This window comes from Onthophagus taurus, chromosome 3 (assembly GCF_036711975.1).
Source record: "Onthophagus taurus isolate NC chromosome 3, IU_Otau_3.0, whole genome shotgun sequence".
NCBI lineage: Eukaryota > Metazoa > Arthropoda > Insecta > Coleoptera > Scarabaeidae > Onthophagus > Onthophagus taurus.
The window spans coordinates 18,368,804-18,512,982 of NC_091968.1; the positions used below are offsets into that span (position 1 = coordinate 18,368,804).

The window sequence follows — 144,179 nt, forward strand, 5'->3', positions numbered from 1 at the left end:
TGACTACATTCATTTTATTTACATGTTTCAAAGAATTACTATGTTTTTTTACCGCAGCAACTCCTCCGATGTAATCTTTTGCGCACACCGCACATTGAAAATGCTTGATTCCTTTACCGGTGGATCGAATCCAGGCTTTATATTCGGGCATTTGCTCCCATTTAATCCGGTATTTGTGGGCATAGAATTTTTTTACTACTAGAATATTTTTAGATGTAGATGGCTTGGCATTGTTTTCATCATCGCTGCTGCTTGAATTACCAGACATTCTAATAAATAAATGAATCAATTAATAAAAAGAATAACCTTTTTATATTGAAGTTGGTATTTATTTGTCGAGAAAAATATCAAAAATATATTGTTCTCTGCTTAAAATTGTTGCAAAAACGAATTTTAAGTTATATAATAAATTTTTAGATCACTTATCTGTAACATTTAAATACACCAAAAAAGACTTATTAATATTTAAGACGTTGCGTGGACTTGTAGACTATGAAAACTACAACAACAGAATGATGTTAAACTTTCCGCGCACCCTTTTATAAGCTCTAGGATTGATATTTTTCAAGGGATTTACCAATCTCTGTTAAAGTAAATCGAATATCGATTCCGTTTAAAAACATCCCCGGATTAGAAGTCCGGGGATTTTTTAATAGACATAAAAGCGGGCCAAAATAAATATAATTAAAAAAATAACTATAACTTTTTAATTTGTAATTATAATTAAAATCATTTATTATTATATATTTTTTTAATTGTAAGTAATAAATTGTACTCGCGTTAATATAAAATTTAAACAAAATAAAATGCTATCTAGTGGCCAAAAGCTGTAGCTGTATATAGAATATATGTTACCGGCAATCTGTATAATCCGGTATTCTATACAATACCTAGGCAACTTATAGAATACCTAAAACGTTTAGGTAATACATGAAATATTATTAAGTTTATACTTTGCCTAGGTATTCTATAAAATACCGAATGCGAAGCCGGCAATGTGTGTAAAAGGCGAGAAAATGGAATATCTTTGGTATATCTTTACCTCTCGATCATACTCATAACCTGGAGAGTGAAGAGGATCTAGAAAATGTGATTAAGTCATCACCAAGTATTCCCATTCCTTCAGAATCTTTAATATAGAGGTCAATCTCGAAGCTCTACATCAACAAAGTTCTGACACATGATCCGAAGTGCCGAGATTCTTAATGAACCTGCGAATGTTGAAGGTCTTCCTTCTGGGGTACATAGACAATCCTTAGATGTTCTAAATTAAGAACGTGAGTAATCATTGGATTCCCCACTCTTGTGCTGTGTTTGTACTGAGGAGACAACGGGTGCTCATTCGTGTAGAACATGCAATAAACCCATTCATGCTATTTATCCTGCTCCGGAGAAAGATATGGCAGAAGGCTATGGTTCTAAAGTTGTTTGCCCATTATGCTTAAAAACGCTTTAGCTGTAGAGAACTGCATCAGTTCAGAAAGCTCAGAAAATGTTTAACATTTCTGAAAAAAAAATTCCCCTTGTGCCATTGGGTACCACTGTAAGAATCCCTGTTCCGAAAGTCGACAGAGGTCATGGTGATGCTCGCAATATACTAATTGTAGTCTTACAAAAAACGGATGACGAATTTTATAAAATAGGAACAACGCAAGGTGTTGTAAAGAATTTATATTCAAGGCAGCACTTTACAGTTTGTCGTCAAGAACTACTTAAAACAGAAGATGTCCCTAATTTAGAAACGACGCTCCATACAGTTACGAATCTGCAATTTACGGGGACAGGTCAGGGATTTATTAAATGTACTTGCAAAAAACACTGTGATACTAAAAAGTGTCCATGTGTTAAAAGTAAGATTTTATGCACTTCAAAATGTCACAATAGTTCCTCATGTAAGAATAAATAAATATATTTTTTTACTTACTCAATTCTGAGAGGCCAGTAGATCTACTATTACTTGATTACTTATAAGCAAAAGACATTATGTTAGTTAACCCAGAAAAATGTTAAGTTTAATGTAATTTAATTGTGATTTTACTATGGTTACAGAAAAGTACTAGGTGCTTTTTTTGTACAATAACTTATAGATTGTAAAAAAGTTTATTATGACTAAAAATTGATAAATACAGACTAAAATCTATTTATTTTACACATTGGCGATTGACCAACAGGTACTCTATGTAAACCCTAAGAATTGTATACATTACCTAGGTAAAGTATCTAAGGGACAATAATCTTCATAATATTTCATACATTGCCTAGACACCCCCGGTATTTTATACATTACCTAGGCATTGTATAGAGTACCTGAATTATACAAATTGACGGTAACATATACACGGTTATTGGGAGTTCGACTGGGTATTCCCATTCGTGTCGTTAAGCCGTTCTCTACAGGTTTACCAAAATTTTTCCAATCAATACATGTAATTCTAAAAATCACCAGATTTCTTGTAAAAATGAAAAGTTTTCACCAGATCACCAATACCCTCTCAAAATCACCAAATCTGGTGAAATTTCACCAAATCTGGCAACTCTGCATGTAACCGTTACAAGTGCTTACAACTTGCAAGCACTAACATGTTAGGAACGAAGCGGTTTACCCCCACTTAAATCAGATAGAGCCAATCCGTACGTAAATATGTACGAAATTCACTTGTGTAAAATATACGATATTCATAATTTTAGAATTATATTTAAATTGAAGATATGAGTTTAATTTATTTGAAGTCTTGAAATTCATTCGAAGAAGTATTCTTATTTCCTTAACGTAAGGAAACGGGTATTCAATTCAAATATATTGTACTTGAATTTAGTATAATGTTTGAGAATATTACTTTCTTATTTAAAATACATTCATATTCTTAATTCAATTAAATATATTTGTTTCAAATATATGGTGTCTTGAATTAAATATATCATTTTGAGAAAACTTAAATATTTGAAGTTAGATTATATTTGTATGTGTGTACAAAAACCTGAAACGCACTGTATAAGTCATAGATTTAAGATAAGTCGTAGACCTTTTTTAAAGTTTTTTTACTTTTTATAAATGATCGAAAAATGTATCTTATAAATACCTAATCAAATTAGTTTCATTATATATTAATAGATGTTTTTACTGTTAATATTATTTTTATTATTAATGGTAGTAGATAGCTTTATTACTTAAATATAGACGTCGTACCTAAATTTTTCACTGTAATATCGACGATTTGTAGTCAAAATATCTCATTGTTGGTAGGTGTTATTGCAACATTGTTTTGATGTATTATATAATAATATATTTATATTAACTACTGCAAATAGTTGAATTTAATATTGACGATACGTATATCAACATATTGTAAATCTTTTGATCACTTTTTGTGTTTATAATGTCTATTAATGTTTATTATTCATATTCGTTTCACTAGATACTTTATCAAGATATATCTATAAAGAAAACAAGTATACATATTATATAACAATTATATTTTCAAATATATTGTGGTAATTACACTAAATATCAACAATTGTTTTTCTTAAACTATAAAGAATACATATCAATAACACAAACTATAAAAGAACTATGTATCATTTTTTATTTAATAAAATGAAGAAAAAAAGACTTATTCGATTGGTGGTTTTAATTTTACGAATGAGCAATCATCATTTAAAGTAATAATATTTATCGGTGGATAAGTACAACATGATATACATATTTAAAATGTTAGTGACGAAACTTTGAAGTTGCTGAACCAAATAAGATAAAGAATGATCGTCGTATTTTCTAATGTTTACAATACTATAGTAACAAAATAGTGCATGTTGGCAACACAAATTATAGCATACATAGTGAAATTGTAAATCATGGACAGAGTTGCTATCTTTTATTACGATTACCTAATTTTTTCTATACTTATTGTTACTATTATTTATTCTTATATGAGTACACGATAACACATTATTTAAAAGGGAACGTGAAGAAGGAAGCGCCGTTGTGTTTAGTTCTTTACTTACATCACTTAAATTTAGATATTCATATTTATGAGGAACTTCACTGCAATTTCTGAACGAATGTAAGTAATTGGCTATTGTAAGTAACGTGTAATTCCCACTGCTGTAACAAAGTAGTTGCAGTATCTTGAACCTGCTCATCCATTTTTATTTCTTACCAAATCGTAAAAACTCTCCGAATACCACACGAATAACACGTTAATGACGACTTGTGACGACTGAGAGTATCACAAAATATATTAATATCAGTGGACTTCCCTCTAACAAAACAAGAGTACAGTCTTACAGATTTGTAACTGTAATAATGAAGAAAGTTTATAACTGCAAGTTGGTAGCAAATCTTCAAAAACAGATGTTTTATCGATCGTTTTCGATGACGAAAAAACAATTTTTGTATTAAGAAATATTTTCTATAAACGATCGACGTAACGATGAAAACAGGTAGACAAAACGACTAAAATACATTTAAATAAAGTATTTAATAATAGTATATTTGTCCATTTAGGTAATATATTACATTGTTAAATGTACAGGCTGGTTCAAATTCGATGTCCGAATAGGCTAACTCGAAAACTATAAGAGTTAGAAGAAAAGTAGCTGACATGTCATGATCTCGTTTTTCGAGAAACTGCTAATGCCGAAAACCTCATAGCGCTATCGTCCTTTGTTTTTCCGCTAGAGGCCAAAATTGAAAATATCGTAAAACACGCAAATGTAATTATCTTGGTTATTATTATAGGTGGAGTATTATATCTAAGACATTATATGGACACTTGTTTACAGAGAATTTGATGACGTAGTCAAAAAAAATTTGTCGGTTTTAGATTTTGAGAAATTATCGCAATTTTCGTTTTTTTAAATGGAAACAACCACTGATTATTCGCTTAATAAATTAATTAAATAAATAAATAAATAATCGTTTATTGTGCAAAGCTACAAATAAGCAAAAAAAAATCATAGCAGTTTAACAACAATGCATACATTAAATACAAGTTATTAGAACGAAAATAAGGAAAGCTACTAACTATTCGCTTCGCACAACCGCCGGGCGACAATTCAGGAACAACGACCTGATCTTCCATTGTCACCCTGATACAAAAGAGAAAAAAAAATAAAGTATACATAAATAAAAAGATTTAATAATACTAATAAAACTAACATTAATTCACATTCCGATTACTTAAATCAATCTACATCAGACGCAATTAAGAGAAGAGAAAAAAGAAAAATGCGCATATATAAATTTTACAGACTTAATATAAAGATATCAAAAATTAAACGAAAACAAAAAAAATGAAAATAGAAAAAGCAAAATCAAATATGCCAGACCGTCAAATAACCAACCAGTGCTACCAACTGAAAGCGTCGCCCAATACATTCAAATATCGTCCCTGACTGATAATCAAAATCTGACTCTCGAGTAGCCCCGCATAAAGTGCCATTCGAAACCGCGCCACATCCTGCAATCCTAAGCTCAATAGGCAACTCATTATATGATTTGTATATATGGTAGGAAAATGAAATATATGATACGGGGGATAAATGTCGTATCTTCCTCTTGTATCACGAGTCCGAACCAAACAGTTAAAACGAATTTTATTAAATAAATACTCAGAAGTTTCAGAGTTAATTAATTTATTATAAAATAGCAGCGTGTGAAGTTGTCTTCTATTACCCATTGACAACCACCCTGCTTCAGTTAGTTTATGAGTTATGGAATCGTATTTACAGATATTATAAATAAATCTTAAACAATTATTTTGAACTACTTGAATGCGTTTAGCATCAAGAGTACCAATCGCAGGGTGATACACTGGAACCAAGTAATTAAATTGTGACAACACAAGTGCTTCACATAGTCTCCTTCTTAAGCGAGTAGGAAGACACGAGCGGTGAGGATATTATATCATCCGCAGGCCCATATATGCATTTTTTATGTACCGGCTAATTTGAGTGCCATATCTAAAATCATTTGACAAAGAAAGACCCAAACTCTTAGCCTCCTCGACAATGGGGAGGGTACATCCATCTATGTTAATGTTTATTAGATTTTTCAACTCCGCACAGACACGCCGATTGCCGAACAGCACAACCGCAGATTTAGCTGGATTTAATTTCAACTGATGCATATTTGATGTTACCCACAGGGTTGGGAGGTCCAGATTGATTTTCTCTTGAGCAGCAATATATTCCTCAGGTTTGAAAGAATAATACAGCTGAGTATCATCGGCATAAATATGAAACTTATTAAATTTAATGCCTTCGTTAATTCGTTATTTTTTTCTGATTACAAAAATATGGGGTTTGATAGGTCTGTTTCTTATTGTTTTAGAATAAACCTAAAAATAAACTTTTCTTTTAGTGACGTCGAAGAAATTAAATTTACAGTTTCCTGTAAATTACGGTTCTATAACTAAAAATTAAAATAACATATTTCTGATATTTGAAACAAATATATTTGTTGAACTGTTTAATTTATATATGTTTTACACAACAGTTGGAATAGATTGCATTATTTCACATTTTTTATTACGATTTAATCCTTTATGCTTAATGCTTAACATCATTTATGAATGAATTGAATAAAATTGGAAATCCAACTTGTAGTAGAAGTTGCATACTCAGAATAAAAGATTTAAGTGAACTTATGTAATTGAACAGGAAATTGTTTAACATATAAAATAATTAATGTTAATGTTAATGTTAATGTTAATGTTAATTACATTAAACATTACATCTAAATATTTAAAAAAATATCTGTCCTTTTTTTATAACAGGGAACCAAAAATTGCCTTGCTAATTAAATGGTGAGTTTTGATTTTTGTTCGTCCTATTGCAGACTTAATTCTAGACGTGGTAGCGCCGAGCGTTCCTTTGAGCCGAGTATGTAGTATAAACAAAGTTTTTTTGCAACTACTCGAGTTTGGATAAACGATTTCACGTAAACAAATTCGTTCTTTATTATTTCGTCGTTGAGAATTCTTTGGTTAAAATACAAATACGAAAATTAAGAAATATTAATTAGAATCAATTAAATAAATAAAAACGAAGTATGTATTTCTGATTTTATTAACGATTTTTCAGCGAAAATTACGGGGTGTTTTTCATATAACTTTTTGTTCAAAACCCCTTCTCCTTCAAGTTGTAGCCCTCTAAAATTAAGGGAAAATCTGCAACTTTCTTATCTCTTGACATTCTATAACTAACAAATTATTAATTTGACATAACTTCATTTCTTTGACTAATAATAATCAATTTCTGAATTAATTCACTTGAGCCTGTATATTATTTTATTTTTTGGTGATCAAACTAACAATTTTAGGAGAAAATGTCAAGAGACAAAAAAGTTGCGTATTGAATTCCACTATTTAAATCAAGTTTTTAAATACATCTTGTAATAACATTTTCGGGTTATAAAAATCGTCAAGGAGTGTCATTTTATTAACAGTTATCTGTCAAATTTCAATCTTCTAAATTCTTCCATAGTGGATTTATTAAATAAAAACAATTTTTTCCCCTAATGTTAGAGTACTGTAACTCGGTGGGGAAGAGGTTTTGAACAAAAACTTATATGAAAGACTGTCCTTAATTTTTGCTGAAAAATCACTCCTTGAAATCTGTCGCATTAATTTAGAAACACAACTTTTTTAAGGTGACTTTATTGTGTTGACTGAAAATCATGAATACATAATAAAAAACATGGCAAATCCTGCTAACTACTTATAATTGCAAATTATAAATTACTTATGTTGTAAAATAGTAACTTTATTGCTTATTTTAATTATGCATGGAAAGGGACACGATTGCTGAAAAAACTAAAATGACTTTTGTTTATAGAGCAGTCAAAGATATTAATGTTGCCCAAAATTTTACATCCTATCTTGTGTAAGATCTTCAATAGAGAAGAAGGCGCTACAAGAAATTCAATGTTTAAGCTGTTGTTCGTAATAATCCACATATTTCTTCTCGCGTAATTTTTTATGACTTTGCTGCATCCCAACACCAGTACGTTGTTTGCATCAAGAGCTTCAGGAATGATATCCAAAAGTCAATTTTATTTTGTCATTGGATGCAAGTCTGCTTTATTGGTTACTAGAAAATTGTTATTGGTTACGTGAAATGAATTACTAACGACGTTGGGCAGTTAATATAATGTGTGGGATTAGAGGAAACTTTTCAATTGGCCCTTTCTTCGAAAAACATGCTTCTCAAAAAACATGTACCCTTTAGCGGCTCTTACACGATCAATAGTATTGACAATGTCAGTATTGACAATAGAACAATCTCAATACTTCACTACTTTACACGATTAATATTATTGTCAATAGTTTTGTCAATCACCTTGCTCAATAAGTTACCTTTTTACCACAAACAGGGTGAATCTACGTAGTTTTACTCGGTTTTTCCTTTCGAAATAAATATAATCGTACAAAAGCTTGCGTAGCTATTATTTTGACGCTTGGAACTACTCTTAGAGTGAAACGCAAACACTGGATGAAAGAATGGTTGAAGAAGAGAGATGAATATTCTAATCTAGTACTGTTGATAGAAATCAACCTCTGCGATGTTGATGATTTCAAGAACTACTTTTGAATGGATGAAAGTTCCTTTAGCAAACTGTTACAGATGGTTGAACCATTTTCGAAAAGACAGGATCGCAATATGAGAGAAAGTACAAGTGTTAGGGAAAGATTAGCCTTAACCCTGAGGTACTTGGCCACAGAAAGAAATTTTGAAGACTTGAAGTTTTCTGTTATAATGTCCCCAGCAACTATCAGCAAAGCTGTAATAGAAACCTGTCAAACCTTTATATATGTTCTACAAGACCAACTGAATGAACTAGATGAACCAACAGTATCTTGATCGTCTTGAACGTCAACAATGTCAGTTAATGGGGCGGTCATTTTCACCACTTATTCACAGGCGAGCGACTTGAACTGAACTGAGTGTAATATAGAAAATAAGAATTAAACCTGTTTTCAAATCATCTGGGTTAACCCTTTAACGGTTAGTGGCTTCTATAGAGATCACTTATCAATAAGGTCAAATAGCTGCATTAGCACAACTAAATCGTTTCTAAAAACGAAAAAATAATTTGCCCTTTAAAGGGTAAAATAACATATGTTTTTCAGTGTGTTGATGTGTTGAGACATGTTTTGTTATTGTTACAATTAAATAAAAGTAGGTATTTAATTTTGAGTATTGATAGAAATATTGGCGCTAACCCTACACGGTCAATAGTATTGTCAATATCCCCTCCAATTATCAATATTAACGCCCGAAAATCAAAAAATCCGAATTTTTATCAATTCTCCATCAATATTTACCGTCACTAAAATTTTTTACCTTACACTATCAATATTATTATCAATATGCTAAGGTGTTGTCAATATTGATCGTGTAAGGGCTTTAGAAAAACATACTTAACAAATGAAGAATATTGATGGCGCTTCAAAAATGCAATAAAAATCGTTCAAAATACTTTCCCCCTTTATACGACGAAAGTTTTATGAAACTTTTTTGATAAAATGGATGTTTTATGAGTTATTATTAGGTAGTCTCAATTTCAATGAATTACTCAGCATATTAAATATAGTCTTTTAAACAAACTTCTTAAAAAGATTCAACGCAGCTGGTGTCCTCTTATAAAACCAGTTCATACACCTACTTAAGAAATTTGGCGTCTACAAATCGGTACCTACTGACGAATAGTCTCAACAATTCGGTATTATTCTTGAAGGACACATTATCGATTTTTCTCTATGCAAGAAATACTAAAATATATGCAACTTATTTTACGTTTTTCGTAGTAATACGTTAGGGCGCGAATAGTAAAATTTAAATTTTTATGAATGGCGACACATAAGTCACCCTGCCATCTAGGCATCACGACCACGAACTAAATTCTTTGGATAACTATGTATATCTATAAACAAGGATTTAATATTATTTTTAAATAATAAATTATCGATAGATGGCGCTCATATGTTTTTTTTTTGTAATTCAAATTAACATAGCAACATTTGACTGTATTCAAAAATTTTCTGAAGTGTCACTTTAAAAATCCTGTTTTTATGATCAATTACGAAAATTTTGAAAAGTTTGACATGTTACATATTAAAAAATTATTTGTTTTTAAATACCAGAAGTTATCTTCGTATTTAATTGTTAACTTTTTAGATTTTACCTACCGTCTCGTAACTTACAGGAAACTGTAAATTTAATTTCCTCGACGACACTAGATGGAATTTTTATAAAAAAAGTTTATTTTTAGCTTTATTCTAAAACAATAAGAAATAGACCAGTCGAACCCTATATTTTTGTAATCAGAAAAAAATAACGAATTTAATAAGCGAATAATCAGTGGTTGTTTCTATTTAAAAAAACGAAAATTCTCATGATATCTCAAAATCTAAAACCGAAAAATTTTTTTTGACTATGTCATGAAATTTTCTGTAAAAAAGTGTCCATATAATATCGTAGTTATAATACTCCACCTATAATAATAACCAAGATAATTGCACTTATTAGTTTTACGATATTTTCAATTTTGGTCTCTAGGGGAAAAACAAAAGACGATAGCGCTATGAGGTTTTCGGCATTAGCAATTTCTCGAAAAACTAGATCATGACATGTAAGCTACATTTTTGAACCACTTTTTTGAATTTGAACCAGCCTGTATATAGAAATTCAGACTAGAACAAAATAGACAAAAATACCAAATACCTTAGGTAACTAAACTACTCAACAAGTAGACTTATCAAGTATAGTTTCTTTTTCTAAAAATTAGTTATATTACCTCAGTAAATAGATACATTAACTATCATAAATTTGACTAATTAGCATTGTATACGTCAGCTAAATTAGGTTAGGTAAATGAATTAATTTTCTAGTATAAATAACTATTTGTCTAACAACTAAATTGATTTAGCTCAATTTTCCATATCATTTTTCTCAGTGTACCAGTTTTAAACATAATTGTTTGGTCAACACGATTCTGCCGCGCAGTATAGACAACCAATCTATCGATTAGCATTTAAGAAATAACTAAATAGATATTTTAGCAATTTTGTATAATAATATACATAATGAATAAGTGGTGTTCTAATAATTGTTTATCAAATAAATTGCGAAATAAAAATTATATTATTCAAAAATAAATTTATCACATTTAGTATAGGCAACCAAACGATCATGTTAGATCTATATTAATTTTAATAATGTTGTGATTTAATTTTGTTTATTAATGCAAATAATGTTATTTAAATTAAAATAAAATGTTTAATTATAAAAAGATATAAATTAGAATGTAACTTTGTTAAATAATTTATTTATTTAATTCGTTTGGTAACGCCCTCGCGGAAGAATTCGTAACTACATACACCTGCTCGATCGGTAATGTCAGCAACTGGCTCAGGTAATGTTTTAGTTGCCGTTAAAACGAAACGTATAGGAGTGGTGTGCGAGAACTCTCGGTCTGTGATGTTTTTCGCGAAAACACCGTAAAAACCGTCCGCAATCGGTGGTTTTAATCGCAAAACGAATCGCCGAATTGTTTTCTTTCTAAATGTGTAAAAGTGTCCGATCGCGTTTAACGGTGTAAACATAAATTAACGGTTTCCTAAAATCGGTAGCGGTTTCTAAACTATTAGGGAAAAAAAGATAATTAAAAACGGAACAACATCATGTTCCGGTGTATACCTATTTTTAAAGGTTGCAATAGGCAAATTGAAATTGTCGACAAACGGCATTGTAGTCTCCCGAATGTACCGGAGGATATTTTACGGTATTCGAGGAGTTTGGAAGAGCTTTTACTCGATGCCAATCATATTAGAGATTTACCCAAGGTGAGAGAGGAAAATAAAATTATTTATTTCTTTATTAATATTTATTTCAGAATTTTTTTCGATTAAATCGATTGAGGAAACTTGGTCTCAGCGATAATGAAATACACAGGTTACCACCGGATATTCAGAACTTTGAGAATCTAGTCGAATTGGATGTTTCACGAAATGGTAAGTAAATCTCTTTTTAATTATTTTTTGTTTTGGAATTTCTTGTTAATAACAATTAATCACAGAGTGACGTCAGGTTTATTTAAATAATAAACAACTCAATACATTGGAATGTGTTTTATTTAGTACATACAATGTGGTTTATCAATTTTATCTCTATTAAATCAAAAAGATTTTCGTAAATTATTAGATTGTCAAAAATTGTGAATAACATAACCTCATAAAAAGTTTATGTCAAAGGTAACCTCAAATTTTTTTCTTCTGTCAATTTGACGTTTATCTGTCAATTTAAAGATATTTTTGTGATTAATATCGAAATCCCTCTTTTTTTGAAACATTTAAGACTTTTAATAAATTAATTTTTATTCAGATTAAAGTATCCGTAAACATTTTGGATTTAGGTGCAAAATTTGGGAACCAAGGGGTGAGTTCCCATTGACAAATACAAATTTGTATTGATATTTAATCTTTAAAAGCTGAACTAATTATACCAATGATGGATTTTGAGTAGCTTTGGAATTAGTTGTATGGGACAAAAAAGGCACACAAGAAGACAACACAATTTAATACATTAACACGTTGTCTGCCACCATACAACCAATTAAGTAATTCCCTAGGGGTCACTTTAAAAAATGGTACACTAGAGTTTCTTTTTTGAAAAACGACATATTTTTTCCATGTAAATAAGGTAAAAGCACCAGTAGTTGACACTTTAAGGATTTATTAGTCTGTTTCTTGGACTGAATTCACTTTAGGGAAAACTTCTAATTAGTGATAGCTACACAAACTATTCGTCTGTTATAATGTGACAAGAATTAGATTAATAATATTACTATGAATTTTTTATATATACAGGGTGATTCAAAAAACTGCTGACAGACTTCTAGGGCATTATATTACATATACATTGATACATTATTGTATCAAAAATTAAGATGAAAAGTCTTAATATACATGGGGTCGCAAATGCCTCCTTAACGAGATATAGCGGGTCAAAGTTTCTTTAAAATTAAACATTATCTGCAATAAAAAGCCCTTTTTTAAAAATGTATTCAACGCCACTGCTAATTTTGTCAAATGGGCAGTATTTTCGTGTAAAGTGATCAATTATCTATTACTTGGTCTCTTACAAAACTTTGATTAAAGCAACAGTTTTTGATTGGATTAACAAATTTTCTACAAACGTGTTTTTCTTAATAACTACGCTTCTAGTTTCAGTACTAGAAAGAAAAACTTTTAATCAATTCTAAGAAACAAAAGGTAACAATAAACTCAACAAATACCAACATAATAAGTAGGAAATATTTACAAAATGACCACCGTTTTTCAAAATACATAAATTTACTCGTCGTAAAAAGTGAAATTGCACTCTGTCCATTGTTTTGCGATTATTTAATGCATTAAATGCTAACAAAATTTTTCTTCGTAATTCCTCTACACTATCAGTTGTAGAGGCATAGACTTTTCACTTCAATGCCCCGCAGAGAAAACAATCACACGGTGTTAGGTCTGGTGATCTTGCTGGCCATTTTATTGGGGCATCAGCTTCCCTTCCAATCCATCGATTTGGTATTATTACCGGTCCAATGATGTTATCGCCAATAATTCCAGCCCAAACATTGACTATGAATCGATGCTGATGATGGACTGCTGTGGTCATATACGAATTTTCATCAGCATAAACATAATCGTTACGCATATTAGTGATACCAGATCTAGTAAACGTTACCTCATCTGTCAATAAAATCCTTCTACTAAAATGTAGGTCGTGGATTCTTTCGTTTTGGATGAGTTGGCAGAAAGTCAAACGGATTTTGTGATCCACAGGTAAAAGCTCTTACACTTTTTGAAGGTGGTATGGGTGAAATAATTGTTTTTTTTATTACCCTATGGACAACATCTTTAGAGACTTCTAATTGATTTCCTAAGAGCCTCGTACTAATTTTAGGGTCTTCGGCCACTCTTTCAAGAACCCTTTGTTCTAACTCTACAGTTTGCCTTGTACGTTGACATCCATGGTCTATGTACTTCGGTTTGGAGTTTCCTAATCGTCGAGTGCCAACCGACTCGAGAAACTTTTCCCGACTCAAGACTTGAACGCTTTTGCGACCATTAAATTGACATTGGCCATACTTAAACTAAAATCATATCTACTTGCTCATCACATGTGTAAGTATCCATTATAAAAATAACGTTAAACCGATTTATTGATGTTAACTGACAGTTAAATGCAAAGCATACTAGAGTTATGTTTTATCATTGCAATAACACATGCATTATCCTTTTGTCTCTCAGAATTAATTAAAGAATTGATTAAAAGTTTCCCTTTGTCGTACTGAATCAACTAAATACAACTACGTTTTTTCCTAACACTGTATGCTTTGAGGATCATTAAATTCCCACGCTTTTGATCAATTAATGATATTGTATTCACGTTAAACATAAATTGCATTTTAATATTCGGTGAACACATGACTTTTCCATCATTCCTGCGTTTCTAAAATTTTATCAAAACCCATAAAAAGACGTTAATTGAACCCAGGAACTCACTTCTGAAAAATGGTTTCAATTGATTTACGCGTTTTCGAGTTATAAAAAATAAAAGAATTTTTTTTTGATAACTTTGAACTCCTCTAGCGGCGAAACGAAGCAACTTTGGATAAGGAATCTGTGGTCTTCCGTTGTACTCACATTTCGGAGACACCTGTATAAAAGACACTGGGCCACTCTTTATTTTCAGTAGTTGACATATGTCAACTATTGGACACGATGGTTTTAAAATGTTTTAGAAGTTATAATAGAAGGTTTCGCTCTATAAACAGCTAAATAACACCCAAATAAAGCAGTATTATAAAATTATATTACTACCCACAAGTTGAGACCTCCATGTCAACTACTCAATATTATGTCATATAAAGTTTTAATAGTTCACACGATGCCTAATAAAGCCATTTTTATTTTAGGGCATTTTCAAAAAATGAATACGTATTTTAGAGTTCAACCAACAACTATTTTTAATCAAAATTATAAAATAATGCTAACATTTGCATTGCTTATCTTTCAGCTTATTCTTAGCAAACTTCACAAGCATGTTATAATAATCGAATGAAAACCATGCACTCGTTGTAATCAGACGATCACTGTGTCACTGGCGCTGTACTTAATGGCACGATAGTCTGTATTTACGTCGCTAGAGAACTATGCTACATAGACGAACATATTTCGATCGTTTGCCGCCTGTGTTTCTCTTGTTAATTTATCTTTTCTTCATAAGTGTCAACTACTAGTGCAGTGTCAACTACTGGTGCTTTTACCTTAGTATATATGATGGTAGAAAGCAAAAAAAATATCATCATGGCACTGCAGTAACAACTGTTTTACTTTAGTGCCATGAGGATCACCAGGATTACTCAAGTGCAATGAGATCTTGACTTACACAAATTATATTTATTATCTTTGCATTTTCAATTAAGTTTTGTAAAATATGGAAGACATATATACTTGTCACAAACATGACATCTTGTAGAAACTAATTTTCCTTGTTTTTGTGCTACTGAACGTCCTTCTTTTGCAGCTTCTGCGTAACAATTTGTACATCTTCTTTTTCGCCGATTGTTGTTATCCTTTTCTTCACTTTGCACTAAGCTGTGCTTCAGGGAATCTGAACGTTTTGGTGTAACGTCATTCTTTTCAATACGTGAAAATGATTATAAATGACAAGCTCATTGACTATAGCAGTATTCAATAGACCCTCAAAAGCTACTTTGTGATACCATCTAATGGTTTTTCTCAAGGGTGTAAAATAACTTGACATTTGGTCTGAAAGGTCTATTGCATGCTTCCCCTTGTTGTATTCTAAAACAGCAACTGGCTTACAAACTTCCTATCACAACCTGTTTTTTTCGTCCAGTTGTCATCTTTTCCAAAGAATGTTTTGTGCTTAGGAAGTAAACATCGCGTTTGTCCTTCCACTTTCCAACAACAATTCCTTTCGAATTTTGTTTACCAACCACTTCTCCTTTTTTTAGTTTTTTTGTCATGATATCCTTTGTACTTCCTGTTCTTCTTTAGGGTAAGTCCTCTGTAAAAGTAAAATTCCCAATGGCACTGATGTATAAAAGTTATCCACTATTATAAGCCTTCCTTCAGATAAATATGGCTCTGCAAGTTCCACAATTACTCTTTTAGCAAGTCCAGCAGACTGCAGTCCAGTAACTGTTTGTCCAGAATACAGTGACATGCTCAATGTATAACCAATTGGATTGCACAACTTGAACATTTTCACTCCATAGTTATGGCTTTTGTTGGGAATGTACTGTCTGAATAATAATGGGCCACGAATAGGAAGCATTGTTTCATCAACAACTATCATTTCTCCAGGCACATATTCGACATTGAATCGTTCCTTTATCATGTCAATTCGATTTCTAATTTTGTATAACCTATCACTTTGTCAGCCGTCGAATTATCAGTAAAACGAATCTCAGCAATAGTTTAAACCTATTTCTGCTCATTACTTTTGGAATGATACAATTTTTGTATAAAATGCTGGTGGACCAATAATCAAGCTATTTTAGGATACTTTACAAATCCCATATAAAGAAGGACAGCAAAAAACTTCCACATTTCATCTTCATTGGTATCCACCCATTTATTGATGCTGGCCGAGTGACTTGGTCGACTGTTTTGAATAGTAGTTGCAGCATTTTTATTTGTTTCGCGAACAATAACACTCAAAACTTCTGCGTCAAAAAACTTCCGGTATATCTGCACGGCAGTTACACTTTCTTGATTTTATGTATCAATGTCATCAATTTTGTATGATTTTGAGCCTAAAAACTGTATATGAAGTGGTAATTTGTCCACACGTATCTCTTGCCATTCTTCTGTTTCCTCTTGAACTGACGTTTCAAGATCCACTTCATCCCCAGATTCCGATGACTCAACATCCACCTGAAATTCTGAGCAGAATGATGAGAATAAGCTTCCTTCAGAATCATCATCACTCTCAAGTGCGGCTGCAAGTTTATGTTCTTTCAATTTTTTTATAGGCCTACTTCTAGTTACACCACTGGGCCCAGGTTTGGAATCCAGGATGAAATTTGTAATATTATAAATAAATTCTAATTATCACTTCAGCACTTGGTCGTTATAAATAACAGAAAGTGAAGAAAATATTCAGGAACTAATTTTTTCTGAGGAATACCGGTGATCCTCATGGCAGCCAACGTGGTAAATAAAAGGAATCTTTCAATAAAGAATAAATAAAACTCCAAGAATTAATGACTTTCAAAATTCTATTATTCAATCTCATCAATATATTGTATTATGTTTTGCTATTGTTTCTAGTATTATCATTGTGGTAATAACTCCATCTTTTCACCTTGCGACGCTTAATTCTGCGTTGCCATAAATCCCTAATCTTTATATTTGCTTTCTACCAGATTGTCAAATTGTTGGAGAAATCAATGTGGTTGTGTATAGTGTATTTTGTGAATCATGACCCAAAAGTTTTAATCACGCCCTAAAGAGCTTTTTATAATTATTCAATTCATCACCCTTTGTGAACAGAATTAAAATCTGCCACTTTCAGCTTTATTGCAGAGATATGATTCATTGTGCATTATGAACTCATGGCCATGTATATCGTTTTGATGCAACCCAACCCAGTCAAAAAGTGTCCAAGTCTAGTTTCCATCTTGTCATTGTCACTGCCACATTCTCTGTCTATGCTCTCTTCGCGTGTCCGTATCATTTAAGTCTCTTTAGCTCGATTGTCTCTAAGGTGCTTATATCAATTTCAACTTCTTGCGTAGTATCAACATTCCTCACTTTATCCCTCCTTGCCTTTCTGTAGCATTTTCGACAGTACTCCATTCCGTTTATCTTCGACTTATTTCTCCTGTTCACTTCCCATAACTGCTCTGTATTTTATTTCTTTAGTGTAGTTTCGTACTCTACAAAACGTTCTTCTGATTCGTGATTCTTCTGATTATTTCCTCATTGCTATCTATAATTTGCACTTCCAGGTATCTATACATATAGATGTTACGTTTTTAATAGTGTTGCCCTCTCCCACTCCACACACCACCAAGTATCTAGTCTTTTCTGGGTTAATAGAGAGCTCATAGTTCTCATATTGTAATTTTAATTTGCGCAACATGTATTCCTGGTCCTCGGTGAAGTATAATGTGAAAAGTTTGGTGTTGTTTATAGGTACTTCTATACTAGAACATTGTTTCTTCCATTTTCCTAAAACTTCTAAACTTTTTATAGAGATTTTGCACAGCATTCACATATACCTTCCTAAATCCCTGGTTATTAATACCACCCTACAGCTTTTTACGGGGCACACTATCACATTCTTTTGCCAGATCTATAAACACAAGGTGAGTCTCCACCTTTTTTGCACTTATTCTTTATTTGTGAAGATACTGTCGATGAACGACCTGCCAGTCCTATAGCAGGATCATTTTCTGCAAATTTCACTCTATTCTCCTTCAACAGTGTCTGGTAGGAATGCACCCAATCTTCCATTGCCATCATTTTTATTCTAGCTGTTTCTCTGACATTGGTCTTCAGGTTTTTAATGATTTTCCATGCTTTGTAACTCACAAAACTAAAAAAAAGGTTTCGTTCTCTCCTACACTCTGACCCCCAAACTTTTTTTGCCGGTTTATATTGCTATTCATTCTTTGTGCATAGCTTCACCAGCTTAGCTGTTTTTCTCATTGAAGTCCAGTACAGATGCAACTCCCAATTTTTGCCTTACAGCTTTTTCTGTTTCTCATTCTATGTTCTCTCATAATCTCTAACTCTCTTCAGATACTGCATTTCAGTCTCGTACCCAAAAGTTAATGTTGGCCTGTACATTGTTTTGAACATACTAATTTTTCTTTTCATTTTGTTCAAGTTGGCATGATACATTTTTGGTGCTTTCTCAATTCTGTTTTTAATATCTATTTCATATCACTCCTAGATATTAAAATGCTCTAACCTGTTTCAACTTTATATCCTCTATCTTTATGCTGACTTGTTAATCTTCCTCCCCCACCACCATCACCTTGATTTTGTTCTTGTTCATTTTATTCAGCTGGTATTTTGTTTCAAATTAACAAGTGTTTCGCAAGATAACATTTGCTGTTTCTCATCAAAACAACATCCTCTGCAAACGCTCCCTCGAAAGTAGTCACTATTTATAGATTTCGAAACACGTTGAGTAATTTCCTCGTTTCCATTGTTATTCTTTTATCATCCGTTCTTTCTTTTATTTCTTCTTGTTCCATGCTCTCTCCGAGGTTGTCAGCTTCTTTCTCGGACTCAATTTTTTTAAAACTCTTTTGCTATGATGCAGTCTTCTTTATTCTTTGTAACAAGTAAGTAGTGATCGCTGTTAATTTCAGGTTATCGTCTTACTATTGTAACTAGAATCATTTTGCTTTTATCCCTTTCCACTAGTACGTAATGCATTATTTATTTCTCGCCTCTACTTGTATCTTCTCTGGCGAATTGTTAATGTCTTTGCAGAAATCAAGCATTTGTCTTCTATTGTTATTTCTTCACTGCGTACCGATGATGGTACTGTACACTTACTTCTATTATTAAAATCTCCTACTATGTGTATAATACTCCTTGCCTCCTCTGTTTTTAACGATAGTTCCTTCCAAAAGGTGTCCTTTGATTCCGCTTTGTTATCTTCATTTAGACCATCTGCCACTATAATGTTCTGTGATCATTATTTCAGTTTTTCAATTCTAAAGAAAGTATTCTTTCCGGCCTTGCCTCCCACTTATATACCAATTTCTTCTATTTCTTATGAATTATACATCATATATCGGCTGCTGCTCGTTTATTTTCCCGCATTCCACTGTATACGAATGTCTGACCCTTTTCCGTTTTTATCAGTCTTTGTCTCTTCTTTTTTGTTTCAGTTATGGCTAAAATATCTTCATATACTCAAACTCTCCCTCCAAATTATTTTTTTCCATTCAGACTTCTAATGTTCCAAGATCTCAGCTTCCAGACTTCCTTTTGTTTCATATGTTCCAATTCATGATACCTTTCCATTCATGGTCAACTTTTTCACCATGTCGTCTCCATATTTCCTCCCTTTCCATCACTTATGTTTAGTTTTTTGGATCTTCTAATTAATTGTTTCTGTTTTTTTCTAATTCCAGCTAATCCATTCATGTCAATGTTCCTCCACTTCCAAATTTGATTGCCTATCATTAACATTTGAGATACCGTATATAACACGTGTAGTGTTGCTTCGGATAACCAATATACTTGGTTCTAACTTGAGGAGTTATCTTTGCAGTTTGTAACCGGCCTACATGGTTCTGCAGTAGATACAATGTCAATCGATTGTATTTACAATAAGTACATTCGTCAACAGCTCAAACATTACTTATCTATTCCACTTCAAGTCTTGACATACAGATATCCTGTTAGACACGAGTTGGCCAAAGAATGATTTTCTTCTGTTATACTCCAAAACAGTGGTTAGTGTTTGTGTAATTGTCCCTACTTTGTTTCTAATCCCTTTTGTCTTTCCATTTCCCCATGATAACTGCTCTATTGCCCTTTTTGATAATCATTTGGCCTTTTTTTCTCAACTGTCTTAGAATTAAATGGTCTTGTTTTTGCGTATTGGCTCAACTAGATGCGTTTTATTGTCATTTGGCTTATGGGCCAGTTCGACACATGTATGTATAAAAAATATCAGTGCACAACGTACGAGACATACATTTTGATACTTTACTGTGGTACATTTACTTTTTAGACCAATACTTTCTTAGTTTAGACTTTTGATTTAAACCCATCTATGCACAATGCCAAAAAATGTTGGTTAACATTCTCTTCCTTAGTTACGTTGAACCATTTTTCTAAAACGTAACTATTTTTTCTTCCAATATACTATCAATAGAGTACTGTTCGGCATACCGATTAGTTTTAATGGAGCTGTTTTGTGTTAAGCAATATGTACACATAGGGCTCGGTGTAACACATAGTATGACTCAAATATATGCACGTAGGGCTGAGTTCATGCTAATGAAAATAGCATGGTCATGGAGTACAACTGCCCACTTTTTGCTTGGGGCTGAAAATGTTATGACATAAGTCAGCCTACGTTGCAAGTGGAACATTTCCAAATAGTTTTATGTACCGTATTTTCTCGAATTTTATCCACACATCGATTTTAAAAATGCAAAGAAATTGCAATTTACAATAGTTGAAATCACCAAAATCGTAAATTGATCATTTTTGACTTCAAAATCTGTTATAAATCCAAAAATAAAAAAGATAGAAAACAGTCTTTTAATAAAAAATATTTCTAAATTAAATCTGAAAACATTTAAAATAAGGTGTTTTAATCCATCGTTTATAGTTGCCAACTTAAAATGGTTAAAATCACCAAAATCGTAAATTGACTCTTTTTGATATGAAATTCTTTTATTAATCAAAAAATAATAGAGATAGAGAAATGTTTTTTAATAAAAAATATTTCAAAATTAAATCCGAAAACCTCTAAAACAAACCGTTTTAATTCATCGGTTATAGTTACCAACTTACAATGGTTAAAATCAACAAAATCGCAAATTGACCTTTTTCGATGTGGAAATCTTTTATAAATCAAAAATTAAAAGAGATAGAAAAAAGTTTTTCTATAAAAAATATTTCTAAATTAACTCTGGATACATCTAATATAAACCGTTTTTATCCATCGTTTATAGTTACCAACTTACAACGGTTAAAATCACCAAATTTGCAAATTGATCATTTTTGTCATCAAAATCTTTTATAAATCGAAAAATAAAAGAGATAGAAAACAGTTTTTTAATAAAAAATATTTCTAAATTAAATCTGAAAACGTTTAAAATAAAGTGTTTTAATCCATCGTTTATAGTTGCCAACTTACAATGGATAAAATTACCAAAATCGCAAATTGACTCTTCGATATAAAATTCTTTTATTAATCAAAAAATAAAAGATATAGCGAAATGTTTTTTAATACAAAAGATTTCTAAATTAAATCCGTAAACCTTTAAAACAAACCGTTTTAATTCATCGGTTATAGTTACCAACTTACAGCGGTTAAAATCACCAAGGTCGCAAAGTGAACATTTTCGCCATCAAAATGTTTTATAAATCCAAAAATAAAAGAGATAGAAAAAAGTTTTTTACTAGTAAATATTTCTAAATTATATCTGGAAACATCTAAAATAAATCGTTTTTATCCATCGTTCATGGTTACCAACTTAGCATGGTTAAAATCACCAAAATCGCAAATTGACTCTTTTCGATACGAACTTCTTTTATTAATTAAAGAATAAAAGAGATAGAGAAATGTTTTTTAATAAAAAATATTTCTAAATTAAATTGGAAAACTTCTAATACAAACCGTTTTCATCCGTCGTTTATAGTTACCAACTTATGATGGCTAAAATCAAATAATTCGCAAATTGACTTTTCTCGATGTGAAAATCTTTTATAAATCAAAAATTAAAAGAGATAGAATAAAGTTTTTCTATAAAAAATATTTCTAAATTAACTCTGGAAACATCTAATATAAACCGTTTTTATCCATCGTTTATAGTTACCAACTTACAATGGTTAAAATCACCAAATTTGCAAATTGATCATTTTTGTCATCAAAATCTTTTATAAATCCAAAAATAAAAGAGATAGAGTAATGTTTTTTAATAAAAGATGTTTCTAAATTAATTCGGAAAACAATAACAAACTGTTTTACTTAATGCATCATTTATAGTTGCTAACTTATAATAATTTAAATAACTAAGTTTGCATATTCATCATTTTCGATTTATTAAAATTTTGTGATCTTGTTTGTAAAAATTTAACCTTCAAAAAAAATTAGGTCAAATTTTACTTTTTTTATATGTGACTTCCTGAGTAATTGTTTAAGGAGTATTAAACAATTAAAGTGAGTCATTTCAACCTTCTCATTCCCCTCAAAATCGGGTTTTTTAACCTTTAGTTAAACAATTCTTTTATTATCTGCGAATTTGTGTGAAAAGTTTCTTTTCCAAGCTCAATTTTGTGAATAAATTTTTATTCGATGAATCACTTTAGTTTAAATTACTTTTCATTTACTCATCTTTGTGATTTATTTGCAAAAAAGAAACTGTTAATTAGCTAAGCCTAAAAAAAGTACTGTTTATTTACTTAGAAGGCACGTAGGATGTGTTAATTCGAACTTAAATAATAACATGGCCAGGTAAATCTTTGTATTAAATTTAAATGGAAATATTTTCTTTGGAATTTTTAAAATTTTCTTGGAATTTTTTTTATAAAAAATTGTATATTTTTTATATTTCAATGTTCTACTTTTAGATCGTAACAATTTGCATTTTAAATAACCTTGAGCTGGAAAAACTCGTTACCCAAGCGATAACTATCATGTAAACTAAATACATATCATATTTTGATTCGAACATTGTTCTTTGGAAATTTTTTTTTAATTTCAAAATCGATTCGGTGGTTCCTAAATCATCGAAAATCGCCGACCTTCGTCGTATACGCTTCTAGTACCGAGATGTTTACTAATTCGACCCCAAAAATAGCCCCCTCCGTTTACTTTATTAAATAACGCCGTCGGGCGCGACGTTAAACAGATCGAAGAACGAACACATTCGTTTTCGTATCGTTTTCATGGAGCCGTTTTCGATCGTAAAAATAAAAACCACCTGTATACTCCGGTGGAATCTCTTCTATCTCGTGCTCGGCAGGCGTGTATTTGCATGCGTGTGTGTGTTGATCGGTCTCTTTTTTGTGTGTGCGAATGATGTCAACCATCACGTTCGCTTCCTGTCGACCCGGAAATAGCCTTAATAAATCCGCCCCACCTCCCTCTCGTCGAACGACCGCGATTGTAACACGATCGCTCAACTACACTCAACCATAGTCACAAAGAGAACATTTCCGAACGCCCCACTGATTGTTCCCTGTAGAATAGGTTTCGATCCAATTAAATTTCAATCGAATAAAACCAAACTGACGACAACTTGATGAATAGGTAATTAATGTGGGATTAATCTGTATCAAACAAAAATGGTTTGGCTAAAAATAGAACTATTCTATTTATAGAATAAATTAAAATGCTTATCAACTTTCAAAGTAGTTAAAATTATAAATAGATTATGAAAAAGTCGTTTAAATCCCATTAAGTAGAGCTAAGTTGTTTAAACTCTTCTTCAATTATTGACATTGACTAAAAATAGCTTCTAATAGATTATGAAAGTTTAAAAAAAATCGAAACAGAAAGTAAAAAAATCATCTAAATTTGTTAAATAAAACATTAATCGAACGTTAATCGACAGATTAACTTTAAGCGAGTGTGAAGTTAATCGAGAGTGTCATTGAGTTTTTATTAAACACAAGTTAATCAATCTCACGTCGAGCCTAAGTGTATTTTATAAAACAGAAAGTAAGAAATGCATCTACATTTGTTATATAAAACAATAATCGAACGTTAATCGACAGATTAACTTTAAGCGAGTGTGAAGTTAATCGAGAATGTCATTGAGTTTTTATTAAACACAAGTTAATCAATCTCACGTCGAGCCTAAGTGTATTTTATAAAACAGAAAGTTAAAAATGCATCTACATTTGTTATATAAAACAATAATCGAACGTTAATCGACAGATTAACTTTAAGCGAGTGTTAAGTTAATCGACGGTGTCATTAAGCTTTTATTAAAGACAAGTTAATCAATCTCACGTCGAGCCTAAGTATATTTTATAAAACATTAATCGTTGGATGGCGTTCTCTTAACTTAGGCAATTTTTTACAAGCGTTAGTTAATGTCGTGTTAACTTTAATTGTATCTTTATTAGGTCGTAAAACCCATAATTTTCGTTATTACGTTAAAATGGGTTCAAGATTAATTAAGTTATATATTTAATTAAGTTAATCGACGGTTATCACGGTGTTAAATTAACATTAGTTGATACCGTTATTTTATTAGATGCAAGACGTAGAAAGTGATTTAAAAAAATTTTCTTTCTGTATCACGTGTAGAAAACGATTAGGAATACAATGGCATTGAAATTAAATTGATTTGAAGCTCACTTTAATTTTTAAATACATGATTGAAATTTATTACTAATTTCACGGCCGAATAATTATTATGATTTTGGAACGAAAAGAAATGGCAATATTATCAACATCGAGTTAAGAGCAAAAAATAAAGAAGCCTCTGCAATCAGACATGATGTCAGAAACTATCGCAGTTGAGACATGAAATACGAATATCCCAAGATAATCAGTCTTATGAGTTGCACAGAAGGATCAATCTCGGGTGGAAGACCTTCCAATTTGTCAGTAAAGAAAAATGTTCAATCTATGCTGACTCCATGTGCTCACATATAGAGCATTAACTCTGACTTTAAACATAAGATGAAGAGGTCAATGCTGGAATTGTGTTTAAAGGACCATGTTATAGTGCAGAACCCGCGGCTGAAATTCGAAGTGACGGATTATCTATTAAATAAACATACTGAAATGGAATTGGACCAGAATGAAAGACGAGAGGTGGGCAGAAAGATTGATCGAATAGAGTGGACATAATACTTTCCAGGATCAATATTGATCTTAATTCTTCTTATCCTGATATTAAAGATTGCAGATGTTCAATCAAAAGATTCGAAAATTCATCGAAAAACTTTATTTGCAAACTATTTAGACTCGCAGCTTCCTTTTTGGATTTATTTCTTTGTCATGAACTAAGTCAACTACTTCAACTACTCTCTGATAATTTATTTCATTTTGGTTTTCGCGCCACTCTTCATTTCATCAAACCATGTTTTTCTGGCCTCATACGTCGAAAAATATAAAACTATGGACTAAAACTCCTACTCTAAAAATCCCTATTCCGAAAGGTAGATTTGAGCCCTCCTTAGGATGTTCTTATGTTCTAACAATCGTAAATAGATTTACTCGCTTGCCAGAAGCCATCCTTTTAAGAATGTAACTGCCTCTTCTATTTCAGATGCTATAGATCGTAATTACTTCCGAAGACTTTGTGACTTTTTTCGCAATTTACTTGGATCTTATCAGATTCACACATCCTCCTATCAACCTCAAAGCAACGGGATTTTAGAGAAATTCCATAAATCTCTTAAAACATCCATTGTTGCCGGAGGAAGCAGCAACAGATGGAACAACGATCTCGCGATAATTCTATTGGGATTCAGATCTAGAATCTATTGGGATCTGGAATGTTGTTCTGCTAAACTTGTTTATGGTCACCCTCTTCGCTTACCCGGAGAATTTTTTGTTAACTCATCTCTGCAGAGTGAACCTCTACTTATCAGTTTACGCGAAACATTTTCAAAATTCCTACATCTCATCATTCGTCAAAAAACCTAGAAATTGGATTCAGGAAGCTTAAAACAGGGAAAGGTGAACGGCCATAACGGAGACCTATGTTTAGCAGTGGACGTCAACGAAACGGTAGTGATTAACGTAATTCGTATCGTAAATATGACACAATCTTTATTAATGATGGGTTGCTTCTTCCTATTGGTTACACACTTCGTTAGATTTGATGGCATTCATTGTAGCAGATAATCGATTTCCCCTTCATGTATTGTGTCATGCAACTTATAAGTCGTGCTCGCGAACATGCTCGTTGAGGGAAAGATCTAATGTACTTTTAGTACTTATAATTCTTCATGATGCCCATAACCTCATTTTCAGCTGTTTTCAAAAAAGAAACTTATCTGTACGTGGGAACTATTTCTCAAGAATACTTTGAATCGATTATGTCCTTGACGCAACTTATGTAAACGATCTAGACTAGGTTATTACAATTAGAAAATTCTTTCCAACCCCGTCTGATGATCATCTAGATAGATTGGTTTCTGTTGTGACTCATTTTTCTTATAGTGTAAATATGTTGCTTCTTCCTCACACGAGTTGCAATTATATACAATACACCTAAATCTCACATATGTCTTTTAATATTTTCATATGATTGTTATAAGTCGAGGTTTAGCAAATTTGGGTAGAGAGTAAGTTTAGGAATAATGGAGATGTGATGGGTGTAAAAAAGAGATATCTCTTTCGATTAGTCCATAGAATGTTTTGCAATATTGGGACGGGCATTATTTCTACTTATTATTCATTGCTTCAGTTACCGTATCGCCTGAAATGGTAAAAATCGCATGATCTGTTCAAATCAGATTTTGTCCAGTATTAAAGACGCAGTTTTTCGCACGTTAGGTAACCAGTATGTTCACAAAATTAGTGCTATCAAAGCTATTTCTGATTATATGTAAGAGAATCGATAACAGTAAATATTTTTGCATTCATCTTGATGAGAATACTGATATAGCAGAATTAATAGTTAGTATAAGGCATTTGAAAGAAAATGAGGGACTTTAGCTTTATCTTTGTATTGAACGGACAACAGGTGCAAATATTTTTCATGCCATTGATTCTTACTTTAGTAAGAAAGGGAATAAAGTGGTCGCAGTGCTGTGGTTTAAGTACTGACGGTGACAAGTCTATCAGGTTATTACTCTGGTCTCCTAGGATGTATCGAAGTAGTAGCTCCCTTGACACACTTTACCAAGGAAGCTAGTTTTGACGCGAATTATCATACATATTTTGCACTATTATTATACATTATTAAGGTACACTATTATTGAATAACAGGTAAAAATAAAAATGTCTGCTGTGTTATAACGTTATTACTGTATCTGTACATAGATGTTAATAATTATACGTGGTGGAGGTGGAGTACGTGAAGCAGTGATATTTAAGCAATGTTGGTATAAGTCTTGGAAATCTTGGCTTACTTTGATTTTGAACTTGATTTCGAGACCATCATACAGTCTAAAAAATTTGTTTTGGTTACATTGAATGATCAACTGCTTTGATTGGATGGCTTTGTGGCTTAGCGAGCTTACAGCTGTATCCTGTAAATCTAGATATGCTTAATAATGATATGATAAACTAGTCTCTTTGATCGCAAATTGCGAGCATCTACCCAACTGCGACTATGTTCTGGTTAGTATATTTATCTACTTTTGAGTTTAATCTACTCAACTTTCTATATAACATGACCCTTCTAGTTCATTCTGCATTCAAGGTGGAAACCGAAATACTTTGTTGATTCTGCTTAAAGGATACGGCATCCTCCAAAAGACACAGTTAGGTTGCTGTTTATTCGTCGCAACGCAAAATTGATGTGAATCAATTTCAAGTAGTTAATTTTGTTAACTGCTATTTTGTTTCCTGAAATTTTCGCACAGTTTTCGTTTGAATTAAGTTTTTACCCATAATAATAATAACTATGTCATCAGCGAACGTCCTTAATACAGCATCTTTTGAAACTGGAATATCTGCTATACAATAGATAGAGGAGTGATCATAAAATCCTACCTTATAGACTTGTGACACTCTAAACTCTTTCTTTCAGAAAGATGTGATTCAAGTAGTTCTGCGGCATCTTTTCGCCCAACTTGTAGAAGACATTCTCTGGTGCTACATCCAGTAAAATCTCTAGTATGTTAATGAATAGTTTATGACGTTTTAACAGTAATTTTTTAAACAATTTGAAAATTGATATCAGGTAACAGCAAAATAGGTCTTATCATTCAACTTTTTCCACCAGTTTATCAGGTTTTTTGAGCATAATTATTTGTGCCGTCTTAAAACATGCTTTAGTCTCAAGCAAGCGTTAAACCAGTATTTCAACATGATTACTTTTCTTGGAGGTATAAGCCAAGTGAAATTTTATCAATTCCAGCAGCTTTTTTAGGGTTTATGTTATCGATTTCCAGGGTTACAAGTTTGGTCAAAAAATGTGTACCTCTTGGTCCCAACGATTTTCATGTCACTATAGTTAACCCAGACATATTAGTTAATATTAGTTAACCACTATTTTTACAATGAGATTAATCAAAGGATAGTTTATACTAACATTAGAATAGTTGTGTTAAGTTTTATTTTATTATGGGCTTGTCGTTTTAAGGTGTTTATACATACAGTTAAAGAAACCTCTAGAAATGTCTAATTAACCAATAAATGGGTAGTCAGAGTTGGAAAACGAAGATTCCAGACTTGATATAATTGCAAATGTTATGTCTGTAATGGAATCCCCCTATCCAATTAGCATATCTTAAATTTTGTATAATTTTAGCTACTCATTTACAAAAAAATTATATGACTTGTTCCATTCTGTATAAATCGCCGCTGCCAAACCAAAACGGCATAAACGATATTTACTTGATTTTGCAGGAAACACAAAATACTTTCATCACGTCGTATTGAAATAGGCATCTGCGCCAACTTTTAACCAATGTTGGCGGTTGAAGTTTGGTTTCAAATTTGCTGTTTTGGCTTGGTAGAGTCGATATAGCTATATAGAAAGTGACCATTTGGCATAATATTTTATACAATTCAAATATTTATCATAAATTTATTTGTCTTCAATTCATATCTTATAATAATTTATAACACTTAACAGATTCGCTTCATAACTCGAAAGTTACTAGTTTAGTTTTATTTCCAAGTTAACAGACTATCTGTCTTCTACAGTTCAAAGTCTTGACTGGAATGCTGATCTCCAGTTTTCGTACCACATGTTTGGGGGACGTTTAGAAGTTCTGGTCATATGTGATTTTTGTTTGCCCTGCGCCCTATATTTTTCCTGTTTTCGCTTCTTATGTGGCCTAGTAAAAAATAGCCAGCAATTGCTCGAAGACTTTCTAGTATCTCTGTGGGTCTGAGAAGCCTTTAGGTTGATGTGTTATACATTTCGTTAGTATTTTGCTCCTCTTGTGGTTTTTGTTCTGACTTCTTCGTTCAGTTCTCTATGCTTGCAATGTTTCAAAGATGTTTCAACCGCATAATCTGGCCTAGCGTATAATTGTAAACCACTAGTTTACACCTTTTTGGGTCTTTCGGAATTATTGGGACTGCGTTTTCTGTACTGAGATTTTTGTATTACACTTCTCTGCCATTTTCTCGATTTTAAACAGCTTCTTTGTTGGCTATCTTAGTCTTGAGGTATTAAGATTGCATCGTCTGCTTAGCATCCGATTATTATATACTTCTCGCTCAATCTGTACTCCGTTCCACCAGGCAGCGTTTCTTCAATTATTTCGTCGGGCTACTCAGGCCACCTCATAGGCAGAACTGGTAGCAAACTCAAAACTACAAAATACTGACGTAAAGTTTCGAATGCTAACCAAGACTTATATTACTTATTATAGTCCAAATACTGAAGCCCAACTGGTTTAAGTCAGGATATCTTTTGGCTATGCAAAAGTATTCTGTCACCCTATCCATCTCCTTTGATACGATAGAGCATCATCTTGCATAAACCAGAGATTCTGTATCAGATTTTGAAATAAATTATCTTAAACATCAGATGATCCTAGACCTAAACCTCAGAACATTGCAATGTATGATGTATCTTTGAACTACTTATGGAGAAGATGCAAGAACATCATGAGATAGTAGAGAGATAATGCCGGTTCTGGACCGATGTCCTGACGTCACTTCCGGCGCGCATGCGCAGGATCAGGGGGAGCGAGGGAGCACTTCTGGTCCAGAATCGGCATTATCTCTCTACTATCTCATGACATTTGTGAAATAACTATGGTATTATTTCCGATACGGTGTTTCATCTGAAGATGATTTTTTATTCGAAACCGGTAAATTTGTAGTCAAATCTTAAAAATTTAATACTATTTTTTTATGATATAACTTTTAATTGTATAATTTTTTGTAAACCATTTTTGTGTACACATTTTTTTCTTTCTTTTCAGATATACCAGATATACCCGAATCAATAGGTGCTCTAAGTTCACTTCAAGTCGCCGATTTTAGTTCGAATCCAATACCAAAACTGCCGCCAGCTTTCAGCAAGTTAAAGTCATTAACCGTGTTAGGTTTGAATGATATGTCCCTGACATCTTTGCCTGCCGATTTCGGACATCTCACCTCGTTAACTTCTCTAGAATTGCGAGAGAATTTACTGAAAGAGCTACCCGCATCGCTTGCTCAACTAACAAAACTCGAACGCCTCGATTTAGGTGATAATGAAATCGAGGAATTACCGACCCATATCGGACAATTACCGGCTTTACAAGAATTGTGGTTAGATCATAATCAATTACAACGATTACCGGGTGAAATTGGTAATTTAAGAAATTTGAGTTGTTTAGATTTGTCGGAAAATAGGCTGGAATCTTTGCCCGAAGAAATCGCCGGGTTAGAGAGTTTAACAGATTTGCATTTATCACAAAATGTTTTGGAAACACTTCCGGATGGGATCGGAAAATTGGATAAATTAACGATTTTAAAAGTCGATCAAAATCGCTTAGCCATTCTCAATTCGAACATCGGTTATTGTTCGAGTCTTCAGGAATTGATTTTAACTGAAAATTTTTTAAACGAATTACCTAGAGAAGTTGGAAAACTAATTAAATTAACGAATTTAAACGTCGATAGAAATAGTTTAAGTTCGATACCGGAGGAATTGGGAAATTTAAGGGAATTGGGCGTTTTGAGTATGCGCGATAACAAACTGACTTTACTTCCGGATACGTTGGGAAATTGCGAAAGGCTACACGTTTTGGATGTATCCGGAAATCGACTGCCCTATCTCCCCGTTTCTTTACTTCAGTTGCAATTGAAAGCGGTTTGGTTGAGTGAAAATCAAGCGCAACCTATGTTAACGTTTCAAACCGATACCGATCCGGATACAGGAAATACAGTTTTGACTTGTTTTTTATTACCTCAACAGCAATATCAACCAACTATAGGTAAGTGATTTATTTATTTTTTTAATTTTAATGATTAAAAACCACGTTTTTGATTTTATTTAAATATACGATTAGAAATTATTACGGAAAATTCTTGGATAGAGGAATTGTGACGCATATAGATCGATTTACAGGATTCCCGCTTATCTAAATCAGGCATTAATCTCAGAATTCGCTTTTGCGCAGTAAACAAGCGACACCAATCCACTCCTCTGTCCCAGTTTAGAATGATATATGCCATATGTGAATACTACGTAATAAGCTTTTAATAATTTATCAATCTGTAACCAAGGCTGTAATCAATCTTTGTTCAAATTAAGTTTTTCCTTAAACTAATTACACACACCGTCTTGTTAACATTTAATTAATAGCAATCATTAAAATATGGCCCATTTTTCATCTCACTAACGCATATAAATTATCTACATCATCGCTGAAATTATAGTTGAAGTATCGTTTGCGTTTAATGAATAAATACTACAACAGATGTCATATCCTAAAAACTATGACATATTGGTCAAAAGAGCAAAAAATTTGTTGCCTATATACTTCTAAACGGAAATCAAGTACTTCCTACACATGATTAAGCATATCTGGTGAAGTAAAAGTCTAGTGGTGAAACTCACGAACATTGTTACCATAACGTCATATCATACTTCGAAAACTTGGAGAGTTTTCCTTTTATTTGGTAAAAATCTCACATTTCTATTTTACTTTGTTACTCTCCTGTGACCGGTTAAAAGTGCACCATAACTTTACAAACACATTGTATATCTCAGTTGAAACTTTTTATTAAAAAGTTTCTGTTATAAACTGGCCATTTTATTTGTTTTCGGATTTGGATGTATTATCATGGATCATCTAATTCAGGCTTCATTTTGAGATTCTCCTTGCGCTTCTGAACTTAGAGATGAAATTCAGGAAACACTGTCTAAAGTATCTAAGTTGAAATCCTCCCATTCATTGTCGCATTCCGTTATAAAGGCGTCTTGATTTTCAGAATTCGCACAGTTAGAGTTGGCGGAATGCGAGACAAATACCTCGCGCAAGTACCACTTCTTCAGAACTATGACAATTTTTTTCTTCAAATATATAGTTTGTTGGAATTTTTATTTATCTCTTGCAAAATTGTTGCTATGATGTTTTCTATCACTGCCGATTGTTACGGTCATAATTACCATTATTTTTAGAACAGACAGAAACTCTTCATGAAAGAGAGCTATATGTGTACAAGTTTTTATGGTTTCGATGTCAGTAAAATATGCTTGGGAATCAAATTGAATACACAACTGTTGAAAGATTCAGTTTTATTCTACCTATTTTTTCCCATGCATCTCTTCAAAAGATCATTGGTTGACAATTTCCCATTATTACGACCTATAAGATCTATTGTAACTTTAGCCCTTCAAAGGTTTAGGGTAAATGTAGGTCCTTGATGAACCTTAGTATTGCCCTGAGGTCTTGAACCTTTATGTCGGTAGGTGTCAAGAGGTGGTATTTTAGGGGCGCATGGCTAGTCAGGTAACCTGAGAGCGTCCTTAGATCCCTTTTGCTGAGGCATAAAACCTCTTTGGTTTCACCATAGGCTAACATCATTGCCCCTAGCGAGTTCTCTCAGGTAGCTGGTACACTCTCTGTGCTGAGTGCTGAGTCACACGTGTAGGCCTGAATTGCCTTTAAGGCGGCCCGCCTGTCTGTGAAAATGTTTATGGATGCACCTTTCTGTCCCTTCTGTAGGTTCAAAGCGGTGCAGAGTTGTAGCAGTTAATGCAGTTTATAGCAAGAACTTTTGCTTGGAAAATTATTATGTCCGGGCTGAGTGGCAGTTTAATGTGACTGTTTGGTCCACTGATGCCCATACCTACTCCGGATCTAACTGTCTTTGAAGCATCGGTGTACCAGGCTCTTTTTAGCCTCTTTTTAGTCCAATCATTCCTGCTTCTAAATATAACCTTATACGGCTGGTTGTAATTGTATTCTGTCGGTATAAGGTTCGTTTTAATTTCAATCAGGTGATTTAGACATGGGTCTTTGAGGATTTCGAGGTGTCCTCTGAGGTTGCTCTGCATCGACTTGAGTAAAGAAACTATTTTCAGTAATAAGGCACTTGAAGCTGCCCCCTCTTGTATATATAAATGGAGCGGTGTGAGACCGAGTAGGGCTTCCAAAGCAGTCGTCGGACAGGATCTCATTGCACCCGTTATGTTAAGACATGCTAACCGCTGGATTTGTGCCAGCTGTTGTTGTACTGTCTTGTTTTGTTTTTGGCCACTAAATCAATGAGGCGTAGGCGACCATGGGTCTGATTATTGCTACGTAGGCCCAATGAGCCATTCGTGATTTTGAGACCCCAGTTCCTTCCTAGGAACCAGCGGCAGATTTGGTTTGCCATGATGGCCTATTTCCTCACCTTATCTAGGTATTTAATTTCTGTTTTGAGGTTAATAGTTCTGCTGTCAATGCAAGGTGCTTTTATTTGTAGCTTCCTTTTCCGAGTGCTTCTACACCAAGTACTGGTGAGTAGTAGGTCTTTCTGCATTAGTTGAGTTATGATTGTATCATATTTACGTCGGATTGTGATTAACAGGTCATCAGCATACCCCTGAATCTTGAATCCGTTTTTTGTTAGAGTGTTCATCAAGTCATCAACTAGCAGGCACCATAATAGAGGTGATAGCACTCCCCCTTGGGGACATCCTTTTAGCGCCTTTATAGTCAGCGACTCGCCTCCCTGACTTCTCTATGGATTTATAGGAGGTGTTATCAAACGCACCCTCTTTGTCTATGATAGCACATAGGGCTATCTCTTTGGTTGCAATTGCCTCCTCTAAAGTGGCATGGAGAGCAGTAATTGTTGATTTTGCTTTTTGATAAGCATGTTGGCTACGGTGGAGTGGATTAGTGACCATAAACACAATTTCCCATAAATCGGTTTTCAAGTGTTTTCTTCGCTTTCAAATTACAATTTAAGATGATCACACCAAACAGTTGAGCACTAACTGTTTGATGGTTTTTCATCGAAAGATCTATTTGTTTTTAAGAGAATCAGAATTATTTCAAATTGCTAAACCATCATACCTTGACATTTTATCTATCACTTTATTCCATCAGTTTTTGATGTAGATTGTTTTGGTGGAATACTTTGACCTTCTACTTCTTCGGCTATTCTCTTTCTTATCATTTTGAATTTGCTTTTTATCTATCAAGGACTGAGTGAGCATTTTTACAGTTTGCGTTTTTTTTTCTCAACCGTAAATGGCAAGGATCTTTATCTACTAAATTTTACAAAGTTTTTGAATCGCCATATGCATTGCATATTTTTTTCACGTTATAGCTCGATTGAACATATCAAGGATTTCATGTACTTCGATTCCGTCGTGATTGAGACTACATTCATCCTTGTGATCCAAGTATTGCACTCAACAGTTTCTTGATTTGACCACTACATCCACCAGTTTCTTTGAGAATTCTCCTATTAAAGTGCAGAAAATCTTCGTTTTCATAATAAAGTGTTCGTTCTAAGGATTCTCATTTTCAAGATTTTTATGATAGATGTGTCTAAAAGAGTGTTGGAAAGTTGGGTTCAAAGAATAGTTCGCTGTAAATTTGCTGGTGGTAGTCGTATGAACGATATCGTAATCATGCGTAATTGTAATCATTTCAAAATAAGTATTTTGCTTCTCATATGATGCAACAAATCTGGCGAAATCTGCCAGTCATGGAATGTCATCTCGCAGTGAGATCAATCTGCAAATAATCTTCTTAGCTGGGCTATAGACGTACGTGAAGTGTCCCATCCTGCTGAAACCAAATCTTCCTAAAAGGAATTTTGTGACCATTCTCAAAAAAAAAGATCCTATCACATTTGCATTACAGACTTCACCCAGCACCTTTGCTGCGTTTGCACATGTGTGGCCCAATAATGGATATTTTATTGGTTAACGGAGCCGTTAAAGTGAGAGTAAACTTTTTCTGATGTTAACAAAATCGTTCCAGGATCTTCATTCATCATCGCTAAGATGTTTTTGTAAAAACTATTTGCCAAATCTTGCCGCTATAATTCTTGAACTACAGCAATTTTGTACTGGTGAAAATTCAAGTTCTCATGAAGAATTCGCCAAACAATGCTATCGAACATGCATAAAACCTGAGCATGACGAATAGTTGATCGTTGGGTCCATTCAAAAGTTACTCGTACAGCGTCGATGTTTGCAGGTGATCTTGCCGTCTGCAACTTCTGGGTAGGTCATATAGGTTATATGGGTTAACTTCATCTGTAACCTCATAGCTTGGATTAAGTTGGTCCTTGAGGATATTTTTATACCAAAACAAGAGTGTCAATCGTACTCTTTGCCGGTTTTTTAAAAAAAGTTTCAACCAGAAAGTTATTATCAAAAGACCAAATTTCTGTTTGCACTATTTTTTTTCATGAAAATTAGTTCGGTTAACAATATGTTTAAGCATAGAGAGAGAAGACGATATCAGAGCCCTGTTTGGAAACTATGGAATATTATGCGAATATTACTTGGTCTCATAAAACCAAGCGTATGATGTAAATGGGTTAAAGAAGGTTGCATTTGCAAAAAATATCATGCTATAGATCTTTAAGTCAAAACCTCGTTAACTCAAAAGCTCTATCACGTTTTTGGGGCTTATGTTAATCATTTTTAGTTTATTTTTAGAAAATTCTTTCCGCCGCTTCTTTTCGCAGATCGTGGTTAAGGAACATGTGGTTCAAAATTTATCTCATGTCTCAAAATCTCATGCAACATTGTTGCTATGATGTGTTATGCCACTGCCGATTGTTACGCCCATAATTACCATTATTTTTAGAACAGACAGAAACCCTTCAAGAAAAAGAGCTATGTGTGTAGATCTGACAACTGGTTATATATGAGAATATTTTCTCAATTTTTCGGACAATTCCACTATTCCGCACTCTCCTTAGTCTCCAATAGATCTTAGACTTCTGTTATATTCTGCCAATAGCCTTTGGACAACATTTTTATTCTGATCTAATTATTCCAAATATTTTATAAAATGAAGATTCTAGATGCGTAAATAAGCCATATAATATGCCTCCTTTGTTATGAAATTCTCTGTTCTCCCCATGTTTCAACATTTGTCTGTTCATTGCCATCTTCCTGGCTACTGATCCTAACTGATCTATTAATGCTGGAGTTGCTTTTTTACTTATTCTTTTCTCTCAAATCTGTTTCTCCTTGGCCTTCCTTCTCCGATAACTATACCCAAACATATCCGTAGCGTCCCTGTCCACCTCGTCCCCTAATTTTACTCTTTGCTTTTTCCTAGGTCTCGCTCCGTGCATCTTATATTAAGCAGTTGCTTCGGTATCATCCATCATTTTAACCACCCATTGCAATCTATGAAACTTGATGTACTTCGAGAGCATTGGCTCCTTATAGTAGCTATATAGTTATATCTTGTTCCCCATATATTATTCTCATATATTGGGTCTACAATACTTCTCAGAAGTCAGTCTTACGACACACTTACGACAGTCTTACGAAGACGTTTATGCTATTAGTTAGTTTCTTGGTTAGCGTCAAGGTCTCACAGCCATATGTCATTAACCCTTTGTGTCCCGACGGTACTTTAAAGTACCGGTAGTTTTAAACACTCATTTTAAACTGTAGTCATCTATTCGACGCATATAGAGCTCTCGGTACTTTCTACTATACAAGAAAGAACTTATATAAAAAATGACGCAATCCACACTGTAGGGTTTTAGGTACATTTAAACTTATTCATCCAGATGTGAGGTTAGAAGTTTAGTGAAAAGTGGTGTTGCTGAATTTTGTTGTTCAAAAGGTATATCTTTGATAAATGGTTATTAGATGTGATTTTATACGTAAAGGTACCAGCAGGATAATAACAGGTACAATATTGAGATTGATGTAAAAATGAGCCAAGCGAATAAAGATACGTTTTAGTACTTGAATAAATCTTTGACAGATGAAGAGCTTGAAAAGTTTGTGTTGAATTAGAAAATCTTCCGTTGCATAATTCTGAACACACAGGCATAGAAAATGAAGAAGATGACATTGTTCTTACTACTTTGCTAGTGAAGTACCTATGCTAGAAGATGAAGAAGTAGAACAACTAACTAATCAAAATGAGGAAAGTGACGCTGAAGTAGTAGAAATACATGGCAACGGGCCTAAGAAGAAGAACAAGGCAGAGATTGATAGAAAATGGAGAAAGCGGAAAAAACAGACTGAAATTCGAGGATACGATTATCCAGAGGGAATAATTGGTGATACTTTTGCAACTTGCAATAATCCTACAGATTATTTTCTAACACTGATGGGTAACTGTGTGAAAGATATTACCTTTTAAACGCTAAAGTTGAAAGAAGAAGAGTTACTATGTTTCCTTGGCATAAATTTCTTAATGATTTATCACAGTTTGCCAAGCTATAAACTCTTCTGGAGTAATGCTAAAGACTTAGGTGTACCACATCCCAGTAAACAAATTTGCATTTTAGAAATATTTCTGATATATATTATTGAAACATGAAATGTTTCTTCGATATATTTCTGAAACATAGTTGAAACGTGTCTGAAACTGCTAATGTCCGGCCCTTTTTATGTTTCATTGAAACGTTTCTGCAACATACAGGTGACAATCACGGTACATTTCTGAAATGTAAATACGTTTACGAATCTACGAAAATGTCGCCTAGAGATATTCAGCTTTAATTTTTTTCTTTTCATCTTATCTCACATCTCCCGAACAGAAAAGTGTATAATTTTATATGTTTGCAGGAGAAAAACAGCCAAATTTTCTAAAAATTTATAAAACAATCCAATCCCATGAAAGCCATAAAAAGAGGTTATAAGCTCTGGTGGTTAGCAGATAAGAAAGGGTACATAAAGAAATTTGATGTGTATCAGGGAAAATCTTCTGAAATTGAAGAAAAATTTGTCCTTCAACTTACTGATCTTTTGGAGAAACTAATAATTGAGAAAACCTTAGCTTGTGAAACAACAAAGTCTACAAAAAAGGTGCACAAAAAAATGTTGTAGATGATAAACGAATGAAAAGAGGAGATTATGATTACCGTATATCAAATTTAGATATAAGTTATTACAAATGGAAGGACAGTAAGTGGGTGAAATTTTGCTCTAATTTTCATGGAACAGAAGACACCACAGTAAAAAGCAAGCAAAAGAATGGAACGAAAATTGATGTGCGCTGTCCTTCAGTCGTTGATGATTACAATAAAAACATGGGTGCGGTAGATCATGCCAATCAACTTCGTCAACTTGCTAAGACTTGGCAACCGTGGATTAGTTTTGGAAAAGAAAGAGGAAGTTGTGAAAATTCTTCTGCCGAAGCTATTTAGTCCAGACCCCACTCAAAATGTATTGCGTGCAAAGTTTATTGATGTTGTAATGAAAAAAACAACTGCTTTTCTGAATATAATGATGTGATTTAGCTAAAGCAAGTGTTACTTATTTTCTAACGTAATCAAAAATTGCAACATCACCAAAATATATTTTAATGCCTGACGGTACTCTCAAGTACCATTATGGACTGGGGAGATTGTCATATTTTGCTAAAATTGATTCCAATTAATACTGTCACAAAGTTTCAAAATTTTTGACGTCTTGGGATACTAAGGGTTAAAGGCCTTAAAATTGTTTAATAAGTCCCCGGAACTTTGTGTTCCTATTTATATCCTTAGATTTGATTATATGGGCTATTGCCTAGTAAGTTTTGTTGGCTAACTTGGCTATCCTTCGCAACCTTTATTCCAAAATATACAAATTGCGAGACTATCGCTATGTCATTCAGGATTGTACCTGACCTAGTCTGCATCATTATTTTCGTTTTCTTTATATTTGTTCTCAGCCCCACCGGCTTCACCAACTCCAGTGCTAAATTAAACTACTTTGATGCCAGTACATCCCCTTATTTTAGTCCGCCAACTTCTCTATTCGTTCGATTTTTGCTTTTCTACGAAATATATCAATCTTATTCCGAATAATAGAACTTTATCACCGTTTTTTTTATTTTTCAATCCACTCTTCATCCTATTTCTCTTCCCGATGGATGTCATCTCTGTGTATGCAAAAACGATTTATAAATTCTTTGGTACACAACCTAATCGTGCTAATATCTGTGATGATTATTTTGCCAAGGAGGCCAATAAAATTATTTTCGTGAAGATTCTGAGATTGTAGTCTACCAATTCTTTAAGGAGGCTGTTCCAGAAGTTGTACACTGTAACGAAGTTGTTGACCGGGCGATGAACCTACCGATGGTTTTGTGTGGAGTATAAAGTGATGCCAAAAAAAATAATCTGGTGTCCATGATAACTCCAAGATATTACTTGCTCGAATATTAGGAAAGTTTTAAAGATGGCTGCCGCATAGCTCAGTTTTCGTTATCATGTTGTTGAAAATAATATCGCCATATTCTTTGTGGAATGGATTATGATCCTCTTTTTGCAATACCAAGAGGTTAACAGGTCCAGATATCGTTAAAGTCTTCTTTTAACCATTATTAAGTAATTAGATTTGATGCCAGCTTCATGCATCTTGAAGATGATCGTCAAACGATTCCTTGTAGAACGATTTGGATACATCTAGAAACTGTGTAATGGCTTTGGACGAATGCTTTGTAAGTTGACCTTTTCTGCTGCTCGTTCCTTGAGTGCCATTCCATGTAGATGGGAAAATGCGAACTCGCAACTGGTTCTTTCGCTCTCTCTGTTACGTCATCTCTTTTCATTACCACCCCGTTTTCTTTGAGTTATTTCGTCTCTGCACACTTTCATGCAAGTGATTAATACAGGTGATCTGAATTTTGAAGCTACGCATTATCAGTGGATAAAACTATTTGGGCGTTTCTCTCGGTCACTGCTCGACTTCTGGGAGTTATTATTTTTCTGTCATTATAAGTCACTCTGATCTTTTTATGCACGATGAACGACTTGTTACCTCGTGTAATAACCTCGTGTAATAAACCTGTGTAAGACATTTTTAAAGTTGTAGCAAATCCTCAAAGAACTAGTTGCCACCGAAGCAAAGTCTTTTAGTTTTTTTAACAAAACCCATCGTATATCAATTCGTGTTTGATCGGCGAGGTGGCAGGATCTCCACAGGAAGTCTAAGGGCCGTACACGAGTTTGACTCTTGTTGCTGAGAGGTCATCGCGCCACACTATTATCCTCAGCGGGGGATATGTTAGGCAGTATGCCATAATATTTCACTGCCAATTTTCTAAAACTAGTAACAATTTTATTTTTTTAAATATGCGTGGTTTTTAATCAAAAAAAAAATTAGATGTTGCTTTGTTATGTTTCGCGTTGCATGTCTACCACTTTTCCCCTTTGTTTTTTTTTATTTTTTTTATGTTCGTCTTTTTCTTTTCTATGTTACCCGTTTTTGTGCGCCTCTAGCCTCTTTAGATGGTCGTTTGTATCGTTGTGATGTTACCCCGATTTTGTCTAACGGGGGAATTGCTCCATCCCCAGATGACACCCGTGATGAAGATAGCGATTGGGAGGAAAAGGAGGCGAGTAGAACGCATTCGGTCAAGTTCAGCGATCCCCAAGATCAGGATAACAGAGAGGTAAGAGAAGTGTTAATATCCAATTTAAGTTCATAAAAATAATAATCTTAATGGTTTATGCTGGTTGCTTAATTATTACTTTTGCGATTTATCTCGGTGGTAATTCATCAGGTAAAAGCTATTAACCCGATTTTAAGGCACGATTTAAACTTAAATTAGTAAAAAAACCAAGTTGTCGAGATCAAGAAAAAGAACGAAAAGAAGACGGATTTATAGAGCCGGTATTAAGCTCTAGTTGTAGGACTTTCACAGGAAAATTAACCGCTTGTCCATCCTTACCTCTTAATAGTTAGTTAGCGGTAGATTCCGTTATGACCGATATACAGGGCGTTCCATAGAAAAAAGATTACACAGGAATGATTAAAAATGATACCGTTAAATCAATTAATAATTAAATTTCAAAATACTTTTTAAAATAAATGATAAATCGAGTAAAAGTCATCGTTTTATAACAGGACGTACAAATTACGATAGATTACTTTCGACATAATAATATTATTGAGGCGAACGAAACAGGACGTTATTTTAGTTCGCTTTCACGCGGTTCACACACGCATATTTTCGCGTACGTAACAGATTATGTACGCGTAGTAGTTATCTGTCGAGCGGATGGGTGAGCGAACATTGTCGCGTTCGGAATATTAAATCGACGAATGATTGTTTCAAAATCTGTGTATTCAAAGTTAATTTGAAGTAATGTTTTATTATTAATAAATTTTTTGCACGCGATAAGATTAAAGGTATTAAAAATGTAAATGACATTTTATTTATTTTTTGATTAAATATTTCGTTATTATATGATAACGTTTGGAAATGGTACCATCTTAGATGTTTGTTTTGAAATGTCATAAGCTCTATAGTAATTTTAAAATATACTGGGTGTTTCAGAATTGTACGGTAATTTTTTATTATTTATCATGGGAGACACCACAAATTTGTTCACTTTTGCAGAACAAACAGACATGTTGTTAATTTGTAGCGAGGTACATAAAAATGGAGCTGCTGCTGGCCAAAAGTACCATGAAAATTTTTCCACTAGAAATAGGTATACCAAATCGTAAAACGTTTGAAGCCATTGAAAGACGTCTTAGGGAAACTGGCACGCTAAAACTTACAGGAATAAACGTTAATCAACAAAGATTTTGACGGGCTGCTCACGTTGAAGAATTGATACTCGATGCTGTTCATTTATCTCCTAGTACTAGCACCAAAAGATTGTCACTTCGTTTCGATGTTTCGACTACAAGCGTATGGCAAACATTGCGTGAGCACAGTCACGTTGCACATGTGCAAGATTTATTACCAGCAGACTATAATAAGCGCAGAAATTTCTGCCAGTGGTTAATTCGACAATGTACACCAAAACCTAACTTCCTGAGCTGCTTGCACCCATACTTGGCACGAAGAGAACCCTCATACCACTGCTACTACTCATTACCGACATACTTTTTCTTTAAATGTCTAGTGATATTTGGTCTTCTTGGTGCAAATCTCATCGGCCCTTTCTTTTTACCACCCAGGTTTTCCGGAATATCTTACTTGATTTTTTTGCAAAATAACTTGTGTGACCTCCTAGAAGACATACTGATTGCCGATAGGCAGGGAATGTGGTTTAAGTATGACGGTGTCCCTTCTCACATTTCTCATCTTGCCACTGATTATTTAAACAGACCATATATGGTAACTGATGAATTGGTCGAAACGGACCTGTGAAATGGCAACCACGGTCTGGATGAAATCTATGCTTTACTCTACGTCTATCGGCAACTAAGAAGAGGTGAGAAATCGTATGCCATAAGACTAGTCAGAGAATCGTGGATTCATCGTGCTCAATGTTGAATTCAACAAAACGGTTCAACCATTTTAAACATTTACCCTGACCGCTTCATTGACAAATTAAAATTTTTCATTTTCAATATCTCGGTAATAAATTAATTTGAGATTTATGTTTATATGAACTTTTTTGTTTATTTTTTGCTGAAGAATACATCCCTAAAATAGTGCCGTGCAATTCTAAAACACCCTGTATATATTTTGATATGTGTACAATATTGACGATGCTAAAGATTAAATATTTCAAATTTGTTTGAAGTGATAAAAGAGATTAAATAAATATATTAAATAAATAAATTATATTACACTTTCATGCTGTGCAAACTCCACACTTTGATAGTAACCTAAATAGTTTCCTATGATACCAAAATTATCTACTTAGCTTCATTTTGGATTCTGAACTTTACCCAATCCAAAGTATTCAGTTGAATGGTGCAAAGTTTACTTTTTTGACAGGAGTCCATCGGAATCATATCTGCTAATCTTGATAGATATTCAATTAACCTTCTTTTTCTCATCATCCCTCAATTGGGATATCTTCGTCTTCTTTTTCCCGCTTAGGCTTGGAGACTGTTCTTCATCGATGATGCCTCTATTCTGTGTATATCTTTTTCTTGGTCGACCTTGACTACGTTTGCCTAGCGGCCATTTATCCCTGGCCTTTCTTACTATTCTATCTTCTTCCATTCTGTGTCCAATTGTTAATATTTCCACTTTACATTTCTCTCCCATGGCGCTACAACCTGAATTTGAGTCTTAGCCTCCTTCCAACTTGATCTCTATATAACTTGCTGCTCGTCTCCACATTCGCAACCCCAATAGGTCCTTGGCATCCTCCGTCCTCCATCCATCTCCTTAGTCTGTCCGTTCTCCTGTTTCCTTGCAGTTTTTCATTAAGGGGTGTTTTTGAGATCCTGTCATCACAACGTGCCCTGCTCATCGAAATCGTTGGAACCTTACATACTGCTATAGTAGGGACCTCTTTAACAGGTTTCTCCATTCTTGCCTATCCCTAATCTTTCATTTCAAACACCTCACACCCAGAACCCCTTTCGTGTCCTCTTCTACAGCATCCACCCATCTACTGCTTGGATTTCTTACTCCTCATAAAACTTGCCTGATATTCACCTATAATTCTCACTATGTTGATTTTTCTTTTAAAATTGCAGTCAATAAGTAATTTATAAGCTATGGGTAACAAGGATATCTATACGTCAATCTACCCCCCTTCTTATAATATAATATCTTCTTTCCCCACCTATGCTTTTAATAACTCAGCCGATGTATTATTAACACCTGGGTTTTTGTTTAGTACATGTTATCGGCTCCAGATCTTCGGGACTTCCCTCCTCCATTGCTGCTGTTGCATTCATCAATAGCTGTTTGATATATGTTTACCAGGTATCTATATTTTCCGCCGCATTACTATTGATCATTTCGTTTTTGTCTTGAATAAAATTAGTTCTGGGTTTGAATCTCTCCTTCATATACTTGACTTGGTTAGAAGTTTGCCTTTTGTTATTCGCTTTGAAGTCACCCTTCATTTGTAGAATCCGTTGATTTAGGAAGGCCCTTTTCTTTTTCCTGCTCATTTTGCTAACTCTTCTTCTTGCTTTTTTTATATATCTCTTCTTTTATCCTCCACTGTTTCACTCTCAGTGGTTTCACATCCGTCCCATTTCTCCCTGAGCAAGTTCTGAAACATTTTTGATTTATCTTCTTCCTTTAATGCCACCACGTTGAATGTACATTTCTCGTATTGTTTAGGTCTCTCAGAACTCACTCTGTATGTATTAGCTTCTCGTAGTGATGTCACATCTAAAATACCAGTAACAAGCGACTATTCACTAGGACATGTTCTAGTTGTTAAAATCCCGTCTGAGTGTTTTTTTTATGTGCCTATATCTTTGTGAGGGAAGCAGGTTGAACTAATAACCATACCCTTACTCATTGCAAAATCGATCAACCTCGTTCTGTTATAATTGGTTACCTCGTGTAGGGTATTCATCCCTATAATTCCTCTGAATTTTTTCTCCTTGCCGATTATCGCGCTTTGATCTCCCATTATCAACTTTGTATCGTTTATTGGTTATTCTTTGATCTCTTCCTTTTTCTCGTTAGTTGCAGCAGGCACGTTGATCAGTGTCATGTTAAAGAAAGCTGTTTTAATTCTTAGCGCACACAATCTTTCATCTTTTGGATTGAAATCCAAGTCCACCTTCCTAAAATCATCCTTTAAAAGGAAGACCACTCCAAACTTATTTAATTCCTTCAGTTTTTCCACTGTACCAGATAATGTGAATTTTCAAGTCTATTGTTCCCTTCTCAAGCCATCTGGTTTCTTTCAATGCGACAATTTTAAGCATATAGCTTTGTAACTGTTGCAATGGAGATTTAGTTGCTCCTGGCTTGTTAAGCGTACTGATATTCCACGTTCCAAGAGTAGTCAATATTTCGTTGCCATGTTCGTCTTCTAGATTTATCCATCCATTTCCGAGGCCTGGGATTCGGTTGTCAAATAGATTTCTTTTTACAGTGAAAGGTCGTCATCCAAAGTCCCACCTAGAACCAGGATCTCTATTTATCACCCTAGGAACTAGTTGGCCCAGTTATACCCCCAGGCACCGGGTTCCCGTTTTAGTCGTCTCTTACATCTCGCATGGGTATGTTGGGACTATACTTCAACCTCCGTCACCACATGGAAAGTCTGTATATTGCTGATATATTTGCAGGTTAAACCACGCTCTCCATTCCCCCTCAATTCTGACCTCCTCTCGTATTTTCAGAATTAGATTAGCCTGATTATCGTTTTGTATAAACGCATTTTTGTATTTCGGTGAATGTCTTTTGATGGAAACATATGGTTCATGGTGTAGATTGATTTATTTCTCATGGTGACTCTTCTCCTTATTTCGGCTCCTTACCTCCATTTTGGTAATATTTATTCCCAGATATGTAAACAGCATTTATTATTTTATGGAGGAGCCTTTGAAGATCGTCTTGGTTCTCTGCTATAAGTAGTACATGGTTTGCATTACGTTTATCTCATCGTTCAAACTTATCTCAAATTTCACGTATTGGAAAAAACATATCATTTTGCTCTTTATATGTATATGGAATAAGACTTCTTTTCCATACTGACGTTCATAATATTAGATACAGAAATTCTGATTATTAGGAGGTCGTTTTCGTAATCTGCAGTCACTGTATAAATAACCCTAAGTGCATAACTTCCGGTTTCAGATAGGTTTTAATACTTGGATCATCCATGTTTGGCACCGCACTCCTAGATTATCCAAGGATTTTTGAGATCTTGGGATATCAAATTTAGACGTCGTCCGCTCAGTTAACGGCGATAACTATCTTTGTCGCATTCCTACTGTTATGGTCCTAGTAGAGAATCGACTGTCTTGGAGTTTGGTACGAATCACTGTCATCGCTTGTCGATCTCCTTAAATATATCCAAGGATAAAGTAATACGTCACTCGTACATTTGTGTAAATTGCACCTAAACTTGACTTGTTTGACGAGGCACATAATCTGAAAGATCGGGCTTTCTCGCAATTGGAGTTAGGCATTGTCAAGTTGATTTGTAGTCTGATCAATACAATCCATTCGGCTACCTTGCCTAGTACAAAAAGTATGCACCGTGGGAGATATGAGTTAGATGGGCGGTGAACCTCACCATCTTCATGGTTTTCCAAAATATGTCTTGTGATGATTAGTCAATGTCGTCGTTTCATCTTAACCTTCTAAATTCTATCAAAGAAAGCTTAACTTCAGCTGTATTATTCAGTGTGCTCCTGCAAAAATGGTTAGTCCAGAAAGTGCTGTTTGAAAAATTATAACTAACAGAATTGTCTTCATAAACTGCTAAAGACGTAATCAATATTATCTTCAGTTACTGAGCTGAAATGCAACTAAGAATTAAATCATAAACGTATAAATGATTAGTTTCTTTTGCTTGTTTTTGTCAAAATGTAGTAATCTTTTAATTCTTGTTCTAAATCAGATGTATACACTGTACAAGTTAGTATTACAGCTTTTGTGGCTATTAATGCACCACAAGATGGATTCATTTTTCCTGATGGTGATAAGTAAACCTTTAAGTCTTTGTTTCGTTCTGGTGTACGTTTTAACACAAATTTTAACAAGGATTAGAAGGTTGCAAAACATCAGCTAGTATAAAGTGGGTCATCTGTAAAGATATGATTGTTCATAAGCCAAATTCCAGAAGCATGGAAGGCAATTTCTGCAATTCCCACAGTGGACTCTTTGCCTTTGATATATTCTATCTCCTTTATATGAACGAAGGCACGTTTCTTGCGTGTCTTGCAAACGCTGTGTAGCATAGTCTGGCAATTTAAATAATATGATTTCATATGCTGTAGCAAAATCACAAGATTGCAAATGTTTGCTGTGTGTTACGTAACCACGTTATGCATCAAGCAGTAAAAGTACTTATAAATAAATTTGAGTTTATATACCCCGTGTCTAAGTTAGTAATAATACCGAGAAATGGTACAGCAATTTTGCGCACATACCACGGTTGCAATTACTTTTTGACAACTCTTTTGTGCAGTGGTTAAAAAAATTTAGGCTCATACAGGTTAAATAAACAGTCGGCTAATAACAAATCGCAAAATTGATAGACATTCTTTCAACACGAAGAGTGTTTAACAAAAGACTTGCTCTTAAGGTACCTTCATGTTTCCGGAGAGAAAGATAGATTTTTTTTCTTTACTGAGGCTGTGTGGTGGACCATATTTTTCTGCACTATCAAAACCACAAGTACAACATATCTATCCCCTATATTTGTTGAGAATTTCTCACTTTTTATGCTGTCCGTTTTTCGATTGCTAGAGTCTTCACCTTCAGTGTAAGCTAGTGCCGGTTATAACTGGTTATTAAGCCAGTTATATTTCGTCTTCTGTTTTTGTCAATCTTTTTCATTCCCATTAATTCGGCAGCCGCTCTTATTATATTTAATTGTAATAAGTTGTATGCTGTATCCACGTCATCTTAATTTCTTATTACATTTATGGCAAAACTTTAACAAGCCAGAAGTCGTGTTGAGGATTTCACTCCCGACCATACCATTTTCTAATTGACTTCGATTACAAACGCATGAAGGTTTGCAAAATGATGATTTTTGTCAAATTTGGTTTCTGAAATTGAAGTTGTCTGTGTGGAGTTGTCTGTATGCTGTCCAGCCTTTGTTGTTTCCGTGTTTCCTAGCCTTATCTTTCTAGGCATAAAGGATTCTCAACCATTTTGTTGCAAATCCATAGTTCCAACTATAAGCTTAGTATAATAGTATAGTAACTCAGTTTAAGTACTTCTGATTAGTTTTCAACCGTTTTTAGTATTGTTCAGGGACCTTGCAGATATTGATAAACTTGGTGGTCATCTTCGAGACAAACGAAACATGGAGGTTTTTCCTTACTCTGAAATGTATGGAGGTGTTCGTAGTGTCTAGATTTACAAGCCCAGATTTAGGCAAAATGTTGAGAATGAGACTCTTAGAATTCCATATTAACTCGTTTAACATGAGTTAATAGCTACGATACACTACGACTTGTGCCAGTAGCTAATTTGCGAGTTAGTTTTTTGAAATCGGTGCCAACCAAATTTTCTAAAAAGTGGAGAAAATTTTTGACAACAATGGCAACAACACCACCATCATCCTGAAATGATCTTATTTCGATGCATCTGTGATAACGAAACTCAAAGAAGTTCTCCATCACTGTTTAGACATGATATTCATGTTGTGTTTCTTTAACCGTTAATGCATCCATACAAAAAGCAAAATTCATACCAGATAGTTATTTTATTTATATATTATTTATGGTATGCATTAGCTATTATTTTCAACATCCTGTTCGTACAATGCGAGAGAAGTGATCCCTTTCACCGTGTTACCAACTCCATCAATACCAAAGCTGTTTGCAATGAGTCATTGCACAAAATTGCCAATCCGCTTCAACCTCAAAAACTGTTATATTAGGCACATTATTCCAAGTTGCTTCTTGTATAATTTTAATTTATTCTAAAGTCGTTTAAAAGCTACTAAAAGTATACAGTTAAAAACCTTTAAAAGCTTTGTACTTAACTTAATATGTTGAAGATTACTTTATTCCATAACTATGTATATTCACAGTTATTTCAATTTAAATCTAATAAAGCGAATGAAATCCATTAAGAGTTATACATTACTTAGTTACCATTAAAATAAAATTTAATTATAGTTTACAGCTTTCAAATTAAGTCCTCCTCATTTTTATTAAAAAAAATCTTTTTATTAATCTATTATACCGACTGTTAAACGTCTTTTATTGCGATAATTACTCTCAATTGGTTAACAAAGTAAGCGAATTAACCTCTTGCCACTCTCTTGGTTCGCTCTCCTCCTTATTGGCGTGGAGACGATGGAGTTCTTTGCGGCAAAATTCCCTTCCGCGCGGATTTTATCTAGTTCGTTCAAGTCGTTCGTCTCACCGAGACTGCTCTCCTAACGGATTTACCACCGAGACCCGTTATCTTTACGTAGGCGGACCAGAAAAGCATAACAAACCACGACGGAGGTTTAAAGTTCAAAAAAATCGTTAAAGAAAAAAAAATTGTAACAATTTCCAGACTCCTTTCGTTCGACAAAACACACCGCATCCACGCGAACTTAAAGCGAAAGCACAACGTTTACTTGCTAAAGGACAGAGTTCGTTGGAAGACGCCGATCTTCATTCGACGGAAGAATCTTCCGGGCCGCCAATCGTTGAAGCCATCAATCAACAAGTTGAAGACAATCGAAGGAAGTTTGATGATGATGATGGACTTCAAGAGAATCGAGTAGAAAATCAGTTAGTGAATCGAATTGAAAATCAAATTGAAAACCGGTTGGAAATTAGACAAGAAATTATAGGAAACGGAAATAACGAAGGTGCATCTAGTAGTGCAGAAGAAGACGATTCCGAAGAGGTAAGTGTTTAAATAATTATTCTTCTTTAATTAATTATATTAAATTGTAACAATTTGAAAAAAAATTAATTGTAAAAATGAAAAAAAAAAAATGTTTTGGAAAATTGGCGAAAGACTTGAATAATAATGTTCAGGAGCTTGTGACGAAAAGGGTGGGGTTCAGGGGGGCGGCGGCGGTGGCAGAACAAGCCCCCGATGGGGGCGAATCGGCCAGACCAAGCCGTCTTCACCGAAGAGATACGCCACATCATCTTAAGAACAAGAGAGTTAACGCAGCCGTCGTCGACAAAGAGAAGGTCGCTTCGATCATCGCGCAGGTTGATTTTCAATTTGGTTCTATATTTTTTATTTTATTTTTTTTATTTTGGGACGAATTATTATTTATTTTGCATGGCTCCAAAGCTTTGATTTTCGTTTATTGAAAGAATTTTTAGTCTTGGATATGTGGTGATTGCATTCAACATAAACTATTTTTATTTATTTAGTTTTAACTTGTCACTATTTTAAAATAGTTCTAAAAATATTTTATAAAATGTTACAGTCCAATTGATTTCCACTCCAACAAGTTCAGCAAATTTCGAGATAAAAATGATTCATGTAAAATTTTAATTGGAGCATTTTTTAACGTTATTTTTGCATTCATTCGGAAATATTCTTTATGCAACTCTATGTATAGGGTGATTAGTTAGGTATTCAACATAAATTAGACATTTCCGACAAAAATTGTGGTTTGAAAAATCGTCTATTAATTATTATAAAGTAAAATACGAAATTATTACGAATTTGACGTATTTGATCATAAAAATTGGTTCTAAGTAGCAAATTAGAAACGATAGACGAAAATGTTTTAAATAAAAATTGTCCTTATTAAACTCGAAAACCGTTATCTATAAAGGATTTAAATCTATCGCTCATGGTTACCAACTTATATTGCTTATATGTAAAAATTCCCAAAATTTGAACGTTTTCGACATCAATATAGGAGATGAATCAAAAACTAAAAGAAATTTTTGCTTAAAAAAATATTCTAAGGGGTCCCAAAAAACTTAATCGATAAACGATTTTAACTTATCATCCATAATTACCAACTTATAAGACAAAAAATTGAGTTGTCACAAATATGATGTATTTGCTAATCAAGATGGGGTTTAAGTAGTAAATTAAAAGCGATGTACGAAAATGTTTCAAATAAAAATTGTTCTTATTAAACTCGAAAACCAGTATCTATAAAGAATTTAAATCCATCGCTCATAGTTACCAACTTATATTGCTTATATGCAAAAATCCCCTAAATTGGGCATTTTCGACATCAATATAGGAGATGAATCAAAAACTAAAAGAAATGTTTGCTTAGAAAAATATTCTAAGGGGTCCCAAAACACTTAATCGATAAACGATTTTAACTTGTCATCCATAATTACCAACTTATAAGACAAAAAATTGAGTTATCACAAATATGACGTTTTTGCTAATCAAGATGTGGTTTAAGTAGTAAATTAAAAGCGATGGACGAAAATGTTTCAAATAAAAATTGTTCTTATTAAACTCGAAAACCATTATCTATAAAGGATTTATATCCATCGCTCATGGTTACCAACTTATATTGCTTACATTGTCTAATACCCCAAAATTAGACGTTTTTGACATCAATATAGGAGATGAATCAAAAACTAAAAGGAATGTTGGCTTAAAAAAATATTCTAAGGGGTCTCAAAAAACTTAATCGATTAACGATTTTAACTTATCATCCATAATTACCAACTTATAAGACAAAAAATAGAGTTGTCACAAATATGACGTTTTTGCTAAATAAGATGGGGTTTAAGTAGTAAATTAAAAACGATAGACGAATATGTTTCATATAAAAATTGTTCTCATTTAACTCGAAAACCATTATCTATAAAGGATTTAAATCTATCGCTCATAGTTACCAACTTATATTGCTTACATTCCAAAATTCCCCAAAATTAGACGTTTTTGACATCAATATAGGAGATGAATCAAAAACTAAAAGGAATGAAAAGGAGTGTTGGCTTAAAAAAATATTCTAAGGGGTCTCAAAGAACTTAATCGATTAACGATTTTAACTTATCATCCATAATTACCAACTTACAAGACAAAAAATAGAGTTGTCACAAATATGACGTTTTTGCTAAATAAGATGGGGTTTAAGTAGTAAATTAAAAACCATGGCCGAAAATGTTTCAAATAAAAATTGTTCTTATTAAACTCGAAAACCATTATCTATAAAGGATTTATATCCATCGCTCATGGTTACCAACCTATATTGCTTATATTCAAAAATTTTTAAAATTTAGGCGTTTTCGACATCAATATAGGAGATGAATCAAAAACTAAAAGGAATGAAAAGAAATGTTTGGTTAAAAAAATATTCTAAAGGGTCCCAAAAAACTTAATCGATAAACGATTTTAACTTATCATCCATAATTACCAACTTATAAGACAAAAAATAGAGTTGTCACAAATATGACGTTTTTGCTAAATAAGATGGGGTTTAAGTAGTAAATTAAAAACGATAGACGAATATGTTTCATATAAAAATTGTTCTCATTTAACTCGAAAACCATTATCTATAAAGGATTTAAATCTATCGCTCATAGTTACCAACTTATATTGCTTACATTCCAAAATTCCCCAAAATTAGACGTTTTTGACATCAATATAGGAGATGAATCAAAAACTAAAAGGAATGAAAAGGAATGTTGGCTTAAAAAAATATTCTAAGGGGTCTCAAAAAACTTAATCGATTAACGATTTTAACTTATCATCTATAATTACCAACTTATAAGACAAAAAATTGAGTTGTCACAAATATGACGTTTTTGCTAAACAAGATGCGGTTTAAGTAGTAAATTAAAAACGATAGACGAATATGTTTCATATAAAAATTGTTCTTATTCAACTCGAAAATCATTATCCATAAAGGATTTTAACCCATAGTTACCAACTAATATTGCTTACATTCGAAAATTCCTCAAACGTTTTCGACGTCAATATAGGCGATGAATCAAAAACTAAAAGGAATGAAAAGAAATATTTGGATAAGAATATATTCTAAGGGATCCCAAAACACTTAATTGATAAACGATATTAATCCATCGTCCAAAATTACCAACTTTATAAGACAACAAGTCAAGTTGTCATATATTTCACGTTTTTGCTAATCAAGATTGGTTTTAAGTAGGAAATTAGAAACGATGTACGAACATGTTTCAAATAGAATTTATTCTTATTAAATCCAAAAATCATTATCCATAAAGGATTTTAACCCATCGCTCATAGTTACCAACTTATATTGCTTACAGTCGAAAATTCCCTGAATTAGACGTTTTAGACATCAAAATAGTTGATAATCAAAGACTAAAAGGAATGAAAAGAAATGTTTCGGTAAAAAGATATTCTAAACGAACTCTAAAAACTTAATCGATAAATTATTTTAATCCGTCGTCTATAATTACCACCGTATTAGGCAAAAAATCTGATTATGGCAGAATTGACGTATTAGATGATGAAGATTGATTATAAGTGGTTAATTAAAACTGATAGACGGAAACGTTTCAAACAAAAAATGTTTCTGTTAAATGCAAAAAGCATTATCCATGAATGATTTTAAACTATTGCTGGTAATTTTCCTTAAATTAATTATTTTCTACTTATTTTCGATTATTATAAAAAGTTATGTTTCGTTTGAAAATATTTCGAATGAATTCAAAAAACTTAACTGGTGAACTTATATAATCAATTAACTTATAATTGTCAACTTATAAGATTGAATTTCAACATTTCCCATTCAATGTCTAACTTTGAGTCTAACTAAAGTCCAACTAAATCGCTTTTAGTTGATTGAGTTAAAGTTTTGTTAATGTTGAGTGCGAAAGCGAGCTTTAATGGATTGTTTAATATTCTCTTATAGTCGTTCCGACATAATTAAATTAATGGATGGCGTTTTAATTCTTTCAATCGTTCAGTAATGATAAAATTTTGTATAAAACTTTTTTATGTAAAAATCTTTTGTGTGATATCCAATTTGTTAAAAATGCAAGATTTCAAATTAAAATAAAATTCCTCCTGATAAAAACTTTATTAAAAACCAACATTTCTTCACCTACTTTTAATATATTAATGTCACGCCTTTTCGTTTCGCCCTTTTTCATTTCTCCATCATTGCAATATACTTAATTAAATTCCCCAACCGATTTTTTTTTCTCTCTAATTCGCCTTTTTTATTCTCTATTGAACACACAACGCCGTAAAGGTTAATTAGTTTAATAATTTTTTCTACTTGACTTAATTTAAAAATAGTTTATGTATAGTAGTAGTGCAATCACCCATAAGGTCATCGCTCTCACGTTTTACCTACACCGTACCTTATACTTAAAGCCCGGGGTACTTTCACTCCGGCGCGTAAGACTTCTTTAACACATAACAGTGAGTTCTTGAGACTCTTTCGCGATTGCGCTGACCTTTACGAAGGTGTAACATACCGCAACATACCGTCACCGTTTATATTTAGCGACAAAACTCGTTGTTTTCGTTACTTTTTTTATAGCCAATTTCAATGACATCACTTTAACATAACATCACTTTCGTGTTTCCATCAACTCCGGTACGAGTTAAAACATTTTCAACGATTGTCACATTATCGTGAACACTCGTCGTGACTTGGCTTTTGTGCTTTAACTTTCAACATCGGTTTTGTTTTGTTAAATGAAACAGATGATGTCGTTTTGAACTTTTAATTGTTGTACTTTTTTTTTGGTTGTTATTGGTTATTTGATTTGGATTTGTTCCGAAAGTTTTATGTTGATTTTAAACTTAAAATGCTGTTGTTTATGTTGTGTTTTGCATTTTGTGTATAAATGAAGTTAAAAAGGCTTTAAAGCTTTTCTGTGCTTACGAGCGCTTGGAATACGTGGGATTTTTTTGGTTCGTTTTCCCGTAGGCGCTTAAGAAAAAGGAGGATGATATCGACAGAATGAGTACCTCAACACCACCTGAATCTGTTGATGAAAGAAGCACCAGTAGTCAAGGTAAGAATAATTTAATTTATTTTTTTATTATTTCTGCTGATATAAATAGGATATCAAATTTCCTTTAATTTGATTCCAAACTCGATATATTTTTAATAAAAAATGTAAAAGATACAGCTAAAAAAGTCATGGTAATAATCTGTCATCTTTGATAATAATTAAACCCATATCTCTATAAATAAATCACATACAAATATCGGAGTTGGACTGTTTTTAGAGGAAATTCACTTTTGTAGCGTTTAAAATCAATTTTACTATTATTCGTCTCTTTATTACTTTTTATTATCATTTTCTACAAAACCTGAAAACGGAAATATTATTAGTTTTTGGTGCTAAAATCAATTGGAGTTATCCAATAACTTGTTAAAGTTATTTTTCTTTTCATTTCTAACATGATACATTTTGATTTAAAATTATTACCTAATTACAAATTATTATTACCTTTTTGAGCCATTATTCATTATTATGGCTGGTAGTAATTGATAGGATCTCAAATTTCCTTTAATTTGATTCCAAACTCGATATATTTTTAATAAAAAATGAAAGATTCAGCTAAAAAAGTGATGGTAATAATCCGCCATCATTGATAATAATTAATTCAAAACAACGCATATCTCCATAGAGAAACGGCATAAAAATATCGAGTTAGAACCGTTTTTGGAGAAAATTCATTTTTACAGCGTTTAAAATCAATTTTACTCTTATTCGAGTCTTTATTACCTTTTATTATCATTTTCTACAAAATCACAAAACTCAAATATTAGGTAGTTTGACTTGTTAAAATTATTTGGATATCAAGTTATTTTTCTTTTCATATCCAACATGACACATTTTGAATCAAAATTATTATTACCTTTTTGAGCCATTATTTATTATTATTGCTGATAATAATTGATAGGATATCAATTTTCTTTTAATTTGATTCCAAACTCGATAGATTTTTAATAAAAAACGTAAAAGATTCAGTTAAAAAATTGATGGTAATAATCCGCCATCTTTGATAATAATTAATTTAAAACAATACATATCTCCATAAAGAAACGGCATCAAAATATCGAGTTTGTACTGTTTTTGGAGGAAATTCATTTTTACAGCGTTTAAAATCAATTTTACTCTTATACGAGTCTTTATTACCTTTTATTATCATTCTCTACAAAACCACAAAATTCAAATATTAGTTTGAGTTGCTAAAATCATTTGGATATCAAGTTATTTTTTTTTTTCATGTCTAACATGATACATTTTGAATCAAAATTATTACCTAATTAAAAATTATTATTACCTTTTTGAGCCATTACTTATTATTATTGCTGGTAATAATTCATATGATTTCAAAGTTTTTGTTTCATTTGATTCCAACCTCGATATATTTTTAATAAAAAAGGAAGGAGATTCAGCTAAAAAGTGGTGGTAATAATTCGCCATCTTTGATAATATCATCATCCCATCAGCGACAAATTCGCTTCAGTTGCATCCTGTTCATGCTGAAGTCAAAAAGACTCAATATTTTCCTATAGATTTTGGGTTACCTTCAGTATCACTTACATTTAAATACTCTCAATGGCTCAGAATGGCTCCCAATGGCTTTCACTAACTCCAAATAACCTGTAATGATTAGCAGTAGGTTCCAATTGCTTCAAAAATTGTCCGTATTCACTGCATCCAATTCGCGCATAAAGCGCTTGGTTTTCTGATCATCTTAATGACTCCGAATGGCTGCTAATAAACATCTATAAAACCCAAAGACTCTGATTGACACCAAATACTTCCTAATTGCTGTTAACGCCGTTTATATTAAATAACTCATCGATGTTCTTAACATTTTTCTGGAGATTTTATATTTCCCGTAGTATCACTTTTAAAGACTCTCAATAGATCAGAATGGCACCCAATGGCTTTCAGTACAACACGATATGTGTCATTAACTCCAAGTAATTTCTAATAGTTAGCAGGGGGCTAAAAAACCTTTTGTTTTTACTTCCTCTAATTTCTTTTAAAACTCTTACTTGTCAAAATCATTTTAATACTCCGAATGGCCTCTCATTCACACCAAATACTTCCTAATTGCTCTTATTACCATTCTTATTATTAAATTCATCGATACTCTCAATGTTATCGTGAAGATTTCAGGTTATCCTTAATATCATGCTCTTTTAATGCTTTCATACGCTCAACATGGCTCCCAATGGCTTTGAGCAATTCGCAATGTCTTTTATTAAGTTCTTTTATTAACTCGAAATAGGCTGTACTAGTTAGCAGTGTTTAGCTCTTTCGTTTTTACTAGCTCCAATTTGCTGGTACAACATTTCGTTTTCAAATCATCTTAATGACCCCGAATGGCTATTAATAATCTCTCGATGGTTCAGAATGACTCCCAATGGCTCTCGGCACAACACGATGTCTTTTATTGACTCCAAATAGTTTTTAATAATTAGGAATGAGTTCCAATTGCTCCAAGACCTTTCAAATGATCCCAATGTCCCTGAATAGCTCATAATGACTCACAATAATTGTGAATGATTGGATAACATAATAATAATACTATTATTAATTTTAATGATAGGCCCGTTGACGTGAATGTGAGGGCCAAATGCTCTGATCACTGCAGCATGTCCTTGTGGTATAAATTGAGCAGTGTACATCGTGAGACGCCGCTTAGATGTAGGCCAATTACGAGTCATTGAAAGATGTTTTATAACTCTGTATATGATATAAATTGGAATTTCATATCGCGTGATGATTTGACTGCCAATCAAAAGTTTGATATATTTCATGAACTCATCCTTCATAGCGCATTTCCGAAAAAAAATAATTGTGCTAAATAATAAGAAATGCACACGCTGGTTTTCTGCAGATCTCAAGGGCATGATGAATCGCCCGAGAACTTAACTTTAGGCCAAAAGACTAGAGCTGCTATCGAATATCACTGTACCACTTGGGAAATTCTGCCTGGAGCTGGTGGGTTTGAAGTTCGTGATACTATCTGTTCTTTAAAAAATACTTCTTCTAGGGATGTATACGGAATAAATGCTGTAATAATATTAAAGCTGATAAAAGATGTAGTATCATCGCTTTTAACAAAATTAATCAACCAATGCATGAGAGAAAATACTTTTCCAAATGCTTTAAAGTTAGCTTTGGTAACTTCTGTTTGTAAGAAAGGCGATCCTCACTCACCCATCCTCCAGCCTGTATTTTTAAAAATTTTTTAAAAAATCATAAAGAATAGAATTGTCGATTTTTTTGAAAATGATAACTTGTTCGTGTATTGTCAATACGGATTTCGTCAGAATCGTAGTACGAGAGACGCAATTATGGATTTCCTACAACAACCAATAGACTGTTAAGAGAGAGGCGAGTATAACGCCTAACAATAATTTATTAATAAAGAAACTGAGTAGATATAGCTTTGGTGACAGCAGTATTAAGATAATTCACTCGTACCTTGCTGGCACAAGACAATAAATAGTCTGTTGTAATGATAGCTATTCTACATCAGAGTGCATTTATATTGGAGTTCCACAAGGGTCAGTGTTTGAGCCCCTGCTTTTCCTCATTTACATAAATGACTTACCTGCTTCCACATCTAATCATATTCTACGCTGACGACACTACTTTAATCAGCAGACATAAAATCCCCATTGATGCTGTTGCAGTGAGTCGTCTCTGAGGCTGAGGAGTGGTTTGCCTGCAAATCTGAATTCCAACAAAACAGCTGAAACTGTCTTTACACTGAGATGGGTGAGCAATTCATAGATTTTTTGGGTGTTCGCTTGGACTCCGCATTGAAATGGGAGTAGCATGTTAGTATACTTTGCGGAAAGCTGAGCAGCAACATTTTTGTGTTGCGCGTTTTAGGCTCTGTTGGCCTGGGGAAACTGCTTGGGTTGGTCTAGAGTTTTTCGGCTGCAGCGACGTCCCATGCGTGTCATATGTGGTCTGAAGTATCGAGACGAGTGCCATGAATTCTTTATAGATCAGAAAATAACAACACATAACAATGTAAATAAATATACTACCCACACAGATATACACAGCTACAGAACCTAAGTCACCCAAGGTCACAGAAAGGTGTAGATTTTACTGCGCTCAAGTTTTACAATAACCTGCGAACAAGTTTGCAACATTGATAAAGCAATTTCTGCTGTTGAGAGTATCCTAGTCGGAGTTCCTTGAATATGTATTTTTTGAAAGGGATTTTATGGCATTGGGCGTTTTCGTTACAGCATCATAGAATGATGATCTACATGTGATTGTACTATGTATTGTGTGCTTTGTTCTTTTTTCTTTTCTTTGTAAGTTTTTTCTACATGACGAGTGTAAAAAATGTGTATTTTAGACGCACAAGTAAATATTATTATTATGGTTTTGAAGACAAACTTTCTTGCTGCTGCATTAACGATCCAATAAATGTGAAATATGACATAGTTTGTGACAAAGCTTTCGGTCAGTTTTTGCTTTTGCTACTTCCTTCGAACATCATCAGGCTGTCCACTCACATGAATCGTCGTCGTTTTGAAGTTTGATTGTAGCTAACTAATTGTAATAATAATCTCTAGTATATATGTTTCTTGTATCGTAGTCGTGCCCGTAGGTGCCTTCAGGAAGGGCGAAACACGTGTCGCACTGATATTTAGTAAAAATAAAGATGATCGTTTAGGCCAAATTAGCCTTTTATTTTGAATAAACTAAATGTAAGACTTGAGTGAACCAGGCTTACCAAACATTCGTATTGATGTTCCTGTTCAATTTCCATTCTTTACACTAAGAGGCGTTCAGCCAGATCTGATGGGTGAGCAATTCAATGATTTTTTGGGTGTTCGCTTGGACTCTTCATTGAAATGGGAGCAGCATGTTAGTATAGTTTGCGGAAAGCTGAGCAGCAACATTTTTGTGATGCGCTTTTTAGGCTTTGTTGGCCTGGGGAAACTGCTTGGGTTGATCTAAAGTTTTTCGGCTGCAGCGACGTCCCGTGCGTGTCATATGTGGTCTGAAGTATCGAGACGAGTGCCGTGAATTCTTTATAGATCAGAAAATACTAACATTTCCCTCGCTATTTATATTAGAGTGTCTACTGAACTTGCAACAACAATGTAAATAAATATACTGCCCACAGAGATATACACAGCTACACAACCTCAGTCACCCAAGGTCACAGAAAGGTGTAGATTTTACTGCGCTCAAGTTATACAATAACCTGTGAGCAAGTTTGCAACATTGATAAAGCAATTTCTGCTGTTGAGAGAATGTTCAATTCATAGAATGATGATCTACATGTGATTGAAATATTTATTGTGTGCTTTGTTCTTTTTTCTTTTCTTTGTAAGTTTTGTTTATATGAAGAGTAAAAAATATATATTTTGGATGCACAAATAAATATTATTATTATTATTATGGTTTTGAAGAGTAATTAACCTTGCTGCTGCTGCATTGATGATGGTAGTGTCCAATTAATGTGAAATATGACATAGTTTTTGACAAAGGTTTTTGATCAGTTTTTGCTTTTGTAGCTGACACGAATCATCGTCGTCTTCAAATTTGATTGTAGCTAACTAATTGTAAGACCTGAATGAACCACGCTTACAAACATCCTTGTTGATGTTCCTGTTCAATTTCCATTTTGACAATGTCTTGTTCGTGGTTATTTTGTGCCATGTGATGATTGGATAAGTAGAAAAGTAAAGGAAATGATTAAGAATTAGCATTATGTTGTGATTAAATTCTTGGCTTAGAAGAAATAAAACAAAAAAGGTGGCCATCATTGCCACACTCATTTGAGGTGATTTGAGTTACGTAATGAAGTTCATTACCGCACTGATTTCATTACGTAACGCATTTTTGCCCAATCAGAACAGACTTAATTTATTGAAACAAGCAACAATACAAAAGAAAAAGTGCTACCTATTTAAAGAGGAACAATACTATTTATTATAAATATTAATTGTTATGTTTTAACATTTCGAAACACTTAATCCAGATGAGTAAACATGTTATTGAAATTGACATTAATTCAAAATTGTCAACAATCATTTCAAAATATTTTTATAAATATCAAAATAGACCTTTTTAAAGAAATTGATTTTTAAGTAATTTTTAGCAGTCGTAGATAATAGTATATTATTCAACAAGCGTATAATGGCGGCTGTTTTACCCACGAAGATGAAGTTGCAATCTGAGTGGGTAACATCCATTATACGCAAGTTGAATACAACTTTATCTACAACTATTTAATTTTGAAAAAAAAATCAAAAATAAGAAAAAAAAATATACTTGATAGACATTTCAGACATAACCTCAATATATAATGTCATTTCTGTTAATATTTTATTTTTTGATTAGTAGGCCGTGTCAGAACTGTGGAATAATGGCTTCATTATTCAACACTTTGTCAGTCATGGGTAATGCGTGTCATTACCCGTCAAAAATCAAATGTATAACGAATAGATAATTCAATAGTTGTAGATAAAATGTTGTATATCACACGTCTAGCGCATTCGTGTGATTACACGACTCGGTCTATGACCTCGTCGTGCAATTTTCCGCACTCGTACAGTAATTGTGTCTCTAGCCCACTTGTAATATAAATAACTATTATGGACTTTTTAACCAATAAATTTTCTTCAATTATTGATCAAAATTCAATTAAATTTGTCAGTTGTGAACGTTTTATAACGATTTTGCACGAAATTGATTTTTCACGCAGGTTTGAATTAATCCATAAAAACTGTTAAAATTAATCATTATATCTAACTGCCATTTAGATACAACTTAATAACATTATTAACAAATTTATTACTATTATTAAAAAAAAATATTGTTTCTGCAACAATTTCTACACGCACCGCGTTAATAAAACTCCATACCCACATCCACATTCATTACAACAATATTAGTAATATCATTTTTTTGATTCACACGAATTCCAATCCTATCGCTTCGTCGTTCGTTTTCGTTGTGTAAACATTGCGTCAGTTGGTCGCGTTATTTAGTAACTTTTAACAATAGATACCGACGTGATGTGATAACGACCGTGGAGAGTTTAATCGCATCTGGTTTCATTCTCGAAACGTTCGCGAATTATTAAGGAAACGAGACATGTTCGGAACTAGCACGCTTCCCAAAGTGAAACTGAAAACGCGATCGAGTTCCAAAGCTAATAATGGTTTAAAGGGCGGCGTCCTGCACGTGCAAAGTGGAAAAATGACGACGTTAACGATTACTAATCGACGAAAGGCGGTACCTGAGCAACAGAAAGTTCGGATTGTAAATAATCCCATTAATTATGCAGGTATTTTTTCGATGGTCTTCGTCTTTTTGTTATTATTTTTTTATCGTTCGGGTTTGTTCGTATTTTATTCGTATTTTATTTACGGAGTTAAAAATAGAATGTTTTGTTTTGTATTTTGATGGGAAAGGTTTAAAATTTTTTTCTTGGTTAATTAACGATGAGTTAATTTAGATTTTGTTATTAATGAACGTAACGTGTAGTTAGTTTTTAAATTGATGAGTCAGACCTTTTAAAAAGAAAAATGAAGTGTGGAATTGTCTTTTGAATTATTTATTGTGGATTGTGATATCTTTTTTAGATTCAAATCGTACTCCCGCGAAATGAAATGATAAATAAAATGCAAATATAAATGGGGAGTCATTAAATTTACGAGCGGTTGGTGCAATAGAATGAATATTATGTGCGTAGTTTTAAGCACCTGGTTGTTTCTATAAATAATAAATGTAGGTTTAAAATGGGTTAATTCTTTTTGTTAAGTTTCGTTTAGTTAAAATGTTAAGAAATAATTTATAACGTTACAAGTTTCATTTAAAAAATGTTGTGGAAGGTTTCTTTTTATTTAAGGTAATATGTTTATTGATCGATGTAATTTGGTCCAATTGTGGGAATAATAGGAATCTATTGAAATGCCCTTGATGAAAATTGACGAATAGATACAATAATGTAACGTTTATTAATGAAATAGTGCTTGTTTTGATAAACATTTTATCGAAGACGTTTCGTGGTTATTTGAGAAGTATCAATTAGATCCATTTTGATCGACACCAATCAGCTATTTTCGGATTCTAAATCTTCTGGAAAACATACTCTTTGCTGTTATTAATTTGTCTTGTCTTTCTCATAATGCCTCAATGTACTTTTAATTGATTAGTACCAATTTGACACACACCAAACTCTTTCAATAAAAACCTCAACATCAATTTTATTACTTATTTAATTCTCGTTCAGTATCGTATTGATGTTTTTAATGAATTAGACGAATTTTGATTCACACCAGCCACTTATTCTCGTGTTCTGAATTAGAGGATCAACTAATGGTCTTGATACCCATTTGAAAACAATTTATGAATTTAATGTGAAGAAAAGATATGAACGACACCGATAGTCAAATATTTCTAAGGAACCAAAAGTGATTACCATCTATTTGAAAAACGAGAAGAATGATGACCTTTCAGATGTACTAATCGGTATGACTGCTCAAGATGACTTGCCATTTCATATCTTTATTACCTCTCAAGACATCAGAGAAGATTTACAAGCAAAAGGATTTGCAGATATTCCAAAAACTTCAACCACAATATGGAATGCGGTTCTCCTCTACCTTGAGAAAATTAAAGATAAAATAACTTCTGCAATATGTAGTTTAAAGTCTAAAAGTAAATCGTGTTCCTTCATCATTCTGTACCAGCCACCAATCTGTTAAAAGCCAAAAAAGATTATCATTGTGAGTATAGAAAGGCTATAGCTGGAGGCAAGTAGCAGCTTTATAAACACTGCAAAAAATAAAGCTAGTGCAGTGTGGTCAATAATAAATGAAAATAGAGTCAACGATAAAAGGAATCTAAATAGTAATCTTGATCCGAATGTGCTGAATAGGTTTTTCGTTGATACTCCCAATGATATCGTTGAAGGGCTTCCAAGTGGTGTGCTTGATCCCATTTTTATATGTGAATGTGTGGATCAAATGGAGCGCAATTTCATTTTTCAGAAGTTGGTCCTATTAAAGTACGTGAGCTACTCTGTTCATTGAAGAGTAGTCCTACACATGATGTTTTTGCTGCCGTTGACAAAAGTTCTAAATTTAGTATTTCTTGGATTCTCAATTTCCTGATATATTGAAAATAGCTAACGTGGTGCCAGTGCATAAAAAAGGAGATACTACGGACTGCTCCAATTATAGGCCAATAAGTGTACTGCCGGCTTTTTCCGAGGTGTTTGAGCGTGCAATGTATGATAAAATGGTTTCTTATATAGAGGGAAATAACTTGCTTAACCCAAATCAATACGGATTTCGAAAGGGTAGGTGCACGTCGGATGCTGTTGTCAAGTTCGTTGACATGTCCTTGGATTCTTTTGAAAGGGGTCATCATTGCATTGCAATGCTTTTGAATCTGACGCGGGCATTTGACTGCGCGCCACATCGGATTCTTCTCTGTGGTCACATAAGATCGGCCGAAATGAAGACACTCTGAACAATACGAAGGGTCAGTCTACATAATTTTGTTAGGAGTTATACATCAGTAACAGATAATTGCGGAGTCTAGGATGTGGTGAAATGGGTCCAACCCAAGTTATGGGAATGAGGAAACCACGTTAATAGGATGTATGCGGAGAGATTGACCAAATGGACCATGCTAGAAAAATCAAACGAGCTCAAAAGTTGGACGTCAGGATCGTAGGAAGCTTAAAATCTTGTCAACAATTCATCTCGTGATAAATCATCATAGATTGCTTTGTTGACTTCTTGAACTTTTGCAGCCTTTAGTTTCAGCCTGTTCAACATTTCTGGTATAACCTTGTCCAAATTCTTTCTTCTTTCTCTGGCCAGCTCAACCTTTTTTGTTTTGAAGATAGGTTGTGATGAGCCCTTCTCGAGTGCAGAAAAACCTACTTTTCATCCAAAAATAGAAAAGAAATGTGATGTGCGGATGAATCAGGTAAAATCCCTTAAAGCATCGAGGTTTAATCCTCACTAGTTTTTAGGTTTGTTTTTGTTCCCAACTCCATACTTTTCAAAAGTGCAGAAGAAACAAAACATCCATAAGGTTGCCATTATCACCATTACAACGCAAGGTGCTCAGAGTCAGCTATTCCAACTACACTTTGCTTATTAATGAGGTTATCTCGTTTCGATGCACCAGATAACAGTATTAATCTTTGATTTTCAGATTGTAAGGAGTGAAATTATACTACTAGTTCTTCTTCTTAGTATAGGATTTCTCTTCTTATTCGATTACCACGGTTGCTTCCATCTCTTCGGTGGTATTCCTGCTTTCCTTTTTCCCGTTGGTCGATTGCGTTTGCATATTTTGGCTATTCGGTCTTTCGCCATTCTGTCCAGATGTTGACTCCATTCGTATTTCCTTTCTTTATCCATCTGCCAATCTCTTGTATGATGCAACTCTCTCTTTTCGCCTTATTTGTATGTTGGTCTTGTAAAAAAAGTCCTAGGATCGATCTGAAATACTTCATCTCTACCGTTCTTAGTTTCTGCTCTTGTCTTTGTTCCATATATTCCATATATATTTGCATGTTTTTGTTTCTCCAAAATACTCACAGGGTACCGCGATCTTTGGTTTGATTTTTGGTTCACCTCTTTTACTTAGAGTTTCGATCAAGAAGATATGTATAAGACATTTCTCTTATTCCTCGAATCATAAATCTATCTCTATATTATAGAGTCTTTAAGCTGTCTTAATTTCTTCTTTCGAGATGCCTTCGGTTTGAACGTAATGTTCTCGTGCAGTTTGTCCATAATTTTTAGCTAAGCTATAACTGTCATAAAAGTTGTCCATAAATAAAGAATGCCTAACATTTAGGTAATCACCCATGAGGTTCATCACAACCTTTCCCGTGTGCTATACCTTGAAGTTTATGACAAGACTATCTGATTCTGTTAGCCTTTTCCGCAATAATGTTGCTGTTACCAGTGTACAATAAAGTTTCAAATATTTACCATGCTCTTCCAAGACGATTCATCTTCAGTTACATCGTTTGAGTCTCAGAAAAAACGCATCTCAACTCTTTATCTGTAAGTTTTTGAGGGATTTTTCTCCTGCATTTTCCGCTTCTTGATGCGAGAAGACCGCATTTCATTCATTGTCAATAAATAAATAACACAAGTGTAAAAAAAGCGGTTTCTGTAACTACACCAATGAGTAATAAAACTATCCTTTATATGTCTAAGATGCAAGTGTGTGTAAGACAGTATTGCTCTATTTTAACTAAGAATTCGTAAGACTTTTGTAAGTTTCGTATCCTTTATCTGCTTTTCAGTTTCATTCATACAGCACTACTTGTAATCCTCAAGTTTTATCAAAACTTCCTGCGCTTTCATGGTACAGAACATGATGTTTCAAGTGGTCAATCTTAACAATTTTGTTTTCTTCTCCAAACAATCTTATTCCTTTTCCTTGCCCTAGTCGACTTATCCTGATTCGTCTGTTTTCGAGGCTTGTCCGTTGTTCTTTGAGTATATTAAGGTTTTTTTGGCGCTAGCCTTTCCACCAAACACTCCTTCTTTGTTCGGGCTTGGCAGCAGACAGCAAGGTTTTATATTGTATTTAGCAAAACAATTAATCTTTTTTCTTGTCATGCTGTGCTTCGCTTACTAAATAATTTTCTGCCCTACTAAAAAATAGTAAAAAAAGCACTACTTGATATCGACCTTGATTCAAGGTCATTACATATATTGACCTTCACTTCTATTTACCGATTGACGAACCTCCTCATGGAATCTCAAGGATAAGGATATGCAGTGTGACCTTGATCTTCCAGGAATAGTTTCGACTTACTGTTGTGTCGTTCTTTGAGAAATTTCTTCTCATATCTCCTCTGTTGTTGTGCCTATGTCTAACTGCAACTTTCATTATTATTAAAAGATCAATAAATATCTTTTGTCAAAGTTTGTAACGGGTGTGACATTCTATCGTAACGGGTGTAACATAAACAAGCTTATCTCAAATAAAAACATAAATTCTGGTTGTTAATAAAACTTAATAACTAGAAGTAATCATATCTCGACTATTATTATGCTCAATAAAATCTCTTTATATTCATTTTAATCGAATTTTTATTATAAACTATAAATTTTTGTTGATATAAAAAATATTTCTTTCTTTTTTAGCTGGTGATTCAGATTCGGCAACCGTAGAACTGCGCGAGGAAAAATACGAGATCCACATAGAAAAATCTCGTGCCGGTCTCGGATTATCGATAGCGGGTGGTCGTGGATCGACCCCATTCAAAGGAGACGACGAGGGTATCTTTATATCTCGTGTAACAGATGGGGGTCCGGCCGATTTAGCTGGATTACGTGTCGGAGACAAAGTGTTAACAGTAAACGGTGTAAACGTAATTACCGTAAGCCATTACGATGCGGTCGAAGTCTTAAAAGCTTCCGGTAGCATTCTCATCCTCGAAATAAGTCGAGAAGTCACCCGATTGGTGAAAGAACCGCAACAGGATGTGCGAAAAATAATCCCGGCCCCGTTAAAAAGTCTTAACGCCGAATCAGTTTCCCCAATTCCGACTCAAAAACTTCTTATTCATACGACTTTAATAAGAGATTCGAGAGGATTAGGATTTAGCATCGCTGGTGGGAGAGGGTCACCGAATTTTAAACCCGATTCGGATGCTATTTATATATCTAGAATTACAGAAGGTGGTGTTGCTTGTAAAGATGGGAAATTATCGGTTGGGGATAAAGTGACTTCTATAAATGGGATTGATTTAAATGGGGCTACTCATGATATGGCGGTGAGTTTATTAACGGGATTGGAGAGATTTGTTCGGTTGGTTGTTGAGAGAGAAATTTCTGGTTTGGAATCGAGTCCTTCACCAAGTCCGGGACCTCAACAAAGTCCTAGATTATTTGGATTGCCAAAACCTTACACGGGATTGTACAGCTCGAACAGTTATTTAGCTAATCGACCCGCTTTTGGATCGTATAGGAAATCAGCTGAAATTGAAAAAACGGTTAGTACCAAATTTATTGATTAACTTATCTTATCTAAGAATACATTGAATGTGAGATCCTGGTTTTAGTCTTTAGATAACGTTTTTTTTTATGATTAGGATAATAAATTTAATTTTTATTTTTAGAATTCCCCATCTCCAACCGAAAAGCAACCACAACAACAACAAAAACCACCCCAACCAAATGGTTTAGATTCAAAACACAACCCACAAAATAAATCTCCGACACCACCCCCTATATCAACGACTCCTCAACCAACGGGAGCTCCACAACCGGCTCCTCGTCGTCTCAATTCAACGTCTGGTTCAACAACAAATCCAATCGATCACCAACAACAACAGGATCATTCAACAACAACCGAAAATCACCATAAGAGGGCGACGCCGACGTCTTCATTGGAAGACGATGCTCAGGTACTGCCGAGGCCCATAACGAACGAAGATTTTCAAGCCATGATTCCAGCCCATTTCCTAAAAACCACATCCGGTAACGCCGCCACGAACAATTCCCGCCCAAATGACAATAAATCCTCCTCTCGCGAGTCCTCGCCGAACTCTTCAGAATGTTGTCCCGCCCCTACGACCGTATCCGTTACAATTCGAAAACCGGACGCGGCGGCGGCCGTCGAGTTTCCGCCGGCGCCGACCGGACCAGGCCGAGTCACCGAGACCATCACGAAGAGCACGTTTACCGAGACGGTCGTGACCAGGATCACGGACAATAAGCTGATGGTGCCGGTTATCATTGAGGTATGACGGTGCTCGTGTGGATGATGGAACTAATTCTACCAAGTTTCATTCGATGATGATGATGATGAGATGAGATTTTTTTTTTGGATGATGGTTTTCTCTTTTTTTGTTGTTTTTGTTTTTTTAGTTGGGATTGTTTTATTGTTAGTTTAAATATAAGCGCACGTAACCTTCTTTCCATACATACAAGCCGTTTTATAGATATTCAACATTTTCTCTAAAACTACAGCTACTACGAATTTAATATTTGAAATAATTTAAAATTAGTTGTAGCTGTAGTTGCAAGTATCGTTGTTGGAGTTCTATGAGACACTTGTATATATATATTTCTTCCTTTCAATTTAAATTTATACGTTGTGTAAATAATGCTTGGTCTGAATTACGTAATGGTTCAAACTCGACATGAATATAAAATAAAACATGAATGTTTTGTCACTTTGTAAGATATCGCGTTAAAATCACGTCGAGTTTGAAACAATTTCAATAGGTTCATCTATGGAATGTAAAGAAATCATCTATGGCAGTAACTTGTGCAGGTAAATCAGATATACAGGGTCGCTGATATGTATGGGAACGGTCAGTTATCTCCTAAAGTAAGATAGCTAGCAAAAAATGTTAAGATACAAAGGTTTTAGTGTTTTTAAAATCTATTATAATAAAGTATACATGATCAGTCATAACGTTATAACGAAACAAAGTTACGTTTTCTTTAATGGAACATCCTGTATATAAACTTAACTTTGAACAGAGATATTGAACTTTGAAAATCACTCTTATAAATTCCACAAAAATATTTTAGTCGTTTATATTTATATATTTGGGATCCATGCTACAAGTTTAAATTTCAATATTTCAAAAAACTTGTGGAAAATTTCTTACTCGCTTTAAAATAATATATTTAGTCGGAACCGGTTTCGACCAGTGTTCTCATCATCAGCCGAATTGTCATAAAGTTAAAAATAAATCACAAGACTTCAATAAAATTTGGTTATGAAAGTTTCTTGTTAAGCTAGCTATCTTACTTTAGGAAATAATCGTCCGTTTCCAAACATATCAGCGACCCTGTATAATAGAAAAAATGTAACGAAATCTTTTTATTCAGACTTTTATGCTCATGATAAGGCTGGATTTTTTCCCCGAAGTTTTCTAATTGTCAGTTAATCATCTAAAGTTTTGGTAAATACAGCTCGACGCTAGTTGTCACCTCTGACTTTGTTTCATCACCAATTCCAAGATCAATGATGTTATCATTGAAGAGAATGACACCTTAGTTATGTTTCAACAACTTTATTTCCAAACGCTCTTATTTTACATTGTATTGTATAATATTCAAATGTGAATTATGCTTAAAACAGTTTTCTAGAATATCGACCTTGTCATCAAGTATTTTAACAAGTTTCACCCCTTTTCCCTGTTAATGGCAATCATTTGACTTCGAGAGCCTTTTTGAAAAATTTGAGGTATCGTTGTTTTATAACTGCAGGAATTCATCTCCCAACATATCTTACATAAATAATCCCCATAGTTACAGCCAGATGAAATAAGAATAGTAAGATATTATTTGTGTGAAAAGTCTAGTATATCAACATGTATTTGGACCACTGATATATTGGGACTCCTACAACATGTTTAAACTAGGTGTTATTAATCGTTTGAGTTCTTAGCAGGGCGATCGTACTTCTCAGATTTTGTCTGATCCTGGTCTGGACTATAGGATAGATGGACAAGAACTTCCCAATTGAGTTTCTGAAGTCAGGTCTGATTTGAGATTGTCATGCAACAACCTGACTCCTTTCGCCAACCTATGATTTGTCATATATCATGATATATCTGAGATATTCTTCACAATCTGACAATATCTATAATCCACTATATGGTAAGCTATTCAGTCACAAAGACACTCCAAAAGAATATCGTAATATCGAATATTTTTTCATATCTGACCACAAACTTCTTTGCTATAAAACAAAATTTAAAATTCTGGAGGCATAAGACCGATAGAACATTAGTATGTTAAGATTTAAGCATTTCAGTGATCATTGTTGCAGCTTGCAACTCTTTCATTAAGTTAAATATGCTAGCTAACATTGACAACGTCATCCATCTTCCTTAATCTTTACTGAATTAATGTAGAATCCGTTGCATTACAACCACATTTAGTATATCGCAACGATCTTAACACGTTAATAGTCTAACGTCTAATAGTTCTAACTATTATGATAATAAGATAGCAAATCTTATTATCATGAAAAGTATGACATAAATAAATTTCTTCTGCGACTAAAAATCATTGCACGAGTCATTTCTCGAGTAATTGGAAGTCCTTTTGAGTTCGATTATACATGGATAATGCAATGCTTGTAGAAGACAAAATACTGGTAATTGATAACTAGATACTGCTCGTGAAAGGCTAAATACTGCTTGTAGAAGACTAGAAGTTACTAGTAAAAAGCTATAATGCTTCCAGAAGACAAAATGCTGCTAATAAAAGCTTAGATATTGGTCGTAAAAGACTAAATACTGCTTGTAGAGGATTAGATACTGTTTGGAGAAGACGAGATTCTATTGCAAAAAACTAGGAATTACTATTAAAAAGCTATACTGCTTCCAGAAGACAAAAAAAAATGGTAATAAAGTTTAGATATTGGTCGTAAAAAACTAAATACTGCTTGTAGAGGATTAGATACTGTTTGGAGAACACGAGATTCTATTGCGAAAAACTAGAAATTACTAGTAAAAAGCTATACTGCTTCCAGAAGACAAAAAAAAATGGTAATAACAGTTTAGATATTGGTCGTAAAAGACTAAATATTGCTTGTTGAGGATTAGATACTGTTTGGAGAAGACGAGATTCTATTACAAAAAACTAGAAATTACTAGGAAAAAGCTATACTGCTTCCAGAAGACAAAAAAATGGTAATAAAAGTTTAGATATTGGTCGTAAAAGACTAAATACTGCTCGTAGAAGATTAGATACTGTTTGGAGAAGACGAAATTCTATTACAAAAAACTAGAAATTACTAGTAAAAAGCTATACTGCTTCCAGAAGACAAAAAAATGGCAATTAAAGTTTAGAGATTGGTCGTAAAAGACTAAATACTGCTTGTAGAGGATTAGATACTGTTTGGAAAGACGAGATTCTATTGCAAAAAACTAGGAATTACTAGTAAAAAGCTATACTGCTTCCAGAAGACAAAATACTGCTAATAAAAGTTTAGATATTTATCGTAAGACTAAATACCGCTTGCAGAGGATTAGATACTGTTTGGAGAAGATGAGATTCTATTGCAAAAAACTGGAAATTACTAGTAAAAAGCTATACTGCTTCCAGAAGACAAAAAAATGGCAATTAAAGTTTGGAGATTGGTCGTAAAAGACTAAATACTGCTTGTAGAGGATTAGATACTGTTTGGAAAAGACGAGATTCTATTGCAAAAAAACTAGAAATTACTAGTAAAAAGCTATACTGCTTCCAGGAGACAAAAAAATGGTAATAAAAGTTTAGATATTGGTCGTAAAAGACTAAATACTGCTTGTAGAGGATTAGATACTGTTTGGACAAGACGAGATTCTATTGCAAAAAACTAGGAATTATTAGTAAAAAGCTATACTGCTTCCAGAAGACAAAATACTGCTAATAAAAGTTTAGATATTGATCGTAAAAGACTAAATACCGCTTGTAGAGGATTAGATACTGTTTGGAGAAGATGAGATTCTATTGCAAAAAACTGGAAGTTACTAGTAAAAAGCTATATTGCTTCCAGGAGACAAAATACTGATAATAAACGTTTAGATATTGATCCTAAAAGACTAAATATTGCTTGTAGAGTGTTACATACTGTTTGGAGAAGACGAGATTCTGTTGCCAAACACTGGAAATTACTCGTAAAAAACTATACTGCTTCCAGAAGACAAAATACTGATAATAAAAGTTTAGATATTGATCCAAAAAGACTAAATATTGCTTGTAGAGAGTTACATACTGTTTGGAGAAGACGATATTCTATTGCAAAAAACTAGAAATTACTAGTAAAAAGCTATACTGCTTTCAGAAGACAAAATACTGCTTGTAGAATACCAGATATTGTTCGTAGAAGGTGAGATGCTAATTGCAGGATCCTAAAAATTACTAGTAAAAAGCTATACTGCTTGCAGAAGACAAGATACTGGTAATAGCTAGCTAGATACTAGTCGTACAAGACTAAATACTTTTTATGCCTTAGCACCAAAGAGTTAAGTGTTGTTTGGAAATTCTAAAATTAATTCCTGCTGATTTTATCGATAAGTAATAATCGATTACTTTAAATCCAATCTTTAATAGCCCGTAACATAACGTTTTATTCACTGTCATACCAATGTCGCTTTTTCTTTTTTCCTGTCTTCTAAAGGTAGACAAATTTGTTAGGTACTGTAGAGTTGGGTGACTTGACTGCAATTTTAACATCAATTTAATAATATCTGCCATACTCATAAATATATCATAAAACAAAAAATATGGCGCTATGCCATTTTTTGCAAAGAACAGAACCCGTATAAAACGTTTTTGAAAAACTCATAAAAAACTGTGTTTCTCAAGTCACCCTATATGATAAGTTAAAAAAAATATAAGCATAAATCGGTTTAAAGTAAAGCTGTCCTACAGGTGACTTGACATCAAATAAAAGAGTATTGTATAGGGTTTTCAGTTTTCGATGTAATGTCGATTTTGATATCCCGGTAATATTTGTAGCCTCCACCAATGTCCATCTACCAGTACGTATATTTGTTAAGGCTTCTAATTCTTCTCTACTAAAATCGTAGTATTTTTGCTTACCCAACGCTCTCTTATATTTATGTGGCATTTTGTCAAGTCACCCAAAAATTTGTAGCAAAAATATGAAAAATCATTTCTTAACATCAAAAACAAAAATCACACAAAATTGACATTCAAAATCTCTTAAGAAGACAATAAACAATTACAAAAAATGGTTTTCTTACCTTTTATTCAATGTTTTTTAGGCACCAAATAAAACATCTGTTGATAACTTTTTTCAACTAAAAACGTTATTTCATCATTGTAGTATAGGTTAGAAAATGTTTTGAGTTTACCTAGAGTTAGCAAATTTTTCGTCTTCATTTAAAACTAATTCTTGTAAAAATCTTGAGTCACTTTTTCAGGTTCTCAGTTTTTGTCATGTTGCTTTAGAATTCGTGCAACGTCGTTCGTCAAAATTCTTCTCTAACTGTCCAAGTTTCTTCTTTTAAAACACAAAAAGATATTTTGCAGATTTTATATATTTAGCTATCTATGAGTATTGTGGTATCAATATATATAGTGTGTCCATAAAATCATGGTCACTTTTTACTGGTCGAGTCACAGGAAAGTAACATATTGATTAAAACTAAAAAATGTCTAAAAAAACGATATTTGTATAATACTTGCACAAGTTATTTGTCACTTTGTATACTCAAATAAATAATTTTATGTATTGTAAAAAACTAGCAAAACTATGACTTGTCTAGTAAATAGCTTGTTACGCACTTTCTTGATATACTCAATTATTAAAATTGAAGAGAGGAAAACACTTCAATTTTAAATAAATTTATTTCCACTCTTCAATTTCTACATTTTCTTGCTACTAATTAATCTCTTCCCATTCTCTTTACAAATCAAAAAAAATGCATGTACATTTAAGCTTCGCATCCTTGTATAATTATCAATTATTTGCTTCTACTGTATTGTATTGACTTGTTTGTTAATTTTTTTTGACTCAAACCTACTACTGCAGAGCATCGATACCACACACAGGTAAAGGTCGTATCTTACCGCAACGAAACCCAACTTATCCCTAAAGCCTCCATTTCCCTTTCGCTATTTACAACTATTTACAACATTTACATCTTTATTTTGATTTTACACACAACGTTTTTAGATTATTTACCTTCTCTTTAGAAACATTTCATATTTTTTTAGAGTTTAATTTTTATTTACTTTGTACACACTGGTTTCTCATTTTTTTTTTATTTACCATGTAATATATTATAATTTTAAGTCTTAATTGTTGCTACTTTTCGAAAGCAATTAAATTAAAACGAAATAAATATATATATATTTTTATAAAAAATCGAAAAGTAGTTAGGACGCGTTTTTTCTCAGGATGTCATCTTGAACAAAGCCAGCGGTTCCCTTGGATTCAGTATTATCGGTGGAACGGATCATTCGAGCATTCCATTTGGTGCCAAGGAACCTGGAATATTTATTTCACACGTAAGTACAACATAATTTAATTGATTTAAATTATAATTGTATTAATTTTTTAGATGGTTCCTGGAGGTGCAGCTGCAAATTGCGGGAAATTACGCGTCGGTGACCGAATCATCAAAGTGAACGGAGTCGATGTGACCCAAGCGACGCACCAAGAAGCCGTTATGGCCCTTTTAAAACCCGACGAACAAATTACTTTAACAATACGACACGATCCTTTACCAGACGGGTTTCAGGTACATTTCTTTTAATTTATTTTTACTCATTTAAGCCGTTTTAATAAAACCCACCATTTATTTTTCCTTTTTAAAACAATAACCTCTATTTTATTATTAAACCTACAAGCACTTACAAGTAGAGTATTTAATCACCACCGTAAGTTTTCTTATTCCTTAATTAAAATTAATGTATATTGTTATATTAACATTTTTATTTTTTTTAATTTAGGAATTTACAATAGTAAAAGCGGAAAACGAAAAACTCGGTATGCACATAAAGGGCGGTCTTCAGGGGCAACGCGGAAATCCTTTCGATCGCACCGATGAGGGCGTTTTCATCTCGAAAGTGAACACGGGCGGTGCCGCTCGGCGAGATGCGCGGTTACGAACCGGAATGCGATTAATTGAAGTTAATGGGAAATCGCTTTTGGGGGCGACGCATCAAGAAGCGGTCAATGCGTTAAGATCTTGCGGAAATCAAATCCGACTGGTTGTTTGTAAAGGTTATGATCGGGCGGAAGTCGAAAAGGCCATCGCTGAAGGTCGATTAACAAGAGCTGGATCAGTTAGTAGCCGATCACAAAGTGTTAATTCGTTAGATTTTGTTGACGAAGATAGTATTCAGGTAAAATATACATAATACATCTATTTTATATACAAGTGTTCATTAAGTATGGAACAACATGAAATTTAAAATATGAATTTGACTAAACAAAATTTTCAAGTGTTTAGCTTTCAAATCAAGTTTTTTAAATAGCACCACTAGTCAAAATTGACATTATTCGAAAGCTTATTTTATTCTGCATTCGAAACAATAATTACTTTTATCAAAACATTTTCGAAATTTATCAATTTTTTAATTTCTCTGTCAAGAATATAGAAATGGAATTCAGCGTTATTTTGCCAACTATAGTTAGCATCAAAATATTTTTCAAATAAAACTTGTTAAGAATTAAACAAGGACTAACTTTTCTTGGCACCATTTTTTAAAATTGGACCACGTTTATGCATCACTTGACTAAGCGACTGATGAATAATGTTAAGAAAAACGGGATTTTCGTTTTCATCTCTCTAAAAATATAAGACTTCTCAGAATAGGCACTCAAACTATTGAAAATTGTTCAGTTCCTGTCCATTTTTATCACAGAACACTGATGCAGCTATCACAAGCACAGAAGCCTTGAGATGTTTCTACAAATCGTGACATAAATTTAATCACTAAAACTAGCGACAATATGATGACGATTCGCGTAAAAATTTTTGAAGAAAATAATGTAGAATTTGATTTTGTACTTTTAAACTGGTTTTTATTTTATATAGAATTTAAGTCTAACCAATTTCGGTTCTTGGCCATCTTCAGAGACTCTACAAATAGATTAACATCTCTCATCTTATCCATTTTACAAATAAGTTTCTTAATATTTCTTTTTGTTTTGTTAAAAAAGATCACATATCAAAGTCGAAATCAGATTATTAGTTACTAATTTACAAAATTAAAGTTTAAAAAGTTCTAAAATGAAATTAAGGACGGAGTGTTACAAGTTTACAGGTTAAAAATTAACACGTTGACTGCCATGAGAAGCGTAACTTGATGCACAGCACCAGTTGATTCTCATGCCTATTTAATTTTAAAATTGTTCCGACCAGACTATTGCGGCAGTCAACGTGTTAAGAACGCTCTTTTTTAACAAAAGAAATATTAAGAAAAATTCAGAAATCATCATGTGGCTTAAAAATCGACGATTTTTTTTGAATCAATATGAAATAACCTAAAAAACACGTTAGAAGAAACACGTTAAAAGAAATTGCGGAAAAGTGCTAAACACTAGATTATCTTCAATTATAAAACTTCTATTATATGAGAACTAACTTCAAGTTTAAAATGTCAACCTCAATTTCGACATATTTGTAATCTTCATTAAAAATCCTTTAAAATGAGTACAAACACGACATATTTGTCTTTAATATTAATGAAGTTATGATCAAACTTCCGGTTAAGAATGTCAACGTCAATTTTGACATATTTGTAATCGTCGTGAAAAATCCTTTAAAATGAGACCAAACATGATACGTTTAATTCGAATATTACTCGAGATATAAGCAACTTGCGGTTTGAAATGTCATTGTCATTTTGATATGTTCTTAATTTTTATAAAATGTCTTAATATCTGTCACAAAAACAAAAATATAATAATAAAAAATTAAGGTTGGTATTAATATTTAAAAATTAAATTGTTATCTTCATTGTTGCTAACTTAGGGTTTAATGTTTTTTATTCTAATTTTTTTGGTTTTTGAGATAAGTGCGTCATCTTTGGACTCATTTTAAAAGTTTTTTAATGAAAATGACAAATGTGTGAAAATTAAAAGCTGAAAGTTCGAACTTTTTGGTTTTTTGAGATAAACACGTCAAGTTTGGACTCGCTTTAAAGGTTATTTTATGAAGATTACGACTGAAGATTACTGAAAGCTTTTTCATGACTAAACCCGAATGTTTCTAGTTCTCGTTCTAGTTTTAGTTCAATAAAAATATACAACATAGTAATATCGAATGCCAACTAGCGCTACTTACCACTGCCACTAGAACTAACACTAGACCGAGAACTAGAAACATTCGGATTTAGCCGCACGTCTCTCAAGACGGCTAAACCCGAATGATTCTAGTTCTAGGTCTTGTGTTAGTTCTAGTGATAGTGCTAGCATAAAACTAGAACTAACACTAGACCTAGAACTAGAAATATTCCCGAAACTTTCTAGTTTTAGATCTAGTGTTAGTTCTAGTTTTAGTGCAATAAAAATATGCAACATAGTGATATCTTATGCTAACTAGCGCTACCTACCGCTGTTGTTTCTAAAATGGATAAGATGAGAGTTGTTAATCTATTTGTAGAGTCGTTAAAGATGGCCAAGGGCCAAAACTATTTAGACTTAAATTCTATTTAAAATAAAAGACAAACTTTTAATTTTATACTAACATCTAGAAAACGACGTTTTCCCGAAATTGTAGGTTCATCTATTTTTTCTATTGTAGAATTTCTTGGTGTATCTAATTGTAAGTGTCGTATCTGAGTCGGTTCTTAGATGTATGATGCAAATCGGACTTGAAATCGTATAACGTGATTGGCGCTTAGCTTTAGAAAACAAATAGTATTTTAAGTCTTTCGGTGTTCTGAATTTTTTCTAAGATAAGTTACACCTTTACCTACCAGACAGCATGAAAATCTCTAAAAACGATAAAATGTCGCTTAGTCAAGTGATGATATAACGCGGTCCAATTATCAATTTTTTAATTTCCCTGTGGACAATATAGAAATGGAATTCTATATTATGTGTTATTTTCCCAATTATAGTTTGCATCAAAATATTTTTCAAATAAAACTTGTTAAAAATTAAACAAGGAACAACTTTTGCTTGCACCATTTTTTGAAATTATCATTTTTTTAATTTCCCTGTGAACAGTACAGAAATTGAATTCAAGATTATGTTCCTAATTATTGCTTGCATCAAAATATTTTTCAAATAAAACCTGTTAAGAATTAAACAAGTAACAACTTTTGTTGGCACCATTTTTTAAAATTATTAATTTTTTAATTTCCCAGTAAACAGTACAGAAATGTAATTGAAGATTATCTTCCTAATTATTGCTTGCATCAAAATATTTTTCAAATAAAACTTGTTAAGAATTAAACAAGAAACAACTTTACTTGGCATTATTTTTTAAAACTATCAATTCTTTAATTTCCCAGTAAACAGTACAGAAATTGAATTCAAGATTTTCTTCCCAATTATTGCTTGCATCAAAATATTTTTCAAATAAAACTTGTTAAGAATTAAACATGTAACTACTTTTGTTGGCACCATTTTTTAAACTTATTAATTTTTTAATTTCCCAGTAAACAGTACAGAAATGTAATTGAAGATTATCTTCCTAATTATTGCTTGCATCAAAATATTTTTCAAATAAAACGTGTTAAGAATTAAACAAGCAACAACTTTTGTTGGCACCATTTTTTAAAATTATTAATTTTTTAATTTCCCAGTAATAGTAATAACAGTAGGTACAGAAATCGAATTCAAGATTATCTTCCTAATTATTGATTGCATCAAAATATTTTTCCAATAAAACTTGTTAAGAATTAAACAAGGAACAACTTTTGTTGGCACCATTTTTTAAAATTATTATTTTTTTTAATTTCCCAATAAACAGTACAGAAATCGAATTCAAGGATGATCTTCCTAATTATTGTTTGTATCAAAATATTTTTCAAACAAAACTTGTTAAGAATTAAATATGTAACTACTTTTGTTGGCACCATTTTTTAAAATTATTATTTTTTTAATTTCCCAATAAACAGTACAGAAATGGAATTCAAGATCATCTTCCTAATTATTGTTTACATCAAAATATTTTTCAAATAGAACATGTTAAGAATTAAACAAGGAACAACTTTTCTTGGCATTATTTTTTAAAACTATCAATTTTTTAATTTCCCAGTAAACAGTACAGAAATTGAATTCAAGATTATCTTCCCAATTATTGCTTGCATCAAAATATTTTTCAAATAAAACTTGTTAAGAATTAAACAAGGAACAACTTTTGTTTGCACCATTTTTAAGATTATCAATTTTTTAATTTCCTAGTAAACAGTACAGAAATATAATTGAAGATTATCTTCCTAATTATCGCTTGCATCAAAATATTTTTCAAATAAAACTTGTTAAGAATTACACAAGGAACAACTTTTGTTGGCACAATTTTTTAAAATTATTATTTTTTTAATTTCCCAGTAAACAGTACAGAAATTGAATTCAAGATTATCTTCCCAATTATTGCTTGCATCAAAATATTTTTCAAATAAAACTTGTTAAGAATTAAACAAGGAACAACTTTTCCTTGCACCATTTTTTGAAATTATCAATTTTTTAATTTCCCTGTGAACAGTACAGAAATGCAATTGAGGATTATTTTCCTAATTATTGCTTGCATCGAAATATTTTTCAAATGACACTTGTTAAGAATTAAACAAGTAACAACTTTTGTTTGCACCATTTTTTAAGATTATCAATTTTTTAATTTCCTAGTAAACAGTACAGAAATGTAGTTGAAGATTATCTTCCTAATTATTGCTTGCATCAAAATATTTTTCAAATAAAACTTGTTAAGAATTAAACAAGGAACAACTTTTGTTGGCACAATTTTTTAAATTTATTAATTTTTTAATTTCCCAGTAAACAGTACAGAAATTGAATTCAAGATTATCTTCCCAATTATTGCTTACATCAAAATATTTTTCAAATAAAACTTGTTAAGAATTAAACAAGGAACAATTTTTGTTGGCACCATTTTTTAAAATGATCAATTTTTTAATTTTCTTGTAAACAGTACAGAAATGTAATTGAAGATTATCTTCCTAATTATTGCTTGCATCAAAATATTTTTCAAATAAAACTTGTTAAGAATTAAATAAGGAACAACTTTTGTTGGCACCATTTTTTAAAATTATTAATTTTTTAATTTCCCAGTAAACAGTACAGAAATCGAATTCAAGATTATCTTCCTAATCCATACTTAATGAGCACCTTATATTATATTTATATTATTTATTAAATATATAATTATTATTTATTAGGAAAGAGTAATGCAATCAGAATTGATGCAATTTGAAAGAGAAGATGCAGAAAAACGGCTTCGTCTACCTGAAAAATCCGAAGAAGATTTATCAATAGTTGAGGCGAAACCGTCAACACCCGCGGATAAAGTAATGGATGTAGTGAGAGCGGTAGAGACCTTAGCTCATGGCCCGGAAGCGCTGGTTCCGCCGAAAAGCCCTGGCGGGCAAAACGCGGAGTTAAAAACGACCACAATCGTCATGAGCAAACACACATTAGCCACTCAAAACTCAACGGTAAGTTTTTAAAACCCAATTTCCTTTTTTTTTCAATCACCATAAAGACGCTTTTATGCTTCATGTTTATTTCGTTTTTATTTGAGATTAAGTTGCACTTCACTTTAAATATATTTTACGTAATATAAAAAATGATACAGAAACCGAAATGAAAAATGTTTTTAATTTAATTTTATTTAATTTATATTTTTTGATTTAATTTTATTTTCATTGCATGAATGTTACATTCGATTCCGCATTAACATACAGATTAATGAAGGTTAAAAGATTTTTCTTTTAATTCTTTTTGCAGACAATGAGGAACAAATAAATAAGTAAACGTCAAAAATTAACTTAATCTTATTAACTAATCCACATAATTAAAATGTTAAACGTTTAAATATTAATATTGTTGCTAAATTAATAATTTATTAATATTAAAAATTATTAATGAATATTTGTGTGGATTAGTTTTTTTTATAATTTAATTATAAAAATATAGAGTGGTTACAAAAAGAGTTCACTTTCTCCCTGAGTCTCATTTTTAATATATTTTAATTACTTCACATACTTTATTGTTATTAATACACGTTATAAGGAGAGAAACCTGATTATTTAAAACCGCTCTATACATATACATACTATTAAATGATAAGAGTTTATTTGTAAGTGTCATGTAAATGTTGCCAATTTTTATAAAATGATACTAAAACAATTACAGATATACCAAAATAGAATGAATGGTGGTTGATTTTGTTTTAACGATAGTAAAAACGTTTAAAGTCTAAAGTTTGGAGTTCAAATCATTTATTTTATAATTTAGATTATTTTCAAAGAAGTGAAATTAGTATCTTGACTAAACTTAGAACAAGAATCGATGACATTAAGCCGAGGTCGCTTGCGGGCGAGGCGCTGGAATGTGTTGACTAGTTGATTTGATATTAATTGTAGAGCCTCGCTCGCAAGCGACCTCGAATAATATTAGAGTACAGAATGTATGACTTCAGCTGATTCAGCCATAGTCGCTTGTGGCTAAGGCGCTATACTGACTTAACTAATTTGACAAATTTGGGTTGACTTGTTAATTGTAGATCCTCGGCCGCAAGTGACCAAATGTTCACGTGGCTAAGGTTAGGTCAGAGAATCTATAACTTTACTTGATTAAGCCAAAGACTCTATATCCTAAGATTATCACACACTCTATATCCTAAGCAGATCGCTTATAGCCGAAACTCTACAATTAATATCAAATCAATCCGAAACTGCTCAACTCATTGTAACGCTTCGGCCGCACACGACCTTGGATGATTTTAGCGTAGAAGATCTATGACTGCCTTTCTTTTAGTGAAGGTGCTGCAATATGCTAATTATTTTTGGGTAGCTATGGCAATAATCGTAATGCCTATGCCATAAACTCTCCATTCTAAGAATAGCTGAGGTTCTTCTCTCAATTTTCTTACAACCTCTGCCTTCATGGACTTTGTTACAAATTCCTTCAAGTATTTACTATATCCTTTTTTGATAAGTTATTACAATGTTATGGCGTAAATGGCGGTCATCTTAAGTTGTTTTTTTTATTGTAAGCTTAATTGTTTGAAAATGTGGTTTCTAATTAATAAAAAATGTTGATTCTTGTTCTGCCTTTCTATAAGTTCCTTATTCTTATAGATTTTCTCGTAAAAAACTAATGCTTTTTGTCGTATATTATCTTCCGTGAGGGTAGGTTGAAAGTACAAATAGGGTCAAAACGTGCCCTATTATGAGTTAAACATATTCCCCAAATTTCATTTTTCTAGCGTTTATGGTTTTTGAGAAAAAGAAATTAAACCAAAATTTTCCGCCATTTTTGGAGGGGTGTAGCTCCTTAGGGGGGCCGAAGTCGCCCATGGTTCATATAAGAAAGTACCCTTAAAATTCACTAAAGAATCACCCCTTGAAGTTTGTTGCAGTCATTCAGATACACCCTAAATATTAAAAATTTATATTATATTAAAATTGTATATTATATTATGTATATTAAAATTTTTTTCTAAGATGTCGTTTTTTAGTCTTGCTGTCAACAAAATGGGGTAACCTTTCTTACATTGTATTTCAAAAATCATTTTTACGGCATTTATGGTTAAAAGGAAACTATCAAAGCATGGTGGTCTGGTATGAGAATATCTTCTTTTCACACCAGATAACCCATCATATTATGGTTTTTCTAAAGCTACTTAGCTATGTAAATTATCTCTAGAAAGAGCTCTCCTATAGAATGCTTTTCCATACAATTTTCTGCTATTTAATGCATCAAACGCATTATTTACTGCTTTAATGAATAAAGCAGTGGCTTTGCCTGTATTTCATTTTAATTTATCATTCCGTCCTTATCGCAGCCGTCTTTTGAAATGAATTAGGACAAAGATGAACGTCAGTTATTTGTGGCAGTGCTTTTCCTATTAAGCTGATTTTGTCTAGCTTATAAGTGTGAACAATATCTTTGAAGCATATGCGATCTTTTTTATAAACAAAGTCGCTATTAAGTCATTTCGGACACTTTTCAATAAATCCTCACTATTTATCATACAAGGTAATATATTTACAATCTTCAACTGTAAAGTACAGCTTATTTACAGTGACACCCAAGCTTGTAAATAGTTTTTGGTTGGTCACAGTTGATTTAGACCAAGTATCTTCAACTTCTGAAGAGTGGTTTCTAGTAGTATCTGCAGTTGTTCTGCTCGTACACCATTATAGCAAAGATAGAAACTTATAGGTATTTTCCAAGAGGAGTATAAGGTCTAAGGTTTGTTTTGCGTGTTTCGACCAAGTTCTCCCAGATCCTCAGTTCATCCTCTGCTTGTTGAAAACTCTAAAGATTTCTTGAAGGCCATTTCGTCAAAGGCTAACAAACATTCTTTAGTTTTCTCCTGCACCGTTTCTATTTTCAGGGCTAATAATCTAAATAATATTTTGTTGTGGCCTGGGTAAAATGTATACTTGCTGAGCCAAGTAGGAATAGCCGATGGCGATGATAAAGTAACGCCTTTTCTTCTTAGAAACTGGTATGTTGATGGTGATTTATAAAATAATAACAACTTTGTCTGCTTCTCATCTCCAAAGAAAGGTTGACGATTTTTGTGATATAACTGCATTACTACAAGAGATCTCGCAAATGTTGGTAGTTTGCTAACATCCCTTGAAGTAAAACTCTTTAAGGCATTGAAAAAGATGAAAGAATTTGTTGGCAAATTTTTTTATTTATATTTTAATTATAAGCAGCGATTTTTAAATCAAAATGTATTCTACTACTGGTGCGCAATTCACATCGCAGTGGCATTTGTGGAATGGTTCTTAAATCATTATGTGTTAAGCTTAATATGGGCAATCTTAAGTTGTAATCATTTAAATTACGATGGATTTTTGCAAATTTAAGTACCTGTGTGCAGTTCCTCTCAAAACCTTTATTAATCATTTTATAAGGATTACTTTGCAGCATAGATTCCCTTTGGTTTTTATCCAGATTTCAAATTTTCAATAGTACTACAATGTCGTCAAAGAAACAATTTACTCCATACTTTTTTAACGCATTGTGACTATAAGTTGTACCCATCATAGTCTAAAAATAGAAGTTTGCTGGTTGATCTCAGTGACTAAGTTTGCATTGGAAACAGTTTCTTAACAACATTTTATGTAATTTTGTTTGGTTTTGACACTTTTCTAAATCAACTTTTTAGTATTAATCTTGTTTATTCCCAAACTATTAATGACTTTAACGTTTTTACGGATTTGTTATCGTTAAAATACGCTAAGAAACGTATACGCTTAGAACGAGAGAATCTAACCCGAAAATTTATTATTTATACAAAAATATAACAAACAATACAAATATAAATATATATTATGTAAATAAATAATCATATCACAAAGATTTAATTATTACTAAATTAAAATAAAAGTACCAACTTGTACCAACTGCCATTACAAACAAAAAGAAACTATATATATTCTTTGTTACTCATTTCCCGTTTTGTTCTATTTTCTTGTATAAAAGAAAAAGGGAAGAAAATAAGAATTATTATATGAATAAACAAACAAAATATAATCTTGTATATTCTCTGTACATGTTTCCATGTTTTACGTGTGTTAAAAAAGATCAAGTAGACCTTTATATAGCTGTTGCTGTTGTTTAATTAATTATAAATCATAAAATTATAAATTAATTCCTATCTATACAAGATATTTTTATTTTTTTATATTAATTTAATACTTCAAGAGAAAGAATAAAAAAATAAAAACATCTTGTATTTATTAAAAAAAGACATTCCTATTTGTCGTTCGTCCGATTGTTAATGATTAAATTAATTGTTAATTAATGAGATTGTTAAATTTATTAATTACATTTTTCTTTCAGTTTCTGTTATAAATGTAAAACTTTTTAAGTGCAGTAAAAAAAATGTATACAGGGTGGTTCAATTTTACTTTTGTGGTTTACTTGCTAAAATAACACAAGTTTTTTATCTACACATAGGGTCGCAACTCTTTTGTTTTCGAGCTATAAGTTGTCAAAGTTGAGCCAAAAATTAACATTTTATCTTTTATTTCGGGTATAAGTAAACCCGTAGAATTTGAAATTGTGTATGTATGTTCTACTGGTTAATACCTTATTTTCAACCATATCTTAAACTTCTCTAGCACCCTCTAAGGAGTTGAAATTCACAACCCTTTTGATTTTTTTATAAAACTTTTTAACGCCATGGAATATTAACATAAAAAATATGGGTTGTAAAGCTTATTCATTATTGGTACTTTTTGTCTTTTCAGTTTTTTCCTTAAATGTAATGGTTTTAGTGTAAAAAAATAAAATAAGCTAAATAGTACTGTAAAGCGCTGTTATTATTAAAAAAAATTTTCTTTATAGCTGGCTATGGAAGTTCTGCAATTACTAGGATCTAGTAGTAACTAAATAACACCAATTATGTCTGGATGTCTGTTTGAACAAATTACGTTTAAACAATATTAAAAAATTGATACTCTTGCTTAATAACAGTCAAAAATTATTAATAATTATCAACAATTATGAGGATTCACCGTAAATAAAACTTACAAGTTATCAGAGCCAACTATTAAAATAATTTTAGCTAAACATGGTGGCACATAGCGGTACGTGGCACAACATTTTATTTTTTTACACGCAAACTGTTAACTTTAAGGAAAATAGTAAAGAGACAAAAAAGTACCACAAAAGAATAAGCTTTAAAACCCTTTTTTTAAGTTAATATTCCATAGCATTAAAAAGTTCTAATAAAAAAATCAAGGTGGTATATTTCATCCGCTTAGAGGGCACTAGGGAAGTTTAAGGTATGCTTGAAAATAAGGTCTTAACTAGTAGTAAATACGTGCAAAGTTTCAAATTCTACGGTTTACTTACTGTCGAAATACAAAACAAAATGTAAATTTTTGGCTCAACTTTCATTGCTCATAGCTCGAAAACAAAAGAGTTGCGACCCTATGTATATATAAAAAACTTGTGTTATTTTGGCAAGGACTACATCCTAGTAAAGTTTCCCGATTAAAAACTGAACCACCCTGTATATACAGGGTCCGGAAATGACATGTACAACGAAAGACCACAAGTACCTTGACCAAAAATACGATGATTTAACTAAACTTATCTATATACAAAATTGCTTAGTTTAGTCGCTAGAGTTCTTTAAAAATTCATGATGAATCAAAGATAAAACGCAAAACGAAAAATACGAATACTGCTGTTAAGTTTAACTGACAAACTGTTTTTGTTTTTAAAATTAATTATACCTAGCCAACTATTAAAAAAAAACGATTTTACTTATTTTGTATCACTCATTCGCGCTTGTGGGGATTTACAGAACATTTTTTTGTGGCTAAACCGTTCACCCAACTGAAATTTTGTAAGAGAGAAAATAGTTTCTAAATTAAAGTAACTATTCAGAAAAAAAAATGGTAGTGTTTGTACACGGGGTTAAAAAGATATGGATGCATAATGTATTGTTACGCAGTTCTTAAACACTCTATAATTTTCGAAATTAGAGTTTATTCCACAAATAGCTGTAGACTGCTGATAGAAATCCATGCCCAAAAAATGAATAAAATCCATAGAGAATTTTTCGACTTACTTAAAAAAAAATTAAAAAACATATTATTTTTAAAGCTCTCTAGCGGCTAAACTAAGCAATTTTGTATATAGATAAGTTGAGGTAAATCATCATATTTTTGGTCAAGGTACTTGTGGTCTTGCGTTGTACACGTCATTTCTGGACATCCTGTATATTATATACAGGGTGAGTTATTAGTATCCCGGCGGACAATAGTTGCTAAACCGTTTGGGAAAGAAAAAAGTATTTTTTACAACTGTTGTTTGACTTACCACTTTCTATTACGTAAAATTATTTTCACTTATACAGGATGTTCTATTTAGGTGTAACGGCGAGTATGTACATTTTTTTAAATGGAACATCCTGTATATTTTATCGTATTATGAATAGAATTAAATTAGTTTATACCACCGTATATGTTACTAACTCAGAGCGTTCATAGCTCCTGAGACATTCGATAGTTTTTCCAAAATGTGTCCATTGCAGGATATTTTTAAAACCTATGTCAAAACGACATCTTTTCCAATTTTTCCTTGAAACTATGTCAGATAATGGTCAAAACCAGTAGGTAAATGATAGTATGCAAAGATATTAGATACGCTATACAGCGTGTTCATAAAACTTAGTTACTTTTGATGTCTTTCAAATGGCTTTTTCATAAGTTTTTTAAATGGAACAGTCTGTATATTGTGTGCTGGTTGAATTGCCCATCAAGTTACCTTTAATTAATGATAAGTATGTCATGTCTAATTTTAATAATTTCCCTGATATTTAGAATTTAAAGAAAAATGTGTAATAAAATGTCATTATTTATGACTCTGTAACACACCTGAGAAGCACCTATATTACAAATTAGATAATAATTACTGAGGTTGGGACATTTGAACACCAGGTCGCTGGTTCGCCATTTTGCAGATGTAAGGGACTTTGTAGTAAGTGAGAATTGTTGTGTTCTTGCAGTTACTGAAACTTTAATTCGTTCTGATTTTGATTTGCGTCAAGTTTCTATAGATAATTTTACATTTTTGCATGAGTCTAGAACGACTCATGGGGGAGGAGTGGGAATTTACCTACAATCTTGTCTTAGGCCGTTGTTATTGATGACAGAATTTACTGATGCCTTGGAACAATTATGGATCAAACTGCATTTTGATGGTATTGTTGTTGTGGTTGGGGTTGTCTATAAAACCCATTTTGGAAACTTCTCTCGTTTCTGCGTCAGTGTTCTGGGTGACGAGGTATTCTGCATGGGTGATTTTTACGTTGATGTTCTTAATTTTAATAGTAGTGAATGAAGCGGTTATGTGAATCCGTTGGTACTTTTAATTTAAAATTTATTATAGCAGAACCAACTAGGATAACTAATATTTCTCAGACTTTAATTGATAACATTATGGTATTTGATGATTCCGTTGTTTATGAACAAGGACTGATTGATGTGGAATTTTCGGACCATTGTGCAGCATTATGTGAGAAGAAACCTCAATTTCGTACAATAAGGAGTTTTGGGAGTTTTAATCACGATTTATTCTTAACTGATTTGATGGCGGTACCATGGCACCTTATGTATGATATGGCAGACATCAATGATAAGATGGCATTCTTTAATTATAATCTTTTACATGTCTTGAATTCTCACGCTCCACTAAAAGTAATTGATATTGGTCATAAAAGGGATCCTCCTTGCTTTACTTATTATACTATTAAAAAAATGGTTTCTTTCCGCGAAAAAGCTTTAAAAAAGTATAAATCAACCCGTACTGACTATGATGGTAATTATTATCGAAACTTGAGAAATTGTGTTACGGATGCTATAAGAGCTGAAAAAAAAGCTTACTTTATGCAGCAGCTGTCGAGTATGTCTAATTCAGACAAATGGAAATTCTTACGTAACAATGACATAATTGTTAATAAACGTAATAATAATATACCAGAAAATCTTAAGGATGGTAATATGCTCAATACGTATTTTGTAACAGTTTTAATTCGAAAGATGGTGTGTGTCTAAAATACTCTTCTTCACTAAAAAAATGGTATTAACAAAATTTTACATTTCACTGGTCAACGATGGTGCAAATTAAGTCTAATGCCACTGGTGCTGATGGTATTAATCTCAAGATTCTTAAGCTATGTTGTCCTTTTATTATATCTGAAATACGACATATTATCAACTCCTGTATTACCTTGTTTGGGTTCCCTTGCTGTTGGAAGGAATCAATTGTTATTCCTATTCCAAAGATTCCGCAGCCATCATCGTGGAAGGACTTGAGGCCGGTTAACATACTGCCTATTTTGTCGAAAATTTTCGAAAAAATAATATCTGTGCAACTGCTTAAGCATATGTTTGCGCTATCATGTGTCACTGATGATATACTTGCAGCATCGGACAGGGACTTTATCACGGTACTAATAGCTTTGGATTATACGAAGGCATTCGATACAGCTTTCTATTCTTCATGTTGGCTTGAGTGATGGGTCGGTTGAAACGTTAAGCAATTATCTAAGTCACGGAACACAAAGAGTAAGAATGGATGATGAGTTGTCTCATGTATTGGAGGTGAAATCAGGTGTACCACAGGGATCTATATTAGGCCCAGATTTATTTTATATTTACACATCTTTTCTTCCTGATTGCCTTAAATATTGCAAATATCACTTCTATGCAGATGACACTGTGGTTTATTACTCCTTTCCATCCAATCAAATTAAAGAAGCAGTGAATCTAATAAATTCTGATCTAGATCATTTGGCTGCTATGTCTGAGACACACCAACTCAGATTGAATCCATTGAAGTGTTCTATGATTGTTTTGGGTGCGGAGAGCTACAGAAAGCTGTTTTTGGATGATGCAGCTAATGTTGAGATATTTCAAAATCCTGTACCAATCGTGGAAAAACTCAAGGTGTTGGATTTAACAATTGACGGAGATTTACGGTTTAGTAATCATATCAAAAATTTGATACGACAGTCGTATGGAAAATTAAAAATGTTATACCCAAGTAGGCAGATGTTGAATAGGGAAACTAAGTTGTTATTGTGTGATTCGCTAATTCTTTCTCTATTTAATCACTGTGACTTGGTGTATGGGTCTTGTCTTACTACCCTTGACTCATTAAGAGTTCAGAGAGTGCAGAAGTCTTGCGTCAGATTTGTCTACGGTGTTAGGCGGGGGCATGGGATCTCTCATATGATTGCGTACGTTAGTTGGCTGGACATGACTCGTAGACGTTGCCTTTATCTGGCGTGTCTTCTACATCAAATAGTAACTATTAAGACTCCTCCTTACTTGTACGAAAAAATTACCTATAGAACTGATGTGCATAATTTAAATTTAAGACACAAAAATGTGATTTTTATTCCTACTCACCGTCATGAATTATTTAAACGTTTGTTCTCTTATTTAGCAGCTACAATTCTGAATAGGATATAATAAGAAATAGTAAGTAAGAAATATAAGTCTATTCTGCAAAAGTAATTTGATTTTGTGCGAACCAGTGACCTCTGAGTTTCACCCGCCTGTCTCTTGAATGAGCTCTCTTATTGTTAATTACAGGTGATCTACGGCCATTTTGGATTTTATTATCTTATTTTATTTTGATTTGTATTTTTTTTGTTTATTTTTCTTTACGTATGGGGTGGCTTTAAATCAGACTTGTCTGTGCTGCTCCTTTTGATGTCAAAATGCTAGTTAGTTACAATGTGCAAATTGCCTTTCGCTTGTAAAATGATATATATTTTTTTTTTTGACATCAATAAAGTGGTTATTATTATTATTAAAGTAACTAAGATTTATGAACGCGCTGTATAGCATATCTAATATCTTTGGATACTATCATCTACCTACTGGCTTTAACTATTATCTGACATAGTTTCAAGGCAAAATTGGAAAAAATGTCGTTTTTACATCGTTTTTAAAAAGATCTTGTAATGGGCACATTTTGGAAGAACAATTGAATGTCTCAGGAACTATGAACATTGTGAAATAGTAACATATACGATAAAATATACAGGGTGTTCCATTTAAACAAATTTACGTACGCCTAAATGGAACATCCTGTATAAGTGAAAATAATTTTTCGTAATAGAAAGTGATGAGTCAAACAACTTTTGTATAAAATATTTTTTTGTTTTTCAAACGGTTTAATAACCATCGACCGCCAAGATAGTAATAACTCACCCTATATATATATTATTTACGCTATTTATTGTCCGATTATAATGATTTTTTTTTATTATTAAGGCTTATTTATGTGCCTATTTGTATTGTTTATGTCATTAATACAATTTGGGTGTAAATTATTAAAACCCATAATTTAAAGAATCACCCAGATTGTATTATTATTATTATTTTTAAATAAATATTGTGACATTTGTGAAATGTTCGTGCATTTACTACATTAATGAGTGGGAAACAATATTGTGATTTTTATTATTAAATATATATATTTTTGGTATGTTGTGCTTTATTGTTTGTTTGTACAAGCAAAATCGTTGTTGAATCCGTGTTTTAAGTGGTACGCAAGGAAAGGTGACGGGTTAAAGAATTAAATCATATTTTGTATTAAAAAAAATCTTCAGGATGAACATCAAAACGATTCGATTAAGTCGAAAGAAGAAAAAGAAGATTTAGATTTGAATCGAGGATCGTTTAATTTAAGCGATATCCCACCACCAATCGAGGATTTTCCTGTGTTTGATTTTGTGGTTCCTCCCCCGATTATTGAAGAACCCATCGAAATAAATTCGCTTATTGTGCCTCCACCCCCACCCCCAATCGATTTTGCGTTAAGTGACGAAGAAATGATAGATAAAGAAGAGGAGGAAGTAAAAAAGTTGGAAGAAATAATCGATGATATTCAACTCATCAATAAAACCCCATCCTTCGATAAAGAAATTGAAGAATTTGTTGAAAAATTTAATAAAAGTGATGCCTCATCCCTTATTATAACAGAAAAAAGTTTAGATATTTCCGTAGAGAATGGAGAAGAAGAAGTTATTGAAGAAATTGAGAAAAAAGATTCAAATTTAAATGATACTTTGAATCGATTCCGAAAAAAAAGTCAACCCGATTTAAAATTAGAAACTTCATCTCCAAAAACTTTAGACCCAAACGATGATATCCCACCACCTTTACCATTAACCCCACCTCCTACAATTATTGAAGAACCAAAATTAGATGTTTTAAAAATTCATTCGGAATCGACGGTTCAAAAAACGGATTCGTTCGCGGATAAATTATTTAAAAAATACGACGATGTTAAAGTTTTCAAACCAAAAATCCCCCCTCAAGTTCCAACAAAACCGAAATCATGGGCTAAATCGACTTCGAATTTATTAAGCGAAGATGCGCCTAAAAATAACTTAAAATTCGTGCGGTGCGTTTCCCGGGAAGGAGTTTTAGGGGAAAGTTATGATTTTCACGTGACTAATCCGTTTTTGGTCGATATGAAGGATAATTTTACGTTTCATAGTGTTCAAGAATTAGAAATAAATCAAAAGGTACTTTAATAAAATTTAAAAAGATTTGTTTTGTTTTATTTTATTTTTTTAATTTTTGTTTTATTGTTTGAAATTGTATTTTAAAAATGTTTATTTTTATTTATTTTTTTTGTTAGCCACCTCCTTCACCGAAAACTAAAAAGGTACCGATGAGTGAACGATTGAAATTCTTTGAAAACGCGATGGAAGAGAGTCAGAAACCGTCGCCGAAACCGGAAAAGGTTTTTAGTTATTTAAGCGCGGATGAAATTGAAAAGATGAAAGCGGAGGAGGAACGAAAAATTGCGACTTTGAAACGATCCGAAATCGGGTCTTTGGGGATTTTAGATCATTCTGATGAAGAAATTTATGAACCACCTGCTCGGTAAGTTTTTATTAAAGCTTTTATGTTAATTAAAATTTATTGTAATCCTCAAATAATTGTGAAAATACTTTTTATTCGTTATATACGAAAAGTTGATAATGGAGCGTTCTCTCTTATTTCATACACGGGACAATTCAGTTTGAAAAGAAAATGCAACTTGTATTCTTCCCAAATCTCCATATTGAATCCAATCTTCATGAAATCATCTAACACAAGGATTATATCTCATTATTTTGGGGTTAGTTGGTTTTGGCTTTGTATCTGGGTGCGCTTTTAAATTGTTTTTAAATGAAATCTTGGTCAAGAATTTAGATGACTATATATACAGGCTGTTTATTAAACAAGCGACAAAAATTCAAAGGGTTATTCTTTGGGCTATTCTAAGAATATTTGAAATCTTCATGTTTACCATTGTGTTGGATGAAATTAAAGACAATTTTGCACTTTTGCAATGGAAAATCCTTTATTATTGAAGAGCTGAAAGTAATATGTAATATGCAATCTGATCCAAAGGTGTTTTGGGCTTTTACTAAGTCTAAGAAGCGTGCGGATGTCATTCCTTCTACGATGTCATGGAATGGAACTGTTGTCGGCGATGGTGTCGGAGTATGCTCATTGTTTGCTGATTTCTTTTCTTTGGTTTTTGTGGATCCTGCTCCAATCCAGCAGAATGTAGATTGTATAGAAATGGATACCCCTTCTTTGAGTCAGATGCAGTTTGACAGAATTGAGGTTGAGGAGGCCCTGATGGGCATCAGGGTTACAGACAGTATAGGTACTGATGGTATTCCATCAATTTTAATCAAGGAATGTTCACACTCTCTGTCCCTTCCTTTAACTATTTTATTTAATGCTTCATTGATAATGGGTGTCTTTCCTTTTTTGTGGAAGCGGGCTTTTGTTCTTCCCATTTTTAAATCTGGGGACCGTGGTGCTATATCCGATTACCGCCCCATATCTATTTTGCCAGCATTTGGGAAAGTGTTTGAGAAAGTAGTTCATGCACGTCTATTCTTTGCCCTTAAGTCTAAAATCAATCCTAGACAACATGGTTTTTTTGCTGGTCGCTCGGTGGAGAGTAACTTGCTTGAATATACCCAGTATATCTTATCTACTCTGGATGATTCTTGTCAGGTTGATTCAGTTTATACGGATTTTAGTAACGCTTTCGACCGGGTGGATCACAACTTACTTCTGTTCAAACTAAAGAAGTTTGGTGTTCAAGGAAATCTTTTGCAATGGCTTGCTTCCTATCTGAAGGAGAGATGCCAGATTGTTTCGGTTAATGGTTTTTTCTCTAATCCTGTGTCGGTTCCTTCTGGTGTTCCACAGGGTAGCCATCTGGGCCCTTTACTGTTCAATATTTATGTTAACGACATATTTGACGTCGTTAATTATGCCCAATGTTTAATGTATGCTGACGATTTAAAACTCTTTCTCCGTATCTCCTCACCTCTTGATTGTTCTAAACTGCAATCTGACTTAAACAATCTACATGCTTTTTGCTTAAATAATCGCCTTTCATTAAACTTATCAAAGTGTAATGTTATTTCCTTCTCTAGGAGGGTGAACACAATCCACTACAATTATAGCGTCGCTGGTGAGAGGTTGCAACGTGTCTCATTTATTAGAGATTTGGGTGTTACATTTGATTATAAATTATTATTTGATAAACATATCGATACTGTTGTCTCCAAAGCCTGGCGTATGTTAGGATTTATTATGAGATCAACGGTAGCTTTTTCAAACATTGCTGCAATTAGAAATCTCTATTTTGCCTATGTTTACAGCACACTTAACTTCTGCAGCGTCGTTTGGAATCCTCAGTATCTCTCGTATAAATCTAGAATTGAGCGTATTCAATCTAAATTCCTCAAATACCTTTGTTTTAAATTTTCCATTCAATACATTGATTACGAATCAACTTGCACTTCTTTTCGTGTGTTAACCCTCAACCAGCGTCGCTTTTGTGGGGATATATTATATTTTTAAAAACTTTTGAACAACAAGTGTGATTCTCCAATGCTTGTTGGTTCTATATGTGTTCACGTTCCTCCGAGATTACTTCGCTTTGATTTTCTATTTATGACACCTACTCCTAGAACCAATGCCTGTCAAAACTCTCCTTTATTGAGAATGGCAAGATCGGCAAATCGTGTTAACATAGATCTGTTTCAGCATTCTTTCTATGCATTTAAAAAACTGCTCTTTGCTGCAGTTGGTGTGTTGCCTCGAGCGTTCATTTGATATTTGATATATGATATATTTATATCACCTAAACTTAGTTTTAGTTTTTTTTCCTTTTCAATCACTTTTGTACCATTAATGTTAATTCATTATTATTATTATTGTGAACTGTAATTCTATTTTATTTGTATACAATTGGTTGTTTGTGGTACAGTATTATTGGGTTCGACCTGTTTCTGTACCCACATGAAATAAATAAATAAATTATTTAGCTTTTACCGGTTTCGCCCTAAGGGCATCTTCAGGAAGCCACCTGTTGTATAAAACAACATAAAATTACAACAATGCCTTATCTCAACATAATATATATCAAATTAAAATGAACATAATCAAACTTACGTCAGTTTTTGAATACATTAAAACGTTCACGTTCATATTACAAATTAAAAATCTTTGAAAAAAAATCCCACTAAAACCTTCAACGCAAAAGTTAAAAAAACCATCAATGATATTAGTGAAACCCTAATTAAACTAAACATAAAACCTAATTCACTAACCCCTATGAACCCGAAGACCCCACGCCTTTACTCGTTACCTAAATTACACAAAACAGGTCATCCAATCAGACCCATAATTAGCTCAATAGGTTCTAGCACCCATAAAATGTCTAAAATACTTTTGAAAATATTCAAGGAAATTACTGACTTTAAACCCAAACATACCATAATTAACAGACAGGAATTAATATCATTACTTAACGACTTCACTCTACCTGAAAAATGTCTCTTAATTTCCTTTGACATAGTCAACCTCTACACCAACATCCCCGTAAATCACACACTAGAAATTATTAAAGGAATTCTAGATGAAAAAATTAACAACCCTACGGAAAATTCATATATTCTGAGAATGTTCCAAATATGCATAGAACAAAACTTTTGCTCTCTCAACAACAAAATTTTTCCTTACTGTGACGGACTACCCATGGGATCTCCATTGAATGGGATGCTTGCAGACATATTCCTAGATGGAATAGAGAACCAGGATATAATTAACCCCAAAAACCCGTTCAGCAAAAATATTGTTTTCTGGAAACGATATGTTGACGATGTTTTCGCTATAATAGACATCACTGATGATATTAATACCAACGATATCCTTATGTACATCAATGGGCATCAAATAGAATAAACTAATAAACTTAATTTCTTGGATCTGACTTTGGAAAAGAACTGAAGAAAATTGACTTACGACATTTACAGGAAAAAACACAGACAGACGCCATCATACCATACGATTCACATCATGACCAGTCTCACAAGTTCGCTGCTTTTCATGCTTTTCTGAACAGAGCTCTCACTTCTAACTTGAGCAAAGAGAATTTAGACTCAGAACTTAATATAATCAGAGAAATTGCTTCCTCAATACTTCATCAATACTAAAATAAATAAATTTGATATCACTAATAAAACCACATTAATTCCAAATACGAAGAACGAGATAAAAACTTACAGAGCAATACAATATCAAGGCAAGATACATAAGAAAATAAGAAAGATTTTTAACAAATACAATATGGACTTAACATGCAAAAACAACAACACCATAGGTAGACTACTTCTCAACAATAAAGATAGAATAAATAAACTTGAAGAAGCGACTTACATTGGGCAGACAGGTTGAAGATTAGAACAGAGAATATACGAACATAAAACCAAACAGAACTCAAATTTCGGCAAACACCTTCTATTCACCATAGAACATGAATTCGATGACAATGAAAACACAACTTTGATACATAAAACTAATAAAGGGTACATGATGGAGATACTTGAATACTACGAGATTAACAAATTCAAACACAAGTTTCCAACATGCCACTGTCTGAACGAACAAGTCCAAACCACCAGGAAACCACCCCCTAAAAAACAAAAAAGAAAATAATAAAAAAAAATTTTTTCCAGATGCACGAGGGTGGTTGAATATGTAGCATTCAACATACCGCAACATCTGGAAAATCGTCTCAGCTACACTCCTCACCCTTCCTACTTATTCCAACAGCATCCTATTCAAATTCCAGATGTACGACGGTAATTAAATACGTAGCGTTTATTTACCGCAACTTCTGGAACCCTCAGCTACACTCCTAACCTTTGTTCCCCTTTTATTTCCTACATGTTCCCGCCTGTACCTACAATATTTATAAATTTTTTACTGATATTTTACAAATTATATGTCTACAAACTATACTAAATTAAGAATTTTCAAATTGACAAATATTGATTTCCTTCTTTATCGATGTTATAACATTTGCATAACTACATGTATGACATTTGGTGGTAAAAACTAACTATCATAACCTCAAAAAGGTTTTTCTGTTGATTTGTGAACCCATCAAGCCAATATAACTTTCAAAGGTTTTTGATTTGTAATATGAATTTGATTCAAAAACTGACGTAAGTTTGATTATGTTCATTTTAATTTGATATACATATATTATGTTGATATAAGGCGTTGTTGTAATTTTATGTTGTTTTATACAACAGGTGGCTTTCTGAAGATGCCCTTAGGGCGAAACCGGTAAAAGCTAAATAATAAAGGATTTTCCATTGCGAAAGTGCAAAATTGTCTTTAATTTTATTCTAAGAATATCTTCTAATGATTTTTGGAAATCCGCTTTGTTTCAAAGATATAAATTTTCAGCAGAACCATTTTTGAAATTTTTAAATTTACTGATATAAGCGAAATAAAACTATCCTTTAACAACATTCCGATTACTAAACTAGGTGGTTGTACATTGACCGATTTTCCCAGAATAATATTCCTGATAGAAAAATCTTCCAAAGTATTCATCAACGTCTTTATGAAACAAGCTCATTGAAACGAAGTGGAGGATCAGGAAGGCCAATGACAGTCAGAACGGTTGAACTGGAAGAGAATGCGTTGTATATATTAAAGGAAGAACCAGGCATTTAATAATAATAATAATAATATAATATTTATTAACCCCATGTAATACATTGAAAAAAGAAGAGTAATACAAAAAAAATTAAATGAACAAAGGAAAGTATATAAACTAATAATAATACTAATAAACAATCAATGGAGTTAAAGAGGGCCAAGTCAATTAGCGAAAGCGCAAACTGTTTTTAATTGGCCCTCGGAAGTATTAAATGAAATTATATCTAAAACCCATCCCACCACCCACCCCAAGTGCAACGCCAATTCAAAGGTTTCAAGATGTCTTAAAATGCTTGATATGCCTAATAATTGCCCGCTTCCTCCTGCTGTCTCCGCAGTTCAATTTTTAATTTGTTTCTGAAACCACACACATTCTCCAGCTTTATAGTAAGTGGGATATTGTTATAAATGCTAGGCACACAGTAGGAAAAGGCTCTATTGAACAGTTCGAGCCGATGCTTCGGTATTGTTAACGTGTAACGGTGCCTAACATTTATATTATGAATATCTGTCCGATAGCAAATTTTGTTGTGCAAATAAGGAGGGGTTTTATAAGTAAGGATTTTATGATACAGACAAGCGGAGTGTAGTATTCTACGTCGTGACATATTCAGCCAACCGACCCAACCGAGCGTATGAGAAATTCTCTCACGTTTACACCATAGATAAAGCGAATGTAAGAATTCTGCACCCGCTGAATACGACATCTATTCGCAGCATCGATGCAAGAGTGGTAAAGAGCATCCCCATAATTAAAAATGGATAACACAAGTGACTCGCATAAATGAATTCTTAATTGTTGATGCAGTAAGTTTTTACTTGAATACCAAAGCTTAAAGGTGGAGTAGGCTCTTTGAAGGAGATTACTGACATGCCCTTTAAATCTCAAATCAGAGTCCATGGCAATACCTAAATTACGGGCAACGTGCGTAAAGTTTAGTTGTTCATCGTTAACAAGAATGTTCAAGGATTGCCTAGCATTAATAGATAAACAATGGCATTTGGCGTTGGCAATTAATAACTTCAAGTCAGAATTCATTAGAGATTGCGACTCACCTATGTTATCCCTACTAAAGCGAAAGTATACTTGTGTGTCGTCAGCATACATGGGTTTTACAGTGCTTTAGGTTAGAACACAGATTAATCGTGTAAATAAGATACAGTATAGGTCCCAAAATCGATCCTTGAGGCACTCCAGAAGTAATAAGGCCTCTCTCCGATAGAGCATCCTGAAATTTAACAATCTGAGAGCGATGTAAAAAATAATTTTTAAAGAAATCAACAGCTATCGGAGAGAGGCCAATATAATGAAGATCTGCTAGAAGTGTTAAATGATGAATCGTGTCAAAAGTCTTAGAAAAGTCGATCAAAACAAGTGCAGTGACACTCCTCTCATCCATCCCACGCAAGACATCGTCGGTAACATCAAGAAGAGCCGTGGTATAGCTGAAACCAGGGCGCAATCCAGACTGATTGGCTGGTAATATATTAAATTCATTAAGATGGCCCCAAATTCTCGCCGCCACAATCCTCTCCAAAACCTTCGAGGTAATATTTAAAATACTAATAGGCCGTAAATCAACCAATGCATTTGGATTCTTGTTTTTTGGAATTGGTGAAACCAATGCAGTTTTCCATTGGTCGGGATAAACCCCAAATTCCAGACAACAGTTAATAATATGACACAAATATGGAACAATAACTGGGCAACACAACAACAACATTTTTACGCTAATACCATCACACCCAACTGCATTAGTTTTAATAGATTGTAACTTACGAAAGACTTCTCGATTAATTGCAAATACTTTGAATATTAGTAATGGAATTGTTTGGAAAATTCTTTAAAATTATTTGTTGTATTCCATTTACAACGCGTTCAAGCACTTCTACCTGCTGCTTTCCATCCATGAGTAGCATTCTGTCAATGGCTCTTGGGCAAATTGGTTCAAATCTCTCAACTACTGACTTTGATTCTTTTTATTGATGAAGCGAATTCTTCAAGAAATGCAATAAACAATTTTCGCATGAGCTAAGTGAAGAACGATTTCAACATTTGAATGTTTCTGTTGAAATTGTGGTTAACTGGCTAGTTGGACCACTATTTCTACGAAGAAGACTTACCGGCGAAGTGTATTGTAACTTTTTAAAACACGTTACCTCCGTTTCTAGAGGTGATAATAAGAAATTCAATGTGGTTTATGCTCAATGGTGCACCAGCGCATTATAGTAAGGTTGCTCGTGAGTTTTGGACAGAAACATATGGAGATCGCTGGATTTGTCGAGGTAGACCTCACTTGTGGCCTGCCCGATCCCCGGATTTTAACTCCCAGAATTTTTTCTATGAGGCCATCTTAAATCGTTAGTTTACATTACTCCAGTAGAAAATGTGGAAGACTTGCGAAATCATATGCTGTAATTCAGTAAGAAACGATCATGGTGTTTCTGAAAGGGTTCGGCAGTGAATGAGGAAAAGATTGGATTCTTGCATCTTAGCTGGAGGTGTTCATTTTCAACAGTTTTTGTAGATAAAATGTTGTTATTGAAACGAGAGCTCTAACTTACGAGTATTTCGACTTACGAAACATTTAAAATCAAAAGTTATAACTCGATCTACGTTATGTTACGTAATATGTATTGCGAAATATACCTTCTTGCTAATCAGCCAATCATATGGACATATGTTTTCAACTATTAACTGTTTTTCAAATTAGTATTGTGTATCGTGGGGCCATGCGACTGGTCCACCACGACGAATTCATCTTGCAGGAAAATGGTTGTCTAGTCAATTTCTTACCACCCTACCATGATAAGCTGCACAATCATCAAGTTGAAAAGAAAGGCTTTTCTTCTTAAAACCAAATCAATGTCATCCCACATATTGGCATGTTACATACAGCTACTAAAAATTATAAGAACAACTTAACCACTGCGGTGGTTAATTGTGGTGGCAAAAAGTATGGCGCGCAAAAATGATTATTATAAACACCTACCCAGACGTTGACACTAAATTCATGTTGGAAGTTTCGTGGCTGAATTGCGTAGGGATACCAAAACATGTAAAGTTTACAATCCCACGTCTTGTAAAACACGATTCATCGTTCCACATTACATTATTTAAAAAATCTGGATTGTTGGCTGATGCTTTAGCAATCCACCTGTTACACGTTACATGCCGTTCTTTATCGCCTGGTTGCAATCCTTGCAAGGGTTGTAAATGATAAGCATGTCTATGATCATGTTTTAAAAGCCGATAAAGACGCGCCCTAGAAATTCGTAAGACATTCGAAACTCTTCTAACACTCGTCGTGAGGTCTCTGTCGAACTCACGCAAAATTCTTCTAAAGTTTTTTGCTTGTTCAACTACTATGTCTATCCACTTTCACAAACAGAGAAGGATGCGGATATCTTCTATTTGGATATCTTCTATACTCTAGGGCTACTTCTGCTGAATTTCCGTTTGCAAACCCATAAACAAAATGAATATCCGCTAACTCTTGGTTAGGAAAAATAAACGGTATTTTGTTTGCTGCATAAAAACGTTATAAGTTTTTATGCAGCAAACAAAATATTAAAAAATGACACAATTAAGAAAAAGAGTAATGAATTTAGCACGTTAATAAGCAAGAAAATTGAATTTAACACGTTAACGAATAAGAAAAATTAATTTAACACTATTAGTGAAGTTACCTACTTTGTCAATGGCAAACAATATTATACCTATCTTTAATAATCCTGTAAAAAAATGGTTAATATCGAATAATAAAAAGCGGAATATCATGAAAACGATCAACTTTAGCACATTTTGATAATAGTACCGTTTTTGCTTAAAAAAGTACCGAAAATAAGAATTTTTGTTCAAAAAGCCAAAAAGTAGACTGTCAGAAAAGTTATTGTTATTTTAATCCGTATGGAATACATTACTCCATATGCCAAATTTGAAAAGAATCGGTTGAAATACACGTGTAATATTAAATAAAAATCAATTTAAAAATTTAATTTGAACATCCTGTATCTCCAAAACAAAGCGTTTATGTTTATATGAAGTTTTTGTGTTAATTTTAAAAGATCTATCGACTGTTAATGTCCTGCGACAAAAACCTGAAACACCTGTATAAAATAAATACTAAATGATTAGTACCAAAAATTTTAATGTAATACAAAATTAGTACATAAATACCACAAAATTATGGCACTATCAAAATGCTGATATTTTAAAAGGGGGGTGTAACTGGACGTCTTGCTACACCCCCCACTTTGATATACATAAAACATATTAAATGATTAGTATGTACAAAAAATTTTAATGTCGTACGCAATTAGCACATAAATAGCACTAAATGATGGGACCATCAAAATGTTGATATCTTAAAAAGGGTGCGTAACTGAACGTCCAGCTAAAACCCCCTCTTTGATATATACACCGTGTCCCGTATCTTCCGCATCAGAGCATTATACGGTTGTAGGATACATTATTCTGAAGCGATTTTTCTAATAATTTTTTTTCGAAATGTTTATAATAACCGTACGGGAACTGTTTAGGTAATCCTAACCCTCGGCGCCGCCACCGCGCCGATCAAAACACGTTTCTCACGTATACTTACCAATAGATTCGACACGCAAAGAGAAATAAACTTTTTTCGTGAATCAAAATCGTCTGTTATTAGACAAAAGCGGAGAATTTTAAACAGTTCCCGTGCGGTTATTATAAACATGTCGAAAAAATGTTATTAGAAAAATCGCTTCAGAATAATGCATCCTTCAACCGTATAATGCTCTGATGCGGTACATACGGGACACCTGTATATAAAAAAAAGTACTAGATGATTAGCACAAAAATTTTTAATGTAGTACAAAATTAGTACATAATTATAGTAGTATCAAAATGCTGATATCTGAAAGGGGGGTGTAGCTGTAGGGACTTGAACAAATGTTCTCGTTAGTCGGGGTCTACTGTACTAGTATACAATGCCACCTGGTGGAGATATTAAAAACTTTTATTACAATAATCGATTTTAATCGACATTACAAACAAATATTATAAGAAACATTTTTGGATAAAAACAATCTGCTGTCCTTCTAGCGTGGTTTAGACCACTTTGGGTTCACGTCTCGTGCTGTTATACGTAGTATTTCCGTATTTTCTAACAAAATTTTTTATATTAACCGCACGAAAACTGTTTAAAGTCGTCGTGTATACATGACACCAATTCTCCATCTGATATCTTCATTTCTGATTCTATTTCTTAAGCTAATATCAAATTTAGTTCGCTCTTGTACTCACAGATAGCAACAAACTCAGTTGAGATCCTGGCGCGCTCTCAATCGTCGTTTCACCAATACCAGGGTTCTTATTCAGGTTCTATCGGTTATCACCCTTACTTTCTTCTGTATAAGATAGCTAGGTTACAGTTTACTTTACGAAAATTCCGAAAATTAAACTATCTGATGTATAGTTATTATATATTTATATATGTATACATATAATTTATCAAAAATACTAAAAAATAATTTCTTGCATTTAGGCCTGCGAGTACAATCGGAGTAGTTCGTACCGCAAAAGCTGAACGTCGTTTACGCGATCAACTCCGAGACGAAGGTCTTTTAACCGACGATGACGAAATAAATGCGAAATCGCCAGCCGAAGAAAGAGCAATTCGTGCTGAAAAACGCGCCGCTTGGCGCCAAGCCCGTTTAAAATCACTCGAAAACGACGCAATCCAAGCTCAGATGGTCATCAAATCAATGGCCGACATGGTAGTTATGCCCGAAAATACTCAAGAACAACAAGAAATCGATAACGAAATCGAAGAAAAAACTCAAGTAAGTACATATATTAATTTTATAATTCAAATTATCTTTTAACTAAAATTTCTAAACTAAATTTTTTTATTTGGTGTAGAACAAATAAATTAAAATTACTAATGAAATAAAATTAATTAAGTTAAAATAAAAATTAACCGCATCTTGTATCTTTTTCTTTGTGTCTCTTTTTGCATGTTAAGTTAAGACCGAATTCGGGGGATTTCCCGAAGTTGTCGGTTCGAACGGAACCCGGAAATAAGACGGTTCGTGAAAGCGAAAAAGTGATCGATGAGAAAATAACGAGAAGAACCGAGGAGTATTTGGATGAAGTGACGGGGGAGAAAAAAGTCAGGACGGTGGAGTACGTGGAGAAATTGATCGAGAGAGAGGTATAGAGAGAGTGAAAAGCGCGTCTTGCATGTCTACAACGCACTGTTCTTTTTAGCCTTGCTACGGTTAGTGCAATCTATTAGATTACTTTTTTTTTAATCAAATCAATCTAAACGTTGATTTTATTTATTAGCTTAAATTTAGCTTGGGTTTCTTCCTTTTAGTTTTGTAGTTACTTAGTTTATTAAACACTTAAAATATTTATTTTCTAAGTTTCTATTTGATTATAGGTTGAAACGTTACAAGAAAAAATTATTTCTTTAGAATTAACAGACCAAATCGAATCGAACCAAATCGAATTATTAACTGAAATCACAACGTTAGATATTTGCGTAAACGGAAATAATAACGTTAACGTCAATAATATCGATAATATCGACGGTAGTATTAATAATAACGTAAAAAACGAAACTATTTTTAATAAAGAAGACGAGGACGAAGATGATTTAACAACAACATCTGAACCAACGACACCTTCAGTTGAGGAATCAAAAAATTTAGAGGGATTAGTTGTTAATAATGGAAAGAAGAAGAAAAGGAAGAGATCGAAAAAGAAAAATCATTAAACAAAATAATTAAAAGAAAGGACACTTTTATTATTAAGTTTTAATTTTAATTCGTAAAAGGGTACTTTTTGATTTTTTTTTTGATGATTTCTTAATTGAAGGTTCTTTAATTTTTGTTGGGTTAAAAGGATGAATCATTCCCGGGGCAAGTAACACTAAGAAAAGGAAAAAACATCACTTAATGGTGGTAGGGTGTTTTTTTAAAATATTTTTTTAAACGTATTATATGCAATTATTGAAGATAAAATTAGATTTAAGGAGATATATAAATTTATATATGTACTAAATTATTTTTTACTTTTAGGTAATTGTACAAAGTATTAATAGTTATAATTATTATTAAATATTAAACAAAATACTAGGAATTATAATGATAATAATTATAATAATCATAGTGATAGATAGATTTCTTACAATGTTAGATTTATTTCTTTTTTTGTTTCATTTTTTTTTGTATTAAGAATTATTATTGACAGTTCTTTTTATTAAGTGGTGGTATTATTGATTTAAAACCCATGGTAAATAAGATAAAACAAAAAATCACATAGATTATTACAAGTGTGCTTTTTTAATTAAATTTTGATGTTTATTTATAAGATTTATAAAAAAATAGATAAATATTATACAATTTCATTTTTATTTCAAATCCTTAAATTTAAATTCCTTGGAATCTAATCAAATCTCATAAATACAACTTACACATTAATACCCCCTTCTCTTCCTTACAGTTATCACTTCCCCCATCCAGAAGCTCTATGAACAAAAATTTAAAAAGAAAAATGGAACTAGAATCCTGCCACGTCCTCGTCGTTAGTTCTGGGTTACGCAAAGTGGAGACAGGAGAGAAAGAAATACCATGAACGAAAGCGGTGCAAAGAAGTACAAATGATTCACTCTCGAACCACATCGACCGTTTTGCGATATCTGTAATAAATTAATTAATAACTTAAATTAATAACGCAGATACACACTTTCAGCGGTATTTTCAAAAATCGTTGTATTTTGGAATAGGAAGAGGTACAAACGAAAACAAAAGTGGTATAGTCTCCGATATTTCTGGTGGTTTTTATGACCCTCAGAAACAGTAGTGGCAGTAATTATCACCCGGAAAAAGTACCTGGACATGATTTATGATAGGTCCTCCTAGGGAACTAGGTCCAGGGACGCACTTAATAATAATAATAATTTATTGAGCCAAATTAGAAAAAACAAAATACAATAATAAGGAAAAGTACAATAATATTAAACTTAAATTATAGCTCAAAGGGTGCAAGGGCAGAAAAGGCAAAACAATGCCACTGATTTTACTTGCACCTAATGAGAACAGCAGCAGAAAATAAAATAAAAGTTAAATCAAATCAAAACTGAGCAGTATCAATGAAAATGAGATAATAAAAATAAAAACAAGTAGTTAGGATTATTAAATTACCAAAAGAATCAAAAGCAACACTATATCAATTATCACAAAAACCGATCAAACACCCTCTCGCGCAAAACAATAGATCTAAACAACTGAACCGAGCGGGCACACCTCGCAGAACCGGGAATCGCGTTCCAAAAACGAGCTACTTGATAGGAAAACGAGCACTGAAATTTTGACGATCTATGCAGCGGAACTGTAATAGAAAATCCATGCCTAAGATTCAAATTGTGTACATCAGTTCTGAAGGTAATCTTGCGAGAAAGATAAGGAGGTTTACCAGAAATAATAATCCCATGAATAAAAGACAAGTAATGAAAAACAAATCTCTGTCGCATATTCAGCCAACCACAATTCTGAAGAGCTTGTGAGACGTGATCACCTCTCCTCAATTTATAAATAAAGCGAAGACACGAATTCTGCACGACCTGAATTCTTCTCAAACTCTCAAAAGATAGACATGGACCAAATACAACGTTACAATAATTAAAGTGAGACAAAACTAGAGCATCACAGAGAAGGCGTTTGAGCTTTATCGACAAAAACATTTTACTAAAATAGAGGCTTCTAAGGGACCCATACGCGCGCCCACATATCAACCTAATGTGATCACCAAAAGTAAGCCTATCATCAATGACAACACCCAAACTCTTGACCGAGTCCACCACTCTTAATTGCTCCCCTAGCATACTAATGTTAATGTCATTTTTATTAACAGATAAGTTACCCTTTTTAGTAAATAAGATGCATTGGGTCTTGTCAGGATTGATCACAAGAGCATGCCTTTGTATCTCCACACATAAGTGACCCAATTCCTCAGTAATTCTGTCACATGCATGAGGCAACTCATCAGGTATGAGGTCGAAATACAGCTGTGTATCATCCGCATATAAGTGATAGGAACATAAGGTTAATTTTGAAAATAAATTGCTGGTGAATATACTAAATAAAAGTGGACCCAAAATAGAACCTTGCGGTACACCTGCTACAATTGTAGAAGGATCAGAACAAACGGATTTAACCTTAACCGATTGCATCCTGTTAGAAAGATAGCTCCGAAACAAGGAAACAGCACAATCAGAAACACCAATAAACCTCAGAATAGCCAACAAAAGGTTATGATTCAAAATATCAAATGCCTTGCTGAAATCAAGAAGCACAAGTACAGTAGATCTTCCCCCATCCAGAGCTCTAAAAACGTCATCTGTCAGATCAAGAAGTGCCGTGGCACAGCTATACTGTCGCCTAAAGCCAGATTGTTTCTGAGGTAAAATATGATTAGAATTTAAAAAGGATTGTAGTTGTTTCGCCATAATCCTCTCCAACACTTTGGAAAGAACCGGGAGGATGGTAATGGGCCTCAGATCTTTAAACTCCTCAACTGGATTGGCTTTAGGAACAGGAGTCACCAAACCAAACTTCCACGCACTCGGGTAAACTGACTCTTTCAAGCAGAAATTAATTATATGGCAAAGAACATTCAAAATACGAGGACAGCACAATCTAACCATATCCAGGGAAATTCCATCAGAACCAACACTAGTGGACTTAAATGAAAGTAACATTCGCTCAACAAATTCCACAGAGACGTCACTGAAAGTAAAGGTAGTACCTTCAGGATTTAATCGATATCTATCATAAAAATGTAATAAATCAGCGTCAGGTTCAACAACAACATCACCAATAGCTTCAGAAAAAAACAAATTAATATTGTCCGGATCGGCCAGATGAGGCGGTAAATCTGTAATATTAGACTTAACAACATTATACTTTCTCAATGTCCTCCACATAGAACGAGGTCCCCCAACCACACAGTTCTGTTCAAGAAAAGCCTTTTTTTCACGACGAATAGCACCGGTGACAAAGATACGCAGCTGTTTGTAGTATTGAAAATGTACAGGATTTCCTGTTCTCTTGTAACGCCTCAAGGCAGCCTCTCTAAGTCCTATCATCTCCCTGATGTTGCTAGTAAACCACGGCAAAGAGGCCTTCTTAACAGTTCCAGTAATGAGTGGTGCATGAACATCAAATAAAGAGATTAAAACCTCATTAAAATAGTCGACCTTTTCATCAATAGAGGGGAGAACATATAAAGCCTCCCAATTCATAATATCTAAGTCTCTATTAAAATTGTCCATGATAATATTACGCAAATTGCGAAAAGTAACAAACCTGGATCTAGCCCTAATTCTTTGAATTGTCAGTTCACAAAAAATCAACAGATGGTCAGAGAAACCAAGATCAAGCGTATTACAATCAGAAACCATCAGGGCACCAGATACAAAGATCAGGTCAATAAGAGAGACGGAGGAGCTAGATATCCTAGAAGGCACGTCAACAACCTCACGCAAGGCAAACACCTCAAGGGTACTCTTAAGAGATATAGTGGATGGACTCTCAACCAAAAAGTTAACATTAAAATCTCCAACAACAACTATCTCATCAACTGAGGGATATACAACAGAAAGTGACCTTTCAAGTCCTTCAAGAAATAGCTTCAGATCACAATTTGGAGGTCTATAACAAACACCAAAAGCTATATGCATCCCTCCCAAGACCAACTCAACCCAAAGCTGCTCAGCTCCCTGTATCGGCTGAACGTGAATTATTTTACAGGAATAACAATCTCTTATAAAAAAACCAACTCCACCACCTCTAGATTGTCTATCAACTCTACAGAAGTTATAGCCGTCCACATGTAGTAGTCGATCATCAATCCTTCCATTCAACCAAGTCTCTGAGATACCAAGCACATCACATCTAGAAAGCAACAAATAATCCCTAAGTTCATCAAAGTGTGCCAGCACCGATCTCACATTCAAATGTTCTACGCGAAAGGAGTTCGACATTATAATACGGAACCAATTCAAATAATAACCACAAAATAACAAACAATAAAAGCTTGTGACAATATACAAAATGACAACTATCCACAAAAGAAATAAAAAGAATCTTTTTTTTTTTCTTTTCTTCCTTCCTCCTCTTTTCTTTTTTCTTTCTTTTTCTCCTTTTTTTTTTTTAAATACCAACAAAAATAAACAAATTTGATTTGATTTTGATAAGCAAAAACAATAATAAAATTAATAAAAGAAAACAAGAAAAAATATGACAATAAAAGTAAAAGCAAAAATTAAACTAAAATTAATTAATAAAAACAATTAATTAAATAAATTGATTAAGTTACTCAATAACGTTTCCTACAATCATAGAAAACGTGCAAACGTGCGAGATAGAAAAAAAAAACAATAAAACAACTCTATTCTATAAGATATAATTAACCTGTTATATCCCCACCGACCAACGACAATCGACTTTTGGACGAGATATTAAGATCCGAAAACTGTTTAATTAGTATAGTAGAGCCATCACTCTTAGCAAATATTCGACCATCAGAAGACCAACAGTTTCTCTTCCCGAACTTCGCCCATACTTGCTTCAGGATTACGGATTACGTGATGTAAGATCTTCCTGAATGCCGATTTTAGTTCCTTTTAATTTACCCCTGGATTTACAAACTGCCGCTCGAGATCTATAGCTAACAAATTTAACCAGCATAGGACGAGGATTTCCGTTCTTGCCCGAGAAACGTCCAACACGATGACAACGATCAATGTCAGTACAAGAAATAGACAAGCCCAACTGCTCTTTACACAACGAAACAATTTTAACGTCAACATTTTCATTCTCCTGCTCAGTAACACCAAATACTCGGACGTTGTTTCGGCGAGAATACTGCTCCAGGTTGTCAAGTTTTTCACCTAATAACTGGTTTTCACGCTGGAGGTTAACATTTTGGGACTTGAGATCTTCAATTTCCGCATTAAAGCGATCTTTAATCACGTTAACGGTTTTAGATAAAAATGTTTCACTTTTAATTAACTCCTCGACCGATTCATTAAAGAGAGCTTTAAGTTCACGAAGGTTTTCGTCGGTGAAACGCATCTTTAAAGTAATAATTTGCAAGAGAAAACTCAGCACGCTGCAAAACGCGATACTACTCTGTCGAAGACATTGACTGAACTTCTTTTTTATTTTATTTTAAATTCAACAAAATAAAACAGAAATGTAGTAAAGAATATAAACTTACTTATACTTAAATGATTTTACAAAAAAAAGCAAGTATTAATTTATAATATAAAAATTAAAACATATTTTTTATAATTATCTTAAATTAGTTTCTCACACTAAATAAATTTTATAATAATAATCATAAATTATTTAAGCAAATGTACTTTTTAGATAGATTTAAATAAATTGTTGTATTTTCACAAAAAGTAATGATATTTAAGTTTTTAAATATTATGTTATTGAAATTTTCGTTAATGTGGACCTGAACAACTCACGCCAGAGTTTGGGGTTCGTAAACTACCTGTATACAACCCCATCTTTGTTCGTTATATGACTGCAATTAAGTCATAAAAACCACCAGAAATATCGGAAACTATACAAACGGGTACAAATTCTCTTTCTAACTCCATCGACCGTTTTGCGACCAGTGTGAAGTTACCCATAAATTCCATCCATAAAAAAAACTTTTTTGTTTGTGTATCGATTTTAATGATTAATAGCGCATTAGAAAGATCTCGTAGAATAGAGCCTAACATAGTTTTGACGGCGCAGATTTTGGGCGGGAACACCTTAAATTCTGCGAAAAACAGTAATTTTGCCCAACTCTGTTACCAACTTATAAGATAAAAGATCAAGTTGTCACAAATTTGACGTTTTTACTAATTAAGATTGATTTCAAATAGCAAATTAGAAACGGTGGAGGAAAATGTTTCAAATAAAAATAGCTCTTATTAAACTTGAAAACCATTATCCATAAAGGATAGCTTATATTGCTTACATTCGAAAATTCCCCAAATTAGACTTTTTCGATATCAAATCAGGCGATGAATCAAAAACTAAAAGTAATAAAGAGAAATTAATTAACGAAAAGAAAACTTAATTAATTGTTTACATATCGCTATGAAATAGTCGCATCTAAGTTTCTAATAAAGATTACAAAATATTTATCATAATTTATATACTACCTCAACAATTTTGTTATTAACATGAAGACATAACGTTGTAAACACAATGTTTAGACGCAACATTAGTAGATCTCGATTACACAATCCAATTCTTTCGGATGTAAATCGTTCCAGTGATCGTAAATCAATACTCGTGATTCAATTATTAATACTAATGTTATATTAATATATATATGCTACGCTCTTCATCTCCAATTGCATTCCGTGGATTCTCTAGCATCAAATCGGTCGAGTTCACCATGAAAAAAACACTCGGTTTTCATCTTTTAGAACAATACTCTCGCAGATATAGTTGTTGGCCCACATCGAAAGGACTTCGAGGATGCGGACCAATCATTTTGATGAGTCTTAATGTGGTTTGTTCAACTTATCCGTTTATCGAAGAAATTAAAGGTAAATTAAATAAGGTTGAAAACAAATACATTATATATTAAATTTTATTAATCTTAGAATTCAAGGAGAATATTTTAAAATGTTTCTTTCATATGGAGTATTACGTGTTGGGAGGGTTTCTTCTTTGTTATAATGTTGTATTATTGAGTAAACGACGTAGTTTGTTTAAGCTGATTCATTTATTAAGTGGTTTTAAAGAATACGGTATCCCTGAAAAATTTAAGATAGTTGAGAAAAACATGAAACTTATCTTAAACATTACTCGTTATGGAGTACTTTTTATTTCGTTTTATATGACGTATTTGATTATGTGGGATCATAATTGCGCAATTTTTAAGAATACGAAGTATTGCTTAATGGTTGAGTTTTACGTTCCTTTTGATTTGACACGATCTGTAATGACTTTGTTAATGTTTTTTCAAATATATACTATGAATGTTACGCTGAACATTTTTATGATTGTTTTAATATTGTATTGGTATTGGATGGAATTATTGATTGTGCGAATAGAACATCTTAAAGAGTTGATTAATAATATAAAATTCACCGGGAATAGGAAGAGAAACTTTATAATGTTGCGACCTATTATCTTGTATCATCAAGAAATTTTCAGGTATTGTAATTTTGGAAATTATTTTATTACTAAAGTAGTTTGATTATAACGATTGTAGGTTGTTTCAATTCGTTAACGAGTTCTCTACTGGGTTTCTCATCCCAGCAAAAATTTTTCCTACCCTTTGCTTAACTATGTCCACCGCTGTATTCGCGCAGGTTTGAATCTTATCGTATCGTTTAGCCAAATTAATAAACTTAATATTTTCAGAAAAAAGATGTATTAAACTTTTCCATGGCCTTCATCACTTTCTTAACGATCTTCGTGTGGTATACAATCGGACAAAGATTTACTACTTCGGTATGAATAACTCATTCTTATTATTTTATTAATAAAAAGTTTTTTAATCTTTTTAATAATAGGCCGATGGTATTTCGGAAGCAATTTACAACATGAATTGGTACGATGCGGATGTATCAACACGAAAAGATTTGTTGATCATACTCACAATGAGTCAAAAATCGCTTGTGATGGAAACACGTTTATTTGGGCAAATATCTCAAGTTGCATTAGCTAAGGTGAGTTACTTAATACATTTAGATTAATTTAAAGATTATAAAACAAAATTTTAATTTAAGGATTTTAAGAGGATCTACGTTTTTTATAAATGGATAGTAACTCTTAGTACACAGATGTAGAACATTAAAATTTGAGCACCTAAATTGTGTTTTCAATTAGATTTAAATGTTGCATTAAATTATGAAAGTTGAAAATAAATTTAATGAAAAAGACGTAGAGATAGCTACATTAAATGATGTTGTTAAATGTTTCAATGTGTTGAAGACAAATTTTAACGTTTAAATAAATTGTTCTAAACGATAAATTTAATGACTATTATTAATTTTTCTATTTTGTTTTAAATCACTTCCGGTCTATTTATAGCAATGATTTATATCTTAAATTAAAGATCAAAATGTCCTATTTAAAGCAATGCATCGCAAAGTGTATGTTAGTAATCGAAATTATGAGAAAACGAGGTTGAAGTAAAAACTTGCGATAGAAAACGTGTCGATTATGTCAATTTGAAAAATGACTTCCGGTCTATTTCTAGCAATGAGGAAATGATTTATATCTTAAATTAACGCTTAAAATCTCTTTAAAACGACGCATCGCAAGGTATTTGTTAATAAACCGAAATTAGGAGAAAACGAGGTTGAAGTAAAAACTTGCGATGGAAAACGTTGCGATTATATCAATCTTAAAAAAAATCACATTCGGTCTATTTATAGCAATGAAGAAATGATTTATATCTTAAATTAAAGCTCAAAATCTCCTCTTTAAAACGATGCATCGCAAGGTATATGTTAATAATCGAAATTAGGAGAAAGAAAGGTTGAAGTAAAAACTTGTGATCGAAAACGTTTCGATTATGTCAATTTTAAAAAATCACTTTCGGTCTATTTCTAACAATGAAGAAATGATTTATGTCATAAATTAAAGCTTAAAATCTCCTCTTTAAAACGATGCATCGCAAGGTATATGTTAATAATCAAAATTAGGAGAAAACGAGGTTGAAGTAAAAACTTGCGATGAAAACGTTTCGATTATGTCAATTTTAAAAAAATCACTTCCGGTCTATTTCTAGCAATGAAGAAATGATTTGTATCTTAAATTGAAGCTAAAAATATCCTCTTTAAAACGGTGCATCGCAAGGTATATGTTAATAATCGAAATGATTAGAAAACGAGGTTGACGTAAAAACTTGTGATAGAAAACATTCGATTGTCAATTCTAAAAAATCACTTCCGGTCTATTTATAGCAATGAAGAAATGATTTATATCTTAAATTAAAGCACAAAATCTCCGTTTTAAAACGATGTATCGCAAGGTATATGTTAATAATCGAAAATAGGAGAAAACGAGGTTGAAATAAAAGCTTGCTATAGAAAACGTATCGATTATATCAATTTTAAAAAATCACTTCCGGTCTATTTCTAGCAATGAAGAAATGATTTATATCTTAAATTAAAGCTCAAAATCTCCGCATTAAAGCGATGCATTGCAAGGTATATGTTAATAATCGAAATTAGGAGAAAACGAGGTTGAAGTAAAAACTTGCGATAGAAAACGTTTCGATTATGTCAATTTTAAAAAATCACTTCCGGTCTACTTCTAGCAACGAAGGAAATGATTTATGTCTCAAATTAACGCTCAAAATCTCCTCTTTAAAACAATGCATCGGAAAGTATATGTTGACAATCGAAATTACGAGAAAACAAGGTTGAAGTAAAAACTTACGATAGAAAACGTTTCGATTATGCCAATTTTTAAAAAATCACTTTCGGTCTATTTCTAGTAATGAAGAAATGATTTATATCTTAAATGAAAGCTCAAAATCTCCTTTTAAAACGATGCATCGCAAGGTACATGTTAATTATCGAAATTAGAAGAAAACGAGGTTGAAGTAAAAACTTGGGATAGAAAACGTTTCGATTATGTAAATTTTAGAAAATCACTTCTAATTCTAGCAATGAAGAACTGATTTCTACCTTAAATTAAACCTCAAAATCTTCCCTTTCAAACGATGCATCGCAAGGTATATGTTAATAATTGAAATTGGGAAAAAACGAGGTTGAAATCAAAATTTGTGATGTAACACTTTGACGTCAATAATTTCACACCATACATTAGCGACCAAAGCACACCAATAATTCATCTCACGAGTCTAACGCCATTTATCTTGAATATTGGTTTAATATATTATTAAATGAAAGAGTAAGAAAACACTCTAAGAACATGCAAAAATCCTTCAGAAAAAACAAAAGGGTCGAACGACTACAAGTGACTTTGAAAAACATAAAACTTAACTTAATGAACAGAGTTTATGTAACTTACTCGAAAAGTACGAAAAACAATACTAACAAAATGTTCAAAGTATGTCAGTTGATCTAAAAGTATAAACGCGAAAGTACAACAGTTAAAGAACGACTTGGTTCGACCCTTTCGTTTTTTCTGAAGGATTTTTGCATGTTCTTAGAGTGACCTTTCTAATTTACTTCAATGATTTTAATTTTAGTTGTACCTGAAGAGGGCTACTTGTTAGCCGAAACATGTTGTACTGAAAAAGATAAATAAAGAAATCGGATCGTTTAGTTTAAAAACATTTTCTTACTCTTTCATTTAAAACGTAACGATGATTGAATCTACTTTAGGCAAGTTAATATATTATTGTTGCGGATTTCGGGTGAGTGTTGTTGATGACGGGAGGATGTGTAGATTGTATCGAGATGATTGGGAGACAATTAATCATATGCTGAGGTGTGACGATTTGCGGAAAGGTGGTATGGAGTGAGAGTATGTTCTGGATGGAGTTCTGTGAACCTGGAGTTTACGATATTTTGGTTTTATTAGTACCATTCGATAGAGAATCGTTTGTACCACCTTTAATTTCGTTTGTACCTCATGACCTAAAGAGATAAAATTAATACCATTCGGTATTAATCGTTAGTACGTGTTTGTACCACATTCGATTTCGTTTGTACCTCAACCGGTTCCAAAATACAGCAATTTTTTGATTTTTCAGAATACCACTGAAAGTGTGTATCTCCGTTATTAATAGAGATATCACAAAACGATCTATGGAGTTCGAAAGAGAATCGTTTTTACCCGTTTTTACCATTTTCGATTTCGTATGTACCTCAACCGGTTCCAAAATACACCAATTATTTTTATCTTTGAGAGTACTGCTGAAAGTATGTATCTCCGTTACTAATAGAGATATCGCAAAACGACCCGTGTGAAGTTACCCATAAATTCTATCCATAAAAAAATGATTAATAGCTCATTAGAAAGATCTCGTAGAGTAGAGCTTAACATAGTTTATCCGGCGCAGATTTTGGGCGGGAACACCTTAAATTCCGCGAAAAACAGTAAAATATCCGAAATGTCCGATTTTAATGTGTGATAGCTTTTTGGAAAGGGCTCGTTCTGTAGGTCATATCATAGTAAAATTATAAAATTATACACGAAGTGATGGAACGCGAGCGTAGGAAGAATAATCTGATGATTTATAATATTCCAGAATCCCACGGTTTATCACGGAAAGAACAAGGTGATGCGGATGTTGCCTTTCTAAGCAAACTATTTACGCATTTGGGGGTTACTGAACCTATTATTCAGCCTTTTCGCTGTGGTAAATTTGACGCTTCTAATACCGCGAGATCTAGGCCTATACGAGTAAAATTATCAGATCATAATTCTTTTAAGCTTATTTTTCGTAATATGCGGAATTTGAAATCTCATAATGAATTTAAGAACATCTCTGTCTCGAATGATCGTACTCCTTTCCAGGTTGATCTTTATAGGAGGGCGAGGACTGAATTAAAAACAAGAACTGAGTCTGGCGAAAAGGATTTGATACTAAAGTACATCCGTGGCATTCCCTCAATTGTCAAGGCTTCGGAAAACTGATTTTGCCCAACAAAATATGTCAATCTGTTAATGTATACTATCAAAATGTTAATGGTCTTCGTACAAAAACTCGTGAATTTTATGTTAATTGTTCTGATTGTACCTATGATTTGATTGCTCTATCGGAAACTAATTTAAATTCGGATCTTGGATCTAATGAATTATTCGTGGATAAGTACAGAGTCTTACGAGCTGATCGTAAGTTTGATTTGGTTGGACATAACAGAGGTGGTGGAGTTCTGCTTGCTGTAGCTAGTCATCATGATGTTGAGCTGGTTGATTCTATAGACATTCAGGCTTTAGTACCACTTGTCGATGTGTTGATTTGCAAGTGCTCTTTATGGTCTGTGACCTTATATATCGTGGTGTTGTACATACCTCCTGATAATCCGCAACCTGATTTACTATGTTTCTTGGACGCCCTAGAACATAAAGTTTTGAATTATCCTGTCCTTATCCTTGGTGATTTTAATTTGCCTGAATATATTAAGGCGCCTGGTATGTCAACCAAATGTTGAAAAACGGAGTTATTTCGTAACTTTTGTGATTTTCTGGACCTTTGCCAACTCAATCATGTACTGAACTGTGATAATCGTCTATTGGATTTGGTTCTGACAAATACTGACCATCAGTTTGATCTTGTTCATGATGATTGTCCCTTCGTCTACGAGGATCAGTACCATCCTGCCTTGGATATTACAATGAATTTACTGACGGCAAATGATGGTTTGCCGAACTTTCCGTCTTTGGGTGGTCGATATAATTTTCGAAGAGCCAACTTTCCTGGCATGTATGATAAACTACTTTACACGGATTGGTCTTTTCTAAGTGTGGAGGTTAATGCGGATGATGTTTTGCGAGCTTTTTATAAAAAGTTGTATGAGATTTTGGATTTATTTGTTCCTAAGAGATTGAGTCGGGGATCCTCATACCCTATTTGGTACACCCCAGAAATTAAGCGGCTATTAAAGTTGAAAGAGTATTATAGGAGGAAGTGGAGGAGAAGCAATAGTGCTTTCTATTCAGCGGAATATAAAAGACTGAGATGTTTGACTAAACAGAAAATCTCTGATGCGTATACTTCCTTTACTATTAGTGCTGAACAATCGCTTAGTTCTGATCCCCGTAACTTTTGGAATTATATAAGACAGAAAACAACGACCTCTCGACTTCCTGGAAAAATGATGCGTGATAAGTCCACCTACACTGATCCTGAAAAAATAGTTAATGCTTTTGCAGATCAATTCTCTGGAGTATATTCTGGTGTCTCTGCTTATAACATGGTTGATGTACACTCTACGTATCCTCCAGTATTTCTTGCCGATGTCACCGAAGAGGAGGTTCTTCATTTCCTAAAAAGGTTACCTAATAAATTTACTGCTGGTGATGATGATCTTCCTGCATTTTTCATTCGTGATTGCTGTGCAGTTTTTGCAGTTCCGCTTCATTTAATAATTAACCTATCCTTAAGCACTTGCTCGTTTCCTAAACTTTGGAAGCGCTCACGCATTGTTCCTGTATTCAAGCATGGCGAACGTACCAACATTATTGATTATCGACCAACATCGTTATTGTCCAATTTCGCTAAGGTATTTGAACAGATTATTTACAAGATGATTTATCCACAGGTTCAGTCATTTGTGTCACCATATCAGCATGGGTTTATCAAGCGTCGTTCGACCATTACCAACCTCGCGGTGGTTACTGAGGTAATTTGTGAATCTTTGGATAGGGGCGGTCAGGTAGATGTGGTATACACTGATTTTTCTAAAGCATTCGACATGATTCATCATGACGTCCTCTTGCATAAACTTAGTGCTTTTGGCTTATCTCCTAAGTTTATGAAACTATTTGCCTCTTACCTATCGGGTCGTATAAATTATGTGTATTACAACGGTTATGCGTCTATGGAGTTTACGGCTAGGTCTGGTGTTCCTCAGGGCTCAAATCTAGCCGCCCTACTATTTGTTATCTTCTTGAATGACCTTCTAGACAAATTTTCATCAAGCGTACTAGCTTATGCGGATGATCTGAAACTATTCCCACCTATTTTTGCGGACCGTGATGTTGTCAGTCTTCAGTCGGATTTGGACGTCTTGGTGGAATGGTGTAACCGTTATCAGCTAAAGATTAATGCCAATAAGTGCGGTGCAGTTAGTTTTACACGCAAGCTGTCTCCTCTTCCATCTTCTTATTATATAGAAGGTGTTCTTCTTGAGAAATTATCTACAATCAAGGATCTGGGAGTAACTTTTGACCGCAAATTGTCTTTTGTACCTCACATCGAAAATATTGCATCTTCTGCAGCGAGGATGCTTGGTTTCGTTTTGCGCACCTCGCGTGCTTTTTCTGATATCGGTGTGTACAAGACCCCATTTTTGACCTTTGTATTGTCCAAATTGGAATATGGCTCTGTAATTTGGTCGCCACATTATGTGTGTCATAGACTTATATTGGAGAGAATTCAGAGGAGATTTCTCAAATATTTGTCTCTACGCCTGGACGGATCATACCCGGATCGTGGAATGGATTACGCATCCCTGCTGCGGCGTCACCATTTTTCTGCACTAGACGTAAGAAGAGATGACCAGTGCATCAAGTTTTTGCAGAAGTTAGTGCAAGGTGAATTGGATTGTGGTTGGTTGTTGTCGCGGATCATTTTCGCGGTGCCTACGCGTGCAACACGTAGTACAAATCAGTTTTATTTGAGGAATTGCAGATCCAATGTTTTAGCCAACTCCCCGGTGCAGAGGATGTGTAAACTAACTAACAATCAATAATAGTGTAAGAGTGTTTATGTGAATTATATTTGTTTTATGGCATGTGTTATTTCTTATTTTCTTTTTCTTGTAATATTGTCCTGTAATTGATCTTTGTTGGGCAATAAAGTGAATTATTATTATTATTATTATTAGTAATGGCGGCGCGAAATTCTAACAATAACGGTAATTAAACGAGTAAAAACGTTATAAACTATCTTACCCATAAATATAAGTTTTTTGTTAATTGTCCGATTTTAATGTGTAATACTTTTTTGGAAATGGTTCCTCCTATAGATCATGTCATAGTAATGGCGGCGCGAAATTCTAACAATAAGGGTAATTAAACTATTAAAAACGTTATAAATAATTATATTCTTAGTCCTTTAAACATTGATAGTAATTGTCCGACTTTTATAATAAGTAAAAACACAGTATATTAATAAAATACTATAATTCATTATTATTAACGACAAGTCAACTGTATATTATATAATTTTTCTGTAAAGATAATAATTATCTAAAACTCGCTACAACAATTATTTACAAAATGAGATCAATTAAACAAAATTGTATAAGTAGTCAACTATTAAAATCTAATTTAATTGTAGTTACATTTAGTTGCTACATTAAATTGTATATAAAAATTCATGGCCCATTTTTATTGTATCGTATAGGGCCGTTATCCTAAATCGAATAGAAAGACCATTTTTCAAAAAATCGATAAAGTATGTAAAAGTAGAAGGATTGGTAACATTTTCAGATCCTAAAATTGTTTAATTTTTTCAATAATTAATATTAAAATTCAAAATCCCCTCTATAACAGGTTTGGTGTCGTTTAAAAAATTAATAGAAGTATTCAATTTTGCTAAACTATCGAATAAGCCAATAAAAAAAAGAATGTGTAACATTACAGTTTAAGGTCGGTGTCTACAAAATTCACACAGTTCGTCCAAACTACTTTTGCAGGTATCATGGGCCACCTACGAGCATTACTTGCATTTGAATTCATTATGAACCTCTTCAGCGAAATAGAGACATTTTTCCTTTAATGAGTTGGAGTTTTTTTAATAAAGTTTTAATAATGATGTTTCTGTATGAATCTGCATTGAATGATTTAACTGATTTATTTGATAATATACAGTCAATCAAATGACAGACAAGAACTCTACAATTGTATCAATCTGCTTGTAAAGGATAATCTAATTTTCGAAATTTGTTTTAAATGTTCCCGGCTGTTGTTAAAGGTCGTATTTTCATACTGTGAATTGTATGTTAATGGATCCATATATGTTATTGTATGAGTGATTAAGTTTGCAACATTGACGCCCAATGCCTTTGAACATAATATTGCAGAATATTATTCTATTACAAAATTATCTAAGTACATATCAGAGATATTTTTATGCTGTAAAAGCGTTTGAAAACTGCTGTAGTATAACTTTCCTTTATTGAAACCGGCTACTACATAGTCTTTTGACAATTTAAGTGGTCGTTGTTGGTAATAAAAGAATGACTTTTTTGGCTGATTGTCAAATTTTGTTTTAATTTGTGTTTGATTTTTCATCACTTTCTTAACAACTTTTCTGTTGTTCCGTAAGCGTTTCGCTCAACTCTCTTCTGGCACTTTGTATGACTTTGCTTTTATTACACATCTCGTATTAAGTTATATTTATTAGTAATATTTATTAGTTAGTTACAGACAATTAACAAAAAAGTTATATTTATGGATATGATTGTTTATAACCTTTTTAATTGTTTAAAACCGTTATTGTTAGAATTTTGCGCCGCCATTACTATGATATGATCTACAGGACGAGCCGTTTCCAAAAAGGTATCACACATTAAAATCGGAGAATTAGCAAAAAAGTTATATTTCTGGGTATGATTGTTTATAGCGTTTTTACTCATGTAATTACCGTTATTGTTAAAATTTCGCGCCGCCATTACTATGACATGATCTACAGGACGAGTCCTTTCTAAAAAGGTATTACAAACTTAAATCGGACCATTAACAAAAAAGTTATACTTATGGATATGATTTTGCTTTTCAAAGAACCGCTTGGCGCCACGTACGTCTGGAAACAGGTCCAAAATTCACTTTTGTATAGAAGACAGTATACAGGATGTTCATTTCAAAACTTTCCACCTCAATTTCTGTAAATCCGGAAGTTTAAAAAGAAAATCGCTGAAATAGGTAAAGAATAAAGCCAAGGGGGACAACTTTTTATGCAAAAATTGACTCACTCACTTCAACCCCCCGCCGCCAGAAACCAACCCCTTAAAAATCTTAAATGGAAAGGGGTGTCAAGTGATACCTCATTTTAAAGGTACTACATGTTAGTATTTATTTTTTTTAATTGATCGATTCGTTTTCGAAATTTTTGCGAAAATCTTTGCTTTGTATTTCCCGCTTTAATTAATATTAAAAACTTAAATCACCTTCTTAAAAGCAAGAATAAGTAATCTTTTATTATTAATTTATAAAATTAAATTACCATGTTCGTTTTTACAACGACCATTAAACCTTTATTATTTCGAAGCAATCCGAAATCTTTCATATTTAGGTTATTTTGACAATGATATACTTACGTTGGCTAGCTTGCCTGGCATCCAGACTAGCGTCTGTCAGGGATATTTAGAAAAAACGATTTCTGTTTCATTTTTCTTTTCTTTTAGGTTTATTTGGTTATTACTTAAACAACTTTTAACTGCTTGAAACGTTCTATTTTATTTTCAGTTATTTAATACAACTTTTCGAGTTTACGCCATAGCGAAAGTACGTGATCGTGTAGTTCCTTCTATTTTTTTCTTTTTTGACGGTTAAAAGTTGTCGGAGTTGTGTTATATCAGTGTCGTTACATTCGTGATAACCTCCTCCGTCCGTTTTCGTTTGTTTTTCTTCCGTTGATTGTACTGCATAAGAGTTATTTGTAATTATCTTATTTGACCTATTAGTTTCGGTTCGTGGTGTAAAAACTAGTTTCGATGCCGTCATCACAGTACGGGGTATGCGGGCAGATGGTGGGGAGAGATAAAGCAGGGATACACTGCGTGTCCTGCGACCTTTGGTTTCACGCCAAATGCGTGGAGCTCTCCAAAGCGGCAGCTTCTGCGCTCTCCACCCTCTCGTCGTGGAAATGTCCTGGTTGTCGTTCATCCTCTGATAATCGTAGGAGGACAATGTTACCGCATGATTTTAATCGTGTCACAGCCCCCGTCCCGACTCTCGATGCCGTTTATGAGATGGTTAGGGAAATCCGATCGGAACTTAGGGATATGAAAGCTAATAATGACGAACTTATAAAGTCGGTACAATTCTGCTCTGACCAGATTACCGATTTCGAAATACTCCTTAAAGAGAAGTGTAAACTAATCGACGGTCTTTCTACAGAAAATGCTTTGTTGAGGAAACAAGTTGACAATTTGTCCACTAGGGTCGCGGACTTAGAGCAGTATTCCAGGCGCAACAACCTGGAGATACAGGGTATTCCTGAAAAGTCGGATGAGAATATTACTCAAATCATTAATAAAATAGGGGACTTTCTTGAGATCCCGTTAAAAACAGATGATATTGATGCCGTTCATCGTGTGCCGCAATTTGGAGATAAGAGCCGACCAAAGAACATCATCGTTCGCTTTTGTAATCGTACAAAGCGCGATTCGGTACTGGCTGCTGCTGTCGTCAAGAGACGTTCACTCCCTAAGGGATCCCGTCCAGGGTTTGCGATTGAGGGTTTATCACAGCAGTGTTTCATTAATGAGCATCTCACAGTTGCTAATAAAAAATTGTTTGGTACTACTAGAGCCGTGGCTAGAGAAAAGAATTACAAATACATCTGGACGCGCAACTGTAAGATTCTTGTCCGGAAAAACGACAGTAGCCGTGTCATTCAGATTAACTCCGACGAAGATTTGCGTAAACTGGAATAATTTTTTTACCGCATTTAAATAATTCACCAATTTTCTTCTCTTAATCATGGCGCCAAACAAATCCATCTCTATCTACTATCAGAATGTTCGCGGTTTGCGAAGCAAAAGCACTATCTTCAGCACAAACCTTCTAAACGCGGATTTGGATGTTGTGTCTCTTACAGAAACATGGCTCTGTACCGGAATTGAATCCGCGGAATTCTTCCCCGACTCGTATGTTGTTTACAGGCGCGACCGGTTCATGAACGTTGATGCGGGTGCTCGACGTGGTGGTGGTGTTTTGTTGGCCGTTTCTAGGGCGATTCCCAGTGCGGAGCGACCGGACTGGTTTACAGGTGTTGAAGCGGTGTGTGTAGCTTTAAGAAGTGGTTCCTCGGTGTTTAATATATGTTGTGTTTATATACCGCCGAATGACAACGCTGCGCTTACGCAATTCTCCCATTCCCTAATAGATGTGATTGAGCGACACCCTAATGAGGGATTCTTGATTTGCGGTGATTTTAATGTACCGGAAATTGGATGGTCCCTTGACCCCGCTTGTCGATATTGTATTCCGTCTAGGGTTACCTCTTCTAGAGCTGCGGACTTCTTAGATGACATCGCTCTAACCGGTCTGTATCAATTAAATCATTATTGTAATAATTTTGGTAACATTCTTGACCTTATTTTTACCAACACGTTATTTGACTTTGAGCTGGTTTTAAGTACTTATGCACTTGGTTCAGAAGATATCGCGCACACTACACTAGATATTTCATGTAAATTTTCAATTTCTAGAAATCTATCTCATTGTAACGAGTCGGTTTATAATTTCAAGTCGGCATCATTTATTGAAATTGATCGGTTCTTAAATGAGGTACCCTGGCGGGATCGCTTGAACGGTGGGACTGTGGACGAAGCTACCACTTACTTTTATGAAATGTTATCTGGGGCATTTCAACTTTTTGTACCACGTAGACGAGTCATAGGACTCGGTTTCCCGTGCTGGTTTTCAAAAGATACAATAAAAGTTATACGTGAAAAACGTAAAATGCATAAAAAGTGGAAGCGGTTCTGTAATGACCTTGATTATGTCACCTTTTCCCTCTTACGGGGTCGCTCAAAGTTTCTTATCAATCGTGATTACCGAAACTTTGTTGTAACTAGTGAAGAAAATATACGGCATGACCCCAAAAAGTTTTGGTCATTCATGAGGAGCAGACGAGAGGGTTATCACATACCTACCGAGGTTACACTCGACGGCGTTACTGCTACTGATGGTACGCACATCTGCGATCTGTTCTCCAATTATTTCGGTTCGGTATTTCGCTCATCGCGGGTTACGGGTGGCAGCAATGGTTTTCTCCCTGTAAATTCGCGCTTTTGCGACCAGTCCTTACAGTTTGAACAGGCTGAGGTTTTGAGAGCTCTGGGGGCGGTTAACTCTACTGGGGGCCCGGCGGCGACGGTGTACCTCCTGTTCTCATTAAAAACTGCTGTGAATCTCTTAGTGAGCCTTTAACAATTTTGTACAATAGATCTTTAAGAGAGTGCGTCTTTCCGCAAATATGGAAGCGTGCCACAGTTGTGCCTATATTCAAATCTGGCAGTAGAAGTTCCGTCAAAAATTACAGGCCCATTTCTTTACTGCCTATATTCGGTAAAGTTCTCGAGAGCTTAATTTATAAACCAATTTTTTACATTGTTAAGAATGTTTTAGACCAACGACAGCATGGTTTTTTTGCTGGTCGCTCAGTAGAGACTAATCTTCTTGAATATACTAATTACATTTTGCATTCTTTTGACGATAACTGCCAGGTTGATTCCGTATACACTGATTTTAGCAAAGCATTTGATAAGGTTGATCATCTGCTATTATTAAATAAAATAGAACAAGTTGGTTTGCCCAGCAACATACAACAGTGGCTCGCTTCCTATGTGGTTGATAGAACGCAGTGTGTCAGAATTAGAGGTTTCTCCTCACAGGCGGTGGCCGTCTCGTCCGGTGTCCCTCAGGGAAGCATCCTTGGCCCCTTGCTCTTCAATATTTACATTAATGATATTTTTCACTGTTTTAAACATTCAAACTGTTTAATGTATGCAGACGATTTAAAAATTTTTTGCCGTGTATCTGGCCCTAAGGATTGTTCTGCTCTTCAGCGCGATCTCCTCGACCTTCAATATTGTCTGACAAATTTTATTAGCCTAAATTTTAGTAAATGTGTTACCATCACATTTACAAAGAAAGCTAATCCCATACGTTTTGATTACTTTATTGGCGGGGAACTGTTGCAGAAAGTCACGTCTATAAAAGATCTGAGGGTGACCTTTGATAGTAAACTTTTATTTAATGAGCACGTCGACTCGGTAGTCAACAAGGCTTCTCGCATGCTTGGATTTATCATGAGATCAGCGACTGATTTCACTGATATCAGTTCCATAAAAACTCTTTATTTTGCGTATGTATTCAGCGTTCTAAATTATTGTTCTGTCGTCTGGAATCCTAAATATGACATGTACGTGAAAAGATTGGAACTAGTCCAAAAGAGATTCCTTCGATTTTTATGTCGGAAGTCTCATATCACCTATGTTGACTACGACTCGACGTGCCAATCATTTCAGTTTCTGCGACTGACTCAGCGACGTTTTGCTAGTGACGTATTGCTATTCTACAAATTAATTCATAATATCTATAATTCGACTTCGCTTACGTCTCTAGTGAATTTGCATGTTCCGCCCAGAACGCTGAGATATGATTTTCTCTTTTTCACTCCTACAACCCGCACTAATGCTTATCAACATTCCCCATTGCTGCGTGCCGCTCGATCAGCCGATCGTCTGCCAATCGATATATTTGCTTATGATTCCATTATCTCGTTTATAAAATCGACCTTAGCTGCTGTTGGGAGCATGCCGTATCATCATTGTTAACATTACAATCAGCAATTCCTTATTGTTGTTATTTTTTACTTGTTTATAGAATGTTTCCTTAATTTCAATCTGAATTTTTGATCATTTATTTTACTTATCTTATTTTATTTTACTTTTTTACTACTGTTCACTACTGATGTTATTTTGTGTCTTTATTATTTTGTTTTGTTCGTATTCTTTTTAGTGACACAGCTTTTATTGGGTTCGTCCTGTGCTGTGTCCAATGTACATAAATAAATAAATAATTATGTACAAAAACTTTTTGCAGAGAAAATCAACTTAATAATTGTTCAAAGTATTGTCCGTTATTAGGTAAACAATGGTACAACCGTAGTTCAATACTACGGCGCACATTTTCAAAAACTTCCCTTTGAATTCCACGGCAAGCTGCAGTAATTCTCTGACGAAGTTCTTCTAAATTTTGAGGTTGAGGGGTAAATACAACAGACTGTAAATGATCCCATAAAAAAAAGTCTAATGGCGTCAAATCTGGTGATCTGGCTGGCTATTCTATAGGACCTATCCATCTGTTTGGAAACGTATTATCTAACCACTGTCGTACTGGGAGAACATAGTGAGGAGGAGCTCCGTCTTGTTGAAAATGTAATTCATTCTCATCAAGTAAGGCATTTTCTTCTCTATCCAACTGATTCTCGAGAGCTTCCGTAATTAGTGGATTGATAGTACTTCCTAACATATTCAAGTACACTTCGCCGTTTAAATTTCCATCGATAAACACTGGACCAATCACTTGGTCTCCCAAAATGCCGGCCCATACATTAACTTTTTCAGGATATTGTGTATGCCCTTCTACAGTCAGATGAGGGTTTTCATTACTCCAATATCTGCAGTTATGTTTAATTACAAATCCATTTAAAGAAAAAGTGCATTCATCACTAAAGCAGATATTTTTCACAAAAACGTTGTTATTATTAATAATAGTGGTCACTTCTTCACAAAACTGTATTCTCCTGTCAAAATCGTCTTCAGTTAGCTCTTGATGTATTTTCAATTTATAAGGATGGAATTTGTGAAGTTTTACAACTTTATGAACAGAACCCAAGGATATACCAGTTGCACGAGATACCTGACGCAATGAAGTATTGGGGTTGATACCGAAATGACCCAACACTTCCAGTTGAGCGGTTTCATTCAAACCTCTCGACTTATTATGTTTTATGTTGGCAACGGACCCAGTCTGAGTGAATTTCTTCATGATCTGGATGCCTTTCATTAAAAACTGCGGCAGTTCGTCGAGCACATTCATTTTGGGATCCATACATTAATACAATTTCAATCCTTTCCTGCAAACTGTAAACCATTATTGCTGTTTTATTTAAATAACTTTGTTAAGTGGATAACACAAAGTTGTTTAAGTTGTTTAACCAAATAAACTTATGCTTAGAATTGCACTTTTATTTCAATAAAATTTAGTTTAATTCATAATTATACGTGTTTAGTTTTCTTAAATATTTCCGATTGCTTCGAAATAATAAAGGTTTAATTGGTCGTTGTAAAAACGAACATGGTAATTTAATTTTATAAATTAATAATAAAAGATTACTTATTCTTGCTTTTAAGAAGGTGATTAAAGTTTTTAATATTAATTAAAGCGGGAAATACAAAACAAAGATTTTCGCAAAAATTTCGAAAACGAATCGATCAATTTAAAAAAAATAAATACTAACATGTAGTACCTTAAAAGACCTTTAAAATGAGGTATTACTTGACACCCCTTTCCATTTAAGATTTTTAAGGGGTTGGTTTCTGGCGGCGGGGGGGTTGAAGTGAGTGAGTCAATTTTTGCATAAAAAGTTGTCCCCCTTGGCTTTATTCTTTACCTATTTCAGCGATTTTCTTTTTAAACTTCCGGATGTACAGAAATTGAGGTGGAAAGTTTTGAAATGAACACCCTGTATACTCTCTTCTACACAGATAAAAATTTTACAGAGTGAATTTACATGGTGTTGAAACATCTCCGAATAGAGTTAATATTTCAGAAAATAATTGTAAATGTAACACTTTTCGGAGGTAATTTAAATACTATACAGCGTGTCCCGTATCTTCCGCATCAGAGCATTATATGGTTGTAGAATACATTATTCTGAAGCGATCTTTCTAATAAAATTTTTTCGAAATGTTTATAATAACCGCACGGGAACTGTTTAACGACGACCAATAACGGACGACTTTGATTCATCGAAAAAGTTTATTTCTCTTTCCATGACGAATCTATTGGTGAGTACACGTGGGAAACGATTTATCATCGGCGTAGCGAACCGGCCGAGGGTGGCACCGATTACCTGAGTCTGATTTGCGATCTGCTGATTGGACGAAAAACAGTTCCTTTAAACAGTTCCCGTGCGGTTATTATAAACATTTCGAAAAAATTTTATTAGAAAGATCGCTTCAGAATAATGTATCCTACAACCGTATAATGCTCTGATGCGGAAGATACGGGACACGCTGTATACAGGTTTAAAAAAGAATAACACCCAATGGGAATGTGAATCAACTACGTTCAGGTTTATTTCTTTACTTTCTCACTAAAATTGTTAAAATAACGACAAACAGTGAAAATGTAACTCTTAGCGGTGTATAATTTGACCGTTCCCTTCCGTTCATCCTTGTTGTTCGGCTGTTCTTTTGTCTCGATACGCTCACGTGTTGCGTAGTAGTGGCGACAAGACGACCGTTACGCGTTCCATGTGGTCGCAATGTAGGCTCTACGTTCTATCTGTGTTCGTTTGGACGACATCGCCATCGTACATACATACGCATACTGAGCAGAGCAAAGGCAATTAATAAAGTTTTATACTATTGGTGATTTCGTGTCCGTAGTATGGAGTAAACGATATTTTTAAGGGTGAAATATGAAAACAAAAAGAAGTGGGTACGAGTAGCAGCAGAAAAAGAGATAACTCTTGCAACAATTAACAGCTCAAGTAAGTAATATCTAGATTTTTTGCAGTCTTGCACATACTAGCTTTTACTTGTAGTAGGAAATATTTTTGAAATAAACGAAGAATTATGGGATAGAATTAAATATTTCGACGAGCATAATTATTCAATTGATAATAATTTAATTTAATTTAATAGAACAACATCACCAAGCTTTTATTGCTGAATTTGGCATGGATCTTCAACCAAAACATCATATGATGATTCACTACCCTGGCGTTATTTTACGGATAGGTCCACTGTGTCAACTATCTTCCCTAGGTTATGAAGCAAAACACGCTGTTTTTAAAAAGATGATTCCAAACAATACATGCTATAAAAATATTGCCAAAACTTTAAGCACAAGACATCAAATGCGATGGTCTAGTACTTGGAAAAGCAATATAATTAATAATGTTCCGATCCTTGGCCCAAAAAAAAAGTTACTGAAAATTTTAGCACTGAGGAATGGTTTCTTAGCTTAAATGTCGATTATGCAAACTTACTTTTTTCCGCATGGTTGAAGAACCATGGTATTAAATATCGAATTGGTTTTTATTTAATAAGTGGAAAAACTGAAATCAATTATCCTATGTTTGTTAAAATTAAATACATTTTTAGCTTTAATAACAATTTTTATTTTGTTTGTCAAAATTGGGATACCATACTATTTTCCGAGTACTTACAAGCTTACAAAATAGTCGAAAGCGTAAATAAAACTGAAAGGCTGATACGTTTGGATCAACTTTCTCATCCCATGCCTTATGAATGTCATCACGTCATCACGCATACAATGACGCAAACGTTTATATTGTGACAAGGTATGAAATTATATTTTAATTTGGAAAATTATGCTTGTTTATATTAAAAGACGATTTTGAAACTTCTTTCTTGATTTAATTAAAAATTTTTCTGCGTACTCACCTGGCAGATTTACCTCTACATTTCAACACCGTAAAATTGTTAATTCAAATTCTCTGCGGTGTTGATTTAACATTCGCTATAGGTGTTATAGTATCATATCTTCATGGTGTACAAGTAAATACTTTACAGTATTAACAACAACACCCTTTGAGAGCGAATTCAACTCCAACAATGTGTTAATATTACATCGTCTGGGTGAAGGTTAATAACTCCGAGATCGAGGTAAACTCCACACTCAAAAGAGTTGTTTTTCCACCGTTCATTTTCACTCCATTCAGAATTTACACCGTACTTCGTTGGACGCGAGGGATACACGAAAAAGAGTTAAAACGGTGTTAAAATCAACTCCTCATTTTTATCTGTGTACACAAAAGTGAATTTTGGTCGTCGCTAAATCATATGGGTAATTGGAAAAGTGTAACACAACACGAACCTGTTTCCACACGTACGTGGCGCCAAGCGGTTCTTTGAAAAGCAAAATCATATCCATAAGTATAACTTTTTTTGTTAATGGTCCGATTTAAGTTTGTAATACCTTTTTGGAAAGGACTCGTCCTGTAGATCATGTCATAGTAATGGCGGCGCGAAATTTTAACAATAACGGTAATTACATGAGTAAAAACGCTATAAACAATCATACCCAGAAATATAACTTTTTTGCTAATTCTCCGATTTTAATGTGTGATACCTTTTTGGAAACGGCTCGTCCTGTAGATCATATCATAGTAATGGCGGCGCAAAATTCTAATAATAACGGTTTTAAACAATTAAAAAGGTTATAAACAATCATATCCATAAATATAACTTTTTTGTTAATTGTCTGTAACTAACTAATAAATATTACTAATAAATATTACTTAATACGAGATGTGTAATAAAAGCAAAGTCAAACAAAGTGCCAGAAGAGAGTTGAGCGAAACGCTTACGGAACAACAGAAAAGTTGTTAAGAAAGTGATGAAAAATCAAACACCAATTAAAACAAAATTTGACAATCAGCCAAAAAAGTCATTCTTTTATTACCAACAACAACGTTACAATGCCACTTAAATTGTCGAAAGACTATGTAGTAGCCGGTTTCAATAAAGGAAAGTTATACTACAGCAGTTTTCAAACGCTTTTACAGCATAAAAATATCTCTGATATGTACTTAGATAATTTTGTAATAGAATAATATTCTGCAATATTATGTTCAAAGGCATTGGGCGTCAATGTTGCAAACTTAATCACTCATACAATAACATATACAGTGCTAGCGTAAAGTAACCCCCCCCCTGTTTTACTTCCGAACAAATTGAGATATCACTATGAACAAAAAAACGTCAGTTTCTATATTTTATCAGCACAAATATTTTCCTATGGAAAATTTTGCCATCACTTTTAGTTTTTCCGGAAAATAGATCAACTTTGTTTTTTTAAATGGAACACCCAGTATATTATGGTATCTTCCGAAAGATGAAAACAATACGAATCCAACGGTACCTCACAATCAAATATCGGTTTATTAGTTTTTCGCATAAAAATTAAACAAAATGCGGAATTTTGCCGGAAAAACCAACGTACCTTCGTCGACTACCTGTCGAAATGCAATCGGCCAGGTAAATGGTGGACGGTCGGTATACGCTCGAGCTAAGACGGATTTAAAATTGCAAGTTCAATTACTTATTTTTTTTAGAAATGAAATAAAAGTTGTTTGGAAGTATATTAAATTTATGAATTAATCATATTTTATCAAAAAATATTTATAAAGAAAAACAGTCAATATAAGAAATGAAATTTTCTTATTAAAGATTTTGCTAGTATAGGTAACGGTTGAAAAATTTGCTTAGTGTTGTTATTGAATAATAAAAGAATTTTTTATTTATTAAGAATCAAATATTAAGTAAATTGTTCGATATGATTACCTTGAACTTCTAGGCAGTGGTACCATCTTTGTAGTGTTTCCTCTCTCACACGGCTTAACATGTGATGATCAATATAATATTTTGGCAGACGTCAATAATTTTTTGTTTTAAATCCTCAATACTACCCAACGGAATTTCATATACCTTGGATTTTAAATAACCCCATAAAAAGAAATCTAAAGGTGTCAGATCTGGTGATCTTGTTGTCCATTAAAATTTTTATCAAGATAATTTCGTACCATTGGCGCATAATGTGGAGGTGCTCCGTCTTGATGAAACACTAGTTCCATTTCAAAATCGTCAGAATTCTGTTGTACAATTTGCAAAAGTCTTGAAAAAAAAACATTTACTTTCTAATGAAATTGAGTGATAACGTCACGATATTCATGTGGATTAACATCACGCCGATGCAATTTTCCACCCAAAAAGAAAGTACATTCATCACTGAAACAAATATGTTTCAAGTATCATCGATTTCGTTCAACCATATTTGTCATTAGCCCACAAAATTCTGTTCTTCTATATCAGGGTCATCTTCTGTTAATTCATGAAGCATTTTTATTTAAAATGGATGATATTTATTCTTCTTTAAGTATTTCCACGTCTTCCAACAACGACGCGGAAATATTTAACACATCACACGTTGATGCGATAGCAGCAGACGACATCATGGGCACATTAAATACTTCTGTTAATATCTGATGACCAGTTCTTTTGCGGTCTTCGACGCTTCCAGTTTCCAAAAACTTATTCACAAGCTCTCTTAAATATTTTCGACTAATTGGATGTTCAGGAAATCGTTCCTTAAATTGTCGCTCTGTTTCATGTAGATTTCTGTCAGCACGAGCGAATATTAAAATTGCTTCGATATTGTGCTCTAAACTCCTTCTAGCCATTTTGATCTTGCCTTTCTTTGGTTATACTTGGTCGGGTAGAATTCAAAGATAGAAATGAAGGAAAATATTTGCATGCTGCCTTAAATACAAAATTTCAAAGTACCTACAAACTTTAAAATTGTTGTTATGACAATTTTTTCTTAGAAGTTTTAAAAAGAACTTTCTTTTTATTCTTTTCTTGTATTGATTGTTTCATAAAAACATTCTAAAAGAATTGCTGATTTTAACCCTGCTTAATCCGAGCGTAGACCGACCTTTAACTGACCGTCCACCATTTATCTGGTCCATTGTATCTCGACAGGTAGTCAACGAAGATACGTTGGTTTTTCCGGCGAAATTCCGCATTTTGTTTAATTTTTATGTAAAAAACTAATAAACCGATATTTGATTGTGAGGTATCGTTGAATTCGTATTGTTTTATTCTTTCGAAAGATACCATAATATACTGGGTGTTCCATTTAAAAAAACAAAGCTGTTCCATTTTCCGGAAAAACTAAAAGTGATACCAAAATTTTCCATAAGAAAATATTTGTGCTGATAAAATATAGAAACTGACGTTTTTTTGTTCATATTGATATCTCAATCTGTTCAGAAGTTAAACAGGGGAGGGGTTACTTTACGCTAGCACTGTATGGATCCATTAACATACAATTCACAGTATGAAAATACGACCTTTAACAACAGCCGGGAACATTTAAAACAAATTTCGAAAATTAGATTATCCTTTACAAGCAGATTGATACAATTGTAGAGTTCTTGTCTGTCATTTGATTGACTGTATATTATCAAATAAACCAGTTAAATCATTCAATGCAGATTCATACAGAAACATCATTATTACAACTTTATTAAAAAAACTCCAACTCATTAAAGGAAAAATGTCTCTATTTCGCTGAAGAGGTTCATAATGAATTCAAATGCAAGTAATGCTCGTAGGTGGCCCATGATACCTGCAAAAGTAGTTTGGACGAACTGTGTGAATTTTGTAGACACCGACCTTAAACTGTAATGTTACACATATTCGTTTTTTTATTGGCTTATTCGATAGTTTAGCAAAATTGAAGACTTCTATTAATTTTTTATTTTTTAAACGACACCAAACCTGTTATAGTGGGGATTTTGAATTTTAATATTAATTATTGAAAAAATTAAACAATTTTAGGATCTGAAAATGTTACCAATCCTTCTACTTTTACATACTTTATCGATTTTTTGAGAAATGGTCTTTCTATTCGATTTAGGATAACGGCCCTATACGATACAATAAAAATGGGCCATGAATTTTTATATACAATTTAATGTAGCAACTAAATGTAACTACAATTAAATTAGATTTTAATAGTTGACTACTTATACAATTTTGTTTAATTGATCTCATTTTGTAAATAATTGTTGTAGCGAGTTTTAGATAATTATTATCTTTACAGAAAAATTATATAATATACAGTTGACTTGTTGTTAATAATAATGAATTATAGTATTTTATTAATATACTGTGTTTTTACTTATTATAAAAGTCAGACAATTACTATCAATGTTTAAAGGACTAAGAATATAATTATTTATAACGTTTTTAATCGTTTAATTACCCTTATTGTTAGAATTTCGCGCCGCCATTACTATGACATGATCTATAGGAAGAACCATTTCCAAAAAAGTATTACACATTAAAATCGGACAATTAACAAAAAACTTATACTTATGGGTAAGATAGTTTATAACGTTTTTACTCGCTTAATTACCGTTATTGTTAGAATTTCGCGCCGCCATTACTATGATATGACCTACAGAACGAGCCCTTTCCAAAAAGGTATCACACATTAAAATCGGACATTTCCGATAGTTTACTGTTTTTCGCGGAATTTAAGGTGTTCCCGCCCAAAATCTGCGCCGCCAAAACTATGTTAGGCTCTACTCTACGAGATCTTTCTAATGAGCTATTAATCATTAAAATCTATACACAAACAAAAAAGTTTTTTTTATGGATAGAATTTATGGGTAACTTCACACGGGTCGTTTTGCGATATCTCTAATAGTAACGGAGATACATACTTTCAGCAGTACTCTCAAAGATAAAAATAATTGGTGTATTTTGGAACCGGTTGGTGTACATACGAAATCGAAAGTGGTAAAAACGGGTAAAAACGATTCTCTTTCGAACTCCATAGATCGTTTTGTGATATCTCTATTAATAACGGAGATACACACTTTCAGTGGTATTCTGAAAAATCAAAAAATTGCTGTATTTTGGAACCGGTTGAGGTACAAACGAAATCGAAAGTGGTACAAACACGTACTAACGATTAATACGGTATTAATTTTATCTCTTTAGGTCATGAGGTACAAACGAAATTAAAGGTGGTACAAACGATTCTCTATCGAATGGTACTAATAAAACCAAAATATCGTAAACTCCAGGTTCACAGAACTCCATCCAGCACATACTCTCACTCCATACCACCTTTCCGCAAATCGTCACACCTCAGCATATGATTAATTGTCTCCCAATCATCTCGATACAATCTACACATCCTCCCGTCATCAACAACACTCACCCGAAATCCGCAACAATAATATATTAACTTGCCTAAAGTAGATTCAATCATCGTTACGTTTTAAATGAAAGAGTAAGAAAACGTTTTTAAACTAAACGATCCGATTTCTTTATTTATCTTTTTCAGTACAACATGTTTCGGCTAACAAGTAGCCCTCTTCAGGTACAATTAAAATTAAAATCATTGAAGTAAATTAGAAAGGTCACTCTAAGAACATGCAAAAATCCTTCAGAAAAAACAAAAGGGTCGAACCAAGTCGTTCTTTAACTGTTGTACTTTCGCGTTTTTACTTTTAGATCAACTGACATTATTTGAACATTTTGTTAGTATTGTTTTTCGTCCTTTTCGAGTAAGTTACATAAACTCTGTTCATTAAGTTAAGTTTTATGTTTTTCAAAGTCACTTGTAGTCGTTCGACCCTTTTGTCTTTTCTAAAGGATTTTTGCATGTTCTTAGAGTGACCTTTCTAATTTACTTCAATGAAATGATCTATATATATGTATACGATTTCCCGATTACACATTGACGGTAACTATTCCGTTTTTTGCATCAATTTTTTTACCAACTATTTAATTTCAATTTTAGTTGTACCTGAAGAAGGCTACTTGTTAGCCGAAACATGTTGTACTCAAAAAGATAAATAAAGAATTCGCATCGTTTAGTTTAGAAACGTTTTCTTACTCTTTCATTTAATAATACCGTATTTTCTCGAATCTAATCCGCACCCTTTTTACAAATTTTATATGCTCTAAAATCAAATTGCGGATTACAATCGAGTGCGGATTAGATTCGCAGTCGTATAGTTGCGATTTTAAAAATAGTGAAATAAAATCGCATTATAACAATAACGCTGTTAAGGGTTTTAGAACGATATTTACATTTTTATGTATCATTTTCTGTCCATATTACGTCATCTTCGGATCTGTCCAAAGCAGTGGTTATACAAAACTTCTTAAATGATGTTATAATATTGTTTTCAGGGATCGCTTTCCATGTGTGTTCATGGTCTACGACTCCATACTTGTCTTAACCATTCCATCATCAGCTTTTCCATCATTCATCCTTTTATTGTGCCCTAACTAAGACGTCATTCGGGAAGTCTTTCGGATTTCAGAATGGTTTTTTTCTCAATATTAATAATGACAGCAATTTTTCCCTACCACTTGTTACTGCTAGCATACTAATGTTATGCACAATTTTTCGCAACCACTCGTTTCTAAGGAAATTGGGAGGCATATCCAGATATATTGCCATTTCGTCGGCATTCACAGTTTGAGACAAATTGAAATTTTTTTGAAAATCATTAGGAGCTTTTGGGAAATTGTACTTTGTCCAACCTTTGCTAGTATTAAAATTACAGAAAGAGTAATCGAATTACAATTAAAGGACTATGTTATGGAATACAACCTTTTACCGCCTACACAGTCAGGTTTTAGAAAGCATTATGGCTGTAATACAGCTCTATCGAATATTGTGGACGATGTCATACGAAGCACAGACCAAGGAAAATTGACTTTGATGTGTCTCTTAGATTATTCAAAGGCTTTTGATACTATCAATCATGACATGATGTATGCCATGCTTCGCTACATTGGGTTTGATGATCTTGCATCGGGGTTCTTGCACAGTTACTTGACGGGCAGAATGCAGTGCGTGAAGGTGAATGGTCGCGTTTCATCGTTTCTTTCGACAACGTCCGGTGTTCCTCAGGGTTCAATTTTGGATCCACTGCTATACTCACTTTACACATCGCATTGTAACAGATACATAGAAAGTTGTAATCATCATTTCTACGCGGATGACACCCAGTTATATATATCTTTTCTGCCATCGGATGTCGATGATAGGCGTCACTGCCTTTGTCTTAAAGCTGCCAAAAACAGAGCTGATTTTATTTGGGCCAAGAAAGGTGATAAGTGACAATTCTGTTCGGAATCGGGTCAAGATAGTTGTCAACAATCAAGTATTGCCGCTGAAAGATTGTGTGAAAAACTTGGGTGTCTTATTGGACGAAAATTTAAACTTTAATAAACACATCAATAAGTGCACTGCTTCCGCGTATGCTGCTCTTAAGCTGATTTATGGCGGTCGGTCGTTCCTCAATCGTAGAACAAGGGTGCTTTTGTGCGAGGCCTTGGTGTTAGCGCATTTTAATTATTGTGATACATTGTATGATCAGTGTATTTCGTATAGTAATACGAGAAAAATTCAGAAAATTCAAAATTCTTGCTTGCGCTTGATATTTAGGTTACGGGTTCGCACAAATTAAAGGATTTGAGTTGGCTCAACATGAAAAACAGGCGCATACTTCATTCGGCGGTTTTGTTCTTTAATATAATTACTTTGAAGAAACCTCCATACTTGTTCAATAAAATAAAATTTCGTACCGATGTTCATACCTTGAACATTCGATTAAAGGGCACACTTACCCCGCCGATACATCATCACCAGCTATTTAAGAAATGCTTTTCATACCAAATAACACATATTCTTAATGATTTGCCATCAACCGTAAAATGTTGCACTTCTTCAAGGTTGTTTCGTCACAGAGTGAACGGCCGCTTGTCTCAAATTCAGAATGCATTAGTAGGGCGTAGGGCGTAGGGGATCGGGCAGTTTACGCTTAGTAATTAATTATGATTTCACCATCGGGTCTTTTTCTTTTCGTTTTTCTTTTCTTTTTCTCTCTTGTATATTTAGAATTAGTTTTATTAGGTTGAGTGGAAGAGCAGGTGCTGTTACGGCTGCACCTGAACTCCGCCTAATTTGTGCTGGCTTAATTTATAATAATTTTATGTATATATGTATACTATGCATAAATATATTATTATTATTATATATTTATGGTTAACAACAAGCATCGCATCATTTTGTTGTTGTCGAATTGCTCAGAGAAAGATGCGGATTACATTCGCACACTAAATTTTTTTACCATTATGCATTTTTAAAATCGGGGTGCGGATTAGATTCGAGTGCGGATAAGATTCGAGAAAATACGGTATATTAAACCAATATTCAAGATAAATGGCGTTAGACTCGTGAGATGAATTATTGGTGTGCTTTGGTCGTTAATGTACGGTGTGAAATTATTGGCGACAAAGTGTTACATCACAAATTTTGATTTCAACCTCGTTTTTTCCCAATTTCGATTATTAACATATACCTTGCGATGCATCGTTTGAAAGGGGAGATGTTGAGGTTTAATTTAAGGTAGAAATCATTTCTTTATTGCTAGAATTAGAAGTGATTTTCTAAAATTTACATAATCGAAACGTTTTCTATCCCAAGTTTTTACTTCAATCTCGTTTTCTTCTAATTTCGATAATTAACATGTACCTTGCGATGCATCGTTTTAAAAAGGAGATTTTGAGCTTTCATTTAAGATATAAATCATTTCTTCATTACTAGAAATAGACCGAAAGTGATTTTTTAAAAATTGGCATAATCGAAACGTTTTCTATCGTAAGTTTTTACTTCAACCTTGTTTTCTCGTAATTTCGATTGTCAACATATACTTTCCGATGCATTGTTTTAAAGAGGAGATTTTGAGCGTTAATTTGAGACATAAATCATTTCCTTCGTTGCTAGAAGTAGACCGGAAGTGATTTTTTAAAATTGACATAATCGAAACGTTTTCTATCGCAAGTTTTTACTTCAACCTCGTTTTCTCCTAATTTCGATTATTAACATATACCTTGCAATGCATCGCTTTAATGCGGAGATTTTGAGCTTTAATTTAAGATATAAATCATTTCTTCATTGCTAGAAGTAGACCGGAAGTGATTTTTTAAAATTGATATAATCGAAATGTTTTCTATCGCAAGTTTTTGCTTCAACCTCGTTTTCTCCTAATTTCGATTATCACCATATACCTTGCGATGCATTGTTTTAAAGAGGAGATTTTAAGCTTTAATTTGAGACATAAATCATTTCTTCATTGCTAGAAATAGACCGGAAGGGATTTTTTAAAATTGATATAATCGATACGTTTTCTATAGCAAGCTTTTATTTCAACCTCGTTTTCTCCTATTTTCGATTATTAACATATACCTTGCGATACATCGTTTTAAAACGGAGATTTTGTGCTTTAATTTAAGATATAAATCATTTCTTCATTGCTATAAATAGACTGGAAGTGATTTTTTAAAATTGACATAATCGAATGTTTTCTATCACAAGTTTTTACGTCAACCTCGTTTTCTAATCATTTCGATTATTAACATATACCTTGCGATGCACCGTTTTAAAACGGAGATTTTGTGCTTTAATTTAAGATATAAATCATTTCTTCATTGCTATAAATAGACCGGAAGTGATTTTTTAAAATTGACATAATCGAATGTTTTCTATCACAAGTTTTTACGTCAACCTCGTTTTCTAATCATTTCGATTATTAACATATACCTTGCGATGCACCGTTTTAAAGAGGAGATTTTTAGCTTCAATTTAAGATACAAATCATTTCTTCATTGCTAGGAATAGACCGGAAGTGATTTTTTTAAAATTGACATAATCGAAACGTTTTCATCGCAAGTTTTTACTTCAACCTCGTTTTCTCCTAATTTTGATTATTAACATATACCTTGCGATGCATCGTTTTAAAGAGGAGATTTTTAGCTTCAATTTAAGATACAAATCATTTCTTCATTGCTAGAAATAGACCGGAAGTGATTTTTTTAAAATTGACATAATCGAAACGTTTTCATCGCAAGTTTTTACTTCAACCTCGTTTTCTCCTAATTTTGATTATTAACATATACCTTGCGATGCATCGTTTTAAAGAGGAGATTTTAAGCTTTAATTTATGACATAAATCATTTCTTCATTGTTAGAAATAGACCGAAAGTGATTTTTTAAAATTGACATAATCGAAACGTTTTCGATCGCAAGTTTTTACTTCAACCTTTCTTTCTCCTAATTTCGATTATTAACATATACCTTGCGATGCATCGTTTTAAAGAGGAGATTTTGAGCTTTAATTTAAGATATAAATCATTTCTTCATTGCTATAAATAGACCGAATGTGATTTTTTTTAAGATTGATATAATCGCAACGTTTTCTATCGCAAGTTTTTACTTCAACCTCGTTTTCTCCTAATTTCGATTATTAACAAATACCTTGCGATGCGTCGTTTTAAAGAGATTTTAAGCTTTAATTTAAGATATAAATCATTTCCTCATTGCTAGAAATAGACCGGAAGTCATTTTTCAAATTGACATAATCGACACGTTTTCTATCGCAAGTTTTTACTTCAACCTCGTTTTCTCCTAATTTCGATTACTAACATACACTTTGCGATGCATTGCTTTAAATAGGACATTTTGATCTTTAATTTAAGATATAAATCATTGCTATAAATAGACCGGAAGTGATTTAAAACAAAATAAAAAAAATTAATAATAGTCATTAAATTTATCGTTTAGAACAATTTATTTAAACGTTAAAATTTGTCTTCAACACATTGAAACATTTAACAACATCATTTAATGTAGCTATCTCTACGTCTTTTTCATTAAATTTATTTTCAACTTTCATAATTTAATGCAACATTTAAATCTAAGTAACAAAACACAATTTAGGTGCTCAAATTTTAATGTTCTACATCTGTGTACTAACAGTTACTATCCAATTATAAAAAACGTAGATCCTCTTAAAATCCTTGAATTAAAATTTTGTTTTATAATCTTTAAATTAATCTAAATGTATTAAGTAACTCACCTTAGCTAATGCAACTTGAGATATTTGCCCAAATAAACGTGTTTCCATCACAAGCGATTTTTGACTCATTGTGAGTATGATCAACAAATCTTTTCGTGTTGATACATCCGCATCGTACCAATTCATGTTGTAAATTGCTTCCGAAATACCATCGGCCTATTATTAAAAAGATTAAAAAACTTTTTATTAATAAAATAATGAGAATGAGTTATTCATACCGAAGTAGTAAATCTTTGTCCGATTGTATACCACACGAAGATCGTTAAGAAAGTCATGAAGGCCATGGAAAAGTTTAATACATCTTTTTTCTGAAAATATTAAGTTTATTAATTTGGCTAAACGATACGATAAGATTCAAACCTGCGCGAATACAGCGGTGGACATAGTTAAGCAAAGGGTAGGAAAAATTTTTGCTGGGATGAGAAACCAAGTAGAGAGCTCGTTAACGAATTGAAACAACCTACAATCGTTATAATCAAACTACTTTAGTAATAAAATAATTTCCAAAATTACAATACCTGAAAATTTCTTGATGATACAAGATAATAGGTCGCAACATTATAAAGTTTCTCTTCCTATTCCCGGTGAATTTTATATTATTAATCAACTCTTTAAGATGTTCTAATCGCACAATCAATAATTCCATCCAATACCAATACAATATTAAAACAATCATAAAAATGTTCAGCGTAACATTCATAGTATATATTTGAAAAAACATTAACAAAGTCATTACAGATCGTGTCAAATCAAAAGGAACGTAAAACTCAACCATTAAGCAATACTTCGTATTCTTAAAAATTGCGCAATTATGATCCCACATAATCAAATACGTCGTATAAAACGAAATAAAAAGTACTCCATAACGAGTAATATTTAAGAAAAGTTTCATGTTTTTCTCAACTATCTTAAATTTTTCAGGGATACCGTATTCTTTAAAACCACTTAATAAATGAATCAGCTTAAACAAACTACGTCGTTTACTCAATAATACAACATTATAACAAAGAAGTAACCCCCCCAACACGAAATACTCCATATGAAAGAAACATTTTAAAATATTCTCCTTGAATTCTAAGATTAATAAAATTTAATATATAACGTATTTGTTTTCAACCTTATTTAATTTACCTTTAATTTCTTCGATAAACGGATAAGTTGCCCAAACCGCATTAAGACTCATCACAATGATTGGTCCGCATCCTCGAAGTCCTTTCGATCTGGGCCAACAGCTATATCCGCGAGAGTATTGTTCTAAAAGATGAAAACCGAGTGTTTTTTTCATGGTGAACTCGACCGATTTGATGCTAGAGAATCCACGGAATGCAATTGGAGATGAAGAGCGTAACATATATACATATATTAATATAACATTAGTATTAATAATTGAATCATGAGTATTGATTTACGATCACTGGAACGATTTACATCCGAAAGAATTGGATTGTGTAATCGAGATCTACTAATGTTGCGTCTAGACGTTGTGTTTACAACGTTATGTCTTCATGTTAATAACAAAATTGTTGAGGTAATAATAAATTATGATAAATATTTTGTAATCTTTATTAGAAACTTAGATACGACTATTTCATAGCGATATGTAAACAATTAATTAAGTTTTCTTTTCGTTAATTAATTTCTCTTTATTACTTTTAGTTTTTGATTCATCGCCTGATTTGATATCGAAAAAGTCTAATTTGGGGAATTTTCGAATGTAAGCAATATAAGTTATCCTTTATGGATAATGATTTTCAGGTTTAATAAGAACCATTTTTATTTGAAACATTTTCCTCCATCGTTTCTAATTTGCTATTTGAAATCAATCTTAATTAGTAAAAACGTCAAATTTGTGACAACTTGATCTTTTATCTTATAAGTTGGTAACAGAGTTGGGCAAAATGCACTAAAAAATAAATGCAATAAGCGTTTCACTACCACTACTTCTTCAGTGGTAGTTAAAACACGAATTTCATTATCACTGAATATTTAGTGCTAGTGAAAAAAAAATTACATTACCACTAAATCTTCAGTGATAGTGAAAACCTTTAGTAATAATTAACATTATTATTACATTACAATAATAATAATAATAATACTTTATTGAGCCAAATAAACAACATAATAAGAATAAATCACAATTCACAATTCAGGGCAAAAGTGCCACTGGTTTAACTTGCACCTTATAAGGTCGGCAAATACCGAAAGACCGCAGTAATAACCGTTATAAAAATAACTAAAGTAAATAATATATATACTGTTATAATGAAAAAAAAAAAATAATCAAACAAAATAAAATAAAGAGAAACATTCCAATTAAACAGAACAAAAATAAAATTGCGCATTACAAAAATATATCAAACACCCTCTCGCGTAAAACAATGAGTTTGAACGCACGAGCCGAGCCGGCACACCTCGCATAACCAGGAATGTTTAAACAAAATCTGTGACGGAGATTCAAGTTATGAACATCCGTCCTGAACGTTATTTTACGACTCAGATAAGGCGGCTTGCCGGATGTAATAAGACC

General features: G+C 33.1%; 3 protein-coding genes across 9 annotated transcripts; 2 read left to right on the forward strand and 1 right to left on the reverse strand.

The window, feature by feature from the left end:
• Positions 1-11,422: 11,422 nt before the first annotated feature.
• LOC111415100 (scribble planar cell polarity protein) lies at positions 11,423-105,873 on the forward strand. 7 transcript variants are annotated; one of them, XR_011640032.1, is made up of 18 exons: positions 11,423-11,846; positions 11,897-12,014; positions 30,819-31,817; positions 41,248-41,420; positions 49,890-50,228; positions 50,363-50,545; positions 55,192-55,279; positions 67,414-68,264; positions 68,391-69,014; positions 75,151-75,261; positions 75,315-75,494; positions 75,706-76,101; positions 81,106-81,381; positions 92,052-92,972; positions 93,089-93,336; positions 104,010-104,307; positions 104,490-104,744; positions 104,910-105,049. XR_011640032.1 is itself a non-coding variant. In XM_071195109.1 (18 exons), exons 1-18 carry the CDS (start codon positions 11,685-11,687, stop codon positions 105,243-105,245), a joined length of 6,492 nt encoding a protein of 2,163 aa, XP_071051210.1. In that variant the 5' UTR covers positions 11,423-11,684; the 3' UTR covers positions 105,246-105,873. The 7 variants fall into 7 exon arrangements, 6 of the variants coding, with proteins under 6 accessions (XP_071051210.1, XP_071051214.1, XP_071051211.1 ...); XM_071195109.1 differs by having other exon boundaries at positions 104,490-104,678; positions 104,910-105,873; XM_071195113.1 differs by having other exon boundaries at positions 68,391-68,678; positions 104,490-104,678; positions 104,910-105,873.
• A 6,297-nt stretch (positions 105,874-112,170) lies between these two features.
• On the forward strand, positions 112,171-113,527 carry LOC139429580 (putative odorant receptor 85d). Its single transcript, XM_071195448.1, has 4 exons — positions 112,171-112,862; positions 112,915-113,004; positions 113,067-113,222; positions 113,283-113,527. Exons 1-4 carry the CDS (start codon positions 112,839-112,841, stop codon positions 113,340-113,342), a joined length of 330 nt encoding a protein of 109 aa, XP_071051549.1. The 5' UTR covers positions 112,171-112,838; the 3' UTR covers positions 113,343-113,527.
• A 27,818-nt stretch (positions 113,528-141,345) lies between these two features.
• On the reverse strand, positions 141,346-142,104 carry LOC111421951 (putative odorant receptor 85d). Its single transcript, XM_023055144.2, has 4 exons — positions 142,013-142,104; positions 141,871-141,960; positions 141,653-141,808; positions 141,346-141,592 (listed from the first exon to the last, which is right to left on the reverse strand). The coding sequence occupies exons 1-4, from the start codon at positions 142,034-142,036 to the stop codon at positions 141,533-141,535; spliced, it is 330 nt and encodes a 109-aa protein (XP_022910912.2). The 5' UTR covers positions 142,037-142,104; the 3' UTR covers positions 141,346-141,532.
• Positions 142,105-144,179: the final 2,075 nt, after the last annotated feature.

Excerpts from the sequence above, each read along its gene's own strand:
- LOC111415100 (XM_071195109.1), top strand. The coding sequence starts at position 11,685 with ATGTTCCGGTGTATACCTATTTTTAAAGGTTGCAATAGGCAAATTGAA. Across the intron at positions 12,015-30,818 it reads ATTGGATGTTTCACGAAATG|ATATACCAGATATACCCGAA; the intron begins GTAAGTAAATCT and ends CTTTCTTTTCAG. Across the intron at positions 104,308-104,489 it reads AAATCGAAGAAAAAACTCAA|TTAAGACCGAATTCGGGGGA; the intron begins GTAAGTACATAT and ends TTGCATGTTAAG.
- LOC139429580 (XM_071195448.1), top strand. The coding sequence starts at position 112,839 with ATGTCCACCGCTGTATTCGCGCAG. Across the intron at positions 112,863-112,914 it reads CCACCGCTGTATTCGCGCAG|AAAAAAGATGTATTAAACTT; the intron begins GTTTGAATCTTA and ends TAATATTTTCAG. Across the intron at positions 113,223-113,282 it reads CTCAAGTTGCATTAGCTAAG|GATTTTAAGAGGATCTACGT; the intron begins GTGAGTTACTTA and ends TTTTAATTTAAG.
- LOC111421951 (XM_023055144.2), bottom strand. The coding sequence starts at position 142,036 with ATGTCCACCGCTGTATTCGCGCAG. Across the intron at positions 141,961-142,012 it reads CCACCGCTGTATTCGCGCAG|AAAAAAGATGTATTAAACTT; the intron begins GTTTGAATCTTA and ends TAATATTTTCAG. Across the intron at positions 141,593-141,652 it reads CTCAAGTTGCATTAGCTAAG|GATTTTAAGAGGATCTACGT; the intron begins GTGAGTTACTTA and ends TTTTAATTCAAG.